Source organism: Acartia tonsa, chromosome 2 (genome assembly GCF_053477335.1).
Source record: "Acartia tonsa isolate MP-2025a chromosome 2, ASM5347733v1, whole genome shotgun sequence".
NCBI lineage: Eukaryota > Metazoa > Arthropoda > Copepoda > Calanoida > Acartiidae > Acartia > Acartia tonsa.
Window position 1 is genome coordinate 57163512 of NC_137261.1, and position 144179 is coordinate 57307690.

Here is a 144179-nt window from a genome sequence, read left to right on the forward strand (position 1 = left end):
AATGTTTCATCTGATTTTTGCAGATAACTTTAACTTTTGGTCAAATCGCTATTATCACAATCAAAGAAGATAAAGTATGAATTACTGCCACCTTAAAATTTTTCACTAGAAAAGAAAAGAAAAAGTTTTGTTTTGCTTATTTTTCTGTATCTCAAACTTGTTTGTTTACCAATTTTATGTTTATATTAATTTTCTGGTTTTGCAGCCAGGAACCACATTACACATTAGAAATGTAAAAATAGCTGCAGGAAATAATCTTAATTACACTTTACAAATTCAAATATTACTACAAACAATAGATTTATCATTACTTATGGATCTTACACCAGATTATCATGTACTATAATAAATTGAAACTTGTAGCTGGCTAAAATAATTTTAAATGAGAATCTTATATCTTTTTAATGCAGCATAATATCTTAGTTGAATGGCGAATACTTTGAAGTATAGATTGGTTAATGAATATGCTAATATAATATGCGTGCATAGGAAAGGGATCAAGTCTGTTATATGTCAACAAATCATATTAATAGTCGGATCCTTTTACTTTATTTGACAGTCCTAGAATCGAATTAGCAGGCAGACAGACTTCCTACCTGTTTCATGATAAAACGATAAAAAGTTTTGCACCTGTTGAAAATAAATAACTTTTCTATGTCATTTTTGACTAGCACATAAGTTACAAAATAGCTTTTATTGAGAATTCTAGGTCCTCCTTTACAAAAATGCACTGCTGTTTCAGAACTAATAGATATGTTCATAGACGTCCAAGCATTTTTTTTAATTTGAGGATGGTAAAATAAGGATTTTCAAAGACTGAGGGGAGTAAACATCCCTTTACCCCCAACTTTGGACGTATATAACTGCTGTTTCAGAACTGGCAGCTCTGGTATATTACTTACAAGATCCCTATATTTTATAGCAGAGACTAGGAGAGTTTAAACTTTGAAATGGCAACATTTCCTTCCCTTATGCATCGATCACTCAGAAAGGAACACTTTTTCTCGTATTCATTCGAATCCGGAGGATAGGAACCGGTTCTCATCCATACGAAAAAACTATGTCTATCATCGTATTATATCCAACTTTCTACGAATATAAAAATGTACAATCATAAAATTAAAACAAGTCTTTTTAGCCCGTGCCTTCGGCACCTCGGGGCTAAAAAAACTTGTTTTAATCTTATAATTGTACATTCTATATCCGCGGAAAGCCGTCTATAATACGATGAAAGAAAAATAACTATTCCAGTATGGCTTTCATACCGATTAATATCCACAGGATTTTAACTGGTTCTTAGTCATGCTGAAAAATCATGTATATCATAGTAATACAGACAATTTTTCACGAACATACAAATAAAAATCATAAGTTTAATACAAGTTTTGTTAGGCTAAGTCTTTATTTTAATATCCGCGGAGAGCTGTTTATAATACAATGTGGTAAATAATTTTTCTTTTGTTGAAAAATAACAGTTGCCATTAGATATTATATTATTTTCTTAATTGATAATAATTAAAACCTTATATACAAAAAATAAGAAGCAAAGATAAATATATTTTGTTTCATTTGATGATTTTAGTATAGAAAATTTAAAATAAAGATATATATTCTCTTTTATACTATACTAGCGGCTACGCCCATAGAGGCCTCTAGTGGCACTTTAAATGTTTTTGTTTGTTAAAGTCTCTACGATAATACTTTATTTTACGATACCTCTTTATGTTACATTGGCGTCTCTTTTGTCATTTCTATTGGGAGGGTGGTGGTAGCCTCCCCCAAAATTGTTATAAACCTTCCTGGGACCCATGAGAATCTACCCTGTTAAGGAGAACCCGATCGGTTCAGCGGTTAGAGAGATCCTTAGGTATAGACACACAGACATCCTGTTACTATAGTATAAGGATAAGCAACATATAAAATCAAAGTCAGAGCGATTGAAATATCTGAACATTTATCTCTGTTCTTTCATGATCAGGACTTTTTAGTAATTGCACTCTATACATACATTACATTTAATTTTCCAAGAAGTTAATGTATGTATAATAATTTTTTTTTAAATTATAAAGCCTACAGTATTAACAAAAAAAAATATTATTTAAAAATCAAGTCATCTTTATTGTTACTTCCTCTTTCAGACTTCCAAAAAGAGATTTTTGAATATAAAGTATTTGACATAAAATTAATTTTTGATTTCTCTCTTTATTGTAAGAGAATGTTATTCCTATTCTTAGTAGGTCCATGTTAGTTTGGTCATGATCATGGACAAATATTCATTTATTTTAACTAAAGAATAGATTCACTAGAGTGAAAAAAGTCTCAATTATCACTTTTATGATTTGAAACTATTGGTTTTATTATAACGTTTTCTTATTGGTTGGCTGACCAACTTTGTACGCTATTGGTGAATTTTCATTGGTTGGTTCATTAAGTTTAGAGTCTAAACTTTTCCAGAAGGTGTTATTTTGTGTATCATTATTTGGGAAGTACCTCAATTTATCGGCCATCGTCTTATCCCTTTAGATCCCTGTTCCATGTCCCAGGTTGTGCTTAGGTTGCAAATCTTGTTAAAACTTTTCTGAAGGGTCTTTTCACTGCGCAAACTTAGTCAGGGACAAGGGGATAGGCCAATGGAAGTTAAATATAATCTTTCACACATCTCGTAGTTGTTAAATTTGGTTTGATGGCTTTTAAATATCGGGGGAAGATTAAGATGCAGATAAATTTTAGGTAAGTTTTTCCTTACTCCCTGAAACTATGGACAAACTTTTGTAAAATTTTATGATTCAGAAAACAATGGTTATTTTTATAGTCCTCTTCATAAAATAATAGTTTTTCAATCTATTGAATTATAAATTTTTCCATTAAAAATATTAGTTAATAAGTTTCTTTCTGTAATCTTTATTTTTTGTTTCCTAAAATATCGAATTTAAAAAATGCTTAGAAAAAGTAAAAAATATTAATTTTTTTCAGTATGGCTGTCGATTAGAAATGGTTCTCAGCCAAACTGAAAAATCATGTGCAGCATGGTATTACAGACACTTTGACAAAACCAAAACAAAAAATCATAAAATCTATACCAGATTTGTTAGCTCGGGCTTTTAGCCTCTCGGGGTTAACAAAATTGGTTTTAATCTTATAATTTTTCATTTAATATTCACAGAAAGCCGTCTATAATACGATGCACTAACTAACTAATACTGCTCAAAAAATAACAAGACATTATAAATTGTTTAAAAAATGACTAAGCTTAAGCACTTAACATTACAAAATAGCGGATAAATAGCAGAGACATTAGGTTTTCTATTGTCCCATTGACGCAAAAATACCAACTATAGACGCAAAAATAACCACTATTGACGCAAAAATACCCATTATTGACGCAAAAATACCGACTATTGACGCAAAAATACCAACTATTGATGCAAAAAAAAACATATTATCAGACAGATTATATTTGTTAGACATAATTGGTTAACATATGTGTCACTTTTAAAAGCAGGAATAAAGGGATAAGTCAATTAAATTCAAATTAAGTAAATTAAAAAGATTTTTAAATACCTTTTTAAATTCATAAATCTAAGGGTTATGTATTCGAAGGCGTAAAGAAAGTAGGAAAATATCCTAAAACTAAACTGAAATATAAGAATTAAAAGGCCTAAAACCATCCGGAGACCTGTAAGGAGTTTTCATAAAATAAAGATCTCAATCGGTTCAGTAGTTAAAAATTGGTTACAGTTTATAAACGTATGTTCTAACAAATGCCTCCTTTATTGTTTATTCATTGTTAGACTTATAAGAGAAGCTTAGTGCAGGCCTTAGGAATAATTTGATTTTTGACTTTAAATTCTTTTTTTTTCATATTTAAATCAGAAAACAGAATGTGTACATAAATAAACAAGGATGACAACATCCATAAGTAGCGAAGCTCAAAATTTTAAAGCTGTATAATGTCTTTTGAAGCCTTAAGCTAAGAAGAAAAACGTAAAATCTAGGAATCGATTTAGCACCCCAACCAATAGGAAGTCTTTATTAAACTTAGTGAAAATATGTAGAATGTTGACTTAATTAATCCCTATAAATTCCAGCTGTTTATCTTGAACAGGAGTCGAAAAAATCATTAAAACTTGAAAAACTAGGAATCGATCTAGTACTTTACTTAATCCCTGAAAATATAGTCGCCTGTCTTGAAAAGTAGTCGAGAAAATTATGAAAAACAAAAAATATAGGAATCGATCTAGCACCCCAATTAACAGACAGATGGACAAAACAATATCTAGATTAGATGCGCATATGTCATAGGCATCTTCACTAAAAAATTTCAGCTGTCTATCTTTAATAGGAACCGAGAAAATAACGTTTCCCCCACTTTGTCTCTAACAGACAGACAGACGGACGGACAGACGGACATTTTGAATTATAGAGTAGCTTTGTTACTAATAAATCTATTATTATTAATATTATATTATGTTTGCATGTGCTTTACACTGTTTGTTTGTGTATTTGATTCATAGTGTGTGTGGTGTGTGTGTGTGTGTGTGTGTGTGTGTGTGTGCATGCTCCATATGTGTTTTTCTCTTCTTCTAAATACTTGGAGTAGTTTTCAATGTCGCCACTCTCTCATACAGTAAGGTTCACAAATAGATTACTATGTGATAGTTTTCAATGTCGCCACTCTCTCATACAGCAAGGTTCACAAATAGATTACTATAGTGTAGTTTTCAATGTCGCCACTCTCTCATACAGTAAGGTTTACAAATAGATTTTTATAGAGTAGTTTTAATGTCGCCACTCTCTCATACAGTAAGGTTCACAAATAGATTACTATGGTGTAGTTTTCAATGTCGCCACTCTCTCATACAGTAAGGTTCACAAATAGATTACTATGGAGTAGTTTTCAATGTCGCCACTCTCTCATACAGTAAGGTCCACAAATAGATTACTATGGAGTAGTTTTCAATGTCGCCACTCTCTCATACAGTAAGGTTCACAAATAGATTACTATGGAGTAGTTTTCAATGTTGCCACTCTCTCATACAGTAAGGTTCACAAATAGATTACTATGGAGTAGTTTTCAATGTCGCCACTCTCTCATACAGTAAGGTCCACAAATAGATTACTATGGAGTAGTTTTCAATGTCGCCACTCTCTCATACAGTAAGGTTCACAAATAGATTACTATAGAGTAGTTTTCAATGTCACCACTCTCTCATACAGTAAGGTTCACAAATAGATTACTATAGAGTAGTTTTCAATATCGCCACTCTCTCATACAGTAAGGTTCACAAATAGATTACTATGTGATAGAGTACTGTTTCGAAAAAAGTTTTTTTTTCATAATTACGTACACTAATAGATTATTGTGTAGAACATCTAACTTACTAACTAAGTTAGGTTCATGAAAATTTTACTGTGTATTACATAATAAGGATTTAGGATTGAAAAGTTTAAATGTTGAGAGCAAAACAAATTAAAAAGTATTCGCACATTAGCTACCCAATACATAGAAGCATGTAATTTACATAGATACTTTTTTTGTACATTAATAATCTCCATACTCAGCAATCCATTCTTATATCTAACTGTTTCACTCTCCCTTTCTTCTACTACATTGCCCTTCTTTGATAATGAAAATGGTTTTGATAGCAGCTGTGAAGAGTGTTCATACAATGTCACACATTCACTTGTAGATAACTATGCTAAAAACGCCCAACAAATTAATTGCAGCCTAAAAAGACATGGTTATGAGTTTCACCTGTTTACGGGCCAATACGGTCTAATTAACGTACGCGCCTGACATAGCAGAAATAGACTCAGGTGTTTTGCTGGAGTTAATCAACAAGTCAACGCCTTTATACTATAGACATGGATGTATTTAAAACCTTGCTTTTTAGAAAAATTAATATTTGTCTAGAATTGTGGGAGATTAGCATTGGTGCCCTATTATGTAGTTGAACAATGCACTCTGTATTTTAATAGAAACCATTACAGCGACGATTACACATGTGTATTGTGTTGGCGACAATTATAAAAATTTAGGGTTATCATTAGTTGTTTATTGCAACGTATTGTAGACAGTTTTCCAATTATATTAACATGACAAATTATGCGATTAAAATGATGCTGTAAGTATTGGTGCAAAAAATGGGGACGAATTTCAAATTGATTTGACGGGGCTCGTTTTTACGTCACAAGTGAAGGGAAAACCCCATCTCATTGCTAGGGGGTTTCTTTCCCCCTTCCCTTTTCTTTCCCTTCACTTGTGACGTAAACAAATCAGCCCCGTCAAATCAATTTGAAATTCGTCCCCATATTTTGCACTAATAATTACAGCATCGATTAAAATCAGTTTTATCAGACCCGAGGAGCTGAAGACCCGAGCTATTACGATGCGATAAACAACAAATACTTAACTCTTCAGATGAAATACTTGACATGAAGACATGAAGTTACAATCTTACCTACAAAATTAAATATCATTAGAAAAAGAATAATTAAAATTGTTCTGTCTATCCAGCGCAGAATTAAAGACCTAATTACGATCTTAATTGTTCATACGTTGTTTTTGTGTTTTATGACAAAAAGCTTCAAAATATAATATTTAATACACAATCGACCTCAAGCATAAAAATACACCCTTCTAAAAGTTATTACACTTTTAATTGGTTAAAAAAGTTACACTATACTAATTAAGCTAAATGTGTCAAATAAATTGATAAATTTTATCATAAATACCTTCTCTATGTTTATTATACATTTAAAATTATGAAAGGTTATTTCCACATATATAAAAAAAATAATAACAAGGATGACAGCGTCCATAACGGCGAAGCTCACAATCAGACAAACAAACAATAAATCTTTTAGAGTGTCAGAACTTATTAGGCAGAACATCAATATGTAAGTCTAAGAGAGCTAACCGTTGCGGACAGATGTACGGACCTACACTAATTATAAAAGAAAAGCTTCGTTTTATAAATTGGAAGTTAACTAATTTGTTTTATAAAATATTTTTCAGTTGCAATTGATTGTCACTGTAAAAAATTCAGAAATTCAGTATTTCCCCACAAAACAATTACTGTATAGGAGCTAGCTTTTTTTCATTTTGTGTTATTAGAATGGATGTAGAATATACTTAGATACTATAAAATGGAAAAAAAATGTCGTCAATTTGGCAACTCATTTATTGGTCACTTCGTTCATCCAGTAGGAGGGGAGGGGATTGGGTAAAAGGGTGGAGGGGGGGGGGATATCATTATATTAGCCAGTTGTTTTTTTCACTTTATGAGAAAACATGTAAGATCCAATTATTAATATATCCATTATATTGGCCTTATTGTGGGAATATTTTTGAAGACGAAGAAAATCCCTCAAAAAATTTGCATGTTACGTCTTAAAAACGATGGATTATCCATTTCTTGTTCAGGGTTTTCTTTCCCATTTCTCCTTTCCTCATCCCTTATTTTTATGACATCATTGAGGGACTTTCTTTGTATTCATATTTTTTACTTGTTTTTAATATGCCATATCAGACTTTATCATTATCAGTTAGTAACCAGTTCAGCAAAAATAACACAGTACAATATTATAACCTTATACAAATGATAATGGATATTAGAAATACGTGGATAAATTGACATGGAAAAATTTGCTAATATGGACATATTTTATTGGTCAGTTTGTTCATCCAGTATGAGAGGAGGGGATGGGGTACAGGAGTGGATCATTGTTTTAGCCAGCTGCGAGTTTCACTTTATCGGATTACTTGAAAATCTGGTGTAACATCCAAGTAATATTATATCGATTACAAAAAATATCTATAATACAAAGTAGAACGATCTCTGTCCGTCTGTCTGTCTGTCTGTCCGTCCGTCTGTCTGTCCGTCCATCCGTCCCTTAAGATCTCGGTAACCACTGAACTGATCGGATTCTACTCTTCAGGTAATATACCTACTGGTCCTGTGGTGGTTTTAGGCTATTTTTTTGGAGGTGGAACACCCCCACCCCCTCCCAAAAAAAACATTTTTTTTGTAGAAGATTTCCTTGGTCCTTTTATGTATTTCGCCCAAAAAATTTTTTGATCACCTCTTGGGGCAAAGCCCTTAGAGGCTAGGGGCGAAGCCGCTAGAGTAATACAAAGTTGATCGATGTCTATTTTTTTGTCTGTCTGGATAAAGCATAAGATCTCAATAAATTGAGGACTGATTAAGCTCTACTTTTCAAGGAGTATACCTACTGATCATAATAGGGTTTTAGAATGAATCTGTTATTACTTGGATCTTAAACTAGATTTTCGTAATGTTCTCTAATAAAGTATAACACGCAGCGGGATAAGATAACGATTCCCCTTGTCCCTTCCCCTTCTACTAGATGAATGAATTGAACAATAAATGAGATCCATGACAACAAGCTAAATTGACGCTAATTTTTTTCCCTGTTATAATATGATCATATATTCTACATCCATTGGTTTTAGTCAATCATAATGTTGACACCTAATTCACGCAAAAATGTATACCCCCTTCCAGCATTTTTGAAATTTAAAACTAAAATCAAAGGGAGTGGGGAAAACACCTAACACGCATCTTGAGACAATAATAGAAAGCAGAACTATGTCCGTCCATCCGTCCGTCCGTCTCCTGGATTCTTATTCAAAGATTATTAAAGCATTTTTTTCTAAGATTGAAATATCAATAAATCCCTACCCCAAATTAAAGGAGGTAGAGGTCATTATGATAAAAAACTGAGGCTTTTAAAAATATCTAGGCAACAACCCCTCCCCTACCCCCTTCATTAGAGTTTAGAGGCGGAGTCACTATTGCATTACATTCATCTCTATTATTTGAATATTTTATCCAGTTAATGTTTATTTAATAAATGCTAATTCGATTAATGTACACACATAATTTTAATAAAAAAAGAGTTATGCATTGACTTGTACGGTTTGTTTAACGTACTGTTGGACTATAGGTTTGAAAATTGTAATAAATGTAATAATAGTTATTTCTCGCATCGTATTATAAACTGCTTTCCGCGGATATAAAATGTACAATTATAAGATTAAAACCAGTTTTTTAGCCCCGAGGTGCCGAAGGCACGGATGAAAAAAACTGGTTTTAATCTTTTGATTGTACATTTTTATATTCGTAGAAAGCTGGATATAATACGATGCTAGACATAGTTTTTTCGTATGGATGAGAACCGGTTCCTATCCACCGGATTCGAATGAATACGAGCAAACGTTTTTCTTAGCTGGCTAATAAAGCGATACTATTTTCCTTTTGACTGTACCCCATCCCCTCCCCTGAGGAATGTATTGACCAATATCTGAGTACTATGTTAGCAACCTAAATTGTCAAAAATCCACGTATTCTGCCCCCGATTCTTATTATAATTCTTCCAAGACCATTTAGGTTCAGCGGTTACAGACAAATACAAAGAGATCCTGTTACTTTTATATTCCCGTATAAAGACACAAAAACAACTGTACAAGCCCTGAAAATGCAAGTATTGAACCATATCCTTGTGTGTGTGCGTAGCGCAGTAACTCTAATTATCCCCCGCGAGTGCCAAAATATTGGTAATAAAATTACTTTTGTCATCAATGAATAACAACCACGCATATAGTGACTTCAGAAAATCTGTCAAAATTTAAAGCTTACTTTTTAAAACCACTATTGAAATAGATATATCATTAATTGGATCTCCGATATAGTGGGTTAAAATAATGATAACACCCCCTTTACCACTTTCTCCTCCCACCCCCTGCTGGATGAACGAACTGACCTATACATGAGTTCCATATCAACAAGCTAATTTGACATCAAATTTTCTTCTGTTAATATATCTACATATGTTTTATATCCATTATTATATTTCACATTTTAAGTTAAGTTTCATACCAGAAGTTAACTACTTTTTTTTTCATGTTTTAAAGATTGGTTCAGTTACTTTAGAATAAATTTAAATATATTTTTACTCTTTCCTTTATCCCCGACATAAATATTTCCAATGATGTATATATAAAAAATAAAATAACCATGAACTTGAAATTGTGTATGTGTATGTAATTTTTGCTGGAAACTCTGATTGGAATTTTATTGTCAGTTTTTCCTATATTTTTTTGCATTCAAATTTTTTATATTTTTTATGATTTTTAATTTTTCGAATTTAAGCAGCTATCTAACAGTTTCATAGGCGCCTTCATTTAAAACTATTTCTTGACCACGAAAAATCCCTCTATTTAAAAAAAACCTAGCCCTAGATAGTGGGCTCTTAACCTATACATAATCTAACATACAATAAATATAAAAACTACGTTTTTCTAAGAAAGTTATAGCAATGAAAGCGATTATTGTTTTCTGAGTGTAAGAGTAAAGGAGCTCTCTTGTTAAAACTGTTATAAATGGGATTAATAGTTCCAGTATGGCTTTGAATCCGAATCAAATCCACTAGATTAGAACCGGTTCTCAGTCATACAAAAAAATATGTATAACATCGTATTACAGACAACTTTCTACGAATATTAAAATAAAAAAGTTAAAAATAGTATAAGTTTGGTTGGCCCAGACCATCAGCCCATAAGCCCGTGGCTCTTATGATTTTTCATTTTTATATCTATGATACGGTGCAATAAATAACTTTTTATAATAATCAGAATAATTCCTAAATGAAATGAGGAAGGAATGAATAATTACCAAAGATTACTTTTTATGTGGTTTCTGTTAAAACATAGTTTTTATATTTAATGAAGTAGATACACTAATTATACACAATTAAATATTTTTATTCCAAACCATATGATTATTAAAAGTGAATCTTTTCTATAATAAGGAGTTTGTAACGGAAAGCTCTTATCGTTATTTGGGCATGTTAAAGTTGTCCTCTCGATTTCAAAGCATGCTGTTTCCTATAACAACTTTGCAACAAAATGATGTACAATTTTGTCCAGACTTACTAATCAATGTTCTGCTTATTAAGTTTGGACACTATAAAAGCGTTATTGTTCTCGTATCTTTCGATCCTTCGATCCTTCTTATTGTACAGATTCACATTTAAGGATGTTGTCATCCTTGTTTAATTCAGATTTGATTGACTAGTTTATTTAAAATGTTAATGAGACATTGAAAAGATAATAATTATAAGTATTGCAGCTACTCTATAAATACTTTACAGGATTTACAGGCAGAAATCCCCCCCCCCCAAAAAAGTTAATTAAAAGGGGGGGAGTTGACTTTTCCCCTCCCACCTAAAATGCCCTTAGAAGCTTCTAGGGGGCGTAGCCGCAAGTATCAAAGAAAAGAGCAACCATTTGATTTGACAACCAATTCTTTATTTACACTGTCTTTGTCTGGAAGTTCTAATTTAAATTGGGTTATAAGTTATGCCTGCTTACAGAATCTTTCCTAAAAAAAGAGAAATCGATCGGTTCTGTAGTTATTGAGATCTTAAGCTTCAGACAAAAAAAAACCTTACTACTTTATATAATAGGATTCCTTACTCGCTTTTTACACTTCATAAGAAGCAAAAGTAAAGTAATATATTATTAGAGAAATCTAGGAAAATTATAATCAATCTTATCTTGTGTACTATAATTCTATGTAGTAACGTAGTTGCTATACAACTTGTGTTGTACATTCGTCTGTTATCATATTAATCCTTAACAGTCAGGCCCCTAGCCGCACCTTTATAAGTTCGTGTTATGTAGATATGTAAGAAAAGCTTAGGTTTAAAATTTGAAGTCTCTAAGTCAAAAATTGAGGTCACAGGAGGCTTTCAAAGATTTCTGGGGACCTGGAGGATCAGGATATGCAGGATCATACCTGGAACCTGAAATTGACTTGAACACCTATATCTTATATAAGTGTTTAATACTAGAGGATATTTTAGTGTTTTGGTAAGATGAAATGCTTTGTTTAAGTAAAAAAAATATTTTTGCCCTATAACTGGATGACCTTGCCAGGTTTGCTGGCATCCTGTGCCCGCCAGTATGGAGATGTTAAAAAAATTACAACTCTCAGTTATGTATCATACCCATACTTGAAAGTCACTTAGTTATAGCCCTCTAACTTTCACACAAAGAAAACGGAGAGGGGGGGGCTTTGAACGCCCCTCCCCCCTCCCCGACTGTTAAGGGTTAATTTATTTCAGTATACCAGTTCTAATCCAACGGATATAAATCAGTTTCAAAGCAATACTGGAAATCAAATTAAATATGGATATAAAACATACCTTCTTGATTCTTTTATTCATTCATTTAATGCTGAAGAATGAATGTAGTAAAAAATGACTAATTGATATAAAAACTGCAGTGGTTTATGACTTTAATCATGCTATTTTACAATTAAGAAACTTGAATAAATATTCCATTAATGCTTTGAAACCGATAATGTCCAGTGGATTACAACCGGTTCTCAGCCATACTGGAAATCATACATAGTTTCGTATTACAGACAATTTACCACAAATATTAAAATAAAAATCTTAAAACTAATACCAGTTTTGTTAGCCTATCAATTTAACTTACAATTTGGTTTTAATCTTTTAATTTCTAATTTTAATGTACAAGGAAAGCTGTCTATAATAAGGTGTGATAAATAACTATTTAGAAATTTTAATCGATTGCTGTTTTAACTTTATTTTTAAAGAAGGTGTATTAACTTTTTTGCTTTTTATTTAGAAAAGCTAGCCAGTGTTTTTAGTAATTAATAGATGTAAAATGGTCCATAGAATTTTAATATGCAATCTTTTTTTAGACCTCTTATTTTTGAAGTAATTTAAGTTTTTTAAAAAAATTAAGTCAGTTTTAAGGTACTAAAACGCAACAAAATAAAAGAAAATTGCCAGTATGAACAAAAATAGTAAGATCTTTAATTTGACACCTTACTTTTTTAATTATGTTGAGTAATTATTGAAAAAATTTATTTTTTTAACCTCGGTTTAATAAAAACTTTAAACTTAAATATATTCTCACAGAAAAATATTGCGAATCCATTGTAAGCCAAATTGAAAAAAAGTAAAAAAATAAAAAATTGCCTAACATATTATATTTTACAGGCAACACTTAATTTTATCTATAAAACTAGCCAATCAACAATCTCAAAAATTTACCAATTGGGAAGATTAACCTAAAAAATTAACCAATAGAATTGACAAAAAAAGGATAATGTTCACACAATATATACAATAGATACTGCAATAGTTTTATACAACTTTTTCAAAAACAATAAAATAACCCAACTTTCTATAAAGTATCTTTTGATATAGCTTGTGGCTAGGGACAAAGCCACTATAGTGGTTAAAAAGGTTTAGAAAATTTAGTTAATGAAATTAAGATTACACGGTTGTAAAATGCAAGTAATCTTCTTCACGTTAAAGTGAATCTGATTCGGATGGTACATGCTTAGAAAAAAGGACCGGGTTCTTTTCATGAAAAATATTGTAATAGTTATTTATCGTGAATTTGAAAATAAAAAATTACAAGATTAATACCAGTTTTGTTAGCCCCCAGGGGCCGAATGTTTGGACTAAGGGATTTAAATCTTTTAGACAATTGAACGATACAATGATATACAATATTACAATTCTGTATATTATATGTAATTGATGGTTCAAACGTTTGGACACTTAACTAAATAAACCAACCAATCAAAATTCAATAAAAGTTCCCAAGGTTGTCAAGCCAATGAATAAGAAAACGTTAGAAAGAAGACTTGGGGGACTAGTGTAATGAACACCCCAATATCCCCTCCCTTTATGCTAAATCAGTTAAGTCCAAGCATAAACAATTCTAGGAACTTATTTACCTTCTACCTAATGCCCGTACAATATCAAAATCGGATGATTTTTACATCTTTTTGTTCAGCCTATCAAAACTAGACAAATATTGTATTCTGATTATACTTTTGAATTGCTTAATGGTTAAAAAAGACTTTGATTAGAGGAAAAAGAAGAACATTTGTATGTATGTATTTATAAAGTAGGCAGGAAGAAAATTCTAACAATTTGATTTAATTAATTATTGTTGTTAAATCAACGCATTGAAGTTTGTTGTACAAATGGATATAAAATATAAGTGGATATATTGACAGGTGAGCGTTTGTCGTCAATTTACGTTGCTAACGTGGACCTCTTTTATTGGCCAGTTCGTTCATCCAGTAGAAGGTAGAGGATTGAGTATAATGGGTTGTTGGGAGGTATCGTTATTTTAGCTAACAGCGAATATCACTTTATTAGAGTTTATGAAAACCTGGTGCAACCTCCAAACAATAATACATCGATTGTTGTGCAGCTACACTTTAACTGCAGTTTGTTCATACGTCCATCAAGTATAAATTACTGAGACCTTACCTGAAAAAAAATCAAACCTAAATTAGACTTTATTTAGTAAAACAGCATTTTTTCTTAAATTTTGATAAATCTTACAAGATTAGAAAACCATTAGAGTATTTTTCCAAAATGTTTTAAAAGATCTTTTTTCAAAATATTATTTAATTTTTAAAGATCCTAATTTTGAAGTTTTACAATCAGACCTTATAGATTTATTTATATATATATATATATTTTCTTTATATGGCCCCAATAAAGCACCACTTTCATTATTGATTTTAAAACTTTCGGTAGTAAATATCCAATCCGTACAAAAAATTTAAAAAAACCTATTTTATGACAATAGTTTTACTGTTATACAGATTTAAAATGCATTTTAGTGACTTTTTTATATAATATTTTTAAGTTATTACCAATACAGTTATGATTTATGTAAAAAATCATGTCATACATACTTAACTATAACAAAACAATAAAATTTGCCATTAAAATCAATATTGTCATTTTATTATTACTGTTAAAAATTATAATGATGTAATATTAATGCATGTACTTAAATCATGAACAATTTCATTGGCTTTTATTTCAAACTAGCGCCTGCGAACCTAGCATCTAGGAGCTCTTTTTTTAAAACTTCAATTCAGTTTGTTGTGGAAATTATTATTTAGCTTCAGACAAAATAAATTTACTTCTTTATAAAATAGGACGATCGGGTACACCACTCTAGGGGAGATTTCTCTTGGGAGGGTTGAAGAAGCCTTATCTGGACCTATATTAAGCTTTACTGTAAAGAAGAACCATATCGGTTCAGTGATTAGCGAGGTCTTTCGCTACAGAAAAAAAACTTACAATTTTATACAATAGGATGTCATTTTTTGTGTTTTATTTAAAGAAATAAAATATAAGGTTAACTAAGTTTAGATTAAAAATTTGAAAATTAGATTCAGCCTAATTTGACACTGGTCAGCTGTCTAACATAGACAAATAGATGATTTAAAATAGTCCAGACAAATTGCAATACTAATTATTAATTGTGCCCTGTAACAATTTTAATTGTCCTAGAAATAATGTAACATTGTGTATCATTTAAGTTTCATTTATCATTTTAGATTTAAACGAAATGGGGTAAAAGGGGTGGATGGTTTGTATCGTTGTATTAGCCAGCTATAACGAGCATTTTATTATAGTAGGCGAAATATGGTGCAACATCCATCTAATTGTAAATCCATTTACAGTACTGACCTCTACACACAAAATTAATTTTCCATTCTTCCTCAAAATGTACTTTTTACTGTTTTAGATTTGTTCCCTATGTATTTCTAACAAAATGATTTAATTTGTATGATGATTCCCATAACCACGAGGTACGATTTAGAAATTTTAGTAACTAAATAATAGTTATCAGCAATAAAGTTATGTATGATATAATTATCCTATTCAACTGATTTTTATAAAAATGATTCCTAAGGCAACAAGGTACATTATCATAACAAATAGTTTTAACTTTAGTGAGCATTTTTAACATTATTTTGGCATCTACATATGAACAAGTTGTAGATAGTAGACACATTATGACCTTAGAAAACTACAACTCATCAGATAAACTGTTTTTTTTTTCTTCATAAATTATGCAATTTTAATCATTTAAAAGTATGACTTTACAAACACAGCATCACGATAATAATGTTTTCCATGTCCCCAGGCTAAACCACAGATTATTAATAGATTCTTTAAAATATTAAAGAAAAATCTATCATTTATTCTTTAGTTGATTAATGTGATTGTAAAGTTTAACTTCAAGATTCTCTTTTTCCTAGGAATTAATTTAAAACAAAACCAGGGACGTCCAAGCTTTTTATTTTGAGCTTGGGGGCAATATGAGAGATGTCAAAGTTTGGGGAATTAACCGGAGGGAGGAGTTGACGCCCACCTAAAATTTGATAACGAGGAAGCTTTAAAAGATGTAATAGGACTGGCAGAAAAAAATGGAATAATGTGTTTTATCAGAAGTCCAAATATACTTGAAATTATTGTCTAAGCTCATATTTACATATTTTTTTAAAATTTCTTATCTAATTTAATTTTTTTTTCTTCATATTAATGGTAAAAAAACATATGTAGGGTATTTGGCACTGAATATGTTCAATATGGAATGATAGACTACTGCCTTACAGTGTTGGACTTAAGCGGATTGTAGTTTACTTTAGTTTATAGTCTCCAAAAATGAGAATAATGTCTTGAATTGTGAAGTTTAATTCGATTACTATTAAATTTGAAGTTTTTTATTCAGTAGCTAAAATATATTAAAAGTAGTTGAAGCTTTAAATGTACTTTATATTCTGAAATTTAGATTTGTTATAAAAGTAAAATAGCTCTAACATTAGTAAAAAAAAGACACCCAAGTACACAACGATTGATTTAAATGCCCAACTGGTATAGTATTAATATATAACTTTTCAACAACCTTCACATACATATGCTACAAATTATTTTCCAAGCATCGCACAAACTAAGATTATTGTTAGAAAATTGTTAGAAAATGCAATAATTACATTTAAAATTCATTAACAAGGGTCATGTCTTATGTCTGCTATCATTTCCGCCATTATAAGTAACATTAGCAAATTATCGCAATTAAATGATTTAATATAATTAAATAATAATAATAATTATTTTAAAAAACCCTCTTTTTTTGTTTTATTCTGATTTTTTTAATCAGCTTATACTTTTGCCATTTTTTGACACTACAAGCTGATTCACTTTTTTTTGTTTCGTATTGTTGTATTTTTTGTTACTGTGAGTTTCATGCAATTAAGAAATTTGTCCGCCTTTAAAATATACAGAAGTGAAAACACACACCTTTATTGTAAGGTCTTAAATCTCTTTTGTCTCTGTTGAAATCAGAGATACATGGATGGGTAAATGGAAATAAATTAATCATAATGGACAATATTTTATTAGTCTTATATAGTATTTTGGATCAACTGCAGTTTACGGTAAAATATTCCTGGTAACGAATATTTCCAAAAATCTATGAATTTTAAAGGCTACTAGCTGCCAAACGGCTGATCGTACAGATCATGCCCGCACACTTAAGCGGCATAAGAAGGCCTACAAATAATCTGGAATATAGCCATAAATCAATAATGCATAATTATCTCGCAGTGCAGAGAAATTCGCATAAGATACCTATTTTATGCGCTTTTTCTTCAGTGAAGCTTTCCCTGTGCATCATTGGATCTTGGTTATTTCAGATTATTTGTAGGCCTTCTTATGCCGCTAAAAATGGTGTGTTCGGGTATAATCTGTACTAAAGTTAGCAGCCTTTAACATTCATAGATTTTTGGAAGTATTCGTTACCAGAGCTGAATCTTTAAATCATTTCAATGGTGCGCCAAATCGGGGTGCGCCGAATTTCAGCAAATAACAGCGCGGCATTTCGTAAAATGCTGTGCTCTCATTGGTGGAAGTTGGCTTACCCCGATTCGGCGCACCATTGAAATGATTTTAAGATCCAGCTAAGGAATATTTTACCGTGAACTACAGTTGATCCAGTATTTTTGTTAAACGTTGATTTAACTAAATGATTTATTTGAAGAGAAGTAAGCTGATCTGTAACTATGTACTAGGGGTTTCCTAAGGAGTGGGGAAAACCAAACAATCAATATATTAAAGATTATATTATTAGGTTATAAAGCGTCTTACCAAAAAAGCAACTTCGCGGCCACGCAATAATTGTAGATTATCGTTTATTTGACTGTTTTGTTTAGTTCAATGAGCTGTACTTTAATAGATTTTCCAACATTGTTTTCATTAGAAATTAGTATTGAAACATGCATACTGTTGTTTTGTTTTGTTCATAGGCTGGCAATTTGTGACCTTAGAAACAATATTTTTTTTGACAACATATGTAAAAAAAAACATTCACAAGAACAGACAAATCATTTAACAGACATACATTCACAAACTGGAAAATCATAAATTATCTCAGAATTTTGCCAATGTTGAATTAAAAATCATATTTTCCTCAAAACCACATATAATTTGATGGAAAAATTGATTTATTATTATGTACTCTTGTAAATTGAAACTGGTAGCGGGCTAAAATTACGACCCCCCCCCCACATTTAACCCCTTTACCCCATCCCCTCTCCCTTCTACTGGATAAGCGAACTGACTAATTAGTGATGCCCATGTTAGCAATCTAAATTGACGACAATTTTCCCTCTTTCATAAGATCCATTTATATTCTATATCCAAAGATGGGAGAAATTATTAATTGAAGTTAAAAACTTTAAAAAATATAAAATCAAGAATAAGCTATTGGCGGAGAAAGAAAATATCTTTTACCAATAAGAATAAAAAATCATTACAACATAATAATTTACCACTAGAGTAGGTTTGTTAGGTGAACTGAAATTAGTTTCGGAATGTGAACACATTTTCCTAGGTGTTTCCCAATCCTATCTCAATATTTGTTACTAGCTAAAAAAAACCTTCAAACTTCCAAAAAATTAAAACTTTGAATGTATAATGTATAAATCGTTAATACATTCAAATTTTGATTTTTTTTTTGAAGTTTGAAGGTTTTTTAGCTAGTAGCAAATATTGAGATAGGATTGGGATACACCTAGGAAAATGTGTTCACATTCGGAAACTAATTTCAGTTCATCGTTTGTTACTTAAAATAATGGATATAGTATACGTGGATATATTGATTGGAGAAAAAAATATCGTCACTTTAAGTTGCTAATATGTGCTCATTTAATGGTCAGTTCGTACATCCAGTAAGAGAGGAGGGGATAGGGAGAATCGTTGTTTTATTCAGCTGCAAGCACCTCTTTATAAAATTATCAGAGTACATGAAAATCTGGTGCAACATCCAAGTAATAATAAATCGATTCTTAGAATACCTCAAACCTTTCTTTAAAAAAATGACCAAACATGCACATTAAAAAATGAAACATATGTAGATTAATAAAACTAAAAAGAACATCAGTTGTACAAGGTCAGAGTCAGAGGTAATTAGAAAACGTGTTGCTTCCGACATAAAATACCCTGTTAAGCTTCGAGACATTGTGTTGACAAACTTATGTCAATCCTTGTCGTTCCAATTTATATTTACTTTAAGCCATAAGATAAAAAATGATCATGTTAGCATATTTTCGACATATATATAATTACTGTTATTTAAATTTTCATGTACTCTGATAAAGTGATGGCTGAAATAAAGATCCATCCCCTTTACCTCATCTTCTCCCCTCATAATGGATAAATGAACTGACCAATAAATGAGGTCCATATTAGCAAGCTAAATTGATGATTATATATACGTCAATCCACGTATATTCTATATCCATTGTAATATGATGAAATATAATAGCAGCAATTGAGTTCAACAGGGTAGTCTTAAATAAAAATAGCTCAACACGGAATGTAAATTGATTTAAATCAAGTTAACCTTATGACAGGAATAGCCAGGAAAATAGAGAAAATTAAATCAATAAGAAATATGAAACTAATTTCAAAGAACAAACTGTCATACTGTTATCATATCATTATCAACATAATATGAACACACGATGATGTTAAAATAACGTCATTAGCCACTTTTTCACTTTTTAGTCGACGGAAATAATGTCAATGGTTTCATTTAAACCATGGCATGTCGATGCAAATGGATATACGTTAATATTATGACAGGGAAAACATTAATTTAATTAAACTCAATTTAAGTTGCTAGCATTAAACTCATTCATTGGTCGGTTCATCCATTATGAGGGAAGGGATGGAGTAAAGGGTTTGGATAAACTTGATCGTTATTTTGAACAGCTACGAGTTTCACTAAATCTGAAATTCATGAAAATCTGGTGGAAGATCCAAGTATTATCAAATCCATTTTATAAGCAAAAATATTTATCCATACTGTTTGCCTAAAAATAATTACTTTATATGTGTCCTAAACATGCAAACTTGAAAATAAATTTCACATAAAGAATAAAAAGGGGAAAATTATCTTAAATTTGACCTTTAAGATAGTTTCAATATAGACCTTTAATTACTTTTTTAATTACTAGCGGTTGAGTCCCTAACATTCTGTAGGGGCTCTGTTTTCGATAGAAGGATGGAAAATAGCTTTAAATCATTTATATCAAATTAAAATAGAAAAGAACAAAACGCATTATTATTAATATGGAAAAATCTATTTTACCAACAAAAAACTTTAGCAACAGATTCAATTTTACATGGATCTTACACCAGATTATTATGTACTCTAATAAAGTGAAACTTGTAACTGGCTACAATAACGATCACCCCTCTAGCACCCCCTTTACCCCATCCCCTCTTCTCCTACTGGATAAATGAACTGACCAATAAATAATATCCTTATTAGCAAGCAAAATTTTTCCCATGTCATAATATCCACGTTTATTTTCTATCCATTATTATAACATAAATTTCTTATAACCAGATGACATCTTATTTTGTTCATGAAAAAAGAGTTTATTGTTTACCGCTTTATTATTATTAGGAGCGCAGCTGCTCTAAATTAGGTTCAGACCCTACTTCATTTACTCAGAAAGTTAAAATAAGTTGTGTACAAGAAACTGTAACTATTCTGTGTTTTTAATTACAAATTTTTTTTAAATTATTCTACCAAATCAGAAATTTGTTGATAATACCTTCCAAATAATAAAGATTAAGTAAATTTATAAAATTAGTCAAAGAATATTAACAATTTAATGACTTAAAATTATAAAAGATGTTGTCAACGCCCCTTGCATCAATAGGCTCTAAATCCAAAGGAGAAGTTATGTATCTGTAATATAGCCTGAATCCTTACCTATGATTATAAAGCTTAGACCTACCCAGGGACCTATTGAAAGCTTCCCCTAAAAGAGGAAATCGTGAGCTTCTGACAAAAAAAAACTTTACAAATGTAATTTTTGTTGCTGTGCTAATTATGAATATAATCATCCTTGTTATTATTAGATATATGTGTTGGTTGGTTTCTACTACCATTTCCATTTTCAAGGTGAAATCTGTTGTTTAAAAATTGTTTCTTGGATAGATTAATTATTATTGTTATCTCCAGGAATTTGGAAAATTTAATTTTCTTGCCAAAAAATGGTTAATGAATTGCCAAAAAGCCTACCTGATGATTCTATTGAATTAGATTTGAAAAATAATAATTTTGTCTTTAAAAATTTTAATTTGAGCATTACATCTATAATACAAAGTAGAACGATATGTCTGTCCATCTGAAGCTTAATATATAGGTAACCACTGAACCTATTTGGCTCTACTCTTCAGGGAATATAAATAGTGGCCCTGTGGTGGTTTTTGGCTTTTTTCTTGAGGGGTGGGACAACTGAAATGATTGAGTTCTCCATTTAATGATAGTTACCAGTGGATGGTTTTATGCTATTTTTCTGCCACCTCACTTAAATTTCAATAAAATTCTCTATATGCTAGGGGCGCAGTTGCTATTGTTGTTATTAAGAAGGTTTATTTTGTCGCTAAATTGGCAATTAAAAATAATTGAGAAAGGTTACATAAATTATTTTGCTTATTTTATATCATTAAAGCAATGAAGAATCTTATTAAAACTAATTATTTACTATTTTTAGCGAGGAAAAAATATTTTAAAAATATTGAAATCATATTTCTATCACAAAAAAAATAAATTTTTTCTCGGTAGCTTTATGGTTTTATGCTATTTCTGTTAAACCCCTCCTTCAATACAAATTACAAACCCAAGTTCAAGACCATTAAAATGGAAAATCGAATGGCAGGAAAAATAAGATCTAACAGTGAATGGACACGCAAGCAGGGATCTTAATGGATAAGACAATGGTCGATTAATTGATGTACGTCCCAATGATAATACAAACAATTACTGCATCTGTCTACTATAATTAGTGGTTGAAAAGTTTGCACTATTTAATTAAGAACCAACCAATCAAAACTCAATAAAAATCCTTAAAGTTGCCAAGCCAACGTTATTATAAGACTTTGGGGATTAGTGTAATAAACAGTTCAATGTCCCCTCCCTCCCAGAACACGTAATAATGTATCTTTTCCAGTATGGATGCAGCTAATTAAAGAGTGGCTGTGTTACTTTCACCTTGGCGCATGAAGGTGGTAATTTTCAAGTGCAAGGGTAGCTAAATATTTTGGCCGGACACAAACGACGTGAGATGAATGAAAACAGGGACAACTTTGTTAACAATTAGCGAAGACATATATCAGACTAAAGTTAATCTTTAACGAGATATGTGTTCTCATATTCCAGTATGGCTTGAAAACCGACTGACATCCACTGAATTAGAATCGGTTCTCATTCATACTGAAAAATTAGACAACTGTACAGCCAATTTTCAACTAATATCAAAATAAAAATCATAAAATTAAAAGTTTTTAGCCCGGGCCATCGGCAACTGGTTTCAATCTTATAATTTTTCATTTTCAAATCTGCAGAAATCTGTATAATGTGATAAATAACTATCCTTTAACTATTCTGCTAAAAAATGAAAAAAGGCGAAGATTCGCTTTTTTTATTTAGACATACTCACTTAAAAATGAATTTAAAAATAAAACTTAAAATTATTATTTGTCTACTATAAAAAGAAAAACGGTCAAACTGCTCGAAATACACATTTATTAAGCTAGAGAGTCTTGATGGACATAAGGACAAACCCTATCTTAAAGTATAAATGCACTTTTAAAAAATTTAGAATTAAAAATTGAAGGGTCAATGTAAAAAAGTATTGAGATATTTGGCTGATGCATAATTTCTTATAATTACAGTTACAATGCATTGCATAGGAGCATAGCTACTCTATATATATATATTTAGTAAAATGCATTGAATAGGAGCGTAGCTGCTCTCTCTATATATAATATATTTTCAGTTACAATGCATTGCATCTGATTATCAAGTGCTTTATTTAAAGCTTTCCTTGAAATAGTTTTATAAATAAATTTCTAGTATAGCTTCTGAACAGATTAAAATCCGGTGGATTAGAACCAGTTCTTAGCCATACTGAAAAAAACATGTATAGCATCATAATACGGACATTTTCCACAAATACCAATATAAAATTATTAAATACTATTAGTTTTGTTAGCCCGGGCCTTTGGCATCTCAGAGTTAACAAAACTTGTTTTCATCTTTTGATTTTTTTATTGTAATATCCAAGGAAATCTGTCGATAATACGATGCAATAAATAACTATTATGTAAATAATAAAACAAGCAAGCTTGATCCTTTTTAAAAAGCTGCCTAATGGTTTATGATCGAAATGAGACCAAGAGAAAGTAAAAGTTGATGTCACTCAGGGGCAAAATCAGTTTATCGTATTTTAAGTCCTAGGGGCCCACTTTTAGAAATCAAACTCAATTTTTCAGTTGGTTATATGCATGGATTGCTATGTATTAGGAGAGAAAATTTTGTATTAAATAGGGACACTTGAAGTGGGGGAAGGTGGTTCAATTTCAATTTTATTTTAAGGAAAGATTTTTTTAGGGGTAGGGTTATTTTTATCTAGGGGTGATGTCACTTAGGAGGGTTGTGGTACCCTTCCCAAAATAGTTACCTACAAAACTCACCAAAATTATGAGAAGCTACAAGTTAGAGAGAAACATATCGGTTCAGCTGTTAACGAGAACCTTGTTCACTGTTATGTAAAAGTAAACTATATTATTCCTACTAGATTGGAATATGGTAACAATAAGGCGAATAGCCATACTGAAACATCATGTATAGCATCGTGGTACAGAAATTTTAGATGAATATTGAAATAGAAATAAAAAAAATAAGGCCAAGGCTTTTCTTATAAATTTTCATTGTAAGCTGTATATAATGCGATGCAATAATTATCTATTACCAAACTAAGATATCTAATAAGATAATAGTGTATAAATTACCTTCCCCAATACATTGAAATCCATTCACAAACCTAACTTATTCCACTACTGCACTGATAATTCAAAATCTCGGCATTAATATCAAAGATAACATAATTAAGTAAAATGGATGGATATTCTGATAGGAGAAAACTTAACTAAGTTTGTTAACAGGAAACTCATTTATTAGTCAGTTCGTTCCTCCAGCAGGAGTACAGGGGATGTGGTAAAGGGGGAATCGTTTTTTAGCCCGCAGTAAGTTTCACTTTATTAGAGAGCATTAAAATCTTTAGTATGACAAAGTGCAGTTTTAATATGTACAGTTTAATAATATATCACTTTCAGGAAAAACAAGGATGACATATTTACAAAAACAGTGTCACAACAAAATTGTATCGGTGCTTTTTATTAAACAATCTAGCGAATGTAAACCCTAACCTAATTATCCTACATTCTGCTTACAAAATAAGTGAAAAGGTAAAATATGTAAATTTGACTGATTTTCTGTGTTAACAAACATCGCTTTCAATAACGCTGTCTTCCTTGTTTCGACTAAATTATATGTGTTTACAATTGTTAAATGCCTAACCATGACACATACGCCTCTATTATTATAGCTACCTTTATAAAAACAAGAAAAATCTCTGAATTTCTTATTAATCTATCCATCATTCTAAAGATTCATCTATATATCTGTCTATCAAGGCTATTAATGGATATATTATTACATGGATGTTGAACCAGATTTGCATGCACTCTGATAATGTGATGCTCGCAGCTGGCTAATGTACTATATCTTTTTCCTTCCCTCCTACTGGATGAACGAACTAACCAATAAATAAGGTCCATATTAGCAAGCTAAACTGAAGACAAATTTTCCCCTGTCAATATATCCACGTATATCCTATATCCATTAAAGGATATGATAATAATCTCTTAACATTTATTATATTCATAATTGATATTAAAGTCAAGGCTTATTGGTTGGTTAGAGATGCTAACATTTGAGAAATTTTCAGAAGCGAAACCACTTCATAATTTGGTCATGTATGTATGTCCAATGGCAATGAGGCACTAAAATTTTCTTAAGTTATAAAAAAAATTCGACACACAGAAAACTGTTCCGAATTTGTATTAATTTTGAGGAACAAGACTCCAGTGACGTCATATTTTTCTTTCCCGAAAAAGGGAAGGGGGGAAGAAAATCTCTTCAAAAGAGATGGGGAAAACCCCTTTTTCTCCCCCCTTCCCTTTTTTTTCTTTCCCCCTTCCCTTTTTCGGGAAAGAAAAATATGACGTAACTGGAGTCTTGTTCCTCAAAATTAATACAAATTCGGGACAGTTTTCTGTGTGTCAAAAAATTCAATATAAAGAAAAAATGAATTTAAATAATTTTCTATTATAACCAGTAAAAAAATGTCAGGGATATAAAAGGGATAAGACAATGGCCGATAAATTTAAGTACATCCCCAATGATGAGACAAAATTAACCATTTATGTAAATTACCATTAGTGGTTGAAAATTTGGACATTTAATGAATTCAATAAAAGTCCCCAAAGTTGTTTAGCAAACGAATATTAAAACTTTGAGGACTTGGTAATAAAAAGTTCCTTCCTCCCCAGAAGAATTGTACTTTCTTATTAATGCTATTTAATTTAATCATCCTTGTTATAAATGATAATATCAATATTTAAAATTATTGCATAATGAAATCTTATATGACAGACAATATTAATATAGTAATTAATAATTGGTTTCAATCATAGATTTCAGAACTGTTTAAATTCTCATCGGTTTCCCTTTTATAGCGTATGGACCACAAACTATATAGAAATCATGTAATTTTGATACTTAATCTAGGTTGGGTTAAGAAAGAGATCAGGCCCTAATAGTTATTTATCGCATCGTATCATAGAGAGCTTCTCACAGATATTAAAATGAGAAAAAAATAAGATTTAAACCAGTTTTGTTAGCTAGTGCTAACTGGTATTATTTTTTATGATTTCCATTTTAATATTCATAGAAAATTGTCTGTAATACGTTGATATACATGATTTTTCAATATGGCTGATGTTTTTCAATACGTAACATAATGTACAGTCTAACACAATTGGTCAATTTTTAAGGACAAAAGCCAAAAAAACAACGCAATGTTGTTTGGTACATGAGCCAATAAACTTTTTTAGCATAAATTTCATAAAAAATCTCGTGCTTATATTCAGTCGGGCGTGATGGTTATATTTTTATATATTTAAATTAGCAATTATGTTGGTTCAACAACAAATTTAGAATTTTTAAAAGTGTTATCTAATGTTTATGTGATAGTGTTTGGGATCATGGATCAAAGGTATAAGACAATGGCCAATAGATTTACTTATATCCCTAATGATGATGCATAAATTTACCCCTTTGTAAATTATAATTAGTAGGTGAAATATTTAGACACTCAACTTAATGAACCAAACTATCAAAGTTCAATATTTTCCCCACCAACGTTGTTAAGCCAACTATTAAGAAAAGATATTATAAAACTTTGGGGACTAGTGTTATAAACAGCCCAATGTCCCATCCCTCATGGATAAAAGCCATTAAGCAATTTGTTTGCTTTCAATAACATTATTTCTAAAAATAAAAAAAATTTTATTTCTAATAATCATTTTTTGTATAAAATATAAAATTAATGGAAATTTTTTTACCTAATGAGTGTCAAGTAGAGTAAATCCGGACACTTGAATATTTAATTTAATATTAAAGGAGTTAAAAGAAAATAATGGTATTAATATTTTTAGTTTTTTTTTACTTTTTAATAAAGAGTTTTCTGTATTCCAATAAGTTTTGATATTTAATCAAGGGAAAATAACGTAAAAAATACATTGTTAAGTGAAAAGGTTATTTTTATAGATGATTTGCTGAGATAGATAAGACAATGGCAAATAAATATATTCAAAATTAAATCTTACTTCTGACATTTTAGAATACTGATTTATATTAATACTAGCTGTTCGCCCCTAGCATCTAGAGGCTCTGATTCAAAGGGTTGAAAAAGGGAGCAATGAAATAGCATAATACCATCCTAAAAGTGAAATACAATAGCCTAAAACCATCCCGGGATCTAATTGAAGCTTCCATAAAAAGAAGAACTCCATTTTTAGTTCTGTAGTTATTGAAATCGTAAGATTCATATAAAAAAACTGACTACTTTATATATTAGGATTGGGGTGGTGGTTAAATATTAGATTAATCATCCTATCCTTATACCCCTGCAGGTCATTTCTTTTTTTGGTTTCAAAATTGTATTGATTTCACTAACCTTAAATTGGGTTGACGATCCACAGCAGATGGGGGTTCAATAGTAATTACACCCCCTCTCACACACACACAGAGAAAAGGTCCCCGGCTGAGTGTGTGTGTGTGTTGTAAACAGAGATATTATAGCATCACCCACAGAAAAGTATATAACATATGGTATAATTTCTCAACAACACACACATACACACACACGTACACTGTCTAAGAAATGTGTATTAATAATAATACCACTAGATTGCACTGGTTGAACTAGAGGTCATTTTGTTTGTCTCGCGTTTGTTTGATTATCTACTACCAATGTCGACGCATAACTGAGAAAACTGACGCTCCGCGTCATATACATCACACGCCAAATGGTACGCACTCACACACACATACACACACACACACACAAGTGCATATCTTACGCTTACTCTCGGAGTATTACGCATAGATATAATATATAGATGAAAAATGTACTAAGATATTTGTGGATTTTTAGTTATTAAAAATATTAATCAATGTTTAAATTTTCTTTATAATTTTTTAAGACTAAAACATTAACTGCACAGACAGTTATTCTAATATCTATAATACAAAGTAGAACGATGTCTATCTGTTTGTTTGTCTGTCTGACTGTCCGTCTGTCCCTTAAGATCTTGGTAACCACTGAACCGATCGGATTATACTCTTCAGGGAATATACCTACTGGTCCTGTGGTGGTTTTAGGCTATTTTCTTGGGGGGTGGGACACCCCCAACTCCCCAAAAAACAAAAATCCCCCCCCCCCATTTTTTTTTGCTGAAGATTTTCTTAGTTTTTTATTTTGTTGCTGATTTTTCCTTGGTCCTTTTACGAATTTCGCCTAAATTTTATTTGATCACATCTTGGGGTACAGCCCCTCGAGGCCAGGGGCGAGGCCGCGAGTAATTAATAAAATATTAATTTCTTAAAAATTATAAAGACCAAAACATTTAACAAGAAAATTTTCCTTAACCTTAAATAAAGTAACAGGATCTGTTTCTGTCTGTACCGAAGAATCTCGCTAATAAATGAACCGATTTGGTTCTCATAGGTCTTTGAAATGTTTAAAACTATTTTGGCGAAGAGTATCACCACCCTCCCAAGAGAAATCGCTCCTAGAAAAAAATTAACCCCCCCCCAAAAAAAATTGTCGAATTCACGAACCTCCACAAGTGCAATCCTAAAATCTAACAATGAAATCCTAAAATCTAACAATGAGTACAAGTACGCCTTCTTGGCCCTAGGGCAAAACAACCAACTTCTGCAAAAAAAAAACACTGGGTGGGTGTTCAGCGGGTTAAAGTCCCCCCCCCCCCCCCACCACCATACTCTATGTTCGACCAAGCGGTGAAAAAATATTATTATGAGGTTTAGTGAAAATATTTATAAAAAATACATCGGCTTAAATAATAAAAAGTTTTATTAAAATTAAGATTTCGAAAGACCTGACAACAAATTTATTCTTTTTTTATGTAAAAATATCATTTTTATACTTATATGTTTTCAATATAAATATAAAAATAAATTCAAATATTCTTTTAAAATTTGATTTATTTAAAAACAAAATTCAATGTTTAATATTAAATCTTGAGTATATATTATTACTTGGATATCACACAGGATTTTTATGTTCTCTGGTGTAACTTGAAGAGGGCTAAATTAGAAATACCCTGGCATGCATCCACCCCTCCACCCCAACTGGATGAACAAAATGACTAATAAAATTGACGACAAATTTCCCCCTGTCATAATATCCAATGTATATTCTGTATCCATTATCCTGAGAGTTGCAAGACTACTCTGTAAATGATCGAGTCTGTCCTATCTTATTTCATTATCCCTACCGAAGACCAAACAAAACACTACACAAATGTCAAAAATACTTTTCACAATTTTAAAATATCTGTAATTGAAACTTAAACATCCCTGAGACCCGACGGTAGAATAGTTTTGTAACATCGTCTATTGCATCGTATTATTAACAGCTTACCATTGATGCTAAAATGAAAATTTCTAAGGCTAAAACCAGTTTTGTTATTCCCGAGGGGCTGATTTTTTACTCGATATTACTCAGTTTCGAAGCCATACAGGTAATTTTGAAATATAACTTATCATATGCTCTTCTCAACAATGTTAAACTTTCTATTTAACCTATTTTGAACGTAATCGCCCTTGCTTGCAATCAAAAACAATTTTAAAGAATGTTTGTTCATATTAAACTTAAACCAATATTTAATTCAAAAATAAACATCAAAGGAATTTTTTTTCTAAATGTTGCTTTGAATTCATGGAAAAACATTTTGAATAAATATTTATTGTTGATATGTTTTTTTCAGAATTAAATACAGGGATAAGACAACTAAAAACAAAAAGACAGACATTAAAGATATCCAGTTGCTTGTAGATTTATTAAATTAGGCCAAGAAGGAAAATGTGTGAATTATATTAAAACGCTGAAAAGGCTTTAATCAATACCATGTCTAGCTATATATTTAGAAAAGAGACAATTAATATTAAACTATTCTATTTTTTAAATCATGTTTCATTTGTGTGGAATAATACTTCAAAAAGGACAAGAATAAGAAAAGGGTATCATTCAACAAGGACGTTCCAAGCTTTTTTTTGGAGTGAAAGGGAGGGGGAGGGTTGTATCAAAACAGGGCTTAAATTTATTGCCTTTCTTTGACTTCCTTCACAGTTATGTATTAATATATATAATTTTAATAAATTACTACAATAAACACATTTTTCCTGAAATAGAATGTATTTTATTTTATAATTTAAAATACTAAATATGTGTCTCTGTATTTAATCTGGCTAAAAATAGCTCACCACGCAGAGTTTTCCTCCAGAGTGCCTTGTTGAACACTGATCCCCATCAACAGTTTTTATTCAAAAACTAAAAAAATGGGAGGATAGTTTTTCGTTTGTCTGTTTTATTACCTTAGTTCAGGTCAGGTTATACTTTGTACAGTCCTGCGGGGTTACGGCATTGCAGGTATAGGCCCTGCAGTTGTATAAAAGCATTAAGAAGAGAAAAAATATCTCCACCCATTTTTTTAAAATTCTTTTTAAAAATAATGGGGGTTTGAATGTTCGATAGGTACTTTGTTGGAAAGCGCCCAACTCGCCGTATTTCAAGTAAATTCAGGAAATTAGTTTTAGCAAGGGATGAAAGAAAATAAATTGGATTTTCCCGGATTTTCTATACACTATCTTATTTCCTTTTAAATCAGACAGAAATTATTCTTAACTGTTGGCTAGTCTTTTTTTATTACTGAAAGAGAGCTTCACCATTTATTGTTTTTTTCCATTTGTTTTACGTTCTATACAAAGTCTACTCTTACATAAAAAAAAGTACATTAGGTCATTGTCGTTTATACAATCTATTTACTGCATATGTTACTAAGCGCTTAGAGGTCTCTAATGTACTTGAGGTGGTGGGAAATTGAATTCGGCCTCCCTATGTTTAAAATTTTGTTTAGTTTAAATTTTAGGGGGTTATTTTTTTTGGTGGTGATTCCCTCCCCCAAAATAGCTATTAACCTTTCCAGGATCTGTGAGAGGCAACACTGTAAAGGAAAACCTTTTTCTCCAGAAATGGTTTTAAATCTTCTGAAGTTTCACATAGGCAATTAATCTTCATTGGCATATTGGGTTGAAAGACATATTGATATTTTGTAATCATGCGAACCCACTTTATAAAGTAGAAAAGTTTTGTCCGTTAAGATATCGTTAACGATAAAACAGATTAAATTCTTCATTTTAGTAAAGCTTCAAGTTTTAAGCTATTATTTTTAAAAAATAAGTCTTTTGATATTGCTCTAGGATATTTTCTGCTTCTTTCACCTCTCCTTTGAATACAGAACCTCTAGATGCATGCAAAAGTCCCTGTCACTATATAAAAGTAGACAGTACTTTTTCTACATAAAGCCAGCTGACCCTATAAGAGCCAGCTTTTAGGAAAATATAAAATGGATTTAAGCTATTTTCTTTGGAATGGAGAGACCTCAACCCTGTTAAAAATGCCTAACCTTAAAAAAAGAACTCCTTAGAGCCTAGGATAGAAGTAAAAAAAATATTGTAGAAACACCGTTCAAATTTTTAATATTTTTTCAATGAACACAATTTTTAAACTCGTACTACTACAGTGTACTAATATATTATTTTAATATTTAAAGATCTACAAATAATAAAACAATGGATTTATTAATACTTGGATAATACACCAGATTATCGTGTATTCTTATAAAGTGAAATATGTAGCTGGCTAAAATAACGATCATGCCCCCCCCCCCCTCCACAATCTTTACCACAACTGGAAGAACTAACTGACCAATAAATGAGGTCCATATTAGCAAGCTACATTAATGACAATTTTCCCCCTGTCATAATATCCACGTATATTCTATATCTATTATCGCAGTGTAATACTTATATTATCTTAATATATAAGGAACTACAAATAATACATCCAACAAATAGATTTATCATTACTTGAATCTTACACCAGATTATATACTATAATAAAGTGAAACTTGTAGCTGGCTAAAAGAACGATCCGCCTTTCAACCCACTTTCATCCCATCACCTCCTACTGGATGAATAAATTGAACAATAAATAAGGTCCATATTAGGAACCTAAATTGACGACAAATTTCCACATATCATAATATCCACGTACATACATTCTATATCCATTAGAATATCCCACAAACTGTACAAAACGCTAGGGAAACATAAATCATCTTTATAACTGAGATGTTACATGCTCTTATTTCCTATTTTCCATGATGACGTCATAATATTTAGTCTTTCAGCCTCCAGAATATGAAAGAAAGAGAAACACTTATAAAACATAATTTCAGCAAGTCTAAGATTTTAATACTTATTCATCACGTTTGTTATAGACAGCTTTCCCCAGGACATATATAGGAAAAAAATATAAAATCAAAGTCAGTTTTGTTAGCCTGAGCCTCTATCCCGGTTTTAATTTAATAATTTAATTAACTAATAGTGAAAAATTGTCTGTAATACGATGCTTTAATTGATTTTTCAGTATATCTGAGAACCGGTTCTAATCCAGTGGATATTAATAGGTTTCGATGGCTTACTGGAAAACAGATTTAAATCTTTCCAATTTGGAGTATGGCGGTTGTTAAGCCGCTGCTACTATAACAGGAATTGTTACAGGTATGACAACATCTATAAAAGCGAAGCTCTGAAACGGTAAAACAGACGAACATTAACTCTTATAGAGTGTGAGAACTGAATTTACAAAATAAAAATGTAAAAATTTGTTGCAAAACTTCTTAAATACAGAATTCTCTTTAAGGACATACTAACATTTTTAGGACTTGATAAAAGAGATGCTTTGCTTGTAATATTGCACATTATTGCAAAATGAATCGGTACTCCAAAAATCAGATCAATCGGATGATTATATACCATAAAAAATTGTTCTTAAAAAGCTAAAAATCAACTTATTTAAAAGGAAACAATTAAAGAGTTGCTACACTTTCTAAATCGTACCTAACTACTGCAGGAATTCGCATGCAAAGTTTGAAATCAATAGGACAATTCTATTTTGCCTAAATTAACGAAAAAAGATATCCGTTACATACAGACGGAAGTACGGAACAACCCCAATTATAGAAAAGCTTCGCTTTTTATAAAGAATCAATTGTGGGCCGTCATCAGATTGGTTCCTATCTCTTCATAATTTCTGATAAAATGAATTTATTATTACTTGGATGTTACACCAGATTATCATGTAACTACTAAAGCGAAACTTGAAGCTGGCTAAATAAGGATCCCCAATCCACTTTCTTGGTTCAATCCCCTCCCCTCCAACTATATGAACGTACCAACCAATAAGCGATTGATGAAATTTTTCCCGTCATAATATCCACGTATATTCTACGTACAATTATCGATCCACTTCTTATACAGCACAGAAAAAAAATATTTCCGAAGCATGTTTTTGAACTATAGCCATATTTTATTTGAATTTGATATGGATTAGAAAATCATGTATTTTATTAGTTTTTTTCTTTTCAGTATGACTTCGAAACCGTTGAATATCCACAGGATTAGAACTGATTCAAGTGGTGGGGACCTTTTTTGTCTGCTAGCTAATTGCTTTCTGCTCTTTTGTATCGCCTTTTCTGTGTTAATGTTTGCATAGCTATTTGCTAACTCAATTGCAAGTCGCACAGGGTCACCATCACCTGGCTAGTTACATTTAGCTTGTGCCCCCTCTATTATTTACTTTAATAATTTAACAACCAGAGCTATGACATGAGGGACAGAAACAAGTTGAAAAGAACCTTCGCTTTTATGAATCATTTTACCTCAATGATAGAAAGACAAACGGAGGGACGAACATTTTCATTATGGAGTAGCTCCTGTATTAAAAAGAAACAACAATTATATCTAAAATTTATTTAATTTTGAATATATTAAAATGAGATCACTGCAGAGTATACACAACAAAACAATGCCATTGCTTTTACCAAAATTTTGCCGTGCCAAATATTAGTTTTTTGCAATTGCAAAGAAGTTTATTTATTTATATGTTATTGTAAACGTTTCTATCAAAAGCAAAGATACTGTTTTGTTTTTCAGGGTCATATAATAAATTATAATAAATAAAATTATTTAAAAAATTGTAACAAAATATGGAGTGCCAAATTTTACCAAAATTTGCAGGGCTTGTTAGCCGCAAGACAGCCGCAAATTTAACAATTTTAACTTAATCTCAAGCACTATTTGACAAATGATATCCCAATCTCTTAGTAATACTTTTTAAAGCAGCTAAGCGGTAATAAAATGGCGGCTGGCTAGCGCGGCTGCAGAACTCTGAGAAAAATTAGTGAAAACTTTGATAAAATTATTCAAATATGCCTCGCTCAATTTTACTCTAATTTGTGCAAATTTAAATTTGGATTTATAAAATCACTTTGCATTCAAAATTTGAATCAAGTCGGGAATAGGAATCATGTTTTTTTTATGTTTACCTATGACTGCAGAGCCTAAGATTTAACAGTTTTAGAAATAAGGAAGCACACAGCTAGAGAAAAAACGCGCAAAATTTGACTGTTTTGCTCGTTTATTATGTGCGTACCCCCGTAGATTTTGAAGACTTGATTAATTCAGATTTTCTTTTTGTGCTGTGTGGACAAAATAGTTTCTTCTTATTTCCGATATGATTCTTTTAAGATTCTTTACATTTTATCATTAATTTGGCTTTTTTTCTCTTTTTTTTGGCATTTACAGGAAATAATAAAACTATGTATTTTTATGATAATTTTTCTTAATGATATGCAGATTTACAATAATTGACCAAATAGTTTTTTTTATTCCATAGGTTTTTCTTCAGTCATACAACATAACATCAAATTCGAGCCAATTTTTCAAAAAACAGGAATTAATTTTTCGGTATGCCTTCGAAACCGATTCATATCCGCTGGATTAGAACTGGTTCCTAGTTATACTGAAAAAATCATGTTTAGCAGCGAATTACAGACAAATTTCCACGAAAAAAAAAATATAAAAAAATAAAATTAAAACAAGTTTTGTTGGCCTGTGCCTTCGGCATCTCGGGTCTAACAAAACTGGTTATAATCTTATAATCTATCATTTTAATATCCGCGGAAAGCTGTCTATAATACGATGCAATAAATAACTAAAACAGATCAGGGTTATAATGTAGATTTTTGTGACTCCGACATTTAATTTACTTTGTGCAACTGCACGTCTGTATCAGTTGTAGTTGTGCCTCGCGTCTCATATCTCATACCTGAAATAAAGTTTAAAATTAGAAACAAAAATAAACAAGGATGACAACATTCACATGTAGCGAAGCACACAAAATAAGAATTAGAATACCTAGTTACAAGGAGATTTGAAGATCACTTAAAATCAAGGCTCACGAAACTTTTCTTATATCTAATAATATTTATATTTTGTAGCATGGCTTATATAAGACCAACGGACAAAGAAAATTAAATATAGAATCTTCATTGGTAAAGGGAATCTATAAAAAAAAATCAGCCGTGCATCTTTAAAAGAAGCCGAGAAAATCGCATTTTCCACATACATTACGCACAGGTTGATGACGAAAATAACAGTAATTCTAAGACAGTAAAATAAGATTTTTTAAATTTTCAAACAGGCTTTGAATGATTATCCAGTTGAAATCTTAAAGATTTTATACCAACTTTGTTTTGGTTTTAAAAATATTATCTAATTTTAAGTAAAGTCTAAATTTGTTGTTTCCTAATTAAATCATTAGATTGGTAGATTGCTTTATTTTACTACATTTGACAGGGTTCTAAAGGGTTAAGACAACGGCCGGATAAATTGACGTACATTGCTCCCTCCCTTCCTGTTTATTTGAACTTTTTCCTTCGAGTTTCCCTCAATTGAAACAAACTACAAATATTTTGAAATAAACTCAGTAATAGAATTGAAACCTAAATATAAAAGTGTTATTCTATTATCGAGGCTAAAACTTTTGATAAAACCCAAAATTTTGAAAGTACGTCGACAGACATCCCCATCCCCCATCTTTTTTCCTGTCCCACATTACCCCAGGAATCTTAGTGGATCAGATACAAATTGATGTATACCCTCAATTATAATAGAAAAAATAACTCTTTCTGCAGATTAAAAATAGTTGAAACCACCCCAATCAAGATTTGATAAAAGTCCCTAAAGTTTTAAAGCCAGCAAATGAACTAATCAAAATCATGTCCTCAAAGTTGTCAAGCCAACGAATAAGAACATAATATTAAAAACTTTGGGGACTAGTGTAATAAAAAGCCCAGTGTCCCTTCTCTCTCTCTTTCTAAAAACAATGTGTGTCGAACATCTCCACTTGCAGAAAAAAAGAATTTCTGTGAACTTTAAATATTTGTAAAATTGGTTGGTAAAAAGTTTTTATTCCCATTGGTACAGAGTCAATCAATATTTTAAAAAGTTGACACTTTCTTTACTGTGTTTTTTAATTAACTTTTTTGTGTTACTTCATTCAAATATGTAGAAGAACAAAAAGAAACTAAATAGAGAAAATTGATATATTATTACTTGGATGTTGCACCAGATTTTCATGTATTCTAATAAAGTGATAGTTCCAGCTAGCTAAAATGACAATAACCCATATCAACCCACTTTATCCCATCCCATCCCCTCTTACTGGATGAACGAACTTACTAATAACTGAGGCCAATATTAGCAACCTAAATTGACTCAAAAAATTTCTCTGTCAAAATATCCATATATTCAATATCCATTAATGCACTGCACTGGTCCAAATAAATACATACTGTACACTAAGATATATAAGTTTTCCGGAATGTTAGGGGGAGATTTGAAATCTGCATTAAATTTTAAGGATTTTTTTTATAAAATTCGTTTTTTGTATAATTCTATATCTAAAAGCGGAAATGCATTTTAAGTTAATTAATTTTGACCAATAGGATAGGTGGATTTTAAACTACCTGCGCTCTAATTGGTTGAATGATGTACGCCATCAAATCAGAGCGCAGATTTTTAAATCCACCAATCACAGATGCCAAAATTAATAAACTTAAATTGCATTTCCGCTTTTAGATAAAGAATTATAGAAAAAATCCTCAAAATTTGATGCAGATTTCAAATCTCCCCCTAACTTTAAAATTCCGGAAAACTTATATATCTTACTGTACACTAATGGATAATGGATAAAGGATGTACATGGATATATTGACAAGGGAAAATTTGTAGTCAAGTTTGGTTACTAATCATTTATGGTACATATCGTTCATCAAGTAAGAGAGAAGGGGTAAAGGTTGTATGGGTGGTATCGTTATTTTAGCCAGCTGTATGCATCACTTTAACAGAGTACATGGAAATCTGGTGCAACATCCAAGTAATGATATATCGTTTTACATACACTATTAATTATTCATGTAAAGAACATTTGTATAAAGTAATCTTACAGTAATTTTATTAAAGCAAAGCATTTATATACCTGGTCTTGTCTGTCGTTCTTTTGGCTTAATGCGAATATCACATTATGAGAATACATGCAAATCTGATGCAACATCCAAGTAATAATATATCGATTTATAGTTTATTTCTTTAATTATGACATTTATTCTATTAAATCGTAGAAACTCATTTTGCATGTTGTCATTCTTGTAAGTGTGTAATTCATGTAATTTAATTATTTATGTAGAATACCGAATAGTAGCAAATATTTGGATCTACTGTAGTTCACGGTAAAATATTGCTGGTAAAGAATATTGCCAAAAATCTATTAATTTTAAAGGCTGCTAGCTGCCAAATGGCTGAACGTACAAATTAAACCCGCACATCGTTTTAAGCGGCATAAGAAGCCCTACAAATAATCTGGAATAGCCAAGATCCAATGATGCACAGGGAAAGCTTCACTGAAGAAAAAACGCGTAAAAAGACTTTTTTCGCGCATTTCTCTGCACTGCGAGATAATTATGCATTATTGATTTATGGCTATTGCAGATTATTTGTAGGCCTTCTTATGCTGCTTAAAACAGTGTGCGGGGATGATCTGTACGTTTTGCCGTTTGGCAGCTAGCAGCCTTTAAAATTCATAGATTTTTGGCTATATTCGTTACCAGCAATTTTTTTACCGTGAACTGCAGTAGATCCAAATATTTTGCTATTCAAAACTAAATATATCTATAAATCTTTACTCAGTATACTTACTGAAAACGTTGTAGGTAAATTAAGTATTTAGAAATAACATTCATTATACTAAAATGCGTTCTTTTGAAAAATGCGCAACATTGAATTTGCTCATATTTAAGTAAATTTATTTCGGTGAAGTAAATATATCTTATAGAATTTAAAATTAAAAACTGTTGTGTAAGCTATTAAAATTGACTTTGAACCTGAAAGCAATGTATTAATATATCTTATAATAGTTTATGTCAGATATAAGGTCAATAGTTTTTTGCTCATAGGTATTAAGGCGGGTTGATTTCAAACTTTTTTGGAATTTCACATTTTTTCACATTGGCAAGGGTTACTGGGCCAGTATAAAACCCTTTGAAATTTGAAAGAGGTTCTTTATTCCAAAAACAACGGGCGCGTGGGGGTTATAAAATGTGCCCGCCCCCTTATAAAACCAAAAATTGAAATTCCTTCAAACACAGGCATGTTGCATATCAAAATGACCGCATTGAAATGCTGATTACAGATCTGAAAACCGTTTTGAAATATATTGATTCAGTTTGAAATGATTTTTAAATAACCTACCAAAATGAACAATTTTGACTAAATCAGCCTTTTTAGGTACTTAATGAGCTCTTATTCGAACTAGGAGCAATATTTTTCAAAACGGTTTTCAGATTCATAATCAGCATTTCAATGTGGTCATTTTGATATGCAACATGCCTGTGTTTAAAGGAATTTCAATTTTTGGTTTTAAAAGTGGGTGGGCACTTTTTATTCCTTCCCGCGCGCCCGTTGTTTTTGGATTTAAAAACCTGTTTCAAGTTTCACAGGGTTTTATATAGGCCCAGTAACCCTTGCCAATGTGAAAAAATGTGGAATTCCAAAAAATTTGGAAATCAACCCGCCTTAATAGGTATCATATTTTGAAATTGTGGTATTTAATAATTCTTTTAAGAATATTTTATAAAAAAAATGCCTTTGAATCAATAAAAGTGAATAAATAACACGACAATATATTTTTTCAACATATCAATTACTTTATAATTATCTCTCAGTCACTAACGCTGTTGGAAAAAATATGATTTTCTCAGCTGATATTGAAAATAGACAGCTACAATTTAAAGTTAAGGTTCTTATGATAAAATAATTACATGGTCTGCATGGTTTGTTGATCTGCCAGTCGGTCATGGTTTCGTGATTTTCTTTGAGTTTTTGTATATTCTATCTCATTTTTTCTTTGTTGTCAAAACCGAATATATGATCTATTACTCTCTATTATTCCATGATTTTTTGTGCTTCACTACTTATGGATGTTGTCATCCTTGTTATATATCTAATAAAAGAATTGCATCATTCTTATCTTTTGCGATTTTTCTTCTGATAAATACAATTTTCCATGAACTTATCAAAAATATTATCTGGAATTTTCCAGATAACATATGAGGAAAAAGCTTTATTTTTATTTCTTTTGTTTCAAAATTTCAGATCTTTTTTTGGAATCATTATTCAAAAAATCAGACCAATCGGATAACTTTATCACATAAAATTTGATGCTAAAAAAGTTAAAAAGCAACATGTTTAAAATGGACGGACTTTCTGGTAACAATTATAGAGTTGCTTCGCTTTCTAACTCGTACCTAACTATTATTGGAATCATCATGCAAAGTTTAAAAACAATAGTACAATTCTAACATGCATAAATTAAAGAAAAGAGCTATCCGTTACGTACGGACAGACGGACGTACAGAACGACCCTAATTATAGAAAAGCTTCGCTTTTAACAATTATTCCTTCTTTCAAATTATTTCTTAATTAGTCTAAACATCAATAGTATTGGAACCACCAAATTAAATACAATAAAAGTACCCAAAGGTTTTGCTCCAATCAAAATATAATGTTACTAGCGGCTACGCCCCAAGAGGCCTCTAGGGGCACTTGAGGAAGAGAGAGTCGAATTTAATAATCCAATTTCTCATTTTTAATTTTAGTTAAAAAAAATTAATTTTTTTTTGGGGGGGGGGATTTTTCATTTTTGGGGGGGTTGGGGGGTGTCCCACCCCCCAAGAAATTAGTTATAAACCTTTCCGGGACCTATGAGAAGCTACCCTGTTAAGAAGAACCCGATCGGTTCAGCGGTTAGCGAGATCATTCGGTACAGACACACAGACAAACAAACAGACAAACATCCTGTTACTTTAGTATAAGGATTATAAAACTTTGGGTACTATTATAAATAATATACATACCTTAGTTTTCTGGTTTAAGTTTGTGCCACTGTGCAATCTGTCTGCGTGGACAAGTTTGTATTTCATCCCAGTGGTGAGCTGCGCTACCCTCGCATCCATCTCCTCCCAGGTCGAGACGACCAATAACCTGGACAAAATTAAAATAAAACAATAATCATTTTATTTATAGCTATTTATTGCATCGTATTATAGACAGCTTTCTGGTGATTTTTATTTCAATATTCGTGGAGAATTATCTGCAAAATGGTTCTATAATCTATACATGATTTTTCAGTATGGCTGAGAATCGGTTCTAATCCAAAGGACAATAATCGGTTTCGAACTGGAAAATAAAAATCACAAGGAATAAGCTTAAGAATGATGTACAGTGTCCACGCCAACGAACCACCTCAGAATCTCTCAGATACAATTAAACTTTAATAACTTTTATTTTCATTTGATCTTAAAATATAAATTTTATACTCACAAAACCTTTCATATAAAACAATTCAAAGTCATTAAAAAGTATACAAATGTCAAATACATTTTTTGAAGCATAAAAATTTCAATTGAATCAATTATCAAAATTGTTTAGGGATTAAAAATAGCCACTGATAAAAAACCTTTATGTAACATCTTTTTCTTATAATCAATTTAGTTTTTAATTATATGTTTCTCAAGTATTGACGCACATATATTCTGCAAGGAGGGAAGAGAGACATTGGCTGTTTACTACAATTGTCCCCAAAGTTCTATAAAAAAAAGTTTATTTTATTTGTGGACTCAACTACTTTGGTGACTTATATTGAATTTTGATTGGTTTGGTTTATTAAATTGAGTGGTCAAACTTTTCAACCAATAATTGTAATCTATAGAAGTGGTAATTATGTGTATAATTATTAGGGATGTACTGTACATCAATTTATCGGCCATTGTGTTATTCCCTTAGATCCCTGGTATATTCTGCCAGGGTTTTGGGAAGGATACATTAAGTGTTTCGGTTATTGTAATTCCTGGACAGGTAGGAAGGGAATGGTGCGGCTTTGATTCTTTAACTAAATTTTTGATTTATATGATAAGGGTTATAATGTCTACTTATAACCTCTGAGACTATTATAAATAACACATAGATGGACCTTTAAAGCATGTCTCAAGGCAAAAACATATTAACTTTTGCAGACAACCTTTGTAGGGGGACAAAGTGTCTAAAAAAATCACAAATGTTACGTCAAAAAATGAGGGATTATCCATCTCTTCTCCTTTCATCTCCCTCATTTTTATGACGTCACATGGCTGATTTTGAAACACTTTGTCCTCCTACCTACCTTTATCTGGTAGTGCGTTGCGCCTGTTTTAAATTAAGGCAATCCCCATACTATTACTACCAATTTTGCGCATCTGACAAAGCAGCATTTGGTGGAGCGTTTTGGGGAAGCTGATTAAAGTCCCTTCATAGATTATTACGTCATACGATAAAATAACCAATGAGAGGCCAGCATAAATTTTTCCATTGGTCAGTTACAGTGTATACTGGCCTCTCATTGGCAATTCTATCGTATGACGTCATAATCTATGAAGGGACTTTAATCATCTTCCGTTTTGGGGTGAAAACTAATGGACATGCTGGATATACGGACAAGTCCTAATTTAGATTTTAATGAAGGAAAACTGGGGCGAATGTTAAAAGTGACAAAGTGCTCTTTCTCAACAGATCAACAGAAATAAATCCTCTTAAAAAGTAAGGCTGCAACAAAAGACCCAATCACAAAATTTTAAAACAAAAATAATTATTTATCGCATCTTATTATAGACAGATCTCAACGGATATCAAAATAAAAAATTAGGATTAAAACCAAGTATATTTTAACTGGGTTTGATTAATGATTTTTATTTTAATATCTGTGGATTAATACCTGTTAATTTTTTTTAAGTTCTCGTCAAATTACTGTTTATGGAGTAAATTGACAAAGTAGTTGTTACTTCTTTGTAATATTTTGTACGCTTAAAAATCATATTTTTTCATAAACATTTTGTCACTTAAACATTTGTATCATCACCAGTCTCTCGTGTGGAAAATTCCAAATTTAAATTCAACAGATGAAATATATTTCATCTTCTTAACATAAGCTAGAAGGATAATATCTTAAATACTTTTTAAAAACGAAGCTTTTCTATAATTAGGGTCGGTCCGTCCGTACGTCCGTCCGTCCGAGATAGTTAGCTTTTATTCGTTAATTTAGGCATACTAGAATTGTCCTATCGATTTCAAACTTTGCATGGTGATTCCTGTAGTAGTTAGGTACGATTTAGAAAGCGTAGCAACTCTATAATCGTTACCAGAATGTCCGTACGTCCATTTTAAATATGTTGATTTTTTTACTTTTTTAATAACAATTTTTTATGTGATAAAATCATCCGATTGGTCTGATTTATTGATTACTGATTCCTATTACTATAAGGTACAATATTATGAGCGAAGCATCTCTATAATCAAGTATTAAAATGTCAGTATGTCCTTAAACAGAATTCTGTATTTAAGAAGTTTTGCAACAAATTTACGTATAATTTTGTCAAACCTTATATTTTCATATTTTGTATATTCAGTTCTGACACTCAACAAAAGTTAATGTTCGTCTGTCATATCGTTTCAGAGCTTCGCTTTTACGGATGTTGTCATCCTTGTTAGTTTAGAAGTAGAGGAACCAGAAAATACTTTTTGTATAAAAATAGAATTATCAATAGCGTTGACTTTATTATAGCATTTGAAAGTAGATAGTTTAAAGCAACATTTAATCCTATTGAATTAGTCCTATATTGAATAACTAGCGGCTATGCCCCTAGAGGCCTCTAGGGGGCACTTGAGGATTGGAGAGTGGAATTTGATAACCCAATTTCTTATTTTAGATTTTAAAATAATGTTTCAAAAAAAATTTTTTTTTGGTGGGGGGCGAATTTTTTTTTTTTTTTTTTGGGGGGGGGGGTGTGCCGTGCCCCCCTAATTTTTAATTTTAGTTAAAAAAAAAATTTTTGGGTGGGGGGATTTTTCATTTTTTTTTTTTGGGGGGGGGGGGGGTTAGGGGTGTCCCACCCCCCAAGAAAAAAGTTATAACCCTTCCAGGGACCTATGAGAATCTACCCTGTTAAAGAAAACCCGATCGGTTCAGCGGTTAGCGAGATCCTTTGGTACAGACACACAGACACGCAGACAAACATCCTGTTACTTTAGTATAAGGATAAAACTTACTAGAAATTGGTTAAATGAGAATCTTTGGTTGTTTGTCTCCTAATATACAGTTTTAAAGAATAATACGTCCTTACTTTTTTACCAATAATAATTCCCTTTTTATATAATTACTAGCGGCTACGCCCCTAGAAGCCTCTAGGGGAACTTAAGATTGGAGGGGGAAAAGTCAACATCATCCCATTTTAAATTTAAGTTTTAAAAAAGTAAAAAAATAATTTTTAGGGGGGAGGGGGGTGAAAACACTAAAATAGTTAAAAACCTTCCCAGGACATATAAGAAGCTTCATTGTAAAGGAGAACAATATCGGTTCAGTGGTTAGCGAGATCCTTCGGGACAGACAAAAAACGCTTACTACTTTATATAATAGGATTGTTTTGGGTAGTCTGTAGCGTTATGTTGTAAAGTAATAAAGGTACTAAGAAAGAGAGCTAATGTCTGATTGAGCCAATAAATGAATCGCATCGGAGCATACATGAAATCTCATTGGTTGAATTAAACTGAAGTTTTCTAGTTTTTTCATTAGAGTTAACTAGAACTGTTCTTTCAACTTTTTCTCGAATCAAGTCCATCACATGAAGTACTACCTTCATATTGTTGTTTCACATCTATGTTTTATCTGTGCATTAATAATAAATATGCTTCATCTATTGCAATTGTTGTAAAATAATAAAAATCCCTTTATGAATTTAAGTTAATAAAATTATATTTTTTTCTTGAGTTTCTATTAAAACAAAAAAATAATATCTCGGACTTCAAATGTACATGATTTATAATCTTTAATTCGTAATTCGTATCTATTATAAACATTTGAAATACATAAATTCATAATTTGTTTGATGTTTTCCTCGAAATGAATTCTATAAAAATAAAATAACAAGTTTTTTGTCAGCTGGAGGAGTTCCTTTGTCAGATTTACGAAAAAGGGGTTCACACTATAGTTCTTCTCTCCTATTTCTATTTGTAAAGTGAATGATAACAGTTTATCCTCAGAGAAAATAAAAACTTCCAGGGCTCGGCAGCCACGCTCCAGTCGCCTGTAAGCCTCAGGGAATTCAATATTTACAATTTGAAACAGCAGCTGGAAGTCTGAACCTGACCAAAATATGGCGATCCCTCTTTTAATTAACAAAATTTATCAAAGCATCTAATTTGAGGCTTCGTCGTCGCCCGAATTACTGAAAACTTTCATCCTATTTTCTAAGAGATATAATATTTTTGCCAAAAGTACCTTACCGTGTAAAAAGAATGAATAAATGTAACCGAATTTTCAGGGATTTAAAGGGATAAGACAAAGGCCGATTAATTGATGTAGATCCCAAATAATGATAAACAAATATACCCCTTCTGTAGATTAAAATTAGTGGTTGAAACGTTTGGACACTCAACTTAATGAACAAACCAATAAAAAAAATGAAGTCCCAAAAGTTGTTGTGCAACCAATAAGAAATCGTTATTAAAAAACTTTGGTAACTAGTGTAATAAACTGCCCAATGTTCCCTGCATTCCTGGATATTATGTCTGTGACGGGAAGAGAGCATGTCAACTTAAATTAGTATCTCATCAATAAAATTAAGCTAAAGATAAAATCATAAAATAAGTCTTTTTCTGTATAAAAAAAAAGATTTGTATTATCTCAATGGTCTAAATGTGATTTTCTATGATCCTTTATGCAGTAAAATATCCCTAAATCTAAAATTATTTTCATATTAGTAAGTAATATGATTAAGGAGAATGACTTGACCCTTAAACTGGCGCAACTCAATGAAAAATTAGGGCAACCAGATAAAGGTCTTGCAATTTATTGGTTGCCTACTAGGTGTTACTTTATATAATACTCACACAATGGCAGACTCGAAATAAAGTATTACCAAACTTTACCAATAAACTGTAAACAAATATGATAAATATACAAGCAAAATTACAAGTTAATGTTGAATTTCAATTCCTTCTCGTCCCTTCTTAAGCATAAAATGAATTTGAAAATTTTGAAAATGGATTTTAATTTCCTTATAAGGATGTTGTTTTTATATGTCGTCTTTATGACAGGTAAATATTTTATAAATATATTTCTTAAATTATATATAAAAGAAAATATTATACAATAATATCAAATTAAATCAAAAGTATTTCAACTTGTTTTATTTCTTTTGGTACTAAACTCATCCCTGACTTGAATGAGAGAAAATTTTTGTTTTGAATCAGATTGCAGAAAGAACATATCATTAAAATACACAAAAGTCTCTTTGTGAGTTTAAATTTATAACATTATTTTTTGTTAATGAATTAATAAAAATTATTTTGTTTAAAATTTGACTAAATGACATCTCGTATAATATACTTTACATTCCATCTTAAAAATAAATCTGTAAGGTGTATATATATGTTTAGATATCTGTAAACCACCAATTATGACTATTGATTTTTGATCAGCTGTAGGTTTCAATACTAGATGTTTTTTTAAGTAGCGCAGCTACTCTAAATCTAGAGAATAAATCTAATTTTGCTTAGAATTTACTTTTAGGTGTTTTAAACATTGTAAATTAAAGATTTTATTTTAATAATTAATATTTTACAAAAATATCTTCTAAAAACTGTGAGGAAGTTTGATAAAATTACGTTTATTTTGCAAGCTTGTTTGAAAATATTTCATTATTTTTATAATTCTGACAAAATAGATTTTCTGTTTAAATAAATAACATAGCCACAAAAAGGTTTAAGTAGTTATTGAAATATTTTATTACTATTCTTGCTAATTAAATATTTGTTAACTATGTTTAATTTGCATTTTTAAAATAGACAAGAAAAATATCCTACTTAAATGCTAATTTTATGAAGTTATCTTAAACCTTTTCCAAAAGTTTGTTTTATAAAACTTTTTTATTTTTCATTGATTTTATTTATTATATAGGTTAAAAATATCAAAAGTATTTTTCAAAGGCTATAGATAAATTTTGATTAATTTCGATTTTTGATTTTTAAAATTTTTTTTAAAATCTGCAAGAATATGCATGTCTTTTCAAAGAATAGATTATATAAAAAACAAAATTAAACATATTCAGGCTATCACAAAGCAAAAAATATTCTTTTTTACCATTAAATCGCAAATATTTAAAATCATTAGATTTTAAGCTTATTTTGCATGGAAACACATTTTTTCAGTTATTTTCTCTCAACAATGGATCTTAAATCTTAAATATCCCGTTAGAAGGGACTTAATGGATTTGAATTCTTACTGCTTACGAGTTAGTGGACTATAAACTATTATAAAAGTATCACTTTAAGGTGAAATTTTGAGGGTCAACTTTTTTTCTTTTAAAATTCGCAGTGTACTCTGGATGTTTCTATAAAAATTCGCTTAACCCTTACAGATCGGGGGGGGGGGGGGCTCCAAGAGCCCCCCCTTCTAGTTTTTTCAATCTCATTTTTTTTGTAGGTAAGATGGAGAGCTGTAACTTCATGACTTTTTAAGTTTAGTAATTATACGTCGGCAAGAGTTGATTTTACTAGGATATCTGGTCTGTGTCGGTCGTGGTGTCCGGTCAAAGTCGGTTGGGTAGCAAAAAAAATTAGAAAAAATTCTAAATAAATCTTAATTTCTACATTATGACTTTTGTGTATAAGGTAGAAACCTAATTTTTTTTTGGTGAATACTAAGTTATCAATGACCGTCTGAGAAAAGTGATGTTATGACCGTTTGACCGCTCCCGGACCGACTTTATGACCGATTTTTGTCCAGCTTTTACTACAGACATATATCATGAATATCGTGGCTTCTATTACAGCTAGAGACCTATAATTTTTTTTGGTAAATCCTTGAGCAATAATAAACAGATAAAAATATTAATTTTTGCCGCCAACCGCCGTTTTACCGCCGTAACCGCTGAAAATGGCGGTTTCCGTTATTTGCCGTTTTTCGGCGATGATCAGAAAAAGTAATTTTTTTGTTATGAAAAAAAAAGTTCGTCCTAAAATTTGGTCATCCTAGCTGCAAAATTAGCCGCTCTACAGCTGTTTTAAAATTAAGCGGCTGGCCGCTAAAAAGCGGCTAAGGAGCGGTCTGGCCGCTATGAAAGAAAAAATTTTCTCTAAAAATACACATGAACCACCAGAAAAAAATTTTACGTCTTTATCTGTACCAGGAGCCGAGATAGTGGGGGGGGCTCTTAAAGCCCCCCCCCCCCCCCCCCGATCTATTAAGGTGGGAATTGGGGCCCGATCTGTAAGGGTTAAGTTATCATTGGCTATCGGATATTAAAAATAAATCATATGATTATTACCAGTTTTGTTGGCCAGGCCTTCGGCCCCTCGGGGTAACAAAACTGTTTTTTATCTTATAATTTTCTATTTCAATAACCGCGGAAAGCTGTCTATAATACGATGAGATAAATAACTATTTCAATTACCTCATTCTTGGTGACTTATCCCAGTCTAGAATCATAACTCTAATGTGGTATATAATTACCTTATTCTTGGTGACTCTATCTCAGTCTAGAAGTATAACTCTAATATAATATATAATTACCTCATTCTTGGTGACTCTATCCCAGTCTAATAGCATAGCTCTAATATAGTATACAATTACCTTATTTTTGGTGACTCTATCCCAGTCTAGAAGCATAACTCTAATATAGTGTATAATTACCTCATTCTTGGTGACTCTATCCCAGTCTAGAAGCATAGCTCTAATATAGTATATAATTACCTCATTCTTGGTGACTCTATCCCAATCTAGAAGCATAGCTCTAAAATAGTATATAATTACCTCATTCTTGGTGACTCTATCTCAGTCTAGAAGCATAACTCTAATATAGTATTTAATTACCTCATTCTTGGTGACTCTATCCCAGTCTAGAAGCATAACTCTAATATAGTATATAATTATCTCATTCTTGGTGACTCTATCCCAGTCTAGAAGCATAACTCTAATATAGTATATAATTACCTCATTCTTGGTGACTCTATCCCAGTCTAGAAGCATAACTCTAATATAGTATATAATTACCTCATTCTTGGTGACTCTATCCCAGTCTAGAAGCATAACTCTAATATAGTATATAATTACCTCATTCTTGGTGACTCTATCCCAGTATAGAAGCATAACTCTAATATAGTATATAATTACCTCATTCTTGGTGACTCTATCCCAGTCTAAAAGCATAACTCTAATATAGTATATAATTACCTCATTCTTGGTGACTCTATCCCAGTCTAAAAGCATAACTCTAATATAGTATATAATTACCTCATTCTTGGTGACTCTATCCCAGTATAGAAGCATAACTCTAATATAGTATATAATTACCTCATTCTTGGTGACTCTATCCCAGTCTAAAAGCATAACTCTAATATAGTATATAATTACCTCATTCTTGGTGACTCTATCCCAGTCTAAAAGCATAAACTCAAGCTGAACATTCTCTAGTCCACTCTCACTCTGCCGTAAAAAACATTACATTTAGCAATGGATAAATTATTACTTGAATGTTACACTAGCTTATCGTGTACTCTAATAAAGTGAAACTTGTAGATGGCTAAATTAACATTTCTCCCCTTCCACCTTCTTTATCCCATCCCCTCCTCACAACTGTATGAACGTACGTACTGACCAATAAACGATGTCCATATTAGCAAGTTAAATTTACGACAAATTTCCAATTGTCTTTTTTTGCTTGCTCATTTACCAAAGGATTTATTTTGAATTTAAATCATTTTTTTGATTTTTATTCTAATGAAAAATTAATGTGATATATATTCTTTTGTTCTATTTTAGTATAATATTCTTATTTATTATTCAAAATCATGAATATGAATAAAATATTAAATATAGCACTGTATATTCTTAATGTGTTTTTAGTTTTGGTGGGTAAATAAATGTTTTTATCAAATATTCCTTTTAGTGCAGGTAGTTAGATACATGTACAAAGTATTGTTTTTTTTGTCTTGAAAGACTATTATTACACTAGTCCCCAAAGTTTTATAATAACGTTTTCTTATTCGTTGGGATCTTTTATTGGATGGTTCATTAAGTTTAGTGTCTAAACGTTTCAACCACTAATTGTAATCTACGGAAGGGGTTAACTTGTGTATCATAATTGGGGGATGTTGTAGATCAATTGATCGACTATTGTCTTATCCCTTTAGATCCTTGAGTATTAACCCTCCTAATACATAGTTATCCATATGTATATAGAACTGTAATATACAAATATTTTGTTAAACTAACAAGGTTTATCCAAAAATATAATGTTTAGAAAAACAAAAACAATTCTCTTGATTTCTTGGTTATTTAACTGTAATCCTAAATAATTAGAAAAATCCACGAAAATTCAACTAGGGTATATCTTTTTATAAATCTAACGAGGGAGGTACCAGCCTTGATTATGATATTGGAAATTTGATCAGTAAAAAATATTGAATTCATTTGACGAAAAATTGATTCCTACATTCCTCAAACACATAATTAACCTTTAACCATAACCATAATTAACCCTTCTGTAGGATAAAAGTAGTGGTTGAAACTTTTGGACGTTTTACTTAGTTAACCAACCAATCAAAATTAAGCAAAAGTACCAAAAGTTTTTAAGCCAACAAATAAGAAAACGTTATAATTTATGAAGGTACAAAAAACCTAATTTTGAGTAGCTGCGCTGCAGGTAATAGCAAATGTGAATGTTCCTTTGGTAGATCAAAAACAAAAGATTCATTGAAGACTGGGTTCAGGGTTCTTTTCTTGACATGGGTCTTCTTCTTGCCAATCCTCTGCCCGTTGTACAGCAGATAGATCTTTACATACGGATCTAAAATAAAAAGAAAAAAAAAGTTAATTAATCTTATTATAAGGTCAAATGCCTTTTAGACAACCAACTCTGATTGAACGACCATTGTCTGGAAAACTTAAATGTTCATGGCAAAAAATTGCGCCTATTTTGGACCAATAATGGATTCTCCCATACTCTGTCTATTTTTATCACGCACCTGACATAGCATCAGTATGGAACACTTTTGACATATTTGGTTATAACGCGGTGTTGAGTCGAGATTCGAACTTATCACCTTCCCGATAATGAGTGGATGCGCTGCGGGTTGAGCTACAGTCGCGTCGCGGGTTATACCTGATAGTCCAGTAATGTCCATCTTGGGAAGGTTCCTTGCCTTGAGGACCACGACAGTGATCCTGGCGGCTGCCGGCTGGAAACACAGGGACACCAGGATCTCACCACGGCCTTGGTTCTTCAACTAAAATTATAATTGCAATCATAAGCAAGCTATTAAAGTAAAAGAATAGAGGGGTTTCGAGCAATATGTAATTATTCCTACTGTGCCAGTAAAGTTGGAAAAAAAACACAGCCAAGTCTTTACAACTGAGCAGAAAGCAATTTGTGTGTAGACGAAAAAGGTCCCCGCCACTTAGGCCATGTAGATGTCTGGCCAATACATCTAATTTTTAATTTATTGAAAATCATGTGAAAATTATGTATATCAAGGGAGGGAGGGGACTTTACTACTTAAATCAATTCACAACCCAAACATCTATAAGCAACCAAAGCAGAATCAAACCGAAAACTTTAAGAGAAAGAAAATTCATTATCCCAATTATTTGTGTATATGTTAATTGTTTTATAACTTCATGCATGCATCTTTATTTTACATAAACAAATTATAAAACTTTTTGGGTCATGTAAAGGAAACAAAGTTGCGGGTTTCTTCATATTTTCACAGTAGCTTTTCTCCTATTTCTAGCGGAGGCTCTAATCCTGCGGGACAATCACCTAACTTAAAATTACCATTCAAAAGCTACTGTGAATATATGACTTCGTTTCCTTCACATGAGCCAACTTTTTTGTTGTTTCCATTATGATATTGCTACTAACTTTTTATCAAATTGCTTTCTTTTAACAAAGTAAATACTAGCTTTTACCTTAAAGATATATTTTTAAATTCTATTTTATACTTTTTGTGTAGTCTTTGACAATAAAAGTAATATAAAAATGTGTTAAAATAAGCTTTGAAGTAAAAAATTTCTCTCTAAATTATCTTGAAAAATCGATTAGGCGAGTATAAACAAGGAACAATTATTACACCCCCCCCCCAAAAAAAAGCAATGGATTTAGTATTACTTGTATCTTACACCAGATTATCATGTTCTCTAATGAAGTGAAATTTGTAGTGGGCTGAAATAATGCGTTTTTCAGTCCTTGGATACTTGTATTATACTGTGTTAAACCTATAGTAATCATTGTGTACAATAAATAGTTTATTAATAAATTCTTAATGAAATGTAATTATCATTTATAAATGTTGATATTAAATGTATATGTTGTTTTTTCCCAATAAATATTTGAATTTTAATTTGATTCCCCCATTTCATCCTTCTTAACATATTCCCTCCCCTCCTACTGAATGAACGAACTGACCAATAAATTATGTCCACGTTAGCAACCTAAATTGACGACAATTTCTCTCCTGTCATAATATTTATGCATATTCTTAATCCATTAATATAAAATATTGTCTACACAGATATGGTAATTCTAGGAATTAATATTCTCTTTCTGTCAGAGCAAATATTTTCATATTATTTTTTCAATCCTATGTATGTCTTAATTAACTTAATCGATCTATTATTACTTGGATATTGCCCCAGATTTTCATATACTCTAATAAAAAGACTTTCACAGAAAAATATTTACATTTACTCTTGCTACTTTTACTTCATATTATCCCCTCTAATATATGAAATGACCAATGAGATGCAGTTTAACTCAAATTGACGGCAAATTTTCCAATGACAATATATCCACGTATACTCTATCCATTTGTCATGGATATAAAAACATTGAACGTTACTCAGACGTTTTTTTTCATACAGTTGTGAAGCTTGTAAATTATTTGTGACTGCTTGTTGGTATGTCGTCTAATAAATAATTGGATAAACTTCAATTTAGGTTGCTACTTTAGTCCTTATTTATTGGTAAGTTAGTTCGTCCAGTAGGAGGGGAGGGCATGGACATGGTTGCTGGCTAATATAAAGATACCTTCATCCACCCCTTTTTCCCCTTGCCATCCTACTGGAGTAAAGCAAAGACCAATAAATGAGAACAAAAGAAGCATCCTAAATTGACGACAAAAAATCCACGTATATTATATCCAGGAATTACATGCCTCAAATCGATGAAAGAAAAGTTACCAAACAAGATATCATTTTTGTTGCAAAAATCATGACTTTCATTTTTTCGTGTTTTCATATTAAAAATTGCCAATATTTTTGCCAATATAATAATCTTCTCTAACATAAATATCAATATCTTTTGAGTAGAATTTAAAAATCTAAAAAAAATAGGTCATAAAAGTTATAAATTGTAATTAAAGAGTCGGTTTAGCAGTGTTAATAAATAGATAGCTAAAGACAAAAGACACACACACACATCCAGTTACTTTTATATAAGGATAATGCTTGAATTCACAGAATCGATCCTTTATACTCAAATTACACAAAGAGCAAAGTTTTTTTTCATACAGCAAATTAGTTTTGAAACTCTTTTTAAGTAGTATTTCTTTACTTTTTTGTCATCTACGTACTTTTTTGCATTATATAAGTGGTCTTGTGGAACATTTTTTGTGCACATATAGTGAATGGAATATTATTACTTAAATCTTACACTAGATTATCATGTACTCTAATATAGAGAATCTTGAAGCAGGTTAAATAAAAAATCCAGCCACCCCCTCCCTTTACCCCATCCTCTCCCCTCCTACTAGATAAACGAACTAGGCAATAAATGACAGGGGAAATTACAATCTATTTGTTTATACCGAAGGTTCTCGCTAACCGCCGAACCGATTCGGTTCTCCTTTACAGGGTAGCATTTCATAGGTCCTGGGAAGGCTTATAACTTCTTTTAGAACTAAAATGAAAAATAGGGGAGTGGGGGTAGCTCCGCCCCCCTCCCTCCCATTTTTTTTACTTTTTCTTTAAAATCTTAAATAAAAAATTGGGTGATCGAATTCAACTCTACACTACTCAAGTGCCCCTAGAGGCCTCTAGGGGCGTAGCCGCTATAGTGGTGTAATAAACAAGGATGACATCAGTATAATTAGGTGGATAACTAAATAAATAGGTTACAAGCTCTCTACTTATAAAACTCTATTGTTGTTTCATGATTTTTTTTACTTAATCAAGGAGTTATTTATTAGAGAGAAGATACTTTTACGCAAGCACGGCCCGATTCTCAAATTATTTCTAAAAAGTGTAAAAATTATTATCTTAAAAAGTGAACAAGGTTTGTAAAAATGGATATATTATGACTTGGATCTTACACCAGATTTTCATGTACTCTAATAAAGTGAAATTTGTAGCTGGCTTAAATAACGATCCCCCCCCCTCCCATACTCTTTACCTCATCCCTTACCCTCCTACTGAACAAACTAACAAATAAACGAGTTTCATGTTATAATTTTAAATTAAAGACAAGTTTTCCCTGTCATAATATCCACGTATATTTGCATCCATTGAAGTAAACAAAATGCTTTTTCTAGTATAAAAGAATAAGATATTTTTTAAAATAAAGTACATTTGTTAAAATATACAAATTGACTTTTGCACAAAAATTGCACTTTTTAAATATCAGACTATCGGTATATAAATCTATTTTTAGATACATCGAATGAATGGATAAAAAATATACGTGGATTTATTGAGAGTGGAAAATAGTCATCAATTTAGGATGCTATTTTCTCTGTCATTTATTGATCGGTACGCCTAGGGAAGGGATAAGTTGAGGGGGGGGGGGGGAGAACAAAATTTGGAGGGACCTCTACAAGTTTCACTTTATTATAGAACATGAAAATCTGGTGTTAGCTCCAGGTAATGATAAATCCATTACTAATTATCGTTAATATCTTATCTTATTTTTTACATAAATTTACACTTTACTTAATGTTTTTCTTTGGAAAAAAAATGTAAGTAGTAAACAGGGTCTGATTTTTTTTATGTATTATTGTATCATTTTGAACTTTAGGTAAAAATGCTAATAAAAATCACGAAACCTTGTGGCCAAGGACGTCCTAGCTTTTTTTCGGAGGAAGGGATACAAAACCTCTATAGTGACTTAAACGCAGTGTTGCAGAGCCGGAGCCGGGAGCCGTAGAGCCGTAATTTTCGTTTAAAAACGGCTCCGGCTCCGTACTAGATAAATAAAGAGATTTTTTATAAATTATAATTTGGTAACTCTGTTTTGTCATTTGCAAATGCCCCTTTAAGTTTTTCAAGTCCATTTTTATCAAAAATTTAACTTTTAAAACCTTCAAAAGTCAAAAATAGACGTGGGAAAAAAATATGTCGAGTTTTTCTTGATTTTAGGTCGGAGCCGGAGCCAAATCCGGAGCCGCCATCATCACAGACGGCTCCGCTGAGCCGGAGCCGGAACCGGAGCTTTGACAGAGTGCTATTTGGAAAAACAGACAGACAGACATACCTTTGTTATAAAGTAGCTGAACTAGAAAATGTTGAAAAGTTATTTATCACATTATAGACAGCCCCTTTTTTTATGAAAATTATTTGTTAGCCGTGGGAAATTGTCTATAATTCGTTATTATACAGAATTTTTTACAGGATTTTTCGGTTATTGTCGGTTACAAAGCCATACTGGAAATAATTTTCGTTTTTAAAAGCGAAACTTTTCTATAATTATTAAAAGCGAAGCTTTTCTATAATTAGGGTCGGTCCGTCCGTCACGGATAGCTTTTTTCGTTAATTTAGACATGTTAGAATTGTCCTATCGATTTCAAATTTTGCATGGTGATTCCTTTAGTAGGTAGGTACGATTTAGAAAGCGTAGCAACTCTATAATCATTACCAAAATGTTCGTACGTCCATTTTAAACATGTTGATTTTTTTACTTTTTTAAATAGCTTTTTTCGTTAATTTAGACATGTTAGAATTGTCCTTTTGATTTCAAATTTTGAATGGTGATTCCTGTAATAGTTAGGTACGAGTTAGAAAGCGTAGCAACTCTATAATCATTACCAGAATGTTCGTACGTCCATTTTAAACATGTTGATTTTTTTTACATTTTTAACAACAAATTTGTATGTGACCTAATTATCCGATTGGTCTGATTTTTGGTATACTGATTCCTGGGACAACAAAGTACAATATTATAAGCGAAGCAACTCTATAATCAAGTCCTAAAAATGTAAGTATGTCCATAAATATTATCCTGTATCAAGCAGTTTTTCAACAAATTTACTTACAATTTTGCTTTGACTCTTATACATTCGCATTCTGATTATTCAGTTCTGACAGTATACAAGTGTTAATGTCCGTTTGTCCTACCGTTTCAGAGCTTCGCTTTTATGGATGTTGTCATCCTTGTTTAAGGATTGCTTTGCCGTAAAAATTAAAAATTTCTCAAAATAAAATCCTAACAATGAAATCCTCACTTTTTCACCAATGATTTTGAATTATCTGAATATTTATGTTTTTTCTTTATGTTATCGTTGATGTAATAGTAATTTATCGCATTGCATTATATTTTAAAAATGAAAATTATAAGAATAAAAGTTAAAAATTTCTGTATTACCATGCTATACATGATTTTTATTATTGCTGAGAACTTGTTCTAATCCAGCGGATATTAATCGGCTTCGAGGCCTTACTGGAATAAATTACAATGATGTTGCTGCGCTAATTTTGAAAATGTTTTTCCCAAGTTTTTATTATATTATGATTTGTATTTCATGTGACAAATTATATTTATGCAGGAAATCAATAATAGTCGCATCGTATCGTAAACAGCTTTCCGCGTATAAAAATGTACAATTATAAGATTAAAGCCAGTTTTGTTAGCCCCGAAATGTCGAAGACACGGGTTTTAATATTATGATTGTACATTTATATATTTGTAGAAAACTGGATATAATACGATATGATACATAATTTTTCAGTATGACTGAGAACCGGTTCTAATACATCGGATATTAATCGGTTTCTAAGCCATACTAGAAATAAACTAGGTATACCAAAATATTAATATGACTCAAGCCTGCAAAAATATTCCCTTTTTAGTATATTTTTTTTATTTAATAGAAGCTCAATGCTTAACCTCCCTCATGCTGTCTGTCTGAATGTGCTATGGATGATAATTTTATGAAATTTACGTTTTATACTCTGAAGAATGTTCTTTGTAACGGGGGGTAGGGTCATTAGAGTAAAACACTAGAGGGGGGAGGGGTTAAGTAACTGTATTTCCCCCAAATCAACCATTGGTGTAAGTTATATTAACACAGCCAAGTAGAAGAAAACAAGATCATTGAAAAAGGGAGGGAGGTAGTTATGTGTATATAAATCTATACTATAGATCTGTTGTAGGGGCGACTTCTCTATGTTTTTGATGTCAGTATGTCTCTCTGTATGTATTTTGAAAGAAATTTACCTTCATACTCCGCGGAGTGATCTCTCTAACCAGGGGAAGGGACGCAGTATCCGTGTGTGTGAGGTCGGCATGTCTGTATGTATGTATGTATATTTGAAACTCTAGTATTAATAAACTTACCTTCATACTCCTAGGAGTGATCTCTCTAACCAGGGATAGGGGCGCAGTACCCATGTGTGTGTGATGTCGGCATGTCTGTCTGTATTTATGTATATTTGAAACTCTAGTATTAAGAAATTTACCTTCATACTCCGCGGTGTGATCTCTCTAACCAGGGGTAGGGGCGCAGTATCCGTGTGTGTGTGAGGTCGGCATGTATGTCTGTATGTATGTATATTTGAAACTCTAGTATTAATAAACTTACCTTCATACTCCGCGGAGTGATCTCTCTAACCAGGGGTAGGGGCGCGGTATCCGTGTGTGTGTGAGGTCGGCATGTCTGTCTGTATGTATGTATGTTTGAAACTCTAGTATTAAGAAAGTTACCTTCATACTCCTCGGAGTTATCTCTCTAACAAGGGGTAGGGGCGCAGTATCCGTGTGTGTGTGAGGTCGGCATGTCTGTCTGTATGTATGTATGTTTGAAACTCTAGTATTAAGAAAGTTACCTTCATACTCCTTGGAGTTATCTCTCTAACAAGGGGTAGGGGCGCAGTATCCATGGGTGTGAGGTTTGTTTGTCTGTCTGTATGTATGTATGTTTGAAACTCTAGTATTAATAAACTTACCTTCATACTCCTCGGAGTGATCTCTCTAACGAGGGGTAGGGGCGCAGTATCCGTGTGTGTGAGGTCGGCATGTCTGTTTGTATGTATGTATGTTTGAAACTCTAGTATCAAAATTATCCATTTATTTTAAATAATTAGAGTAAAACAATAGATTGGGAAGGGGTTAAATAACTAGAAGTCTCCTTCCCGAGGAGATTTGGGTCCAATAGCGTCGGGAATTTAACACAGGTAAGCCTCCACAAAAGAAGATAAAGCAAATTTCTAGCAGATGAAAAAGGTCCCCAACAGGGGGATCCAGTTATTTATTATTGAATAGAAGCTCAATGCTTAACCTCTCTCAATCTGTTTGTAACTATAATTTTAAAAAAATTACCTTTATACATCTTGAAGTGATCTCTTCAACTAGAAGTAGGGCGATGACTATGTGTGTGTGATGTCAGTATATATGACCGTCTGTGTGTATGTTTGAAACTCTAGCTTTAAAAATTTACCTTCATGGACCATGGAGTGATCTCTCTAACGAGGGGTAGGGGCGCAGTATCTGTGTGTGTGAGGTATGTCTGTCTGTATGTATGTATATTTGAAACTCTAGTATTTATAAACTTACCTTCATACTCCGTGGAGTGATCTCTCTAACCAGGGGTAGGGGCGCAGTATCCGTGTGTGTGAGGTCGGCATGTCTGTTTGTATGTATGTATGTTTGAAACTCTAGTATTAATAAACTTACCTTCATACTCCTCGGAGTGATCTCTCTAACGAGGGGTAGGGGCGCAGTATCCGTGTGTGTGAGGTCGATATTCTCAAGCTCCACCATCACCTCTCCCACCACGTCGTCTCGGCTGTACCGGTCGAAGCTGAGCACCACAAAGTGCAGAGTCAGAATCTGAAAAATAAATGTATAAGTATAAATTAGGGTTGGGCCGGATATCCGGCCATTTTCAATATCCGGCCGGATACCGGATATTGAAACTATCCGGCCGGATATCCGGCAATATAATCTTTTATATTTTACAACAAAAATCTCTGTTTTTTTTAATCTTCAATGGCTTTAATTTTCTTATTATTGAAGCTAGAAGAACAATTTTTTCTGAATATGTTTAAGTTTATGTAAATTTTATATTAGAAATCTCAAAACATAAATTTTGGCGGTGGCAGGTAAACGGCAACATATTTTATGAAATTTTAATATGTCATGAAGATATATAAAAAAAGCCTAAGTTTAAAATTTGAAATCTTCAAGTAAAAATTTGCGGTCACAGGAACCGTTTAAAGATATCTGGAGACCTGGAGGTTCAGGACTTGCAGGATTATACCTGGAACCTGAAATCGACTTGAACACCTATATTACATATGATGATGTACGACTATAGGATATTTTAGTATTAGATAACATGAAATGCTTTGTTTAAGTAAAAAAATATTTTTACATTTTACCTAAATGACCTTAACAGATTTGCTGGTATCCTGTGCCCGCCAGGAAGGAGGTATTAAAAAATTTCAACTCTGAGTTATGTGTCATACCCATATTTCGAAAGTCACTCAGTTATAGCCCACTACCTTTTATACACAGAAAATGGGATAGAAAAAAATCAGAGGGGGGGGGGGGAGGCATTCAACGCCACCTCCCCGCCAATCCTCCAACCGTTAGAGATTGATATCACACATTGAGAGTAGTAATAGTTAATTAGATTTATTTACTAAGCTTTTTTTGTCTGTAGCAAAGGATCTTGCTAACTGCTGAACTGATATGGTTCTTCTTTAGAGTGAAGCTTCTTATAAGTCTCAGGGTGGTTTTAGGCTGTTTAATTTTTATAAAAAAAGTCGTTGTAAGGTTTTAAGTTATTTTTCTGGACTTTCATGTCCCTTCTAATATATATCCCTAGATACTTGGGACGAAGACGCTAGTATAATATAAAACACCAGTTTATGAAGAAATTTTTTTTAGAAATAGTCCCTCTCGTGGCAACGCCCCTTAAGGAGCAATTATTCGTAATTTCACAGTAGCGTATCTCCTATTTCTAGCCCCTCGCGGGGGACTCTAACCTTGCGGGGCCAATTGCCTTACCCTGCGGGGAAATCACCTTACCAAATATAACCTAACCTAACCTAAAATAACCTATTAAAAGCAATTTAAAAAATAAAACGAATCGCCCCTTAAGGTGCGTTGCCACGAAAGGGACTATATTCTTTTTTGATACTTTAATATGTAGTAATTTGGCCGGTTATCCGGCCGGATACCGGATATCCGGCATTTGAAATTAGCCGGATATCCGGTATCCGGTATCCGGCCAAAAAAATATCCGGCCCAACCCTAGTATAAATGTATAATTCAGACAACTAACTGGTTGTGGAGACCTTTTTCGTCTACTAGTAAATTGTTTTTTTTTTGTAGGGACTTGGCAGTGTATACATTTTTGATGCTTTTAGCTGATATTCAAAGGAAAACCTTGGGTAGAGTTATATATAGCTCGTACCCCCTCTATTGGTCAAATTTAATGTTGGAATAATAATAAAATATGAAATGAATAATTGATTGGTGCTTGTCATTCAAATTTTGAGAAAAAATCTTCAAATAAATATTAGTGCATTTGATTATGACGTAATCAACGTTGTCTTATTTAATACTAGCTTATTTAATGGATTGTGAACTAATTTATTTGTTTCGAATTTAAAATTTGATCCTTAAAAATCAAATATAAAATAAAAAGAATAAAAAGTTTACTTATGCAATTGTCAATTTTTCAATTTTCAATTTTGAAACAGTTTAGAACTTGGAAATATTTATCCTTTAAAATTAACTTTATTTTCATATTGATTGTGTATTTAAATATATCTAAATATATAAGACACTGGCTAATGAATGATGTACATCCCCAAAGATGACACACTGAATTACCCCTTCTGTAGGTTTAAATTAATGGTTTGGACACTCAACTTAATGAACCAAACCAATCAAAATTCAATAAAAGTCCAAAAAGTTGTCTGTTAGATGCATCTACCTTTTTTTCTATTTTTTATGACAAAAATAGAAGGTAACCCCTCCATAAGAAGATACGAAACCCCTAGATGCTCTATTTTATTTTTAAACTTAAACTATAATAAATTTATTTACGAAAGCAAATGTCAGGTAAAATACAAATACAATCTACAAAGTTACATAACTTTCATCTTTTTTTAGGTGAAATAAAATTTAAATTCTAACAAAGTTGGTGAAACATCAAAGGCTTTTTATTTAAATTTGTAACCATGTTATATATATTCTTATATATACCAGATATGAGTAGATTCCTTTTATTTGCCATAAGACAAATCTTATCACTGTTTTTATTTGTTATGATATCAACCTAAGTATGTAGTTGTTGTTGTAGCCATGATTCTCTGAAGTTAGGACTCAGATGCACACGGAGACTGGAAGTGAGAATCCTTTGGCCAATCTTAGATTGGTAAGCTTCGCGCACAGCTGATTGTATTCTATGTTACATTACAAGCTGACCCGCAATTCTCGTGGAAGCTACTCAATTATTACATCACCCTGGCCTAGAGTTTTGGCAGGTGTTCCATATTAAGCCACCCTAATTAATGGCACTCTCATACGAGGAGCATGGATGAGGGAAAGCTTAGTTAGAGCTGCTTGATTTGTAGAATCCTAACTTCCTACAAATCTCCCCCCTTACAACCCTAGGGCATCTTAGGGAAGGTTGCGTGATCATAATCTGACAAATTGCGACAGCATTTGTCAATCAAGTGCAAAGTCTATGTGGGGACTTGAACTCGGTTTTTCCCAACCACAGCGTAGTGCGCTAACCACTACACTATGGGACACCCTAGGTATGTAGTCAATGGATTTATTATTACTTGGGTGGGTCTTACACCCGATTATCGTTTATTCTACTAAAAGTGAATCTTGTAGCTAGCTAAAATAACAATCCATCCCCTTTTACCCCATCCCCTCCTATTGGATGCACAAACTGATTAATAAATGAGTTCCATGTTAGCAAGCTTAATTGACGACAAGTTTTCCTTCTGTCATTATATCCACATATATTCTATATCCATTCAAATTTCATAACTCTATCCCTGGATATATTTGTAACCATATTGGAAAATAATATGAATGATGTTTCTCAATTAAAGGCGTTCACATGGGTGGGAGTAGGGTGGTTGATGCACCCTTTGAAAAACCCATAAACCCAAAATACTGAATTTTAGCAAGGTGTGAGAGTTACCAGCTCTTTAATATTCAGGCTTCTTTAAGGGGGGAGCATTAAATTACAATCAAAAATGCAAAATGCAATTTCATGAATTAACCACCCTAACAAAGGATGAGAGAGGATATTGGACTGTAAAATGTAACGTTTCATAAACAACTCTTCTCATGCATTGGCATTAAAACTTAAGGAACCTTTATTCAATCTGATTTTTTGGACAAATCTATAGCATCCAAGTTTTTGGGAAACACCTTAGAACATTCTTGTGGAATGAATTTTCAAGGGAAACTTTTTCCATGGAGGGGATGGGGGAATTTATTTTTTTTGTGCTAATTTTACTAGAGCTGGATCTTTAAATCGTTTAGTGGTGCGCTGAATCGGGGCGATCCAGTTCAACTCGGTTTGGCGCGGCAATGTCACTCGTTGAGTGCCATTAACGCGCCAGTACCGCGCCACTGGGCGCGCTGATTCGCCCATTCAATTTTTATTTAAAGATTGAAATCTAAAAATATCTAGGTGCGCCCAACTGAATCGCCCCGATTCAGCGCACCACTAAACGATTTAAAGATCCAGCTCAGCTTACACCCAGTCTTAATGATGTGCACGCCTCTGGTCTCAATACATCAATATGACTCAAGTTATTGGATAGTGCACGCCCTTGTTCTCAATACATCTATATGACTCAAGTTATTGGATAGAGCACGCTCTTGTTCTCAATACATCAATATGACTCAAGTTATTGGATAGTGCACGCTCTTGTTCTCAATACATCAATATGACTCAAGTTATTGGATAGAGCACGCTCTTGTTCTCAATACATCTATATGACTCAAGTTATTGGATAGAGCACGCCCTTGTTCTCAATACATCTATATGACTCAAGTTATTGGATAGAGCACGCTCTTGTTCTCAATACATCAATATGACTCAAGTTATTGGATAGTGCACGCTCTTGTTCTCAATACATCAATATGACTCAAGTTATTGGATAGTGCACGCCCTTGTTCTCAATATATCTATATGACTCAAGTTATTGGATAGAGCACGCTCTTGTTCTCAATACATCAATATGACTCAAGTTATTGGATAGTGCACGCTCTTGTTCTCAATACATCAATATGACTCAAGTTATTGGATAGTGCACGCTCTTGTTCTCAATACATCAATATGACTCAAGTTATTGGATAGAGCACGCCCTTGTTCTCAATACATCTATATGACTCAAGTTATTGGATAGAGCACGCCCTTGTTCTCAATACATCTATATGACTCAAGTTATTGGATAGTGCACGCTCTTGTTCTCAATACATCAATATGACTCAAGTTATTGGATAGAGCACGCCCTTGTTCTCAATACATCAATATGACTCAAGTTATTGGATAGAGCACGCCCTTGTTCTCAATACATCTATATGACTCAAGTTATTGGATAGTGCACGCTCTTGTTCTCAATACATCAATATGACTCAAGTTATTGGATAGAGCACGCCCTTGTTCTCAATACATCTATATGACTCAAGTTATTGGATAGAGCACGCCCTTGTTCTCAATACATCAATATGACTCAAGTTATTGGATAGAGCACGCCCTTGTTCTCAATACATCTATATGACTCAAGTTATTGGATAGTGCACGCTCTTGTTCTCAATACATCAATATGACTCAAGTTATTGGATAGAGCACGCCCTTGTTCTCAATACATCTATATGACTCAAGTTATTGGATAGAGCACGCCCTTGTTCTCAATACATCAATATGACTCAAGTTATTGGGTAGAGCACGCCCTTGTTCTCAATACATCTAAATGACTCAAGTTATTGGATAGAGCACGCCCTTGTTTTCAATACATCAATATGACTCAAGTTATTGGATAGTGCACATCCATGGTCTCAATACATCAATATGACTCAAGTTATTGGATAGAGCACGCCCTTGTTCTCAATACATCAATATGATTCAAGTTATTGGATAAAAGATAAGATTCTACAGAATAATATTACATCAAATATTAACTACATTTATCAACTAAAAAGAGTTACATATTACCTCTTAGATAATGTGTTTTGTGTGCATAGTTTTTATTTCTTTTTGCGACCTATTCCACAAAAAGGCTAAATCTGTTCAGGATCAATTTAAAGCTTCTTTGTAAAATTTTTCAAATTGCTTTTTAAGATTTTAATAGATATACATATTGTAGTTGTATTTCAATCAATTACATTCTTAAAATTTTAGAGCTTTTCTCAATATACATGGGATACATTCGGGCTACATTCTTAGATTGAAATACGTATTTACCTTTTAGAAATGATTTTTAGCGTATTGATAATACGTCGGATTGCTTCATGCTAGAGATGGTAATAATGATGCCTACTACTGCTATGTTGGTCGCCTGACATAAATAGTAAGAGTATGGGGAATTCATTCATAAACATGCGCAACTCATTATTAGGACTTCCAGACAAAGATCGTTCAATTAAAGGGTTGGTTGTCTGTTGGCTTACCCAATTTCTATTGGGCGAAAAGACGACTTACATCGCAATAGTTATGTTTTAGGTGCGTGGAGAGGGCTAGAACCTGAAGCGACATCCAGAGGTAATTGTAAGTTTATTTACCGGTAGTTGATTGAAGTGAATTCCATAGAAGGTGAAGTCTTCATCATAAACTGGATTCAAAGTACGCCTCAGTACACGGGTCTTAACCTGGAATAATTATAATTGATACATAATATACGTGGATATTATAACAAGGGAAAAACTTTCGTCAACTCCTGTATTGGTCAGTTCGTGCATCCAGTAGGAGTGAAGGGGATGTGGTAAATTAGGTGGATTCGAGGAGGGGAATAGTTATTTTAACCTGCTGGTGTAAGGTCCATTTATAATACATCAATTAAAATCCTAAAGAAACCTCTTCTAAGATTGTCCTTTATAAGAGGGTCATAACCTTGGACAGATAATCATGAAATATTTACAGATGCTTATTTCTCTGCACTGCGAGATAATTATGCATTATTGATTTATGGCTATTCCAGATTATTTGTAGGCATTCTTATAACTCTCTTAAAACTCTTAAAACAGTTTACGGGCATGATCTGTACGTTCAGCCGTTTGGCAGATAGCAGCCTTTAAAATTCATATATTTTTGGAAATATTTGTTACCAAGAATATTTTACCATGAACTGCAGTTGATCCGATAGTTTCTTTTGCAAACAAGAAAATGTTGAATTTTTCTCAATGGTAAAAAAATTAAACATGTTTCAACCTAAAAACAAATAATTACCTTGTGTTGTTTCTCAGGCAAAAGTTGAAGCTTCACATAAGGATCACTAAAATTAATATAAATATAAGTTAGAAGATTTTAACTCATTAACTCGCAAATTGCATTATTCAAACATCCTAACATTTTTCAAAGTAGCTATTTAAGTACAAACAGCACATGGGTGGTACTTATATTTCTAAAAACTAGAGCTCAACGCAGTTTAACGATATGCGTGGTATTCTCTACAATTAACACAAGCTGCGCAATTTGTATTTATAAAAAGTATACATATTTTTGCACGAACTTTAAGTTAATCACATGAAAAACAATTGCATAAAATATATTAAATAACAATTATCTTTTTTAAATAGTTGCAAATTTAAGTCTCTTGAAGTTAACTTTTAACTGAAATAAGTTATTGTACTTTTATTGTTATCTTTTTATTCAAATATCAAATATTTTTTTAAGCAGCCAATCATTTATTAAAACTTTTTTAATACGATTTAAAAAATTACATAAAATCTTAACATAATTGAAAATTAACCCATAAGGAAATTTGATCAAAAATCAGAGATTAAAATTGAGAGGCGGAAATTAAGTTTTAGATTTAGAAACCTGACAAAATCTGAGAAAATTCAGATTTATCAAGGTTTTGTCACTAACTGTCAGATTTTTAGCTGTGTTTGTAGTTCCCTAGGAAAATGGGGATATATGTCACAGCATTTGGCCTACCTATTATATTGACGAAGTAGAGGGAAAGAGAAAGGGAGGGGACAAGAAACCCCCTAGAAAAGAGATGAGGTATATGGTATTTCCTGACGTCAATAGAATAGGTGGCCTATAAGCATTGACATCTATTCCCATTCTGCTACGGCACTATAGACAGAAGCTTTACAAAATGACTCAAAATATCAGCCATGTGACGTCATAAAATGAGGGATTATCAATCTCTTTTTTATGGTTTTTTTCCCCTTTTATGCCGTCACATGGCTGATATTTTGAGTAATTTTGTAAAGCTTCTATAGACAGGTGCATCACTAGGTATTAAAAAACTAACCTGCTCTTATTTTGACAATCCTTAGCTGGTAGGTTCGTACACTTGTTTACAGTAACAACTAAAAATGATTATGATTAATTTTCATATTTTTAAAATTGTATTGTTGAATGTGTAAGAGTGAAGTAGTAAGCAGAGAAGGAGGGAACAATGGGCTGTTCATTACACTAGTCCCCAAAGTTTTATAATAACGTTTTCTTCTTCGCTGGCTTAACAACTGTGAGTACATATATTATATTTAAATAGTAGGTTTATTAACTTGAGTATCCAAACTATGTACCAAGGGTCTATAGAGATTTGGGGATTCCCCCCTCCCCACCTTTTAAATTGTAGTTTTAAAAAGTTTTGACACACTACACGCTGCCTATCGGGTACTTATATCGGTATTTCATTTCTAGAGGCGATTTCTCTTGGGATGGTAGTAGTACCCTCCCTTAAAATAGCTTTAAACCTTTTCAAGACCTATGAGAAGCTACACTGTAAAGGATAACCATATAGGATCAGCGGTTAACGAGATCCTTTGGTACAGACAGATAAACACACAAAGAACCTGCTACTTTTATTTAAGGATTAGGGTAAAGATTTGTAAATGGAAGTAAGTACAAAAATCTTTTGCTTAATTCTATCTACTTAATCTTTATCTATTATAACTGGGAGGGTATTCATTTAGCATTCAGTGTCCTATCCCTGAAATCCGGCTTAAATATAATCAAATCATTGTAAATTTTGAGTTGAAAGCTTCGCTGAATATTTTATGAGTGTGGTAAAAATTGTGTAAAAATAACATGTAAACACATTTACAAAATTTTTGAAAATTGAATATTTTCCGACTCAAGCTCCTCTACAGGTTGGCTTTGCAGGTTTCCTTTTGCTGAGTTTAGAATTATTATTGTGTAGAATAATTTAACCTTTAAGCATTAATACTCATACGTTATAACATCTTTATTAAAAAACTCAATATTCATATAAAAATAGAGGTCTCAGAAAACGTATTTTTGAGTATAGCCGAAAATAGGTGCATTTTTGTCATGAAAACTGTGAATTTGACAGTCTCATTGAATTTCATGGGTGTGAAAATGAGAGTAAAACTGTGTTTATGACAGTAGTAAAGGTGTAATTTTGACAGTGGAAAAAATTATTGCCAAAAACGAAATTGACAAAAACACTCCCACTTTTTGTAAAAACACAGTGGCTATATTTTGCTAGTGGTTAAAGTGGCAGCACCTCTTCCTATATGTTCTTCAACGATCTTGCAAATTTCGTATCGTATTATAGACAATATTCTACAAATTACAAAATAAAAATCGTAATACACTAGTAAAATATAGGTTTTTTAGCCAAAAAGATGAATACTCTAGAAATTCGACCAGATATCATTTATTTATACCTATATATAGAGCCCCACGTTTTTATTCAAATCATAAGTGCATGGCCTAAAGAATAAATTGCATTTGAACTTGAGTGTATTTTTTCTTGAAAAAAAGCTGTAAAATTATGTTTTTTAAACTATAAAATTCATTTTAAAAAATCCGCAAGTTAAAAAATAAAAAATCCGTGAAGCTTTTTAGTACTAAAATTCTTTGTTAGTGTGATTGTTTCTTAAATAACAAACATGCCATAGTTTGCAATAGATCATTAAAAAGATCCAAAATAATTTGTGTTGCTTGTGAAAGAAAAGGCAAGAATTGCCAAAATATGGAGAAAAATGAAACGTTGTTCGTTTTTGTAAATCTGGTGCAAATGAAGGAACCAACAGGTCTTTGTAATACTTGTAAAACATATTTATAAACATATTTTTAATTATGAATTACAAATTCAAAGTGATGTGTCTATTAAAAGCAAAACTTTTCTAAAAATAGTGTCGGTCCGTTTGTCCGTCCGGATAGTTTTTTCGTTAACTTGGGCATGTTAGAATTGTCTTATTCATTTTAAACTTTGCATGGTGATTCTTATAGTAGTTAAGTATTTATGATTTAGAAAACGTAGCAACTTTATAATCGTTACAAGAATGTCCGTTTTCAGTTTTTCAACAAATTTACTTTACTCCAATTTTGTTTTGACATTTAGAACATTAGCATATATTATGATTATTCTATAAGTGTTAATGTTTGTTCGTCCTAGTGACCTATTCCAGTATGAGATTCTGAATTGCTATAATATTTTTTTTGAAATCTTTATATACTTTGAAATTTATTTTAAATTTTGAATCTTAATTAATTAATGTATTTCTATATGTACAAATAGCAAATATTATTGTGGATTTAAAAGAACTTCATATAAAATATGAAAAAAAAATTAGGCCATGCACTTATGATTTAAATAATAACGTGGGGCTCTCTATATAGGCATAAACAAATGATATCTGGTCGAATTTCCAGAGTATTCATATTTTTGGCTAAAAAAACCTATATTTTACTAGTTAATATTGATACCAGTTTTATAAGCCAGGGCCATTAGCCCCTCGAGACTAAAAAATATGCGAGAAATAATAATCATTGAAATAGCGTATTAAATGTTATTCTAAAGTCAAACTAACATTAATAGTTAAAAAATAAAAAAAAACCAACTAAAATAAAAAATACAAATATTTGTTAATCTGACATTTGTAAAAATTAAATGCCATTCGTGATTATTAGAAAGATCATTTATCAGAAAATAATAAGATAAATCAATTAAAACATATATAAATTTATATTCTAGGTAGTCTTCAAATAGGTCCCGTGATGGTTAATATTTTCAGATTTAAGTCTTATGATGGTTGTAAGCTAGTTATCTAGTCCATTTCTACCCATTTGAATTCAGAGCCTCTAGATGTAAAGACGCAGCAACTTTTGTCAGAAGCTCATGAATTCAATAACTACTGAACCGATTGAGTTCCAGTCTATTTTTTTTTCTCCCTTCTAGAGTAAAGAGGCCCTAGATGATTCATCCCCCCATGAAAATTTAGTCCTTTTTTCTACCTATATTGTATAACTCTGCATCGATTTCTTTTTATATCAAAACTGATTCAGGTTGCTAACTTTTGCTTAACTATTTATTGGTTTAATTATCCATGTATAGTTTGCCGAGCTTGGTCTCCGCAGTGTTGCTAATTTTGTTTATAATCAATGGGTATTACATCAATTTATCGTTCATTGTCTTATCCCTCAACATTTCTGATATTACCTAACAATTCTGTATTTATTGTACATATTTAACTTACCCAGCGCATTCTTCTCAAAGCTGTACTTAACCGTAAAGAATAGTTTGCCCAGCTTGGTCTCCGCAGTGTTGCTAATTTTGTTTATAATCAATGGGTATTACATCAATTTATCGGTCAATGTCTTATCCCTCAACATCCCTGATATTTTTCTATCAATTCTGTTATCTAGTGATCAACTTACCCAGCGCATTCTTCTCAAAGCTGTACTTGACAGTGAAGAATAGTTTGCCCAGCTTGGTCTCCACAGTTGCTAATTTTGTTTATAATCAATGGGTATTACATCAATTTATCGTTCATTGTCTTATCCCTCAAAACCATGTTTCTTCCTATCAATTCTGTAATTCTTGTGATTAACTTACCCAGCGCATTCTTCATAAAGCTGTACTTGACAGTGAAGAAGAAGCCGAGCTTGGTCTCCGCATTGTTGCTAATTTTGTTTATAATCAATGGGCATTACATCAATTTATCGTTCATTGTCTTATCCCTCAACATTTCTGATATTACCTATCAATTCTGTATTTCTTGTACATATTTAACTTACCCAGCGCATTCTTCTCAAAGCTGTATTTGACAGGGAAGAATGGTCTCCGCAGTGTTGCTAATTTTGTTTATAATCAATGGGTATTGCATCAATTTATCGTTCATTGTCTTATCCCTTAACATCCCTGATATTTTTCTATCAATTCTGTATATCTAGTGATCAACTTACCCAGCGCATTCTTCTCAAAGCTGTACTTGACAGTGAAGAATAGTTTGCCAAGCTTGGTCTCTGCAGTATTGTTGTTCCCCTTGTCCACGGTGGTGCTGCTTTTCTCCCCGCAGGACACATCATCCTCCTCGTGATTGTTGTTCGTCTGTAAATAATAATTATTTAGAGTAAATGATTTGTAAATCGGTGTACAGTATGTCTTCCAAACCGATTAATATCCACTGGATCAGAACAGGTTCTCAGCTTTTAAAAAATCATGTATAGCATCGTACTACAGACATTTTTTACATATATTAAACAAATGTATATCCGTTATATAGCTCCAAGGAGCATTACATAAATATAAATCAACTGTCACGACACAACTCTTGCACACAATAATCTTTAAAAAAAACTGTGAACATTATGTAAAGTTATTCATTATTAGCTTCTAATTCATACAAGACTCATTTAAGATGAACTTTAATAATTGTATTATACAATTTGAAAATTTTCACCTTTAAATGTGTTATTAAAATTTGACTTTTTCCCTACATTATAAAGTAGTAATATTTTTGTCTACAGCTTAATATCTTATGACTGCTGAACCGTTCTTTATTTTAAGCAAACTTGACATATGATTGTTTTATGCTATTTTATTTTTCCATTTAAGTTTTTGAACGTTTTTTTTCAGCTCATCTATATTTTTTAGAATGCAGAGCCCCTGGATGCTAAGGGCGTAGCCGCTAGTTCTAATTATAAAGTTACATAAGAAGAAGATAAAAATCAAAATTTAATTTTGTGATAATTTTCAATCATAATATGTTAATTCCATCCAGTTAATAAATTTAAGCTGCATTGGATATTATGATAAAGGGAAATTGTAGTTAATTTAACCTGCTAAAGTTGAACCCATGTATTGGACAGTTCGTTCCTCCAGTAGGAGGGGAGTGGAAGTTGTAAAAAGCGGGGGAAGGATGGTATCGATTTTTTTTATCCCGATGTGAGTTTTACTTTATTAGGAACTCTGATGTAAAATCCAAGTAATATTATATCCATTCTGCAACATGCATTCAAAAATCATAACATGGCAACTGCAGTAACCTAATTAAAATTTATTAAAGCCGCGAATCAAAGAATCAATATCTAGAGTACAAAATCCGCAAACAAACGAAAACATTTTAATTCAATTTTGCACAAAACAGTTTTGCAATTTTCCTCTTGAAACAACTCAATCGACCATTGCAAAAAAATTTTGGACAAAGAAATAAATCTGAAATTTGCAGGGAGGGAGATGACACTTGCCTACAATATTTACCAATAACAACGAAACAGAAAAGGCTATAATTAATTTTAAAGTAATTCTAAATAAAAAAATGATGTTACTGTAATTTCTATTATATAAAGTAGTAATCTTTTTGACGGAAGCGAAGGATCTTGCGAAACACTGAACCGATATGGTTCTCCTTAAAAGTGAAACTTCTCATATATCAAGGGAAGTTTTTACTTTTAGGCTATTTTAATTTTAGATTTAACCCGTCGGATAGTTTTTGTCTATTTTTCTGCCCAATGTACACCCCTTTATATAAAGATTCCCCTAGGTGCACAGCAACTAGTTTGTCTTAAATTTATAAAAATACAAGTTAAATACTTTTTATGACACATATATATACTGATTATATTTGCTTCACAATTACATTGAACCTAATTGTACTTAGAATCGCCAGTTATATTTTTCATTGACTCATTGGATAAAACTATGAAATGAGGATAAAGTAAAGTTAGTTCTACTTTATATTAGAACACGAACACGTTCTAATGCATAAAAAAAGTTATTCATAAATTGCAAATTAATTTTACTTCGTGCATTTTTTGTTTTAATATCATAGCGCTATTTCGATGCCCTTTATTTTATTAACCAAGTTTTTTTTATTTGGTAAAACCTAAAAACTTGAATTGCATATAAACTAGGGGCAGTTCAGTGTTTAGCAAGATCTTAACATACAAGCATAAATTCTTACTTATCTTTATACTAGGATTAAACAAACTAAATTAGATTAAATTAAATTAAATCTTAATTGGAAGTTAATGCTCAAAATGCTTTTTCTATCCTATTAAATCCATGGAAAAAGGTATAGGTCAACAGAATATATAGATTATTTTTTTACTTGATTTACAAAAATTTGTATAGTGCGTATAAAAAAGTGGATGAATTTAAAAACTATTGAAATAGAAATTCCAAATGAGGTAATATTAGAAAGAATAATAGACTTTCTATATGACGTAACTCAGGATACTTCGGCCAAAAGTTTTAAAATTTATCCCCTTTTATTAAAGGCACTAAAAAGAGTTTGATGGTTTACACACACACACAAAATTATCTGCAAAAGACATTTGTGACTGGATTAATTTCCATCTAATCATTCCTTTCTCCAAATTTCTGTCTATCTAAAATCTCACGTAGAAAGAAATTGATTTGTATGAATAAAGAATTCTTAATTTAAAGCAGCCCAGCATTAACCCCCAAAAAGCACAAATTATAGCCACGCGGGGAGACTTAATCCAAATGTTTTAAGCTGGGAGGAAGGAGATATTGAGCTGTTTATTACACTAAGCTCCAAAGTCTTATAATAACGTTTTCTAATTCGGTAGCTTAACAACCTTGGGGACTTTTATTGATTATTGATATGTTGGTTCATTCAGTTGGGAGTTCAAATGTTTCAACCATCCTATCTATAATACAAAGTAGAACGATGTCTGTCTGTCGCTTAAGATCTCGGTAACCACTGAACCGATCGGATTCTACTCTTCAGAGTATATACCTATTGGTCCTGTGGTGGTTTTAAGCTATTTTCTTGGGGGGTAGGACACCCCAAACCCCCTAAAAACAAAAAAAATCCCCCCCTGGGTTTTAAGACTTCAGGGGCTATAGAACCATTACTTAACCTAACCCAAAATTGGCAAAATTAAAAAAAATGGGGAGGACTATTATTAGAGCTCCGAGGGATTAAAAAAGGATTTTGTTGGCTAATCTAAAGTTATGAATCTAATATTGGAGAAAGTTTAACTTTTAGCCTCCGTTTTAATTGATAATTACAACTTCAAAGAAAAGCATCAAAAAACTTTTTCCGTAGAAAAACTAGAAAACATTAATTGCTTTTTAATCCGAAGGCCAATTATACAATTTTATTCCAATTAGCTACAATCACAAAAATATAAAAAACCCGAAATTACATTAAAACTTCAATATTTAACACAAGGACAATTATGTACGTTTATGATAGTTATTTATCGCATTACATTATAGTATATCATTTAAAACACACATTATAGACAGCTTTCTGCGAATATTAAAATGAAAAATTATAAGATTTAAACTAGTTGTTCCAGGTCTAACAAAACTGGTATTAATTTGTATGTTTTTTTAATGTTTGTGGAAAATTGTATATAAGATTATTTTCTTTATGGTGGAGAACCGGTTTTAATCCAGTGGATATCAATCGGTTTCGAAGCCATACTGGAAATTTTAAATTAATTTTCTAAAAATCTCCAAAAATATTTCTTCACTACTCATCTATAAAAAGGAAAAATAGTTTGGTGGTTGGCTTCTGTGCAAACTAGATTATATACACATTATATTGCTTATATAGCTTTGTAGCAGGGAGTATGGGGGCATTTATCTGTTTATTACAGAAGTCCCCAAAGTTTTATAATAACGTTTTCTTTTCGTTGGCTTAACAACTGTGGGATTTTTAAAAATCTTTATTGGTTCATTAAGTTGAGTGTTTAAACGATTTGACCACTAACTGTAATCAACAGTAGGGTTAATTTTGATTATCATCATGGAGGATGTTTATCAATTTATCGCCCATTGTCTTATCCATTTAGATACCTGGCTTTGAAGACCATCCAGGTAAATCCAATATTAGGAATGGAATGGGGTTGTATCAAACCACAGGGATCTAAAGGGATAAGACAATGGACAATAAATTAGTGTACATACCCAATGATTATGCACAAAATTATTCCTTTATTAGATTATACGATTACAGTGGTTGAAACGTTTGAATGCTTAATGAACCAACCAATCAAAATTTAGCACGAGTCTTTAAAGCTGTAAAGCCAACGAATCGGAAAACTTGGTTTTAAAACTTTAGGAACTAGTGTGAAAAACAGCCCAATGTCTCCTCCCTTCATGGAAGGAATGGATGTATCAAACAAAGTGATAATTTACCCTTTATATGTAGCCTGATCAATATTTTGTAAAATATCATATTTAAATTTATTATTATATAATTTTTCAGCAAATAAAAAACACTGTGAAACCATTACTACTAGGTTGATATCATATCAGCTATAGTCATTCAATAATATCTAAAGAAAAATTGTAGGATAAACATTAGGAACCCAAAATATACCTTATCAACTTAAATCTAAATATTAAATGAATATAGTATAATCATATTTTTAAGTTTAGAGTTCAATTTCAGGTTTGTATCTTTAAAGATCCAAGAGAAGAAAAATATGAAATTTTATTATTTAAAGAGTAAAAATTTTGTCTGGAGCTTAAGATCTCAATAGCTGCTGAATTAATTGGGTTCTCTATTTAAGGTAATCTTCAAATAGGTCCTGCCATGGTTTTAGTCTCTTTCTAGATTTAATTCATGGGAAAGGTTAAAGCTATTTTTTTGAATCTTTCTTATAATTTTGAGTCACTATCTGCTATGGGCTAAGTACTAAAACTTGTAAAACTTTAGTAAAGCCTTTCATATTTGTAAAAATATTGACCATTCAAGTCTACACCCATATATTTTGTAGGTAGAGAGATGGAAGGACGGATGGAAGCTACAGCAACCCTTGGTGGTCATAAATACTAAGCTTGGCATGCCAGTCAAATTCTAGAAACATCTTAATATTTTCCAGTATGGCTTTAAAACCGATTACTAATCCTATAATTATTCATTTTATTTAATTTCTTTAATTCTTAATAATCCTTATACTATTTAATTAATAGACAAAAATAAATAATCCAATCTTTGTTGTGCAATTTTATACTTATTTTCAAGCGATGACAATCTTGTATGAAGAATATAAACCCCACTTCTCGCTATCAATAAGCAAAACTACATTTCAAAGATGTTTCATGAATACGGCCTTTGCCATATTCTATAGTTAAACCATAGACCTTAACTATTCTACATTTGGTTATCAATAAGCTAAATTACAAAGATGTTACATGAATACGGCCTCTGCCATATTGTATATAGTTAAACCATAACCTTAACTATTCTACATTTGGTTATAAATAAGCTAAATTACAAAGATGTTTCATGAATACGGCCTTGCCATATTGTACATAGTTAAACCATAGACCTTAACTATTCTACATTTGGTTATCAATAAGCTAAATTACAAAGATGTTTCATGAATAAGGCCTCTGCCATATTGTATATAGTTAAACCATAGACCTTAACTACTTCTATACTGGTTAACCATTGGCAAAATTACAAAGATAGTTCATTAATACGGCATTGCCATATTGTATATAGTTAAACCATAGACCTTAACTACTTCTCTACTTGGTTATCAATAAGCTAAATTACAAAGATGTCTCATGAATACGGCCTTGCCATATTGTATATAGTTAAACCATAGACCTTAACTATTCTACATTTGGTTATCAATAAGCTAAATTACAAAGATGTTTCATGAATACGGCCTTACCATACTGTATATAGTTAAACTATAGACCCTAACTATTTTACATTTGGTTATCAATAAGCTAAATTACAAAGATGTTTCATGAATACGGGCTTACCATATTGTATATAGTTAAACTATAGACCTTAACTATTCTACATTTGGTTATCAATAAGCTAAATTACAAAAAAGTTTCATGAATACGGCCTTGCCATATTGTATATAGTTAAACTATAGACCTTAACTATTCTACATTTGGTTATCAATAAGCTAAATTACAAAGATATTTCATGAATACGGTCTTACCATATTGTATATAGTTAAACCATAGACCTTAACTACTTCTCTACTGGTTAACCATTGGCAAAATTGTTATCCAATACAAACTCGGCAGTTATCGATATTATTACTCTCCTACAGTTCTACCATCTTTATATACTTCACATGTGTTTTAGTATGTTTTAATATTTTAATTTTTTGTAGCTTGACTTACAGTAAATTGTAAGAGGAATATTCACATAAAAAAATCACCTGTCCATCCTAAATACCAGTAGAGATAATTTCCCCCATAGATTTGCAGACTGACGGCTGTACAGACAGAGAAAGTAAGTAATAGAGTAGCTTTGCTACTAAAAAATAATGCGTATGTTTTTTTTTACATAATAAGAATAGACATGAATATTTATTATTACATCTTTAATAATTTAGATGAGCAGCTACTCAATATATATGGTATGTATGTTCGCTTATCTTTCATAATAAAATGTGCTTTCGTTTTGTTTATTGACATATTTTTAACTTATTTAAAACCAGAGATCTAAAGGTATAAGACAATGACTAATAAATTACATTTCATCCCCAATAACGATAGACAATATTAACCCTTTGGTAAATTACAATAAGTGGTTAAAATGTTTGTACACTCAACGTAATGAACCAAACAATCAAATTTAATAACCAAATGTTCTTAGGCTAACGTTATTACTAAATTATGGGGACTATTATAATAAACAGCCCAATGTTCTCTCCTTCCCATCTTAAAGTTAAATGTATTTTTTTTTCAATTTCTGACCAATCAAGAAAAATGATAAAAAAAATATTTACTTCTTTGTGATAATTATAATTGCCCTTCAAAAACAAACATAATATTTGTATAGGTCTGGTTCATATAATTAATTAATAATATTAGTTATAACTTTACATTAATTAAACATTTTAAAACTTATCTATTTTTCTATATGAAACTAGCGGTTACGCCCCTAGAGGCCTCTAACCCCCCTCCTCCTTTGTTATTTAGTCTAGGGGGGTGGGTATACCTCATAAAAAAAGTTATTATTCTTCCAAGGATCTATGAGAAGTTACATTGTAAGGGAGAACTATATCGGTTCAATGGCTAGCGGTACAGACAGACGGAGATCCTGGTATATTATTATAAGGATGGTTATTTTGTTATTGCCGCTATCTTTATTATGTATATAATTGTCCTTGTTTTTAAAACGTCCGTACGTCCGTCCGTCCGTCCGTCAGTCCGTAACGGATAGCTTTTTTCGTTAATTTAGGCATGTTAGAATTGTCCTATCGATTTCAAATTTTGTATGGTGATTCCTTTAGCAGTTAGGTATGATTTAGAAAGCGTAGCAACTCTATAATCATTACCAAAATGTCCGTACGTCCATTTTAAACATGATGATTTTTTTACTTTTTTAACATCAAATTTTTATGTGATTTAATTATCCGATTGATCTGATTTTTGGTATATTGATTCCTGGGACAACAAAGTATAATGTAATAAACGAAGCAACTCTATAATTAAGTCCTAAAAATGTAAGTATGTCTATAAATATTATCCTGTATCAAGCAGTTTTTTAACAAATTTACTCACAATTTTGCTTTGACTCTTATACATTTATATTAGGATTATTCAGTTTTGAAACTATACAAGTGTTAACGTCCGTTTGTCCTACCGTTTCAGTGCTTCGCTTTTATGGATGTTGTCATCCTTGTTATTTGTGTAAATTACGTTAATCCAGCCGCATGACAAATATTTGTGTATAATTCTACATATTTTCATAAAAACACACTGTATACACAGGGAGGGAGGGGACATAGGGTTGTTTATTACACTAGTCTTCAAAGTCTTATTTGTTGGCTTAACAACCTTGCGGACTTTTAATGAAGTTTAATTGGTTGGTTCACAAAGTTGAGTGTCAATCCAAACGTTTCAACCACTTATTGTAATCTACATAAGGGTAATTTGCGTATCATTATTGGGGATGTACATCAATTTATCGACAATTGTCTCATCCTTTTAGATCCCTATGGTTTACATATATTGTGTATGTTCTATATGATGGTTGCTGGTTTTTTGTTATATGTTATTTCGTACATATGTCAAGCTTTCTGCAGTAAGGAGGTATAAAAAAATTTATTTTCTTAAAAAAATATTAGCTGTATATAATCGTTTCCAAAAAGTCCTTACGTCCATACATGCTCTTTTAAAGCTTTTTTGACAACATTTTTTGTATGATATAATTATCCTATTCATTTATTTTTTAGAAAAATGGTTCGTAAAAAAACATAGTAAAATATTATAAGCAAGGCATCTCTATATTAAAATTCTAAATATAAAAGTATGTCATTCTACTGTATCCTGTATTTAACTAATTTTACAACAAATTTATGTACAATTTTGTTTAGAAATTTATGTTCTGCTTATTAGGTCTCTCTGTTACTCTCTAAGAATTATTGTTCGTTTGTTCCTCCTTCTGATGTTAAGGCTTTAATTTTATAGAAGTTGTCATTCTTGTTAGTTGGTGTTTAATTGTCAAAATACATATTTAAGAAAGTTTAAACTTTCATCTGTCCTACTGTTTTTTTGCTTACTTGTATATGAACAAAATAGTCATATTTCCATTGCACCATTGCATTGCATTGCTGGGAAAAGGGATACGAATTTGCAATTTAAACAAAGTTGATGTTTTAACCTAAAGTGGCACTTTGTGATTATTTAGAACAGCAGTACAACTCTGCATGCGCCTGTTTATAAGTCAAGCATTTCCAATACTCTGGATAGTAATTACGAGATCTTTTAGGAATAAATTTTAATGTCTAACGTTTGAGACCTTTTTACAGATTCCTTGGATCTTACAACTGATTTTCAGGTTCTCTAATAAAGTGAATCACGGAGCGGGCTAAAATAACACTATGTCAAAGCATTTCTTGTTTACAAATCCAACTGAAAGATCAAAACATATGATGACAAGGCGGACGACATCCATGAAAGCAAAGCTAGGAACAAGTAGTTCAAACGAACATTAATACTTGTAGAATAATAATGCAAAAGTCTAAACAAAATTGTAAGTAAATTTGTTGCAATACTTCTTAAACACAGGATACTGTTTAAGGACACACTTATATTTTAGGACTTGATTAATTATCATATAACATTGTACCTTACAAAAATATCATATACTAGCGACTTCGCCCCTAGCCTCTAGGGGCTTTGCCCCAAGAGGCGGTCAAAAAAAATAATCAGGCAAAATTTTTAAAAGGACCAAGGAAATCTTCAGCAAAATAAGGACCTAGAAAATATTCAGCAAAAAAAAATGGGGGGGGGGGAGATTTTTTTGTTTTTAAGGGGGGGTTGGGGGTGTCCCACCCCCCAAGAAAATAGCCTAAAACCACCACAGGGCCACTAGGTATATTCCCTGAAGAGTAGAATCCGATCAGTTCAGTGGTTACCGAGATCTTAAGCTTCAGACGGACAGACAGACAGACATCATTCTACTTTGTATTATAGATATATTATAGAAAATTTTCTAAGAATAATAAAATAAGAATAATAATATTGATACCAGTTTTATAAGATTTGTATACGTATATGCTGTGTATATATTCAAACTTTTGAAAATGTATGAATGGGTTTTGTTAAAAGTGTATCTATTGTTTACCTCTAAAGCTTTATATAGTAAAAAGTTTACTAAAAATAGATTCATGTATGTATTTGTTAGTAGCGATGCTACTATATAACTAGAAAGCTTTCCAGGAACTATGGGAAGCTAAATTGTAAAGGAGAACCATATAGAAGCTACATAGACTGACACATATCTTGTTACTTTTATATGAGAATGAAGTTTAGCTAAATTAACCTGTTGTGGTGTTATAATCATGTCCTTCTGGCTGCACTCATTCAGCGGCGAGACGGCGGTGTCGCTGCTCTGTCCGCCACCGCCATTGTCTGTAGCCTCTCCCGGAGGTGACCGGTGTTCCGTCGGGGACGGGCTCTTCTTCAGGTAGTGGCCGCTCTTCTCGGGTATGGTGACCGGGGTTGGCTTCCGCAAACTCAGGAATGCCCGTTCCTACAATAATTGTATAATTATAGAGATAAAACCCAGACAACTACCTGGTTCCAGTGTTGGGGACTTTTTCGTCTACAAGTCGGCACAGAGTCGTGAAAACACAGATTGTTAACCCCCATCCCCTTTATTCTTTTACTTTAATGTTCTTACAATAATTCTCATTGAATATGGTTGTTTGTTTTTTTGTAATATTTAGGTTATGATTATTCCAATTTCCAACGCGGGCCATTATTAAACATCTTGCCTAAGAAAGCAGGGCTTTGCAGCCGCGTGTAAGCCTCAGTCAAACCGTCATATTAAAAAAATAAAATAGATGGCGAAATCTGCTTTTAATAGACAATCTATTTTGCACACAAATGGGTTTAAATTACAGGCTTGTGCGCGGCTGAGGCGCGGCTGCCGAGCCCTGCCCCGAGTAAGTCTTTGTAATTTCCATAACAATAGAACACTCTCTGAAAATTCATGAATAATATTTTTAACAAAATTCCACAAAATCCTTCGTAACGCATTTGGACAAACAATTCCCCCCCCCCCCCTCCCTATATACGTAATTTTTTTTTTGACTGTTATTACACTGATACCCAAAATTTTATAATTAATTTATCTTATTCGTTAGCTCAAACATATTGGATAATATTCATTGAATTTTGATTGGCTGGTTCCAAAATAGTAGTATCCAAACTTTTCAACCAATAATTGTAATCTACAGAAGGGTTAATTATGTATACTATCGTCAATTGACTTATCCCTTAAGATCCCATTGTTTGTTAAGAAAAAGAATTTTTTTTACAAAAAGTACTTACAAACGTAAAATCGACCAAATGATGAATATATCAACATGCACTTTGCGAAAACAGAGAGAGAGAGAGATAGAGAGAGAGAGAGAGAGAGAGAGAGAGAAAGATGATATCAAATGTTTGAAATATAATATACCAACAGACTTAGGTTTCAAAATATTTGCCAAATAACAAATGGAAATTGCTAAAATTAGTGTATCATATTATGAAATCATTGTCATGACGTGCAATTATTTCATTTTATGTCAACTAAATGATATTCATTCAAATTATGGGTTTATTATTACTTGTATAATGCACAAGATTATCTTGAACTCTAATAAAAAATAACTTGTAGCTGGCTCATCAACATCCACACCCCTGACCCCAACCTCTCCCCTACCAAAGATGAACGAACTGACCAAGAAGTGATACCCATGTGAGTAACCTAAATTGTCTTTAATTTTTTCCCCTATCATAATATCCACATATGTTCTTAATTCTTAATTATGATTTCTGAATATTTCTGATCTAAGTCGTCTTTATATCCATCACAAAACTTTTATTAGTTATAGATTTTAGTTTTGGACATTCATTTAACCCTTAACGGTCGGGGGGGGGGGGGGCGTTGAACGCCCCCCCATCCGGTTTTTTCTATCTCATTTTCTGTGTGTGAAAGATAAAGAGCCCAAACTGCTTGACTTTTTAAGTATGGGTATGACACATAACTGAGAGTTGGAATTTTTTGAATATCTCCATCCTGGCGGGCACAGGATGCCAGCAAACCTGGCAGGGTCATCCAGGTAAAGAGCAAAAATATTTTTTTGACTAAAACAAAGCATTTTATCATACCAAAATACTAAAAAATCCTCTAGTAGTACATCCTTATATAAAATACAGGTGTTCAAGTCACTTTCAGGTTCCAGGTATGATCCTGCAGGTCCTGATCCTCCAGGTTTCCAGAAATCTTTAAAAGGCTCCTGTGGCCGTAATTTTTGACTTAGAGACGTCAAATTTTAAACTTAAGCTTTTCTTACATGTCTACATAACGTATTAAAATTTTAAAAGATCCGCCGCCGTTTTTTCGCCGACCGCCGACTGCGGCGGCTGGCAGCTGCCAAGTACAGCTGCGGCCGCTGAAACTTATATTTGATATTTCTAATGTAAAATTTACATAAAAATAAACATTTTCTGGAAAAAATTTTCTTCTAGCTTAAAAAATAAGAAAGTTACAGCCGTTTGAAATTTTTAAGTAAAAAAAGACCTAAAAACAAAGGTTGTTAAATAAAAAGGTGAAGGAAGCGAAAATTGACTTAGACTTATAAAAGGTTGGAAATTCATTATCAAACCATGGACTTGCACAAAAAAATTTAGCCCTCTAGCTCTAATAGGAACTGAGATAATAAGGGGGGGCGAACGCCCCCCCCCCCGGGGGCAAGGGGCCCGATTGTAAGGGGTTAATCCTTTGGTACCTTGGAATTAAAGGTTCGAGTCCTCTCAAAATATAAAGAACTTTTTTATGGCATGATTTTTTATTTTTATCTGTTTATTATGAATTTCGTAAGTATTTAATTGAAAGAAGCTACTAGAGGCACTTGAGGTAGGGGGAATTTTAATAATAAAAAGAAAAGTAAACAGAAAATGTTGGAGGTTCACTTTTTTGTTAGGAGCGATTTCTCTTGGAAGGGTAGTAGTACCATCCACAAAGAAGTTTTAAATCTTTCAAGGACCGGTATGAATCGGTATTGTAAAGGAGGACCATATCGGTTCAGCAGTGTGCGAGATCCTTGGGAACAGAGAGAAACACACACACACACATAGATCATGTTACATTTATGTAAGGAAACCAATTTTGTATGTTAGAGCTGTATAAATTCTTGTTCAATTTAGAAAGTGGAAATATAATATACAAGAATTAAAGTACACCCAACACATAATAAAGAAACAAAAGATAATACATCTTCTTCAGGGATAGAAAGGGATAAGACAATGGACGATAAATTGATGTATTACCCCTTCTGTAGCTTACAATTAGTGGTTAAACTAATTGGACACTCAACTCAATTAACGAACCAATCAAAATTCAATAAAAGTCCCATAAGTAAACTAATAATAAAACGTGATGATAAACTTTGGGGACCATTGTAATAAACAGAGGTGGATTCGTAAAAAAAATTTGCCCCACTATTCGCTTATTGGGGCAAAATTGTTTTCGTGAAAAATCCACCAAAATCACATTAAAAATCTACAAAAATTAAACAAAATCATATATTAATAACCATTGTATGATTTTGTTTAATTTTTGTAGATTTTTAATGTGATTTTGGTGGATTTTTCACGAAAACAATTTTGTCCCACTAAGCGAATAGTGGGGCAATTTTTTTTTAAGAATCCACCTTAGCTCAATGTCCACTCCCTCCCTCCCTGCATCTTCTAAGATATTAATCCAAAATTGCTCAACACTAAAATTGTGTGATATAGGGATATGCCGCTAGATAATTAATAAAGGATATAGAATACATGTGGATATTATGGCAGGGGAAAATTTAGGTTGCTTAAATGGAAGTCACTTATTGGTCAGTTCTTTCATCCAGTAGGAGGGCAGGTAATGGGGTAAAAGGGGTGGATGGGAGTGATCGTTATTCTAGCCAGCTAAAACTTTCACTTTATCAGAGTCCATTATAATCTGGTGTAAGATCCATAAGTAATAATAAATCCATTAGATTAATTAATATTCTTTCTCGTATTCATTCGAATCCGGTGGATAGGAACCAGTACTCATCTATACGAAAAAACTATGTCTAGCATCGTATTATATCCAGCTTTCTACGAATATAAAAATGTACAATCATAAGATTAAAAATACTTTTTTTAGCCCCGCGGAAAGCCGTTTATAATACACCATGGTCATTGTGTTTATGTAAGCCCAAATAATTTACTTATAAACCAAGAAAAAAATAAAGAGATTATTTAATCAATCTTCTATTAACCTTTCCTTCCAATCCCTGATAAAAATATAATAATTCTTTCTCTCTTTCTACTGAATTTGTGCAAAAGAATGAAAAAAAGATAATTTAGTTTTTTATCGGACCACAGAGCCTCATTCACATGGCGTTTTCTCCAGGACTTGGCAGCCGCTGAAAAACCATTAAAAAGCCGCAAAAAAATCGACAGCTAGATAAACCTTTCATTTTATGTTGCGATTTATTCCTCCAAGTAATTATAAGAAAATCAAAATCTCAGTATAACTAGAAATAAGGTTTTTAAGCTACTGTGATGGTTTAAGGCCATTTTATTTTCAGATTTAAGTTTTTAGCTGGTTTTAAGCTATTTGAAGACTTGAGGCTAGGGGCATAGCCGCTAGTTTTGTTTACATTGCAACATCACCATTTTTTCAAATGCATTATCCCTCATACTAAATGTTCATGGAAAATTTTATTTAATCTATAATTTCTCTTCTTTTTTTTCTTTTTTATATAAATCATTAGCACTAATTACAACTTCTTTATTTTAGATTAATTATATATTAAATAGAAATAAAATGTTAAGCCTTATTTTAATGTTAATTAGACATGTAAAAACAAACACGAATAAATGGTCCAGTAGTATTAGTTTTTTTTTAGATTTAACTAGTTCCTTCGAACCATCTTAAGATATTTATAAGCTTCCCTGAAAACTACAAATCGTTCGGAGTAGCAATTCCCGAGATTTTAGGTTCAGACAAAACAAAACCTTACTAATTTACACTATGGGATAGGACATAATTTTTGTGATTTTTCTTGGAAATCAGCAACTATTGCTATGCCTAAACATAAAAAATTCCAAATATGCTTATGAAATAAAAATAAAAAGTTATTTTGTTAAATGGTTTGTGAATGTCAAAAAGACACAAAATTAAGATATCAACAATTCAATTTCTATCATTCATTGAACGCCAAAAAAAATTTTTCTAACATTAAAAATAACTTATTTGTCACGTGGTACATATATTAAATCCCCCCCCCCCCCAGTAAATGGATTTAAGATATACATACATGGATGTCATGACAGGGGACAATTATCGTCAATTCAGATTTCTAAACTTTAATTTGGACAATTTGTTTATCCAGTAGGATGGGAGGGTATGTATTTAATGGGGTCGAAGGGGGATATCGTTATTTTAGCCCGCTGAGAGTTTCACTTTATTAGAGAACATAAAAAATCTGGTGTAATATCTATGAAATATTATTTCCATTCCCCAGCAAACCTGTTTTGCATTTGTTTGTTTTACCAGGGTTTCTTAATTGAACAACAAACATATAATGTAAACATAATCACAGAAAAATTGTGGTTTCATTATTTTTATAGGTAAAATGAAAAAAAAATCCTCTTTTTTATTTTGGTATTTAATATGTTGAAATTTTGTCCTTACAACGCAAATTAATTCAAAGCTGTAATTTTTTATTCATCTCATAAGACCTGCATTATATGCTTTTACAGTGGGTTGCTTTCAAGTTGAACATTTTTTTAGTATCGAGGTAAATTTCGCCCTTCTGGTTGGAACTGTGATAGACCCCTAGTTCTTTAGTGTTTTCTCTTTGTTATACCGAATGCTTTCTACAGAAATCTTAACATCTAATGTTTACTGTAGCGTCATGGTGACTTCAAAACTTGGATTTAGCGTGCACAGCACAGTTAGGACTTCGAGTCAAAGATCGTGCATTTAAAGGGTTGGTGTCTGAAGGGTGTTTGACTATATAACCATGCACATCGTTAAGCATGGTTTGGTTCAGAGATACACTAAAATATGATCTCATGTATACCCCGTCCTTAAAGGCTATCCGTGTCTATCCCTGGTATGACAGTTAATCCTACCTGATTCCATGATTTCTTGATGCCAAAGTTATACTTCTTCTTGTTCTTCTTTCTGGCCAGATAACAGATGAGAGCAGTACCGACCAGCACCAGACCAGCCCCACCTACACATACCAGCACAAACAGGAGCCAGGATACTAAACATAAATAATAGATGACAGATGAGAGCGGTACTGACCAGAACCAGACCAGCCCCACTTACACATACCAGCACAAACAGGAGCCAGGATACTAAATATAAATAATAGATGACAGATGAGAGCAGTACTGACCAGCACCAGACCAGCCCCACCCACACATATCAGCACAAACAGGAGCCAGGATACTAAATATAAATAATAGATGACAGATCAGAGCAATACTGACCAGGACCAGACCAGCCCCACCCACACATACCAGCACTAACAGGAGCCAGGATACTAAATATAAATAATAGATGACAGATGAGAGCGATACTGACCAGGACCAGACCAGCCCCACCTACACATACCAACACAAACAGGAGCCAGGATACTAAATATAAATAACAGATGACAGATGAGAGCGGTACCGACCAGTACCAGACCAGCCCCACCCACACATACCAGTACAAACAGGAGCCAGGATACTAAATATAAATAATAGATGACAGATGAGAGCAGTACTGACCAGGACCAGACCAGCCCCACCAACACATACCAGCACTAACAGGAGCCAGGATACTAAGAAAAAAATAATTAATAATTGTTGCATCAATCATATACATCTAAGGGTGGGGGTAAAGGGGTGTTTACCCCCCTCGCACATTAAAGCCCCTTCATTTAACCGTCCTCAAAATTTTTAGAAATACAATAATAGAAAATAGAAAAATATTCATACTCACTATTTGATTTTATTATTTTCAGAATTTGATTTATTTAGTGTAAAAAAAATTATTTTACACTAAAAAAATTACATATTCAATTTTTCTGTTCCTATACATATATGTTTTGTTGTTTAAACATTCCATGTCAATAAAAAAAAAATGTAAAAAAAAATTTATATTCCTTTTTATAAAACTAGTACAAAAATAGATATAATCAAACCTACAATAATTCTTTGAATAATATCAGGAATATATATATGGAACCGGGAAAAAATCTTATAACTTTTCAATAAGCCAAAATAAATTTTTCCCGGACTTAAAATTTAACTTTGATAGTTAAAATATTGTATTAAATTCTACAATGCAAAAAGCAATATTTAAGAAGAACTACTTTCATGATTTTGAAAAAAGAAAGTAACAAAATTTCAACATGTGTCATATCCCTGTCCTAGAATAAATTACATGGCTTGGTTTAGTTTTTACCTGCATAAATATAAATAATGATATATTATGCGTGGTAACTCTCTAATACATAAGTGTTTTTCTATATGATTATAAACGTTCAAAGGTCAATTTATTACTGTTCAGAAAATTTACGTCGCCTTCTTTAAATATTGATTGATTAAAATGCAAAAAGTTTTTTTTTTTTATTACTGTATGATACTTTATTGTTATGACTGCTTAAATTATTTTGTAGCTTGTGGATAGAAATATCTTTGTTTAACTATTCATAAACCCCGACAAAAGTCAACGTATAAACATTGAAGTCAAACGGATTACTTAGAGTCACTTTGACTTCATAATAGCGCTTGATAGCTAGAGTACTCGTATTGGTACCTCGACTTTGACGGCCTACACTACATTAGAATTTGCTGACTTTCAATTGGGTCTATTATAAAAAACACGGCCAAGTTGCAAAAAAAGCAGAAAGCACAAAGATCCGGGTTGTTATTAGTAGCGAAGCTACTCTATAATTCGAAATGTCCGTCCGTATGTCCGTCCGTCTGAGACACAGTGGGGAAAACGTGAATTTTTCGGCTCATATAAAAGATAGACAGCTGAAATTTTTAGTGAAGATTCTTATAACATATGCCCATCTAATCTATACATTGTTTTGTCCAACCGTCTGTCATTTGGGGTGCTAGATCGATTCCTACATTTTCATGTTTTTCTGATTTTCTCAACTCCTTCTTTTTTAAGATAATGGGCTGAAATTTTCAGGGATTGCTTAAATTTACATTTTACATATTTTCCTTAAGTTTTATTACGATTTTTTTATTAATAGGGGTGCTAGATCGATTCCTAGATTTTTAGGTTTTTTATTGTTTTCTCAATTCCTATTCAAAATTTACGGCTGAAATTATCAGGGATTGAATATGCTAATGGTCTACATATTTCCATCAAGTTTCATTAAGATTTGTTTATATATTGTGGTGCTATATCGATTCCTAGATTTTTAATTTTCCATGATTTAAAGGTTGCGTGATTTTGAAGTTTTCATCATTTCCCTATTTCACAAAATATATAGGATGACACTGGTATATGGTAAATATATTCATAATATACATTCATAATTTCTGAGCTTCGCTACTTATGGATGCTGTCATCCTTGTATGGATGATATATCTATATTTATTTAATACATTTATTATTCATTACACCTCCCCCCCCCCCCTCCCCTCCGACTAAAGTCAACATATAAACAACAAAAGTAACAAACATTGAAACAAATAGGTAAACAGATAGCAATAACATTTATATTGATAACCAAAATAGTAATAACGCAGATTCTCTATATTAGTGACTGTCTTTTGGTCTGTTCTTAATTTTAATCTTACCTCTTTTCCGTTTTTTATGTAAACTTTTATGTATGTAATGGATGTAGTGATACTTTAATAGATGATTTTTAAAAGCGAAGCTTTTCTATAATTAGGGTCGGTCCGTCCGTACGTCCGTAACGGATAGCTTTTTTCGTTAATTTAGGCATGTTAGAGTTGTCCTATCGATTTCAAATTTTGCATGGTGATTCCTTTAATAGTTAGGTACGATTTTGAAAGCGTAGCAACTCTATAATCATTAACAAAATGTCCGTACGTCCGTTTTAAACATGTTGATTTTTGTAACTTTTTTAACAACAAATTCTTATGTGATCAAATCATCCGATTGATCTGATTTTTGGTATATTGATTCCTGGGAGAACAAAGTATAATGTTATAAGCGAAGCAACTCTATAATCAAGTCCTAAAAATGTAGGTATGTCCATAAACATTATTATGTATAAAGCAGTTTTTCAACAAATTTACTTAGAATTTTGCTTCGAGTCTTATATATTTATATTCTGATTATTTAGTTCTGACAATATATAAGTGTTAATGTCCGTTTGTCCTACCGTTTCAGTGCTTCGCTTTTATGGATGTTGTCATCCTTGTTTTTTTAAAGTATAGGTGTATATGACAGTGCAAACACTGAAGTTTTGTCATACCCCTTAACAATGTAGGTGGGAATTTAAAAAAAAAAACTGTGTTTATGACACTTATTTTACTATGTTTATGACCTTAATTTGACTGCATTTTTGCTAGTCGTAAAGGTGCTATGCCCTAATTTTTAACAAACAACCCACACCGTCCATATAAAAAGATTATCCCTAAAAAATTACCCCCAATAACTAAAATTTAAAGATGATGATCGACTTTACTCCCCTCTCTTTTCTTTGGTACCTCTAGGGGCAAAGCTGCTACTAATAAATATAATAAAACAATAATTAAATTAAATTAAATAATATACTGGTAATACATAGAATATACAATTCAAATGTTCTATATTGTTTAAATGATTAGAGTAGCTTATTATGAATTAAACTCCAAGTAGCTATTATTACACATAGTAGTTCCATTAGTTATTAGCCTCACTTACAATATCATATAATTTCTATTATAAATTATATCCAGCTGAGATTAATTATATGACTCTATATTGACTTCCTGGTTAGTTGGAACAAGGGAAATGATTCATACATTTGGATTCATTTCAATAAATGTATAAGTATAGATGTATATTGTATAATCCGAACACAGTAATAGTGTCTGACTGATTATGACGTAACAAAAAAAAATTAGCCAATGAAAGGCCGTTATTGACCAATGGTAAAATTTATAGTGGCCTCTCATTGGCTAATTTTTTTGTTACGTCATAATCAGTTAGACACTATTACTGTGTTCTATAATCCTGACAAATACTTGGCCCTAGTTAGTAGTGGTGGAAGCCCCTTTTTTCCTAGCAAATTGTTTTAAGTTCTTTTGTATGGACTATACTGTGTTTATATTTTCGACGTTATTAGCTGATTTCAAAGACCCAGTACAAAATCCCGATAGAGTCCACGACCGGTGGAGAATGTTACATATAGCTCATGCTCCCTCTATTATTTTACTTTAATTTCACTTAAATCGAATTTTCTGTGTAAAATAAAAAGAAATTTACAATCGCATCTACAGCCAAATCAGTGAACCCCTTAATGGCCATTCCTGATATAAAAATTCTTACTTTCAAGCACCTCTTGATGACACACTTAAAAACTTAAATCCTAATGAAAATCCTTGGCATCCTTATCTTAAAAACCAAACCTTTTTTTTTGTTTTTTTTTTTTGGTTGAATCAGCTGGATTATTAGATATTTTTATATGTAAAAAGGGCGTAATTATTATTTAGTATACAAAGAAAAAAGTTAAAGCAATTAAAGCACTTTTATCCTATATAAGTCAAATCTTATTAATTTTAACATAAATTTTGAAGTGTTTTATGATTGCTTTCATCCGACAATGAAATGTAATATTTATAATGTTCTTTAGATATGACGTAATAGTTTCAAATCCATAGTTTATCAATCTTATTTTTATTCATTAAATTATGTACTATTTTAAAATCACATGATGAATTTCCCCCAAAAAGTTTTAAAAATGAGTAAATTTCAGTATATAATGAGGTACAAGGCCATGCATAAATTTCCACAAACATTGGCATATGCCATCAAACCTACACACAAATGCACAAATAATTGTTATACCTGGGTCTACAGGCTGGACCGAGGGACCAGGCTGACCCAACCCTTCCTCCATGCGAGCTCCTGTACGTTGCAGGCTGTTTACTTTTTATATATCTATCAAGTTTCACTAGATTTTTTATATTATAACAATAACAGCTGTTTTGGATCAGCTCTAATAGGATTCCATGATGATTTGGAGTCCACCTACTGACTGATAACTTTCCAATGGAAAGGAGGCGGGGGCTCTGGGGTGGGCCTACCATGCAGGGTATAAGAGAGGCTCTCTTGGGAGGGATAGAGTTATGGAGGAGGGGGGAAATATGAATGCAGGGAGGTATAAATTATAGAGAGGAGTTATATATATATATATACATCACAACACACACACACACACACACACTTATCCTCTGATAACAGAGAAAGAGTTAGATTCTCTGAGAGGCTGGGTAGAAGAGAGAGAGAAAGAAAGAAAGAGGAAAGAAAGAGGAAAGAAAGAGAAAGGGAGAGAACCAATATGAGGAGGACAGTGGAAAAATACTAGATTTTTTAGGGTAGATTTGATAGTTAATTTAGGCATGTAAGAATTGTCCTTTTCAATCATTACTTTTTGTAAGGTATTAAAATTTTAAATCATTAAAAATAAATATTTATTACTAAAATGTACCTACGTTTATCTTATTCTTTTTATCTATCATAAAACAAAACATCTATTTCATTATAATATATGCATACTAGCGGCTACGCCCCTAGAGGCCTCTAAGGGCACTTGAGGAGGGGGGAGTCGAATTTGATAACCCAATTTCTTATTTTAGATTTTTTTGGGGGGTATTTTTCATTTTTTGAAGGGTTGGGGGTGTCCCACCCCCAAGAAAATAGTTATAAATCTTCCCGGGACTTATGAGAAGCTACCCTGTTAAGGAGAACCCGATTGGTTCAGCGGTTAAGCGAGATCCTTTGAGACACACAGACAAACAAACAGACAAACATCCTGTTACTTTAGTATAGGGATTATTCAAGGATCGTTGTTGTACTGATGTTATGATTTTTTTTTTATCTTCGCTTTCATGGTTATTTTTATCTTATTTTAATTATAGATTATGTTAATTCTAACATAAGTTAATCATTAAATATGCCTTTTGTACTTGGGATTTCAAATTTCTGTTTCTTTATACATTAATTTTCTATTGTAAAAATAAGTTTGGGAGAAAGAAAATACAAAACGAAACATGAAAAAGAAAAGGGGGAGGTTTAGAAGAAGTTTCTCCAGTATGGCTTCGAAACCGATTTATATCCGCTGGTTTAGAACCAGTTCTTTACCATAATGAAATAACATTTATAGCATCGTGTTACAAACAATTTTCCATTCATATTGAAATAAAAAAAAACATAACATTTATACAAATTTTTTTCGGCCATGTCTTCGGCCTCTCGGGGCTAACAAAACTGGTTTCAATCTTTTAATTTTTATTTTAGTATCAGCGGTAAGCTGTCTATAATACTAACGATAAATAACTATTATCAGTAAAAAAGATAGAGAGGAAAAAGGGTTAATAAGGAAAGTATATAAAATAGATAGACGGATATTAAAAAAAGATAAAAATTGATTAAGAGTTACGTAGTTGCCAATAGTTAGTAATATACGTGGTTATTATGACAGGGGAAAGTTTGTCGTCAATTTAGGTTACTACTTTCGTAATTTATTGGACAGTTCGTTCATCAAGTAGAAGGTTAGTGGATGGGGTGAAGGGGTGGATGGGGGCATTGTTTCACTTTAGATATGAAAATCTGGTGTAACATCCAAGTAATAATAAATTCATTTATATAAAAGAGAGAAATGAGAAATTGATAAAGAGTTACGTAGCTCCTTATAGTTATCAGGAATGGATATAGAATATACGTAGATTTTATTAGGTTGCTACTTTAGTGATTTATGGGACAGTTCGTTCATCTAGTAGAAGGTTAGTGGATGGGGTGAAGGGGTGGATGGGGGGCATTGTTTCACTTTATTAGAGAAAATGAAAATCTGGTGTAACATCCAAGTCATAATAAATCTATTTATTATATGGATAGAAAGATATAAAAATCTTATCGTTAAATTAGCCAGCTGGAATGAACATTGTTAAAGTCGGCGAAAATATGGTGCAACGGCCAAATAATTCTAAATGAATTGGGAGGGAACTATTGATAATCTTAGTTGCAGCTCTTTTTGAACGACACTAAATTTTATTATTTGAGTTTAAATTTATTATTCCTAAAGCGATTGATCACAATGATAAGCCTAAATATTTTTTACTTAATATAAATAGATGCGACTCTATTAACGAAAACATATATGTAAATTTTTATTTATTGCTTGCAAAATGATTGATTTATAATTTAATTGAATTTTGTTTACTATACATTGTATGGTAAGTACACCGATACAGGAATAGGTATAACCAACAAGCAAAATAAATCTAAAATGATATTTGGGGGGCAAATGGAGATGTCGTCAATTATACGATGTGTTGCCCCCCAACGACAGCTGAAAAACACATATAGGTTTCGTGATTTTTCCCAGAATTAATTTCGTTATTGGTAGAAGCTGACACCGATAGGTTTGATATTAAAGTAATATAATAGATAGGGCACGAGCTATATATAACTTTACCAACGGGTCGGGGACACTGTGCAGAATCTATATTGGGTCTTTGATATCAACTAATAGCGTTGGAAATATAAACACAGCCGAGTCCCTACAGTTGAAGAGAAATCAATATGCTTTCAGACGAAAAGGGTCTCCACCACTTGGCAAGGTATTTACCTTGTCTAATACATTTATTGGTAGGACATGTTTAGTAGCTTTGCTTTAAGATCACAATTATTAGGATTTAGCAATGGATATTGGATATATTGGCAAGGTAAAATTTGGCGTGATAAAATGTACCTCATTTATTGGTCAGGAAGGGAGGGGAAGGAGATGGATGTGTGGGATTGTTATTTTAGCCCGCTGTATTACTTTATCAGAGTACTAGAAAATCTGGTGCAACATCCAAGTAATAATATACCGAATGTCATATTCAACTATTAGGAGAGAACCTCTGAGGTAGATAGAGATATATCTCATATTATCTAGATAAGTACACCTATGTTGAGTTATAATAACTAAAATACAATGTTTATAATGTAAAATTATATTTATTGATTGACAATATATTTGATTAATTATGCTAATAATAATTTCTTCTTGCTCCGCTGGTGTAAGATCCAGATTCAGGACACCTGCAAATAATTTGAGTAGTTAATTATCGCATCGTATTGTTTTTCGCGGATATCAAAATGTACAATTATAAGACTTAACCCAGTTTTTTTTATTTTCTTGTCCATTAGAGTAAAACACTAGAGGGAGAAAGGGTTAAATAACGGTATCTCCCCATCGCAATCGACTTGTGCAACATTCCTATTGGGTCATTAAAAATCAACCAAAGGTATCACTTATATTAAACACAGTTAAGTAGCAAAAAATTATTTAGAAGCAGACGAAAGAGGTCTTTGAAAAATGAAGGGAATTAGTTGTCTGTATTTACATCTATACTATAGATCTGTTTCTTGTCTTATCTCCTAAGAAAAAAGTTTGAAACCACGAAAGGACAAGTAGATATATCCCCCGAGCCACATCGGTTCAGCGGTTACAGATATCATAAGATTCAGACAGACAGATAGATAAATGGACAGACAGACTTACGGACAGATAGACTAAAGAATATTATTATGTATAGACAATAAAAGTTATTTTTCGCATCGTATTATAAACCGCTTTCCGCGGATATAAAAATGTACAATTGTAAGATGACAACCAGTTCTTATATTTGTATAAAACTGGATATAATATGATGTTATACATAAATTTTCAGTATTTTAATCTATCGGATATTAATCGGTTTCGAAGCAATTCTTAAATAGTTATTTCTCGCGTCGTATTATAAACAGCTTTCCGCGAATATAGAAGGTACAATTATAAGATTAATCTTAAGATTGTTCATTTTTATATTCGTAGAAAGCTGGACATAGTTTTTTCGTATGGATAAGAAGCGGTTCTTATCCATTGGATTCGAATGAATACGAGAATAGTTATTTCTCGTATCGTATTATAAACGGCTTTCCGCGGATATAGAATGTACAATTATAAGATTAAAACTAGTTTTTTTTAGCCCCGTGGTGCCGAAATTATATATATTATAAAATTATTTTATAACTCATTTTTTAGTTCACAAGGTTTATATTGCATTTCCAGTATAGGTTAAAACCGGTTCTCAGATATACCGAAAAATCATGTTTACAGACAATTTTCCACGAATATTAAATTGAACATACTATGATAATTTTTTATTTTAATATCCTCGGAAAGCTGTCTATAACACGATGCGAGAAATAACTATTATACCCCACGATTTGTCCCAGAAGTCTAACTACATATTCACATCATTAAGATATGAACATGCTAATTATTATAATAGAAAACCTACCGACAGACAGACAAAGCCTCCTACAAACATTGAATATCCTACCTGACACACTGCATACCTCTGCATCGTACAGTCATGGGCCGGCCGTAGGTTTACATTGAAATCAAGGAGACTTACCGAAAGACAGACAGACAAATCCTACTGAAGAGTAGCTACGCTTTCATCAATGAAAGTCCTACCTGGCCCACTGTTCTGGACACTTCTGCATCATACAGTCATGAGCTGGTCGCAGGTTCACGTTGAAATCTGTATAGGAGGCTTTCAGGTTACAAACGTCTGTAGCTTCACAATCAAATTGTACACTCTCCTACAAATATATAATTACTAGCGGCTAGGGCTCTTTAATTAATGGCAGAGACAGTCCAGAAAAATATCTTTAAAACATCACATGACTTAAATTCAAAAAAGAAATAGCCTTAAACCATCTCGGTTGTATGTGAAGCATGCCTTGAAATAGAGAAACCAATCATTTCATTACATATTGAGCTTCTGACAAAAAACCTACTACTTGATATAACAGAACCTGTGTAAAGAATATTAGGATCTACTGCAGTTCACGGTAAAATATTGCTGGTAAGCAATGTTTCCAAAAATCTATAAATTTCGTACGTTCAGCCGTTTGGCAGCTTGCAGTCTTTAAAATTCATAGATTTTTGGAAATATTGCCAAACTGCAATATTTTACCGTGAACTGCAGTAGATCCGAATATTATTATTTATGCGATTGTATAATGTGAAACAAATAAAGCCATTTTAACTCTTTTGGTCAAAATTGTGGCTATACACACATTATTTGATCCATCAAACAGGTGTATTACCATGTACACAATGTCAAACACAACAATGTCACAGTCGTTCAAAACATAAGAGTAGGGGGGGGGGGGGGTGCCTTGACCCTAAACTGGTACAACTCATTTCAGTGCACACTTTTAAACAATTTCAGAAGGTTAATTTAAAATGAAACTTACATTGCATCCTTCTCCAGCAATCCATCTGGCAGTGGCCCACTTACAGATACACCAGGTTGGCTTCTCTGCAGGACAGCGGGGCATACGTCCATATCTCCCCCAGTAGTATCCTACAAATCAATATATCATTACTTGGCTGTTGCACCAGATTTTCATGTGCTCTTATATTGTGGTGCTCGCAGCTTGCAAAACTAACGATATCCCTATTCATCCTCTTTACATCTCTCATCCCCTCTTACTGGATAAACGAACTGATCAATAAATAAGATCTATGTTAGCAACCTAGATTAACAACAATTTTCCCCATGTAATAATGACCACTTATATTCTTTAAACATCCATGAAAGCGAAGCTCTAAAATACAATGGGAGATCAAATGAACAATAACTCTTGTAAAGCAGAAACATTAATTTGTGAGTCTAAACAAAACTATACATAAATTTGATGCAAAATTGCTTAAAAGGACAAACTTTCATTTTAAGAACTTGATTATAGAGATACCTCGCTTATAATATTGTATTTTGTTTCCTTGAAAACATATTTAAAGAATTAGAGTTGTTAGGCTATTAAGCCAATTTCTTATTAATAACATACGGCAAGGTTTGAAAACGATGGAACGATTCCCTTATGAATAAATTCAAGTATAAAAGTAAAAGAATAGAGGGGGTAGGCATTAAATAACTGTATGGCTACTGGTGGGGACACTGTGATTGGATCTTTAAATATCAACCAACAGCGTCTGAAATATTAACACAGCCAATTCTCTACAAAAGAGCAGATTGCAATTTGCTAACAGATGAAAAAGTTTCCCGCCACACTGGAACTAAGTAGTTGTCTGGGTTATACATCTATACTTACCTATAGAATTGCACCAGTTTCTTTGGCCAGTGAAATGCCAGAATGATGTTCCTGGAACTCCAATCTTTGCACACACACGATGTGTTGAGTCAAAATTACATCTCCTACACATTTAAAAGTAAAAGAATAGAGGGGACACAAGATATTTGTAACTCTACTCACAGTGTGGAGACCCTGTGACGTCTTTCAATTTGGTCTTTGAATATCAGCCAATATCATCAGTACAAAAATACAGCCAAGTCGCTACAAAAGAGCAGAAAGTACTTTGCTAGCAGACGAATAGGTCGCCACCTCTAAGGCCAAGTAGTTGGCTGGGTCATACATCTTTACTTATACATTTATTTCCTGAAGAATAATGGAAATGTGAGGATATGTGTTGTGTCAAATTTATGTCCTAAAAAAATTGTGTAATCTTAGGCATGGGATGTTTAGAACTGGTTCTAATCCACAAGAAATTAATCAGTTTCTAAGCTGTACTGGAAATATATTAATATATTACCTGTCTCCTCTTGTATCACCAGGGCAGGGTTGCAGGTTTTGAGCCCCAACATAAATAGCTGATAAAGCCACTAACACCAACGATAATAATGATGTGTTCAAATGCATTTTCTGAGATATTCAGCTGAGATTACTTCTATTATTTATTTGTAACTAGATGAATAACAAATATGTCTGATATTTAAATGATAATTTGTTTTATAACAATTGTTTTTTAATTACTATTTGTTATAAAAGATCACAATCAGCTTTAACAACACATGTTTCCTTGTCACTTGCAGATCAAATAAATGCGGCTACTGAACAAATGTTTATTGGAAGCATAAAAACATAATATACAATTGTTTGAATTATGTACATTTTAGAATTATGTAATTATATCATGTTACATGTATTCATTGGAGACAAAGGTCGTTATCAAGTAAGACGACTTTTAAATTTGCTTTTAATGGTTTTAAATACAGAACCTTCATTTACTTATTTCAAAAATAAATTCAAAATTATGGAGAGTAGTTTCTGTTTGTTTGTTCATTACTTTATGCCAGATTAGGTTGGGTTAATTTGGTTACTGGCTAGTACCGCAATTTTAGGACTTAACAGGGGTAAAGCATAGGGAAAAAACTCCCTTCCCTCCCTTCATTTTCTATTTATTAAAAAATCTGAAGACAATGTTTTAAATGTTTTTAAGTAAATAATCTCATTTTTGGTGTATTTTTGACTTCAACAAAGTATTTAAAATAACCTTTTATGCATAATTATATAACAAAAAGTTATGAAAAAGGTCGTTTTTACTACAAAGCCTCCTAATATCACGAAAAATTACTGAAATTATAAAATATTTTTGAGAATTAATTAAGTTGAATATTTTAATACTATAAGGCTAATCTTCTAAAAAATTTTAGAATATTATTCAAGATAACTTTAGTTGTTTTTAGTCGAAATTGTATTTCCTACTCAAAGTCTACAGAAAAAGTTTGAACAATATTAGATCGTAGGAAAGTGTTAATGTATGATTACAACGGATAATGTGTTACCGGACAGGACAATGGACGATAAATTGATGTTCATCCCCAATAATAATACAAAATACTCCATGATTCTGTAGACTAAAATAATTGGATGAAAAGTTTGTCCAAAACAAACAATCATGCTTTGATAAAAGTACCTAAAATTTGTATTCAGAATACCTGTTTATAAAACATTGGATGCAAATATAATGTACACTAGTCCATATTCTCCTCCCTCCATTATAACTACACAAAATTTAAGACTTGTAAGGGTAATGTAATCTAAACTTTTTTAGTTGTGACAATTACCAGGGATCTAAAGGGATAAGACAATGGCCGATAAATTGATGAACATCCTAAATGATGATACACAAAATTACTGCTTCTGTTACCTATAGATTACAATAATTGGTTGAAACTTTTGTACACTCAACCAACCAATCCAAATTAAGTTGTTGCGCCAACAAATAAGAAAACATTATTATTAAACTCTGGGGACTAGTGTAATGAACAGCCAAATGTCCCCTCCCTTTCTAGGCAATTACAATCCTCAGGTAAAAAGGAATGGTCAAACTTTGAAATTTTAAAATATTTATCCCAAGGCTCGGCAGCCGCGAGCCAGCCACGTGAAAGCCTCATATTAAAACTTTAAAATTTAGCTTGATGTCTAAACCTGTTCCTTAAAAGACAGTCCATCTTTACAAAACATTTTATTGTCATACTAGCAGGTTTAATTTTAAGGCATATGCGCGGATGAGGCGCGACTGCCAAGCACTGCTTTATTCTAATGGGGTTTCGCCCTAACTGGAACCCCCAAAACATACCTGAACACAATACTGTGCTTATTCATAACTGCAAATAATTTGGTCAAAAATTAAGTTTGAAGTATTAGTAAAAACTTTTAGAACAAAAAAGCTAGGTAAACCCCAAAAAGATCAAAAAGATTCGACCATAAAAAGGTAGGTTTTAAACATATCTCCAAAAAAACTTTTTTTGTTTCTAAACAAAACAAGTGAATGATAAAAGCACCCCTCACCTTTAGAGTAAAAAACCTAGTATCAAAATAATATGTAGCAAACAATGGCGTGCGCAGGGTCTTGACAATGTGTTATTTCTTAAGGGGGTCGGAGTAAGGGATGGCTGTCTTCCCATATTCAATTTTAAGCAGGGTGTTGACACCTCTCCCTTTCCCCTTCCCCATACTTATGGATGAAAATTTTAGAGTTTGGAAAAATGTGCGAAAATGTTTGGACACTCATTCAACCAAGTTTGTAAGTTCTCTTAGTACATGGAAAGAATTTTGTCTAGTTTCTCCAAATTCTTTGGAATTTTTCAGGGATCTTAAGGGACAAGAAAATTGACAGTAAATTTATTTTCATCCCCTAAGATAATTATCGCCTCTGCAAATTTGTTGAAAAGTTTTGGTACTGCTAGTCTGATCCAATATATAATACTAGCGGCTTCGCCCCTAGCCTCTAGGGGCTTTGCCCCAAGATGTCTAATCAAACCAATTTTTCGTATTTTAGATTTAAAAAAAAAATTTTTTTTTTAAATTTTTTTTGGGGGGGGGAGTAGAAATTTTTTTTTTTTTTTTTTGGGGGGGGGCTAGTCGACCCTACTATTTTAATTTTAGTTTTAAAAAGAATTTTTTTTTGGGGGGGGTTATTTCTCATTTTTTGGGGGGGTTGGGGGTGTCCCACCCCCCAAGAAAATAGTTATAAACCTTCCCGGGACCTATGAATAGCTAACCTGTAAAGGAGAACCCGATCGGTTCAGCGGTTAGCGAGATCCTTCACTACAAACAAACAGACAGACAGACAAACAGACAGACATCGTTCTACTTTGTATCATAGATAAAACCAAATGTTTCAAGCCATCAAATGGAAGAACTACTTATTGGGAACCATAATTATTTACAGTACAATGTCCCCTCCCTCTCTGGATTTAATACAAAGTTAGAACAGCCAACACTAAATAATTGTATATTTGTCTCAACTCAAAGGTTGAAAAAAGTAAAATAGCTTTGGATTTCAATTTGGCATTACTAATAAAAAAAATAGTAAAACTAGCGCCTACGCCCCTAAAAGCCCTTATAAAGGAGAAAAAGGGGAAGTACCAGTACCCTAAATTTGAAGCATCCAGCTAAAATAGCAAAAAAGTATAGGTATTCTAAAATGACTTTTGAAGGAGTTGAAAATCTTTAAAAATATTCTAACTTTCATATACAAACAAATATCAATCAATATTAAATTCCACCAGCTAAAAGTAAAATCTTGAGCTTATTTAAGGCACAAAGTTATAATGCCAGTAATTATTTACATTTTACAATAAAACAATTTATTCAACGCTCAATTTATAAAACGATGTTCCTTTCCCTTGGTTTATCCAGGGGTATAAATCGATAAGACTATGGACAATTAATTGATGTAATATAAACTCCCAATTTAAATAGACAAAATAGTCCCCAAAGTTTTTAGGCCACCCAATGAGAGAGTGTGGTTTTAAAACTATCTGGTCTTGTAAAATCTACAGTGTCATGTCCCTTCCTTCCCTGGGTTTATCTAAAAACGTTTGGTATGAGGCCTTACAACTGCATTAAGTGTTAGGGGTGGTTATTACATTATATATTCAGATATACTCTAGGTAGACATATCTGTATCATATGAATACAAGGTTATCTATACAAGTAGAATAATTATATATTCAGATATATTCTTGGTAGACCTATATGTATCATATCAATACAAGGTTATCTATACAGGTAGAATAATTATATATTCAGATATATTCTTGGTAGACCTATATGTATCATATCAATACAAGGTTATCTATACAGGTAGAATAATTAAATATTCAGATATATTCTAGGTAGACCTATCTGTATCATATCAATACAAGGTTATCTATACAGGTAGAATAATTATATATTCAGATATATTCTAGGTAGACCTATCTGAATCATATCAATACAAGGTTATCTATACAGGTAGAATAATTATATATTCAGATATATTCTAGGTAGACCTATCTGAATCATATCAATACAAGGTTATCTATACAGGTAGAATAATTATATATTCAAGATATATTCTAGGTAGACCTATCTGTATCATATCAATACAAGGTTATATAATATATATACAGGTAGAATAATTATATATTCAGATATATTCTAGGTAGACCTATCTCAATTATATGAATACAAGGGTATCTATACAGGTAGAATAATTATATATTAGGATATATTCTAGGTAGACATATCTGTATCATATGAATACAAGGTTATCTATACAGGTAGAATAATTATATATTAAGATATATTCTAGGTAGACATATCTGTATCATATGAATACAAGGTTATCTATACAGGTAGAATAATTATATATTAGGATATATTCTAGGTAGACATATCTGTATCATATCAATACAAGGTTATCTATACGGGTAGAATAATTATGTATTAAAATATATTCTAGGTAGACATATCTGAATCATATGAATACAAGGTTATATATACAGGTAGAATAATTATATATTAAGATATATTCTAGGTAGACATATCTGTATCATATGAATACAAGGTTATCTATACAGGTAGAATTATCATATATACCTATCTGTATCATATGAATACAAGGTTATCTATACAGGTAGAATAATTATATATTAAGATATATTCTAGGTAGACATATCTGTATCATATGAATACAAGGTTATCTATACAGGTAGAATAATTATATATTACGATATATTCTAGGTAGACATATCTGTATCATATCAATACAAGGTTATCTATACGGGTAGAATAATTATGTATTAAAATATATTCTAGGTAGACATATCTGAATCATATGAATACAAGGTTATATATACAGGTAGAATAATTATATATTAGGATATATTCTAGGTAGACATATCTGTATCATATCAATACAAGGTTATCTATATGGGTAGAATAATTATGTATTAAAATATATTCTAGGTAGACATATCTGTATCATATGAATACAAGGTTATCTATACAGGTAGAATAATTATATATTAGGATATATTCTAGGTAGACATATCTGTATCATATCAATACAAGGTTATCTATACGGGTAGAATAATTATGTATTAAAATATATTCTAGGTAGACATATCTGAATAATTATATATTAGGATATATTCTAGGTAGACATATCTGTATCATATCAATACAAGGTTATCTATACGGGTAGAATAATTATATATTAAGATATATTCTAGGTAGACCTATCTGTATCATATCAATACAAGGTTATCTATATAGGTAGAATAATTATATATTCAGATATATTCTAGGTAGACATATCTGTATCATATTAATACAAGGTTACCTATACAGGTAGAATAATTATATATTCTAGGTAGACATATCTGTATCATATCAATACAAGGTTACCTATACAGGTAGAATAATTATATATTCAGATATATTCTAGGTAGACCTATCTCAATTATATGAATACAAGGTTATCTATATAGGTAGAATAATTATATATTAAGATATATTCTAGGTAGACCTATCTGTATCATATCAATACAAGGTTATCTATATAGGTAGAATAATTATATATTCAGATATATTCTAGGTAGACATATCTGTATCATATCAATACAAGGTTACCTATACAGGTAGAATAATTATATATTCAGATATATTCTAGGTAGACATATCTGTATCATATCAATACAAGGTTATCTATACAGGTAGAATAATTATATATTCAGATATATTCTAGGTAGACATATCTGAATCATATGAGTACAAGGGTATCTATATAGGTAGAATAATTATATATTCAGATATATTCTAGGTAGACCTATCTGTATCATATCAATACAAGGTTACCTATACAGGTAGAACAATTATATATTCAGATATATTCTAGGTAGACCTATCTGAATCATATGAATACAAGGTTATCTATACAGGTAGAATAATTATATATTCAGATATATTCTAGGTAGACCTATCTGTATCATATCAATACAAGGTTACCTATACAGGTAGAATAATGATATATTCAGATATATTCTAGGTAGACATATCTGTATCATATCAATACAAGGTTACCTATACAGGTAGAATAATTATATATTCAGATATATTCTAGGTAGACATATCTGTATCATATCAATACAAGGTTATCTATACAGGTAGAATAATTATATATTCAGATATATTCTAGGTAGACATATCTGAATCATATGAATACAAGGGTATCTACAGGGTGCGCCACATAAATCCGGACTTTTTTCAAACGGCCATAGCACCAAAACTACTTGACCAATCATGACATTTGACCACACTATAAAAAGCTTAGGTAATTATACTTTTGCCCATAAAAATTTTTGGACGATGGAGAACGTGTTCTACGAGCTGACAGCGCTTATGTTAAACATGGCAGAATCGAATTGCGCTGATAGTTTACCCTGAATTCTTGACTAGGGCCCACTAAATCTGACCTCAGTCCATCTGTAGGTGAGGTAGAGTTATGCAACTTGCTGGGGATACTGTTAGATACATAAGTAAGACAGTAGAAAAGACTAGAGCTCTCTATCTGAAAATGCTTGGCCGTAGTACTCCATCAAAGTGAAACGTGGTAGATTTTGAGATGTCAAAAACGTCAAAAATTGTGAAAATTTCTCAGTTCTCGACTACAAAGGCCCATTTGTAACCTTAAAACTCGTTTTAGACTATGTGTTGCGATAATAACCCTAGCTTAATCTTTATGCCATTTCCAAAAAGGTATTAAAAGTTGTTTTAGTTTAATTGTGGCCCAAATGAGAGCCGCCGTGTCGAAGGGTAGCTTGAAAGATGGGTGAGTTTGGATCCTGCAGTTACTCACGTCCCTAAGAAGATATGGCCTCCCAGCAGCCCCGATCTTCATCTAATTGACTTTTGGGCCTGGAGCGCTACTAAACCACTAACCAGTAGACGCGCCCATACCACAAAGACCTCCCTCATTGCCACTAACAAGGAGAACTTCGCCAGCTTGGACAGGGACAAGGTGACCAGGATCTGGGGGCGGTTCAGGGGGCGGGTAGAGGCGGTGATTGAGGCTAATGGCGATTTTGTTGAATAATCTAATCGTCATATACCTAGTTTGCTTCCCAGTTTTTAAAATTCAATAAAATCTTTATAATTGACGATTTTATGTTAATTTGTTTAAAAATAAGAAAAAGTCCGGATTTATGTGGCGCACCCTGTATATTGGTAGAATAATTATATATTCAGATATATTCTAGGTAGACCTATCTGTATCATATCAATACAAGGTTACCTATACAGGTAGAACAATTATATATTCAGATATATTCTAGGTAGACCTATCTGAATCATATCAATACAAGGTTATCTATACAGGTAGAATAATTATATATTCAGATATATTCTAGGTAGACCTATCTGAATCATATCAATACAAGGTTATCTATACAGGTAGAATAATTATATATTCAAGACATATTCTAGGTAGACCTATCTGTATCATATCAATACAAGGTTATATAATATATATACAGGTAGAATAATTATATATTCAGATATATTCTAGGTAGACCTATCTCAATTATATGAATACAAGGGTATCTATACAGGTAGAATAATTATATATTAGGATATATTCTAGGTAGACATATCTGTATCATATGAATACAAGGTTATCTATACAGGTAGAATAATTATATATTAAGATATATTCTAGGTAGACATATCTGTATCATATGAATACAAGGTTATCTATACAGGTAGAATAATTATATATTAGGATATATTCTAGGTAGACATATCTGTATCATATCAATACAAGGTTATCTATATGGGTAGAATAATTATGTATTAAAATATATTCTAGGTAGACATATCTGAATCATATGAATACAAGGTTATATATACAGGTAGAATAATTATATATTAAGATATATTCTAGGTAGACATATCTGTATCATATGAATACAAGGTTATCTATACAGGTAGAATTATCATATATACCTATCTGTATTATATGAATACAAGGTTATCTATACAGGTAGAATAATTATATATTAAGATATATTCTAGGTAGACATATCTTTATCATATGAATACAAGGTTATCTATACAGGTAGAATAATTATATATTAGGATATATTCTAGGTAGACATATCTGTATCATATCAATACAAGGTTATCTATACGGGTAGAATAATTATGTATTAAAATATATTCTAGGTAGACATATCTGAATCATATGAATACAAGGTTATATATACAGGTAGAATAATTATATATTAGGATATATTCTAGGTAGACATATCTGTATCATATCAATACAAGGTTATCTATATGGGTAGAATAATTATGTATTAAAATATATTCTAGGTAGACATATCTGTATCATATGAATACAAGGTTATCTATACAGGTAGAACAATTATATATTAGGATATATTCTAGGTAGACATATCTGTATCATATCAATACAAGGTTATCTATACAGGTAGAATAATTATGTATTAAAATATATTCTAGGTAGACATATCTGAATAATTATATATTAGGATATATTCTAGGTAGACATATCTGTATCATATCAATACAAGGTTATCTATACGGGTAGAATAATTATATATTAAGATATATTCTAGGTAGACCTATCTGTATCATATCAATACAAGGTTATCTATATAGGTAGAATAATTATATATTCAGATATATTCTAGGTAGACATATCTGTATCATATCAATACAAGGTTACCTATACAGGTAGAATAATTATATATTCAGATATATTCTAGGTAGACATATCTGTATCATATCAATACAAGGTTACCTATACAGGTAGAATAATCATATATTCAGATATATTCTAGGTAGACCTATCTCAATTATATGAATACGAGGTTATCTATATAGGTAGAATAATTATATATTAAGATATATTCTAGGTAGACCTATCTGTATCATATAAATACAAGGGCATCTATACAGGTAGAATAATTATATATTCAGATATATTCTAGGTAGACATATCTGAATCTTATTAATACAAGGTTACCTATACAGGAAGACTAATTATATATTCAGATATATTCTAGGTAGACATATCTGAATCATATGAATACAAGGTTATCTATACAGGTAGAATAATTATATATTAAGATATATTCTAGGTAGACCTATCTGTATCATATCAATACAAGGTTATCTATATAGGTAGAATAATTATATATTCAGATATATTCTAGGTAGACATATCTGTATCATATCAATACAAGGTTACCTATACAGGTAGAATAATTATATATTCAGATATATTCTAGGTAGACATATCTGTATCATATCAATACAAGGTTACCTATACAGGTAGAATAATTATATATTCAGATATATTCTAGGTAGACATATCTGTATCATATCAATACAAGGTTACCTATACAGGTAGAATAATTATATATTCAGATATATTCTAGGTAGACATATCTGAATCATATGAATACAAGGGTATCTATATAGGTAGAATAATTATATATTCAGATATATTCTAGGTAGACCTATCTGTATCATATCAATACAAGGTTACCTATACAGGTAGAACAATTATATATTCAGATATATTCTAGGTAGACCTATCTGAATCATATGAATACAAGGTTATCTATACAGGTAGAATAATTATATATTCAGATATATTCTAGGTAGACCTATCTGTATCATATCAATACAAGGTTACCTATACAGGTAGAATAATGATATATTCAGATATATTCTAGGTAGACATATCTGTATCATATCAATACAAGGTTACCTATACAGGTAGAATAATTATATATTCAGATATATTCTAGGTAGACATATCTGTATCATATCAATACAAGGTTATCTATACAGGTAGAATAATTATATATTCAGATATATTCTAGGTAGACATATCTGAATCATATGAATACAAGGTTCTCTATACAGGTAGAATAATTATATATTAAGATATATTCTAGGTAGACCTATCTGTATCATATCAATACAAGGTTATCTATATAGGTAGAATAATTATATATTCAGATATATTCTAGGTAGACCTATCTATATCATATCAATACAAGGTTATCTATACAGGTAGAATAATTATATATTCAGATATATTCTAGGTAGACATATCTGTATCATATCAATACAAGGTTACCTATACAGGTAGAATAATTATATATTCAGATATATTCTAGGTAGACATATCTGTATCATATCAATACAAGGTTACCTATACAGGTAGAATAATTATATATTCAGATATATTCTAGGTAGACATATCTGTATCATATCAATACAAGGTTATCTATACAGGTAGAATAATTATATATTCAGATATATTCTAGGTAGACATATCTGAATCATATGAATACAAGGGTATCTATATAGGTAGAATAATTATATATTCAGATATATTCTAGGTAGACCTATCTGTATCATATCAATACAAGGTTACCTATACAGGTAGAACAATTATATATTCAGATATATTCTAGGTAGACCTATCTGAATCATATGAATACAAGGTTATCTATACAGGTAGAATAATTATATATTCAGATATATTCTAGGTAGACCTATCTGAATCATATCAATACAAGGTTATCTATACAGGTAGAATAATTATATATTCAGATATATTCTAGGTAGACCTATCTGAATCATATCAATACAAGGTTATCTATACAGGTAGAATAATTATATATTCAAGATATATTCTAGGTAGACCTATCTGTATCATATCAATACAAGGTTATATAATATATATACAGGTAGAATAATTATATATTCAGATATATTCTAGGTAGACCTATCTCAATTATATGAATACAAGGGTATCTATACAGGTAGAATAATTATATATTAGGATATATTCTAGGTAGACATATCTGTATCATATGAATACAAGGTTATCTATACAGGTAGAATAATTATATATTAAGATATATTCTAGGTAGACATATCTGTATCATATGAATACAAGGTTATCTATACAGGTAGAATAATTATATATTAGGATATATTCTAGGTAGACATATCTGTATCATATCAATACAAGGTTATCTATACGGGTAGAATAATTATGTATTAAAATATATTCTAGGTAGACATATCTGAATCATATGAATACAAGGTTATATATACAGGTAGAATAATTATATATTAAGATATATTCTAGGTAGACATATCTGTATCATATGAATACAAGGTTATCTATACAGGTAGAATTATCATATATACCTATCTGTATCATATGAATACAAGGTTATCTATACAGGTAGAATAATTATATATTAAGATATATTCTAGGTAGACATATCTGTATCATATGAATACAAGGTTATCTATACAGGTAGAATAATTATATATTAGGATATATTCTAGGTAGACATATCTGTATCATATCAATACAAGGTTATCTATACGGGTAGAATAATTATGTATTAAAATATATTCTAGGTAGACATATCTGAATCATATGAATACAAGGTTATATATACAGGTAGAATAAATATATATTAGGATATATTCTAGGTAGACATATCTGTATCATATCAATACAAGGTTATCTATATGGGTAGAATAATTATGTATTAAAATATATTCTAGGTAGACATATCTGTATCATATGAATACAAGGTTATCGATACAGGTAGAATAATTATATATTAGGATATATTCTAGGTAGACATATCTGTATCATATCAATACAAGGTTATCTATACGGGTAGAATAATTATGTATTAAAATATATTCTAGGTAGACATATCTGAATAATTATATATTAGGATATATTCTAGGTAGACATATCTGTATCATATCAATACAAGGTTATCTATACGGGTAGAATAATTATATATTAAGATATATTCTAGGTAGACCTATCTGTATCATATCAATACAAGGTTATCTATATAGGTAGAATAATTATATATTCAGATATATTCTAGGTAGACATATCTGTATCATATCAATACAAGGTTATCTATACAGGTAGAATAATTATATATTCAGATATATTCTAGGTAGACATATCTGTATCATATCAATACAAGGTTATATAATATATATACAGGTAGAATAATTATATATTCAGATATATTCTAGGTAGACCTATCTCAATTATATGAATAAAAGGGTATCTATACAGGTAGAATAATTATATATTAGGATATATTCTAGGTAGACATATCTGTATCATATGAATACAAGGTTATCTATACAGGTAGAATAATTATATATTAAGATATATTCTAGGTAGACATATCTGTATCATATGAATACAAGGTTATCTATACAGGTAGAATAATTATATATTAGGATATATTCTAGGTAGACATATCTGTATCATATCAATACAAGGTTATCTATACGGGTAGAATAATTATGTATTAAAATATATTCTAGGTAGACATATCTGAATCATATGAATACAAGGTTATCTATACAGGTAGAATAATTATATATTCAGATATATTCTAGGTAGACATATCTGAATCATATGAGTACAAGGGTATCTATATAGGTAGAATAATTATATATTCAGATATATTATAGGTAGACCTATCTGTATCATATCAATACAAGGTTACCTATACAGGTAGAATAATTATATATTCAGATATATTCTAGGTAGACATATCTGTATCATATCAATACAAGGTTATCTATACAGGTAGAATAATTATATATTCAGATATATTCTAGGTAGACCTATCTGTATCATATCAATACAAGGTTACCTATACAGGTAGAACAATTATATATTCAGATATATTCTAGGTAGACCTATCTGAATCATATCAATACAAAGTTATCTATACTGGTAGAATAATTATATATTCAGATATATTCTAGGTAGACCTATCTGAATCATATCAATACAAGGTTATCTATACAGGTAGAATAATTATATATTCAAGATATATTCTAGGTAGACCTATCTGTATCATATCAATACAAGGTTATATAATATATATACAGGTAGAATAATTATATATTCAGATATATTCTAGGTAGACCTATCTCAATTATATGAATACAAGGTTATCTATACAGGTAGAATAATTATATATTAAGATATATTCTAGGTAGACATATCTGTATCATATGAATACAAGGTTATCTATACAGGTAGAATAATTATATATTAGGATATATTCTAGGTAGACATATCTGTATCATATCAATACAAGGTTATCTATACGGGTAGAATAATTATGTATTAAAATATATTCTAGGTAGACATATCTGAATCATATGAATACAAGGTTATATATACAGGTAGAATAATTATATATTAAGATATATTCTAGGTAGACATATCTGTATCATATGAATACAAGGTTATCTATACAGGTAGAATTATCATATATACCTATCTGTATCATATGAATACAAGGTTATCTATACAGGTAGAATAATTATATATTAAGATATATTCTAGGTAGACATATCTGTATCATATGAATACAAGGTTATCTATACAGGTAGAATAATTATATATTAGGATATATTCTAGGTAGACATATCTGTATCATATCAATACAAGGTTATCTATACGGGTAGAATAATTATGTATTAAAATATATTCTAGGTAGACATATCTGAATCATATGAATACAAGGTTATATATACAGGTAGAATAATTATATATTAGGATATATTCTAGGTAGACATATCTGTATCATATCAATACAAGGTTATCTATATGGGTAGAATAATTATGTATTAAAATATATTCTAGGTAGACATATCTGTATCATATGAATACAAGGTTATGTATACAGGTAGAATAATTATATATTAGGATATATTCTAGGTAGACATATCTGTATCATATCAATACAAGGTTATCTATACGGGTATAATAATTATGTATTAAAATATATTCTAGGTAGCCATATCTGAATAATTATATATTAGGATATATTCTAGGTAGACATATCTGTATCATATCAATACAAGGTTATCTATAAGGGTAGAATAATTATATATTAAGATATATTCTAGGTAGACATATCTGTATCATATGAATACAAGGTTACCTATACAGGTAGAATAATTATATATTCAGATATATTCTAGGTAGACATATCTGTATCATATCAATACAAGGTTATCTATACAGGTAGAATAATTATATATTCAGATATATTCTAGGTAGACATATCTGAATCATATGAATACAAGGGTATCTATATAGGTAGAATAATTATATATTCAGATATATTCTAGGTAGACCTATCTGTATCATATCAATACAAGGTTACCTATACAGGTAGAACAATTATATATTCAGATATATTCTAGGTAGACCTATCTGAATCATATGAATACAAGGTTATCTATACAGGTAGAATAATTATATATTCAGATATATTCTAGGTAGACCTATCTGTATCATATCAATACAAGGTTACCTATACAGGTAGAATAATTATATATTCAGATATATTCTAGGTAGACATATCTGTATCATATCAATACAAGGTTACCTATACAGGTAGAATAATTATATATTCAGATATATTCTAGGTAGACATATCTGTATCATATCAATACAAGGTTATCTATACAGGTTGAATAATTATATATTCAGATATATTCTAGGTAGACATATCTGAATCATATGAATACAAGGGTATCTATATAGGTAGAATAATTATATATTCAGATATATTCTAGGTAGACCTATCTAAATTATATAAATATAAGGGTATCTATACAGGTAGAATAATATACATGTATATTCAGATATATTCTAGGTAGACCTATCTAAATTATATAAATATAAGGGTATCTATACAGGTAGAATAATATATATGTATATTCAGATATATTCTAGGTAGACCTATCTTAATTATATAAATACAAGGGTATCTATACAGGTAGAATAATATATATGTATATTCAGATATATTCTAGGTAGACCTATCTAAATTATATAAATATAAGGGTATCTATACAGGTAGAATAATATATATGTATATTCAGATATATTCTAGGTAGACTTATCTAAATTATATAAATACAAGGGTATCTATACAGGTAGAATAATATATATGTATATTCAGATATATTCTAGGTAGACCTATCTGTATCATATCAATACAAGGTTATCTATACAGGTAGAATAATTATATATTCAGATATATATTCTAGATAGACCTATATGAATCATATGAATACAAGGTTATCTATACAGGTAGAAAAATTATATATTCAGATATATTCTAGGTAGACCTATCTGAATCATATCACTACAAGGTTATCTATACAGGTAGAATAATTATATATTCAGATATATTCTAGGTAGACCTATCTTAATTATATCACTACAAGGTTATCTATACAGGTAGAATAATTATATATTCAGATATATTCTAGGTAGACCTATCTGAATCATATCAATACAAGGTTATCTATAAAGGTGGAATAATTGAAAATGAGTAGTATATAAGGCGTTTTTATTAGGTTTCTTGAAGCTTTAGCCAGCTACACAAAGAACTTAATTATGATTTCAAATATCATGCTTCAATATGTGTGTGTTATGATACATTTTTATATGATTTATAAATCGAGTAATTTTCCTTAATGCAAAGCTCAAATATTTCTTCAATAATTCATCAAGATTTTAAAAAGTACCCAAAGTATATTTTTTTCGCTAGCAAATAAAATTTTGTGAATATACAAACTGTAAATTTGTTTATTAATTGATTTGAATTTTCATGAGTTATGAAATAGACCTTGTCAATAAATCTATGTTCTAACCTGCTCTTGATTGGTCCCGGCATTGGGTAGTTTTTGCCTCGAAGGCTTAAGATCTCTGGAACTTCCCGCAAAATTGGAAGTCATACTTAACCAAAGTGTTACATGGTTAAGACACGCTGTTTATAACACTAGTCCCCAAAGTTTCTTTTTTGTTTACTTAACAACATTGGGGACTTTGATTCTACATAAAACTATCTCTAAATCCTATTATTTCAACCTGTCTAAATATTTCTGACAGTTATGTATATATATATATATATACATATGATAGAATCCATATTACATAAATCATATCTGGCCACATACCCATACTCAAACCATTACCGCATATACAATTATAATTCAATACTATATGTATACCATATTATTAGAAGCGCAGCTACTCTATAACTTGGTAATGTGTCCGACCGCTCTATATTATTAGACTTGAATATAGATGTACATACTTTGCTCCTTTTTTATTGTTCCTAACCGTTAAAGGAGTTACTATTTTAATAGGCTAACTACAGCACGTAAGAATGGATCAAGCGAAGTTTTAAGACCAATAAGACCATTTTAACATACATAATTGAACGATCCGAGCTAGTCGTTATTGATAGACGAATGAAGAGACAGACCCTTACTGTAGAAGAATGTTTTAAATTGATTATTGAAAATATTTTTTTCTAAATACTCTGTTGTATATTTCTTAACTAATACTGTAATACAGTTAACTTCAAAGTACTTGATTTAATATGATAGGTTGTTGTTAGATTAGAGTAAAACAATAGAGAGGGAAAGGATTAAATAACTGTTCCCACTCCGTACACCCTGTACTGACTTTCAATTGTGTCCTTAAATATCAACCAATAGCGTAGGTAATATCAATATAGCCAAGTCGTTATAAAAGAGCAGAAAGCAATTTTCTAGCAGACGAAAAAGGTCCCCAACACTGGACCAAGGTAGTTGTCTTAGTTATACATTTATATTTATAGATTTATTTATTGTTGTTAGTGCGCTTCTCATGAACATACTTGTTCTTCTATTATCAATGCGAGGAAAAAAGGTTTTGAGTAAAGCCACACCAGGGAAGAAGGGGATATTGGACATGAAATTACATGGCCCCAAAGTATTTTTCTAACAAATAACACATAAATATTCAAAAAAGTCTGGTTGTTTTAAACAAGTGAAAAACCTTTCAATTTTAATCTACTTTAGATTTGTTAATCATTATTGTTTTGTACATTAATTTAATGTGCATTGTCTTATCCCATAAAATCCCTGGCCTTACGTATTCATCTCTGTATTATATTTTTAATGTAATATTTACTTACATTAAACAGGAAGAATACATGGATCTAGTGCAGTTCATGGTAAAATGTTTAAAGGAAGTTTAAAGGCTGCTAGCTGCCAAATTACTGAAATTATATCCCACGCCCGTACACCGTGTTAAGAGGCATAAGAAGGCCTATGGATAATCTGGAATAGCCAATATCAAATGATGCACTTCAGCTTCACTGAAAAAAAACATGAAATTTTCGCGCATTTATGTACACTATGAGATAACTGTCATAATTGAGAAATGACTATTCTGAACTATTTGTAGACCTTCTTTTTTAAGTTAAAATTTTGATTTAATTTGTGCGTTCCACCGTTTGGCCGTTAGCAGCCTTTAGAGTTCATAGATAGATTTATGGAGATACTCGTTACCAGAAAGATTTTACCGTGAACTGCACTAGATCCGAATACGGATTATAACAAGGATAATAATATCGTAAACAAATTAAATAGAAAAAAATTTAAAGTAGACAGATTCATAGAAATATGGACATGTAAAAAAACCTTCAGATATATATACCAAAATATATCAAAAAGTCCACTCCATGACAACATCGCATCGTATTATGGACAGCTTTCCGCGTATATTAAAATAAAAAAGTATAAAGCCAGTTTTGTTTTAACGGGTTTAAATTTTAATATTTTCATTTTATTATTCACGGAAGATTGTACGTAATACGATGCTATACATGATTATTCAGTATGGCTTTGAACCAGTTCTATTCCAGCGCATAGAACTAATAATTAGTTGTCTATGTGATTTACTCATAACAGGATTGAAGAGTTATTGAATAAAAGTTCTATTATATTAATCAGTTTCGAAGCCATTCTTATTTTCTTATTTCTAGATACAAATAAGTAAAACTAATGCCATTTAGAACTTGTTTTGCGTTTTAATAATATTCATATCTTATATTTATTGGATGTATTGGGTTGAAGGTATTTATATTTAGTTAATATATTGGTATTAAGATTGATTCTGTTAGCTTGCGCTCATGTTAATGCTTTACAATATGAATCTGTCTAGTAAAATGATGTATGATATATCTATTCATTATACATTTTTTGGCGCTTATTAATAAGGTAGATAAGACAAATCAATTTTGTTATTGAAAGGAAAAGTATAGAATTTGTATCTTTTTGCTTAATTAAGATATACAAATGTACTATTAATGGTGTATCCTTATAAGAAAGTGATAGCACAGAGAAGGATGTCCCGAAGAATGAAGATAACCGCTGAACCGATATGGTTCTACTTTACAGTGTAGCTACCTATAGGTCCTAGGAAGGTTTGTAGCTATTTTGGGAAGGGTACCATCACAATCCCAAGATAAATCTCCACAAATGAAAAAAAATATTGCTAAATCTTCACTGGGGGGTGGGGAGGGACCATTTTGACCACCTCAAGGGCCCCTGGTAGATTTTATAGTACTTTTTACCTGTAAAGGCTCTGCTTATAGGCACAGCATAAAAGGTCAAGTCATCCTAAAGATATTAAAGAATAGACAAAAAAAATAGTTTTAGATGGATAATCAGAAACAATAATCCATCCAACTTTTTAAAAAAATAATAGATCCCTTGGTGGTTTTGGGCTTTTTCATTTTTAGAATAAAGCCATGGAATGGTTTCAGGCTTTTTTTCTGACCCCTTCTAACTTAACCATTAAAAACAGAGCCATTAGATGCTAGGGGCGCATCCGCTAGTGTAAATTATGTAAGTGTTGAGCTAACTAATATTTTAAATATCTGTTGAAAAATTTAGAAAGATTGATTTAGAAAGTTGTAATGAATTCTTTCAAGTTTTGTTTTTTTTAATCCAGGCAGGAAGGGAACATTGGCCTGAAAATTATGCTGGTACCCAAAGTTTGATACATGTAATCTTATTTGTTTGCTCAAAGATTTTTTTATTCTTTTACAGAATTTTCATTAGTTGTTTTCAAACTAGTAGTATCAAAGTTTTTATCTAATGATTTCAATCTACAGAAAGTCTGATTATTTATGTCAGTTTTTGTGAATTGTCTTATCCTTTAAGATCCCTAAGTTTAAACATATTCTGTCAATATCTATCATCATATGAACAATTTCTGCATGAGAAGATAAAAACTATTGTTTGTGTACTTTTTATTTGCAGCTATAGCTTGATGACAATCACCCAGTAGACCCAGAATATAGTGTTAAAGTACAATTGCAAATAACTAGTAAAATACTGCTTTTAAATGCCTAGTAATTTGTTATGTACATTCTGATAAGTAAAATAATTTGTAAAACTCGATAACAATCCAACTGTACAAAATATGTACTGTACAAAAAAACTGGGTCTAAGTTAACCCCCTAAGAAGATATTACGTCTAGACAATCAATTTAATGCAAGTAAATTTTATTTTACATAACTTATAAATCTTGTATATTGCATTTAAATATAATAAATATAATTTTAGAAGACAATAATAAATAAATACCATTTTTTTCAAAGCAGCTGTAACTAATAACTGACTTAATTAAAAAAAAACTATTTGGTAATTTCAAATGATCTTTTAAAGATTTTGAGGAGCACTAGATCTGTGTAAAGACAACCTTTTTATCTACACCCAAATATGAATATGTATTTATTTCGCTTATTGGCTAATGCTATACTTCTTTTAAAAAATGAAAATAAAGAGGAAAGTGGTAATATTTTTTTTTATATCTAACCCTGTTGGGAGTCCTAACACTCGCCTAACCTGGATAAAGTTAAACAAAAATACACAAAAAAAAACTACCCCCCCCCCCTTATTTTAATTTCTTTCACAATAAGGGAGGAGTGCTCTTATGATCATTTTTAGGGAACCTGAATAACAAATTTTAACCTAAAAATAATAATATTAGCAGTCCACGAAATCTTAACAGACACAAGATTTTTTTCTAACAGAGCAAGGTGGTAGAGAAGTTGCTAGATGGCAGATTCTAAAAAGATGAAAATTTAGACCAACCAAACATTTAATAAAGTGACTGCGGCATAATTCTTAAGATTTCTCAAGGATCTTAGGGAATAAGACATTAGACAGTAAAATAATAGGAATAGTTTGTGCCACCTAATCAACAAAATGTGATATAATGTGTTTTAAAACTTTGGAGACCAAAATAAATTTATTAAAATAGATAGTGTATAATTATATCCTATAAAACTTCTTGATTCCAGTGGAGGGGACCTTTTTCGTCTTTTGTAGCGACTTGGCTGTTTTAATACTTCCGACTCTATTAGCTGATATTAAAAGACCCTATAGAAGGTCGGCACAGAGTCCCCACCCAATGGTCATACAGTTGTTTAACTCTTTAACTTTATAAAGGGTGTTTAAAAAAAACCAATCGCTTCACTCTTTTCAATATAAACCCTACAGTTTTGGTCAAAAACTAACAAAAACTGACCAAAATCATGTCTAAGCAATGACAATGAGATAACACTATTGAATTTTGATTTCTACTCACCTCTCCTGAGCACTACAGCTCGAGTCCTGGCCCTTGTGGAAAATTTTTCTCTACGTGGAGAGTGCATATTTCATTACAAATTAAGACAGTTTTGTCTTGTTTTAAAAAGAATAAACTGTACTTAGTACTTGAAATCTTGTAGATAGACCCCATAATGTTTAGAGTTTTTGATGGGGCTTATAAAGACCTTTCTCTAGACACCTTAATCAGATTTCTGACCCAATCCTAGCCAATTTGGCATCATACAGACAGACCCATGACTGCTCTGTCTTTAAAAAAAATAAAAAAAAACGTCCTAAGTACTTAAAATCTTGTAGATAGACCCCGTAATGTTTGACATTTTTGATGGGGCATGTCAATGTCTTTCTATAGACACCTTACTCAGGTTTCTAACACAATCTTAGCCATTTTGACATCAAAAAGATAGATTTGTCACACATCAAGAATTGGAGAGACCTGTCATGTCTAAATGTTTGATGGGTCTGTCACCAAATTGGCTAGGATTGAGTTAGAAACCTGGTTAAGATGTCTATAGAAAGGTCTTTACATGCTCTATCAAAAATTATAAACATAATGGGGTCTATCTACAAGATTTTAAGTACTTAAGACGATTTGTTGATTTTTTATCTCCATGTAAGGAAAAATTCTACACAAGGGCTAGGACTCGAGCTGTAGTGCTCAGGAGAGGTGAGTAGAAATCAAAATTCAATAGTGCTTTTTCATTGTCATTGCTTGTACATGATTTGTGTCATTTTTTGTTAGTTTTTGAATAAAACTGTAGGGTTTATGTTGAAAAGAGTGAAGCGATTGGTTTTTTTTAAACACCCTTTAGGTACCAGCATATTTTAGAGCACGATGTTCCCCTCCCTTCTTGACTATTCTAGGATTTGCCTGACAAAACATCAAACTTGAATGTGTACTTATTCCAAACAGGGATAAATAAGAATTTTTTTATATTGGTTTTACCCCCAGAGATGGGTAAATAACTTCATGTAAAAAATTTGGTTTATTGAGTTGAGTGTCCTAACGTTTCATTCACTTACTAATTGTAATCTACGGAAGGGTTATTTTTTGTATCATCTTTGGGGATTTACATCAAATCATTGGCCAATGACTTATCCCTGTAGACTCCTAGTTTTTTACCCCCCCCCCAAAAAAAAAACAAAAACATCCCTCTTCTCCAGGACTTTTCAAAGCTAAACTAGGGTTTACTTTTTTGTTTATTTCTTTATTCCTACTATTTGTATGTGTGTGTTTGTGGAAAAACCTAAATATTCTTTTCTTATTGAATTTTGAAATATAGAGAGTGGAATATGCAGGGATCTTAAGAGATAAGACAATGTATGATAAATTGATGCACCTCTAAAATTACGAAAAACAAAATTACATATTTTATTGATTAAAATCATTGGTGGAAAAGTTTGGACAAAAATCAAGTTTTAATAAGTATCCAAACCAATGAATAAAACTTCGAATACCAATGATATTTACAGTCTAATATCCCCTTCCTTCCTGGGAATATGTAAATGATATTAGACATATCCATTCCTCATAAGAACAAATTTAAGACAATCGCAAAATTAAAATCAGAAAAATTCTTCATAATTAATTTAAAATATTATAAAAATTGAATAAAAGTGCCAAAACATCTTACATTCGTTATCATCCAATGAACAGGGTTGGACCGGATATCCGGTCGAATGTCCGGCCATTTTTATTATCCGGCCAGATACCGGATATTAAAACTATACGGCCGGATATCCGCAAATATCATCTTTTATATTATATTACAAAAATCCCTACTTTTAAAAGTTTTAAATGGCTGTAATTTTCTTACTGTTGAAACAAAATTTTTATCAGAAAATGTTTTTTTTTTACAAATTTTATATTAAAAATCTCAAAATATAATTTTTGGCGGCGGCAGCTGTACTTGGCAGCTGCCAGCCGCCACAGCCGGAAGTCAATCTTAAAAATCATCAGGATATCTGGTATCCGGCCAAAAAAGTATCCGGCCCAACCCTAATAATAAAGTAAGGTTATTTTGTTTGTAGCTCAAGATTTGTTTAACTACTAAACCGGTTGAGTAATTCATTTTACGAGAAAGTCCCTGGATGGTTTTAGGCTATCTAATTTTTGTACGGGAGGGATAGCACACCGTATAAATATTTTTCACTTGTTTTGTTCTCTCAACCACAAATACAAACTTTTTATACACACAATAAAACTTTAAAGTATTCATATTTATACTTTTACTATATTGAATTATTTCTTGCTTTTAAAGTAAGATTAAATTTTTTTGATTATTTTATTTGAAAACAATGCTGTGAATGGAAGGACATTGAATTTTAAACTAGAAAGTACTAAAAAGTGCCCAAAGTTTTAATGAGTTCATTCGCTTAAAAACTGTGGGTACTTTAAATAAATCTTATTTGGTTGCTCAATCTTTTCACTATTTACTTTAACCCTTAACAGTCGGGCCCCTTGCCGCACCTTAATTGGTCGGGGGGGGGGGGGGGAGGGGGGCGTCGAACGCCCCCCCTCCTATTATCTCAGTTCGTATTTGCGCTAAAAATTGTATTATTCACACACAGAAAATGAGAAAGGAAAACCGTTAAGGGTTAATCTACAGTTACGCCTGTTCAAGTTCTTCGCCATTTTCGGTAGCTGAGAACAAAAACTTTTTTATCCAATTATATAAAGTAGTAATGTTTGTTTTATCTGAAGTTTAAGAATTCTATAATTACTGAATCAATCGAGCTCTTCTTAATTTAAGGGAAGCTTTACCTAGGACCTGGGATGATTTTGGGCTATTTTATCATTTAGATTTAAGTCTTGGGATGGTTATCTTTTTTCTTTCCATCGCTACCCCTTTGAAACAGAGACCATATATGACAGGGGCGCAGTCAATAGGTAAAGGGAAAAACCCACTTGTATCTTGTTCGAATTTAGATTAATCGGTATCGACACGTTCATTTTTACCAGAGATATGATTTATAAGAGTGCCAAGAAAAGAAATAAAATAAAAAGATGTGAAAATTGAATTTATGACACCATCAATGATATTTAAGAACGTAGGACAATATCCATAACAGCGAAGCTGTAGGAATCAAAGTTAATCGATTCTTCAATAATTTAGTTTTCTCTTTATTGAAATGGTAGTTGGTTAATATTATGGAACCTAGTAAAAGTGTCTGACTCTGATCATGACGTTAAAAAAATTAGCTAATGAGAGGCCACTATAAATTTTACCATTGGTCAATTACAGTGTATACTGGCCTTTCATTGGCTAATTTTTGTTTACGTCATAATCAGAGTCAGACACTTTTATGGTAATTGTAGCTTGTCTATAAGACGAAGCTGTACATGATTTTGTAGTCTAGCGGATATTAATCGGTTTCAAAGTCATACTGGAAAAATCTTTCCATGACCTTAATATAAGAAGCTGTTAGTAAGATCTTTCTGTACAAGCACACAGACAGACATCCTGTTACTTTTATAATAAAAGTAAGCATTTTAAACCATAGATATCTGTAATTAAAAAACTACTACGAAATATACAGCATACGAACGTTCAGTAGGGGGACAAAGTGACGTGATAAAAATGAGTGATTTTTCATCTCTTTTTTTTCTTTCCCACTTATCCTCTCATCTCCCTCATTTTTATTTTTCACATGGTTGATTTTTGAGACATTTTTTCACGCTACGAACGTTCATATCCTAAATGAAGAATTGCTTCGCTTTCCAAAAAAAACATTCACCATATTATAGAGAGCTGGTGTGCTGATACTTTCTTGTTGAAAAAGAACATAATTCTTAAAACTTGGCAGATAAATTGTCCCAACTATCTTGTGCAAATATCATATAGGGATAAAAGTATTTTCTGTTCAAAGCTGCCCCTATCTACTCTCCCCCCCCCACCCCTTTTTAACTCGAAGCTTTTCTATAATAAGGGTAGGTCCATCCGTCCGTAATACATATATCTTATCATTAATTAAGGCATGTTAGAATTGAACTATTAGACTTAGAGCGCTTAGCAACTTCATAATTGTTCGTTACCAAATAGTCCATTTAAAAGTGCTGAGTTTTTACTTTTTTACAATTTTTTTTTTTATAATTATCGTATTTACCTATTTTTTTAAAATACTGATTCCAGGTACAATAAAGTACAATTTTATAAGCGAAGCATCTCTATAATTAAGTTCTAAAATTGTAAGTATATTCTTAGATTAGTGTCTCAAAAATCAGCCATGTGACGTCATAAAAATGAGGGAGATAAAAGAAGAAGTGGGAAAGAAAACCTCTAAAAAAGAGATGGATAATCCCTCATTTTTATGACGTCACATGGCTGTTTTTGAGACACTTTGTCCCGCTACTCACTAAAAACCTGTTTTAAGACTCATATCAAAGATTTGTTATCGCTTTGCTTTTTTATGGATGTTGTCATCCTTGTTTTCTTCAAATACCTTTATCAATTATTAAATACAATTTTACGCATTTCTTTCTGCATGAATATATGTGACGTCATATCGTATATGGCAATGTTTTTTTACTTTAGGAATTAATAAGGATGATTTTAATATTAATTCAAATATGTCTTTTAACAGTTAAAATACAAGCTTAATCCCTTACAGTCGGGCACCTTGCCGCACCTTAATCAGTTCCTATTAGAGCTAGAGGGCTAAAATTATGTGTTATGATGAATTTCCGACCTTAAGTAAGTCAAAGTCAATTTTCGCTTCCTTAACCATTTTATTTAACAACCTTTGTTTTTAGGTCCTTTTTTACTTAAAAATTTCAAACGGCTGTAATTTTTTTATTTTTGAAGCTAGAATAAAATTTTATTTGCAGAAAATGTTAATCTTTATGTAAATTTTATATTTCAAATATCAAAATATAAATTTCAGCGGCCGCAGCTGTACTTGGCAGCTGCCAGCCGCCGCAGTCGGCAGGTAAACGGCGGCGGATCTTTATGAAATTTTAATACGTTATGTAGACATGTAAGAAAAGCTTAAGTTTAAAATTTGAAGTCTCTAAGTCAAAAATTGCGGCCACAGGAGCCATTTAAAGATTTCTGGAGACCTGGAGGATCAGGACCTGCAGGATCATACCTGGAACCTGAAATTGACTTGAACACCTGTATTTAATATGAGGATGTACTACTAGAGGATTTTTTAGTATTTTGGTAAGATAAAATGCTTTTTTTAAGTCAAAAAAATATTTTTGCTCTTTACCTGGATGACCCTGCCAGGTTTGCTGGCATCCTGTGCCCGCCAGGATAGAGATACTCAAAAAATTCCTATATATCAAAAAATTCCATGACTCTCATGTTATGTGTCATACCTAAACTTAAAAAGTCACGCAGTTTGGGCTCTTTATCTTTCACACACAGAAAATGAGAAAGAAAAAACCGGATGGAGGGGCGTTCAACGCCCCCGGGCCCCCCCCCCCCCCCCCCGACCGTTAAGGATTAATCAATCCCGGAAGCACAGTTCTAAAAAAACATGGATATAACATTACAGCATTGCTTAAAAATTTATGTCAAACATTTTATTATCAAAATTAAAACATGATGAAAATGTATGAATTAAAAACTTGCCCCTTTTCTAATTCTAAAATATCAGAGGTGGATTCGTAAAAAAAACTTTTGCCACACTAAAATCAGTTTGCCCTACCAAAATTTAGTGGGGCAAAATTATCCCCTCTATTTTTTTTTATTAACCCCATCTGATTTCAGTGAGGCAAACTGATTTTAGTGGGGCACAAGTTTTTTAAGAATTCACCTCAGCTCAGTTAACGATCGGAGTTATCCGTTACGGATACTGCGACTTTATATAAAATCTACACCTTTAAAAAAAATTTAATTAGAAAAATACAAAATTAAAGCTTTTTAAAGTCAAGTTTTGGTTAAAGAATATTGATTTCTTATTGCAATGATAAATTGATTTTAATTCTATCAAAAGCTTTGTTAAAGTAAAAACACCCAAAATTCACAAATTGTAATTTCGTCTATATGTCCAGAGGTGGATTCTTAAAAAGAAATTGTCCCACTAATCGCTTAGTGGGGCAAAATTGTTTTCGTGTAAAATCCTCCAAAATCACATAAAAAATCTACAAAAATTAAATAAAATCTTATGTTAATAACCCATCTATGATTTTGTTTAATTTTTGTAGATTTTTAATGTGATTTTGGTGGATTTTTCACGAAAACAACTAGTGGGGCAAACTTTTTTTTAAAATCCACCTCAGTAATATCTCGAGACCATTCTTTACAAAAATTTTAGTCCAGGGTTGGTTTTAAGCTGTTTAACCAACTCCTTCGGATATACACCGTGAAAAATTATTTTTTCTTTTAGTATCAATTGATATGCTGGGGTTGTATTAGACCTGGACCCGTAAGTGTGCTGTATTAACAAAATGAATATATAACACCATGTAGTACTATATACCGTAATAACTATTACTATACAGAAATATTACGTTTTTAGTATCAATTGTTACCCTACAGAGAGTAACAAAAATTACAAACCAGAGTATTAAAAACTTCCTTCTAGCGTATTGAATTTTATTTCATTGAGAGTATTAGATAAAACTATAAAATGCATATTCTTTATTTAGTAATACATATTACTCCATAGAACACTAAGTAATACTTAATACAGTATTGGAATCTTCCTTATATCGTAATGAGGTTTTTTGCTAGAACGTATGGGATGATGCTATACAGTAATGAAATGAATATATAGTATTATCTGATGCTAATTTTTATTTTATTTTTAACAGTGTATGGTCGAATAGTTTTTTTTAGAATATTGTAGAGTAGAGGAATCTCAAGGGATAAGAAAAGATCAGATAACCTGATATATGAAAATGAACAAAAGGGCCTTTTCTGTAGGTTAAAATTATTGGTCAAAAGTTTAGACACTACTATCCAATGCTCCCTCCCTTCTTACAAGTTTATCTTTATTTTAAAATACATTACATATGTATATATATATGTAGTTGTACACAGTGAACTGAACATCAATAAATTAGCAAGAAATGTACCTCTAATTCTTAATATTTAATGTACAGCTGAAAGGAAAATAATATTGGTTGATAGCCATGTGATGAGAAATGTTTCTCTTTTTTCTACCTTTGCAGGGTCATTGGGTGGGTAATAAAGCGTGATCTAGAATGCATAGTGGTGCAGGGATATAAAGGGATAAGACAATGGCCGGTAAATTGATGTACATTCCTTATGATGATACACAAAATTACACCTTATGTAGATTACAGTTAGTGGTTGAATTTGGATCGACACTCAACAAAATGTGACATCTATATAGTATTGGGTTATTCTTTTATAATATAAAGAAATTAACGCCTAGGAATAAAAGTTACCATCAATTATTTAAATTGTGTAACTTTTTTTGTATTATTTGTACATTTAAACCAAAATAAGCATTAAAATTAGTTAAGTTACAAAAAAAAAATTTGTTGAGACTAGTAGCTTGGAGGAGAACCCGAGGACCCGTAGGTACCGAGCTCTTAACTTTAGACAGACGGACTGGCGGACAGACATAATTCTACTTGAAAGAATAGGTCAAACTATTGTTTTACTTCGTGTAGCCATCATACTGCCTTAAATGACAAGTCCTTGGACAAATAAAGAGCATATGATAAGCGAAGCATCTTATTATAGAGTCTAATAATCGTAAGTATTTAAATTAAATACCCTGCTTTGAGCTATTTTGCTATGCAAATATTTTATTATTTACATCCAATTTTTTCTGATTTTGTAATGAAATATAAGGCTTTTTATTGTGCGTTCGATTTGCTGAGCTTCGCTTTTATGCATGTTTTCATTCTTGTTCTTTAATGAGCTGTTTTTACTAGTTCTTTATAAGAATAATTATTTATAATACAGTAATAAAAAGTTGAAATGGTAGGTCATGATTATTAATAAAATTTAGTACTAATTGCGGAAAATGGTGCTTTTTGTTGTTAAATAAATATAAAGAGTATAAAAGTTAATTCATTTTAACCACTTAGTTTAGTGCGAGTTTATAAATTACGATGGCCCCCAAAGTTTTTTTATAATTGTGTTAGCTTACACTTTGGTTACTGCCAATGACCAATATAAAGCCACTCAGAAAATATCTTTCCACTCGTCCAAGCCGTTTACGAGATATCATAGGACATATATTCTATTAATAATGATCAGAGAGATAGGGGACAATTTCACTAGTCCCCAAAATTTTATTATAACGCTTTCTTAATCGTTGGGTAAACAACTTTGCGATCTTTCATTGAATTTTGATTGGTTGGTGCATTAGGTTGCGTTTCCAAACGTTTTAACCACTAATTTTGATCTACGAAGGAGTAATTTTGAGTATCATCTTTGGTGATATGCGACAAATTATAGGATATTGTCTTATCCCTTTAGATTCTTGCATAAAGCACTTAATAAATAACATATTTTAACCAATGACTAATAGAAAGCCTCCCACAAAATATCGTACCAATCAGCCCAGCTGTTTACGACATATTATATGACATATATTATACTAATAATTAAAAAACTCTATAATGGAGAAAAAAATCTGAAAAATAAAGAATTGTAAAGGAAAAACTAAAGGATATTATAGAATGTGAAAGATATATTTTATAAATTATGGTTTCTTAAGATATTGAATGAAATACTATTTGTGAGGGTATAATGGAAGGTGCATCAGAGCAAAAGCTACTCTTTCAAAAGTTAACCTAAATAATAGATCTATTAATATAGATGTATAACCCAGACAACTACCTGGGTCTTTGGGGACCTTTTTTGTCTGCTAGTAAATTGCTTTCTGCTCTTTTGTAGCGACTTGTCTGTGTGGCTGTGTTAATATTTCTGACGCTATCGGTTGATATTCAAAGACCCAATTGGAAGTTGGCAATGGGTCCAGGGCATAGACGTCCAAGGGGGGGGGGGGTAATGGGGCGATTACCCCCCCAAAATTTTTTTCATTTTACCCCCCCCATTTAAAATTTACCCCTACCCTGGGGGTGCGTAGGCACCCCCAACCATTTAGGAGGGGGTATTTACCCCCCCCCAAACAATTTTGGGGGGGGGCCCCCAAAATAAAAAATCTCTAATAAAAAATTTTTTTGCGCGCTTCGCGCGCATTTTTAATACTATATATTTAATAAAATTTAAATTACCCCCCCAAAAAATTTTACCCCGGGGGTAAAGTTTGGGGGGGGTAAACTAAATTTACCCCTGCCAACAGATTTCAGGGGGGATAATTACCCCCCCCCAAGCAAATTTTAGCCCCGGGGTAAAAATTTTGGGGGGGGTAAAAAAAAATTTCGGCACGCTTCGCGCGCCATTTTACCCCCCCTAAAAAATTTTTACCCCCCCCAAAATAAAAAGCTTGGACGCCCCTGGTCCAGGGGATGGGGAAATATAGTTATTTAACAACTTCCCCCTCTATTGTTCTACTCTAATATTTGGAAAACCATTATAGGATGAAATACACTATGAGATCTTATTTTTTGGCGTTTCTCTAAACAAAATCCTGCTACTGTAAAATGATTACACGATCAAATGACTCTCAGACTATCAGCCCTTGGATTGTTATAGCTTTGTCTTGAAGTTTTAAATTGTGCATAATAATTTGTTGCGCCTGTTTTTGGCCTAAACTTTTATTAGTTATGTAGCACAGGTGACGTGTCGAGCCGACATTCAAACCTGACAAAATTTATTCAAAAAAAGCTGATTTTATTAATTTTGTGAAATTGACAGTACTGTTTTTAAAATACAAATATATACATTCTAAAACAATAAATTCAAATAATTATATTTACCCAAATTTATTGTAAATTAAGCAATTTGACAGAGAAACCAGGCCCCAACATTAAATATCCATGAATCTTACTGAAAACACTTTAGCACTGTAGTCAGAGATAGTAAGGGATAGGACTATGAAAGATAAATTGATGCATTTATATCCTCAAATTATCCCTATTACAATTAAATTCCTAGTCTGGAAAGATTTGAAACAAAGCTCTTTATATTGCCTATAAAAAAGGACGGCTTACAATACAAATAAACAATGATAAGCCAATACACAGACTAAATTACCAATGCCAGGCCAGTATATATTTTAATTAACCAATGGTAGGCCATTATGACGTCATTTTTATAGGCACTATCAATAATAAAAAGTAGAATGATGTCTGTCCGTCCGTCTGTCCGTCCGTCTGTCCGTCCGTCTGTCCGTCCGTCTGTCTGTCCGTCTGTCCATCCCTTAAGATCTCGGTAACCACTGAACCGATCGGATTCTACTCTTCAGGGAATATACCTACTGGTCCTGTTGTGGTTTTAGGCTATTTTCTTGGGGGGTGGGACACCCCCAACCCCCCAAAAAATTACAAATTCCCCCCCCCCCCCCATTTTTTATCACCTCTTGGGGCAAAGCCCCTAGAGGCTAGGGGCGAAGCCGCTAGTAAAAAAAACTTCATTAGACATTGATAGTTTGAACCAACCAATCAATATTAAAAAAATATACCGGACTTTTATCCTACGAATTGGAGAAAATGCTTATAAAAGTGAAAGTAAAAATAACCCATGAAGGAATGACATTAGTCCCCAAAGTTTTATAATAATGTTTACTAATTCGTTAGCTTAACAACTTTGGAGAATTTTATTGAATTTCGATTGAGTGTACAAACTTTTAAACCACTAATTGTAATCTACAGAATGGGTATTTGTGTATATCATCAATGAGGATTAAATTATAGGCCTTGTTTTTCCCTTTAAATACCCGTTAGGAACCAGTATAATTTACATTTCCATGCCCCCTCCCTGCCTCCCTGACTGCAAGAGTGATTAATCATAAAGAGGTTGTTTGTGGTTACAAATAAATATTTGGATGGTTAATCATCATCGTCCCGACCAACCAAACTTAGAGTTAAGGGACAATAATTGTTAAAATAAATTGGTTCCAATTATTTAGTTTTTGGTAACCTTTGACCTCACCTTTCAATTACATTATACGGCCAAGAATGCTGTCCATGACACTTTAACGTCAGGTCAAACAACCTAGTATAAAAGCAGTAGGAACCATTTTTAACGTCTTTAGATGTCGCGGTTAATATTTGACCCTAAGTGTTGTAAAGGATGATTCGAGTCTTGTCTGATTCTTACAAAGTCTAAACAAACAATAAATGTATAAAGTATAGATGTATAACCCAGACAACTACCTTGCTTTGGCTTAGGGACCTTTTCGTCTGCTAGAAAATTGCTTTCTGCTCTTTTAAGCGACTCGCCTTTGTTAATATTCCCTACGCTATTAGCTGATATTCAAAGACCCAATTAGAAGTCGGCAAAGTGTTCAAGGGTTTGGGATATACAATTATTTAAACAATTCCTCCTGTAATACCAGGACAATAGGCAGTAGGCGGGAAAAGGCGGAGGATTGTAACAAAAATTTTAAAGGATAGGGGAAATATTTGAAGTCACTTATTAAAAAGTTGGAGACCTATAGGATCATAATCTACAGGATCTAATCTATAATCTAAGGTTATTTTTAAAGTTTTTTTTATCATTTTGTTGATTACCTGGATGATTCAGATGATGCGTTTTGTGCCCGCCAGGACGTTGATATTAAAGAAAAATCCAAATTTCAAATGGTCATATGTTGTTTTAAAAGTCAATTAATTTCAGCCTATTATATTTATATACATAAAAGGGGCTTTGTTTTCGAAGGGGATGAAACAAAAATAGAATAAACCAATCCAAGACTTATGTTCGTTTAGTACTTTATCAATTCGAATCTAAATCTTCAAAAAAATCTTACTACTTTATTAATAGGAAAATCTATCCATTGAAACATTGCAATTAACATTTATTATCCACCTTAGTGTAAAATAAAAATGTTAATATACAATTTTGGTTTGGGCTCTTTATTTTCAATGTCATTAAACACTGTTTATTTAAATATTCTTAATTATAAAACATTAAATATGAATTAACTTCTTCAAAGGGAACTTTTTTCTCTAATTAGATTCGGACCCTACGTCCGTAACGGTTACCTCTTTTCGTTAATTCAGAAATGTTAGAATTGTCCGTTTGATTTCAAACTTTGTAAGATGATTCCTATAACATTTAGAAAGAATTTAAAAAGGTTAGCAACTCTATAATCGTGACTAGAAAAACATGCTGATATTTTACTTTTTTATGTCATACAATTATCCTATTATTGATATTTGGAATACTGATTCCTAGGTCAATATAGTACAAATTTATAAGCGAAGCTTCTCCATAGCATAGTCCTAAAAATGTAAGTATTAAGTGTTAATGTTCCTTTGTCCTACCATTGCAGTGCATTATGGATGTTGTTATAGGACAAACGGACATTAACACTTGTATAATGTTAGAACTGAATAATCAGAATGCGAATGTATAGAAGGCCTACAAATAATCTGGAATAGCCATAAATCAATAATGCATAATTATCTCGCAGTGCAGAGAAATGCGCGAAAAAGGCCTATTTTACGCGTTTTTTTTTCAGTGAATCTTTCCCTGTGCATCATTGGATCTTTGCTATTACAGATTATTTGTAGGCCTTCTTATACCACTTAAAATGGTGTGCGGGTATGATCTGTACGTTCAGCCGTTTGGCAGCTAGCAGCCTTTAAAATTCATAGATTTTTGGCAATATTCGTTACCAGCAATATTTTACCGTGAACTGCAGTAGATCCGAATTCTTTTTAATAACAACAAAATAATTTTATGAAATATTTTATGTTGGATGCAATCTTTTTTGCCTAAATTAAACAATGTTCATTAGTTTGAAATTTTTCTCATTTTTGGATTTTTAAAATTAGATTAACATTAACAATTCTACTATCTTCTTCTAATTTTCTGGATAAATCTGATTTTCATGGCCTTTCTGTGAAAACTCTTAAATTGAATTAATTGCCTAATATCCTATCCCATGTCCTCGCCTCGTGGATCCTGTTCCAAATTTCATTATCAGCCAATTGTGTCGGGAATATTAACAAAGTCAGAAAAAGGAGAAAGCAATTTGCTAGGAGACCAAAAAGGTCCCCAACACTGGATCCAGCTAATTGTCTGGGTTATGCATCTCTATTCACAGATTTATTTTTATGTTTTAAACACCAGAAGAACCATTTTAGATTTTGATAATAGTTATAAACGGCTTTCCGCGGGTATAAACTGTACAATTATAAGATTAATACCAGTTTTTTTAACCCCGAGGTGCCGAAGGCACGGACAAAAAAATGGTTTTAATCTTATGATTGTACATTTTTATATTCGTAGAAAGCTGGATATATACGATGCTAGACATAGTTTTTTTCGTGTGGATGAGAACCGGTTCCTATCCAACCACACTTATTAAATTTAACCAACCAAAGAATTTTTTATCCAATCTTAACCAGACAAATGCCATCTAGCTAAAAAAGATGCGTAGATTTCATTTCTGGCAACCAGAAAATCCGCAGAAATCGAATTAACGAGATCCAAAAAAGTTTCATTAAAAAAAACCTTACACCAAAAATAACAAACAATAATTATAACGACGACTTAGTTTCTTTTTCCTGTTTAATTCGAATATTGAAACTAATTTTCAGGCATGCATGTTTGTTGGTATAGTACTTTTTTAGAAACCAAAATACAGACATATTTAAAACTACGAAATTGTATATTAGTTACTAGAAAGATTATATTTTTTTCTTGCTTTACAACAACTTTTTGTACATAAAAACCCGTAATGTCTTCATTATTGACACAAACATGCATGCTGTATAGTTTTAAAAAATTTAGTCAAATAAAATACTTGATTAGAATACAAAGCAAGAAATAAAGGTTATCAACTCCCTATGAGCTTTTTGTGTTAAATAGAATTATTAATAAGAATAAAAGAGTTTCAAAAAATAGTAAAATAACAAAATGTTAGGTGAATTGTTAATATTAAATCAATCAAAAAATGTTTTACATTCTTATAATTAATTTCAATAAAACATATATATGCTCAAGAAAGGTTATTTATAATTATGAATTCTAACAGACTAAAGGATTTAATCTTTTTCTTTGTAATTTATATGTCTAAACAGTGTAAAAATGAAGTTCTTAATTACGAATTTTCAAATCATTAGATTTTAATACAGTTTATTATAGAAATAAAGAATAATTTCAACAAAAAAAAATTGCTACAAAAAGGCTTACTGTATTATTAAACTGACTTAATTGTATAATTGCATTCATTTTGTTTATTTACCTTGAAAAATGAGTGATTAAGTGCTGCATTGGTTAAAATCAAACCTAAAAGTGCTCTTTATTCAGTGACAGAGTGAAAAAAATATATACCTTGTTTTATAGTTTTTGATCTCTTTTTTTATATATTTTTATCTGATATGTATATCAAAATTTAAAAGTATCTATTTCATTAGATATTCATACTTTGCTAAAACGTCTTGGTTACTTTTTGCACTATATTTGCTCTAAAAAGGATTCTTTATCTGACTTCTACATTTAAAATGAAAGATTTAATCCCAATTATTATGTTGAATGTAGAAAAAAAAAATTATTTTGTTTATATGCAATTTTCTATAATAAAATGTGAGAAATGCCTTTTTTTACATGTAGGGCGAAAAAAGTAACACTGAAAATATTTTTTATGTCTTAAGCATGTCCTAAACTCATAGATAATAAACTTTCATAAAAGATTTATTTCAGAATATGTCATTTAGGGCATAAAATTAATTTTACAAATTAACATTGCAAATGTTTGCCAATAACTTTTAAAAATGATTTCTGCGGATTTTCTAATTTACATGGGTGTTTTCTACACATTTTCCCCTTTCTAAAAATACCTTCCTCATAAAGATTGGCTTCCGGAAAGTATATACTTTCCAAAAATGATATGTGCAACGGATTCGAATGAATACGAGAAAAAAATATCATCTAAACAAAGTTTATTAAAATACTTAAACTAAACTAATTTTTGTTCTTTTTAATGTAGAATATATATTTTTCTTTTATTTTATAGCGAGTTAGTACAATTAAAGCTGTGTAGTTTGTTTCTGTTTAGAAATTTATATAGAAAGTTTTCTAGACTACAGAGACAAATTTATAGTTAGTCATGACCTTTTTCAGGCATCTAAAGGGATTAGACAATGGCTGATAAATTGGTGTACATCACCAATGATGAATTACTAAATTACCCCTACTGTAGATTACAATTCGTGGTTGAAACGTTTGGACACTCTTCCAAATAAACAAATCAATAAAAGTCCCCAAGGTTTTTAACCCAACAAATAAGAAAACCTTATTATAATACTTTGGGGACTATTGCAATAAACAGCTGAATATCCCCTCCCTCCCTCCCTGCCTATTTTACTGTGCAACTATTTAGTCACGAAGCTACTCCATAATTTACTTTGTCTGCCCTGTGCAGGAATTGTAATATTCACGGCTGATATTTTAGATTGAATGTTTTTTTCTGTATGATTTTAGTATCTATTATACAACTTATTTCGGCCGTTGGTCTGTCGGTCAAGCTAAAAAAAGATAGTAATTTTCTAATATTTTTCATATCATTCATATTCTTTCTCTCTTTCTCTCTCTCTCTCTCTCTCTCTCTCTCTCTCTCTCTCTTTCTCTCTCTCTCTCTCTCTCTCTTTCTCTCTCTCTCTCTCTCTCTCTCTCTCTCTCTCTCTCTCTCTCTCTCTCTCTCTCTCTCTCTCTCTCTCTCTCTCTCTCCTCTCTCTCTCTCTCTCTCTCTTTCTCTTTTGATGGACCTATATCTTCACTATACTTTAGTCTTTCTACGTTTTATTGGGCTTCGCTACTTATGGATGTTGTTATTCTAGTTCAACTAATAATTTTTACATTTACAGTTTAGTTTGTAATGTCAAGTAATTACTAAAAACCCATGTCTATAATACAAAGTAGAATGATGTCCGTCTGTCTGAAATGACAATAGTGTTCTTCTCGGGGTAATACATGCTGGTTCTACGGTGGTTTTAAGCTATTTCCTTGAAAAGGAAAAAAATATCCCACCCACCCCCCCATTTTAATTGGTGAATTTATGATAATGATTTTCAAGTGTTTAATAGTCAGTTTCGGTTTCTCCTTTAAAATGTAGCTTCTCATAAGTCCTTGGAGGGTTTATAATTATTTATATCATACTTCCTTGAGAGATTTGCTCTATGAAAAAATCACCCTTCCCTCCCAAAATTTTAACAATTTTTTTAAAACTAAAATTCAAATGGGGAGGTTTTTTCTCCAACCCCCCCCCCCACCTCAAGTGAAGTTAGTATAACATAAAGAACCAAGTTTTCGTTCGTTTATAAAGATCCCCTCTTTATTCTAGAGGCGAATTTTCTGAACATTTAACCCTTACAGATCGGGCCCCTATTCCCACCTTAATAGATCGGGGGGGGGGTCATATTGACCCCCCCCTCTATCTCGGCTTCTGTTACAGATAAAGACGTAAAATTTTTTTCTGGTGGTTCATGTGTATTTTTAGAGAAAATTACTTTTTCTAGTCATAGCGGTCAGGCCGCTCCTTAGCCGCTTTTTAGCGGCCAGCCGCTAAATTTTAAAACAGCTGTAGAGCGGCCAATTTTGCAGCTAGGATGACCAAATTTTAGGACGAACTTTTATTTTTCATAACAAAAAAATTACTTTTTCTGATCATCGCCGAAAAACGGCAAATAACGGAAACCGCCATTTTCGGCGGTTACGGCGGTAAAACGGCGGTTGGCGGCGCCAATTAATATTTTTATCTGTTTATTGTTGCTCAAGGATTTACCAAAAAAAATTTTAGGTCTCTAGCTGTAATAGAAGCCACGATATTCATGATATATGTCTGTAGTAAAAGCCGGACAAAAATCGGTCATAAAGTCGGTCTGGGTGCGGTCAAACGGTCATAACACCACATTTCTCATAAGGTCATTGATATCTCAGTATTCACCGAAAAAAATTTAGGTTTCTACCTTATACACAAAAGTCATAACGTAGAAATTAAGATTTATTTAGAATATTTTTTAAATTTTGGTACTACCCAACCGACTTTGACCGGACACCACGACCGACACAGACCAGATATCCTAATAAAATCAACTCTTGCCGACGTATAATTACTAAACTTAAAAAGTCATGAAGTCACAGCTCTCCATCTTACCTACAAAAAAAATGACATTGAAAAAACTAGAGGGGGGGGTCAATATGACCCCCCCCCCGATCTGTAAGGGTTAAATAAAAACAATTGTTGGGTTGATTTAATCAGGGTTCGGAAGCCGCAGCCTCAGCCTCAGCCACCATCAGCCGCGCGGCTTACGAGAAGCCTCAAAATCAGCCGCGCGGCTTCCTCAGCCACCCAATAAGCCTCAGCCTTAGTCGCAGCCGCGCGGCTTAAAGAAAACATCAGCCACTGTAAGCCTCAGCCGCATTCAGCCACTGTAAGCCTCAGCCACTGTAAGCCTCAGCCACAAAACTCCAATTCAGCCACATTAAGCCTCAGCCGCACTAAGCCTCATTCAGCCAACGCCCCTCTAAGCCTCAGCCGCAATCAGCCGCGCGGCTTATAGTTGGGGAAGCCTCAGCCACACTCAGCCGCGCGGCTGTTAATAATTTGAAGCCGCAGCCGCACTCAGCCGCGCGGCTTCAAGAAAGCCTCAGCCGCAGCTGCAAAGTTATGATTATGCCGCAGCCGCAGCCGCGCGGCTTGATATTTGTAAGCCGCAGCCTCAGCCGCAGCTTAATTTTTTAAATTCAGCCGCAGCTTTGACACAGCCGCGCGGCTGAGATATTGTAAGCCCCAGCCGCAGCCGCAGGTGCTAAATTAGTACAAGCCTCAGCCGTCAATTCAGCCGCGGGGCTTAATTTTCATTTAATTTTGTCTGTCTGAAGCTTAAGATCTCAGCAACCACTGAACTGACAATGTTGTCCTTCTCAGGAATCCTTTTACTAAAGTAACAGGATGTCTGTGTGTCTGTGTATCTGTGTGTCTGTACCGAAGGATCTCTCTAACCGCTGAACCGATCGGGTTCTCCTTAACAGGGTAGCTTCTCATAGGTCCTGTGAAGGTTTATAACTATTTTTTTGGGGGTGGGACACCCCCAACCCCCCAAAAAAATTAAAAATCCCCCCCCTCAAAAAAAGAAAAAAATTTTTTAATTTTTTAAACTAAAATTAAAAATGAGGGGGGAGGCCCCCCCCCCCTAAAAAAAAAAAATTCCCCCCCCCCCAAAAAAAATTTTTTTTTACTTTTCTTTAAAAATTTAAAATAAGAAATTGGGTTATTAAATTTGACTCTCTCTCTTCCTCAAGTGCCCCCTAGAGGCCTCTAGGGGCGTAGCCGCTAGTTATATATATATTGACATTGGATGGTTTTGAGCTAATTTTGGGGTGGGGGTCAGACATTTCCATCACCCAAAAATATTTTTTTTAAATGTTATACTTTTAAATTTTTTTATATTCTTTTATAAAAATTTTATCTTAAGTTTTTTTTTAAATTACAACATAGAAACTACCATCTCGAACAACTACAAAAAATTTGAACCTGTAATGTAAGAGCTCCAGTGGCGTAATCAGTTAGCGCACGGTTCTTCTACACTGTTATGCCGGGGTTATAAGTTCGAATTTCACCAGGAGCAATACGTTTTTGAACGTTGATACTTATGAATATTATTGAATACTATTTATAGGGTAACTGCCCTACTGACGTTTGCCTAATTTTATTGTTTTTAAAAGATACAAATTTTTCAGAATTTACTTAATATTCACTATGAATTTGTATTATCTTAATTTTTTTTCTTGTACAATTGGCCTATTTAGCTCAATGGTAGAGCACTCGTCTTGTAAACTAGGGACCGTGAGTTCAAACCTCACAGGGGGCAATCAATTTTTGTGATACTCAAGTTATATAGTAGCTTCTCTATTATTTTTCCGTTTAGGTACGCACTACTTGTTCTATATAATTAAGCTTCTCCTACTTAGATATTTCTTCAATTTTAAATGTATTTAATACTTTGTGGTTGATGAGAGACACTGAAAAAGTTATGCAAAAAAAAAGATTTATACATATTTCATTTTTCATAGTATTTTTAAATTAATGAAAATAATTAAATTAAGATTTGGGGAGGGGGGAGGGTGTGTGTGTGTGTTTATTTTGAACACAAATTATCCTAATATGTTTTCTAACAAAAAAATTTAAACAGCGATGTATTTTACTTTTTAAAGTTGGTTAAAAAAAGGTCTTTAAAATGCAATAAATTGTCCTGTATAATATGCAAAAAAATCTACATAATCTTTATGTACTCGATAGATTGAAATAGTTAAATGATTATCATATATCATCCGATTTTGTTTATTTTACAAAGATGCCTACTAAAATTGATTTTATTTTCGAAACTGCAATTATTATAAAAAAATGTTTCTTTATCTTTATCATTATGTTATACAATTTCTGAATTTATAAGCAATACATGAATCAATATATTATTACTTTGATGTTGTCCATATTTTCATGTACTCTGGTAAAGAAATAATCTCAGCTGGCTAAAATAACAATAACCCCCATACACCTTCTTTAATCCATCTCTCCCCTCTTATGGGATATATAAATGAACTGGCCAATAAATGAGGTCCATAATTTTATTAACAAATTTTCTTTTTTTTAATATATCCACATATTCTATTATATAAAGTGGTAATGTGAAGCTTCTTATTGATCCAGGGAAAGTTTAAAATTTTTTTGGGGGAAATGTATCTTTTCCCTCCCAAAAAAAGATGACCCTCAAAATAAATTATTTTTGCTTCCCTTAAGTATTCCTAGAGGTTTTAGGGGCGCAGCCACTAGTATCCTTTAACCATTAACTCATTACATATTAAAACAGGTTTTAAAAGTATGTACATAAGAGTTATACCTATGAAATTTAGCACCCAATAATTTATTAAATTGTGATATTTAGACCTAAATTTTTCTTCAAAATTTCTGTCACCTTTGGACTAGGGGTTAGTGTGGCAGTCTTGTGTTGGAAAGGTTCTTGGTTCAATTCCACCAATTGAATGTGATTAAAGTTTTTATTCTGCTATGGACATTGGGACAATGGACAATAATTTTTGTTTCCTCTCATTTATATTTAGTTATTTTCCTCTCAAGTTGAAAAAAAATTTTAAAAGGAGGGTGGATATAATGTGTAAAAAAAGATTAGAGGAGATTTGTTCTAGGTAAACTTACTTTATTTGTAATATTATTAACTAAATTTTAATATAAAATTGCTTTACACCTATGTTCTAAGGGTTAGTGCACCATAATGTGTAAGAAAGGTTTTCTGTTCAATTCCACCAAGAATTACATATGATTATTTCTAAAACCTTGTATAAAGTATGGAGAGTTATTTTGTCTGTAGATTAAGAATTCGATAACTACTGAACTAATGAAAACTTTTTAAATTGCCTTTTCCAAGTTTTTGAATTTTTTAAAAAACTAAAATTAAAACTGGTGGGTGCTCAACCAAACTCCCCCCTATTTTCCCATAAAAAAATAATAAAAGTCACCCTTCATCCCCCCAAATTTTTTTTTCTTCTGGGATTCGAACCCGGATGATAGATGGTTCAAAGCTGTTACCGTACCAAAAAGCTATCAGAGCTCCAATATTTCAAAATGAAAATTTGTCTTATTTTTAGATCATTAAGTATTATGATGTCTGTTTGTTTGTCTGTCTATATGTTTGTACTAGAGGATCTCGCTAACTACTAAACCGATATGGTGCTCCTATTCAGGGTAGTTTCTTATAGGTACTGGGAAGGTTTACAACTATTTTGGGGGAGGGTACCATCACACTACCAGAAAAAAATTGCCTTAGAAAAAAAATTAAACATCACCCCAAAATTAAAAATGGGATTTACTCGCCCCGGCCTTCCCCACCCAATAAAAATCACCCTACCCCCCAAAAAATTATTTTAATTCAGTTCTTCTTTTTCCAGTACCTATTGTTTAGTATTTTTTGTAATAACTTCATAATTACATTGTCATTAAGATTATGTGACATAAAAAGTTAGTCATAAAAATTATACCCATGAATAATTGTAATAAAAAGCACTATTGTAAAAAAAACTTTTTTCATAAGAGGTAAGTTTTTATGACAAATACATTTATTGCAAGTGTACATATGATAAGCATTTTAAAGACGTTTATTTTTAAGACAAATTTAACCTGCGTACCATGGCTCAACATGTAGCGCATCTGCTTGTCATCATGGAGGTAATAGGTTCGAATCTTGGCCAGACACTGCATGAAATCTGAAGACGTTAAATGGTTCCTACTGCAGCTATGCCAGGTATGCAACATGTAAAGTTAGAGTATGAGGATTTCCTTGGCTCGTAAACAGGCGTAACTCATTACCATAGGACTTTCTGGCAGGTAGTTGGTTGCTGGATAGATGTCACTTAAATTGGAAAGAATTGGTTCCCCTTAATTATCCAAGGTTCAACAAGAAGCGCATCTGCTTGTCATCAGAGAGGTAATAGGTTCGAATCTCGGCCAGACACTGCGTTATAACTGAAGACATTAAATGGTTACTACTGCTGCTATGGCAGGTGTGCAACATGTAAAGTTGGAGAAGGAGGATTTCCTTGGCTCATAAACAGGCATAACTCATTACCATAAAACTTTCAGGCAGGTAGTTCAATAAAAAAAAAGTTGGTTGCTGGATAGATGTCACTTAAACTAATACAGAAAAGGAAAGAATTGGTTCCCCAAGGTTCAACAAGTAGCGCATCTGCCTGTCATCAGGGATGTAATAGGTTCGAATCTCGCGCAGACACTGCGTTATAACTGAAGACATTAAATGGTTCCTAGGTGCTAGGTGTGCAACATGAACAGGCGCAAAGGAAAGATATAATTCCCCTTGGACCTTGAGTTAATGTCATAGAAACCCTCGACCGTGGCTCAACATGTAGCGCATCGGCTCGTCGTCTGGGAGTTGATAGGCTTTGTACTGCATCATAACTAAAGATGTTGAAATAAATTCCTACTGATAAAAAACTTGTATAAAACTTTGGGTACCAGTATAAAACTTTGGGTATCAGAATAAATTTTTGTCTATTAGTATAAAACTTTGGGTACCAGTATGAAACTTTGGGTACCAGTATAAAACTTTGGGTACCAGAATAAATTTTTGGCTATTAGTATAAAATTTTGGGTACCAGTATAAAACTTTGGGTACCAGTATAAAACTTTGGGTACCAATATAAAATTTGTGTACCAGTATAAAACTTTGGGTACTCGTATAAAACTTAAGGTACCAGTATAAAACTTTGGGTACCAATATTAAAACAAAATTTTAGGTATTAGTATAAAATTTTGGGTACCAGTATAAAACTTTGGGTACCAGTATAAAACTTTGGGTACCAGTATAAAATTTGGGTACCAGTATAAAATTTGGGTAACTGTATAAAACTTTGGGTACCAGTATAAAACTTTGGGTACCAGTATAAAATTTGGGTACCTGTATAAAACTTTGGGTACCAGTAAAAAACTTTGGGTACCAGTATAAATTTTTAGTACCAGTATAAAACTTTTGGTACCAGTTTAAAACTTTGGGTACCAGTATAAAACTTTGGGTACCAGTATAAAACTTTGGGTTCTAGTATAAAACTTTGGGTACCAGTAAAAAACTTTGGGTACCAGTATAAATTTTTAGTACCAGTATAAAACTTTGGGTACCAGTTTAAAACTTTGGGTACCAGTATAAAAGTTTGGGTACCAGTATAAAACTTTGGGTTCTAGTATAAAACTTTTGGTACAAGTATAAAACTTTGGGTACCAGAATAAAATTTGAGTACTAGTCTAAAACTTTGGGTACCTGTATAAAAACTTTGGGTATCAGTATAAAACTTTGAGTACTAGTATAGAATTTTGGGTACTAGTATAAAACTTTGGGTACCAGTATAAAACTTTGGGTACCAGTATAAAATTTTGGGTACCAGTATAAAACTTTGGGTACCAGTATAAAACTTTGGGTACCAGAATAAAACTTTGGGTACCAGTATAAAATTTTGGGTACCAGTATAAAACTTTGGGTACCAGTATAAAACTTTGTGTACCAGTATAAAACTTTGGTTACCAGTAAAATTTGGGACCAGTATAAAACTTTGGGTTCTAGTCTAAAACTTTGGGTACCATTATAAAATTTTGGGTACCAGTATAAAACTTTGGGTACCAGTATAAAACTTTGGGTACCAGAATAAAACTTTGGGTACCAGTATAAAACTTTGGGTACCATTATAAAACTTTGGGTACCAGACTAAAACTTTGGGTACCAGTATAAAACTTTGAGTACCAGTATAAAACTTTGGGTACTAGAATAAAACTTTGGGTACCAGAATAAAATTTGAGTACTAGTATATAATTTTGGGTACCAGTATAAAACTTTGGGTACTAGAATAAAACTTTGGGTACCAGAATAAACTTTGGGTACCAGTATAAAACTTTGGGTACCAGTATAAAATTTGGGTACTAATTCTGAATCAAACATTTGAAAAAATCCTGCTGTCCTCCCCCCTCTTCCCTCCACTCTTATTCTCACAACCCCTAACCACCCTCAACTCTCCAAAAAATGTCCTAGAATGCATTTAAAAAATCCAATTTAGCCGAAGCCTCAGCTGCAAAGCTTATTTTATAATCAGCCATAAGATCAGCCGCGAGGCTTAATATTGTATTCAGCCGCAGCCACATTCAGCTGCGCGGCTGAATTTAATTCAGCCACAGCCTCAGCCGCACGGCTTTCAGTAAGCCGCAGCCTCAGAATCAGCCGCGAGGCTTAATTATGTTATCAGCCACTCTCAGCCTCAGCCTCACTCAGCCGCGCGGCTTAATTTTCCAATCAGCCACTGTAAGCCGCAGCCGCTATGAGCCGCGCGGCTTTCAGTAAGCCGCAGCCTCAGCCACAAATCCTTCAGCCACGGAAAGCCTCAGCCACCCTCAGCCACTGTAAGCCTCAGCCGCTCGAAGCCTCAGCCACAAAATTCCAATTCAGCCACTGTAAGCCTCAGCCACCCCAATTCTTATTAAGCCTCAGCCGCATTCAGCCGCAGCCACTCTCAGCCGCACTAAGCCTCAGCCACTCTCAGCCTCAGCCACTTCCATAACTTTAAGCAGCCGCAGCCGCAGCCTCAGCCGCAAATTAGGATTCAGCCGCAGCCGCAGCCGCGCGGCTGATAGCGCGGCTTCCGAACCATGGATTTAATCTTTGATTTAAAATCTAGGCTAACCCGAGATTTGTGGGGGATTTAAAACAGGGATAATGGGATGGGACAATGTATTATAAAATAATGTTAGTTCATAATTTATGGAGGAAGAAAGGGATGTAGATGAATTTTCATTCCTTACAGGATAGGACAGCAGACGATAAATTGATTTATATCTCCAATGATGATAAACAAAATTACCAATTCTAACGATTAAAATTATTCACTAAAAATCACATAATTAAATTAAAGTAACCAAAGTTTTTTTAGCCAACAAATAAGATAATATGGATGTAAAATTTCAGGTACCAGTGTAATTTACAATCCAATGTCCCCTCCCTCCCTGTGTAAAATAATTCAAATTGAGGAAAAGAAATTTTGGAGAGTGGAGATATGAAACTTAGATTAATGTTAAACATTTTCAGAAACAAGAGAAATTCAGGTCGTAAATCTTTGTTACCAGCAAAGCTACTCTATAATTCACTGTGTTTGTCTTTCCGTCAGTCTCTATACCAATAAAGAATTGAAATTTATTTGATATTAATTGAAATAAATCTATAAAAATAGATGTATAACCAGACAAATACCTTGATCACCCTGTTGGGGACCTTTTTCTTCTGCTAGCAAATTACTTTTTGCTCTTTTGTAGCGACTTAGCTGTGTTAATATTCCCGACGCTATGGGTTGATTGACCAAATTGAGAGGCGGCACAATTATCAAACTCATTGCTTTATTATTAAAGATTATCCTGGCCCTTGATAGTATAGTTCTTAAAATAAACATCTTTTAGCCTTTCTTCATATTTAAATACCTAATGAATTTCAATTTCTGTGGAATTTGTCATCCTTGTTATATTTTATAGGTTGTGATAATTCAAATTCTATGTGTGTTTATAGATATAATATAAATCTTCCTTTTTTGTCTAAACTTTAATTACAAAATATTATGCCGAAACAAAAAAATAGTTGTCTAATATGCAGTAATTGAAAGTAACAAAAAGTTTCAAAGAAATGGAGGTGTTGAATATTTTCAGGTAGGGATCGGCCGCCGCTCGACAGCCGCTTGCAAGCCTAACACAAAACCAACCTTTTACAATTTCAAAAATCAGCTGGAAGTCTAAACCTGACCCAAATATTGCAATCCCTGTTTTCAAACGGGTTTAATTTGAGGCTGAGTCGCAGCAGATGCGCGGCTGCCGAGCCCTGGTATCTGGTTTTCCTTAGAAAAACGGGGACATTAGACTGTAAATTATGCTGGTACCAAAAAGGATTTATTTTAATTCGTTGGCTTACTTTGGTTAGTTTTATTAAATTAATTGAATAAGTTACTTTTCGCCTAATAATTCAAATCCACAAAAGGGGAAATTTTGTTCATAGTAATTTCGGGTGAATATGTATTTATTGTCAATTTTCTTAACCCAACATAGTACAATATTTCATAAAGGTTTCATTTATATTTCTAAAAGTAATTTTCTTATGTAAAATTCAATAGTTTTTTTTATAAAAGAATGAATTATAATTTTGTATGAAAATATTTTGATTGTTAAAACTTCTTTACAATTGCTAAATATGTGTATTGTCATGTTACAAACGTTTTTGCTAAATTATTACATATTATGTTAAAATAACAAAGTTTAACCAAAATAA

The 144179-nt window shown here is 31.8% G+C and overlaps 2 protein-coding genes and 1 non-coding gene across 3 annotated transcripts; 1 reads left to right on the forward strand and 2 right to left on the reverse strand.

Annotated features, from left to right (window-relative positions):
- Positions 1 to 33979: 33979 nt before the first annotated feature.
- On the reverse strand, positions 33980 to 91078 carry Syt4 (Synaptotagmin 4). Its single transcript, XM_080151444.1, has 13 exons — positions 90880 to 91078; positions 85977 to 86113; positions 80137 to 80346; positions 70310 to 70454; positions 66402 to 66459; positions 65366 to 65411; positions 64702 to 64788; positions 58609 to 58764; positions 50833 to 50956; positions 50396 to 50517; positions 49083 to 49154; positions 40498 to 40624; positions 33980 to 35351 (listed from the first exon to the last, which is right to left on the reverse strand). The coding sequence occupies exons 1-12, from the start codon at positions 90929 to 90931 to the stop codon at positions 40499 to 40501; spliced, it is 1335 nt and encodes a 444-aa protein (XP_080007570.1). The 5' UTR covers positions 90932 to 91078; the 3' UTR covers positions 33980 to 35351; position 40498.
- A 2937-nt stretch (positions 91079 to 94015) lies between these two features.
- Positions 94016 to 98072, reverse strand: LOC145312223 (uncharacterized). The gene is made up of 5 exons (XM_080151445.1): positions 97688 to 98072; positions 97189 to 97292; positions 96331 to 96440; positions 95543 to 95670; positions 94016 to 94119 (listed from the first exon to the last, which is right to left on the reverse strand). The coding sequence occupies exons 1-5, from the start codon at positions 97792 to 97794 to the stop codon at positions 94068 to 94070; spliced, it is 501 nt and encodes a 166-aa protein (XP_080007571.1). The 5' UTR covers positions 97795 to 98072; the 3' UTR covers positions 94016 to 94067.
- A 39033-nt stretch (positions 98073 to 137105) lies between these two features.
- TRNAT-UGU (transfer RNA threonine (anticodon UGU)) lies at positions 137106 to 137177 on the forward strand. The gene has a single exon. It is a non-coding gene; the product is annotated as a tRNA-Thr (tRNA).
- The last annotated feature ends 7002 nt before the right edge of the window (positions 137178 to 144179 follow it).

What these genes read in the sequence shown, in the direction of transcription:
- Syt4 (XM_080151444.1), bottom strand. Translation starts at nt 90,931, where the DNA reads ATGGAGGAAGGGTTGGGTCAGCCTGGTCCCTCGGTCCAGCCTGTAGAC. An exon ending in TCAAGAAATCATGGAATCAG is followed by an intron (nt 80,347 to 85,976) that starts GTAGGATTAACT and finishes CAATTATTGTAG; the next exon opens with GAACGGGCATTCCTGAGTTT. An exon ending in TGATTATAACACCACAACAG is followed by an intron (nt 70,455 to 80,136) that starts GTTAATTTAGCT and finishes TATTATTTACAG; the next exon opens with ACGAACAACAATCACGAGGA.
- LOC145312223 (XM_080151445.1), bottom strand. Translation starts at nt 97,794, where the DNA reads ATGCATTTGAACACATCATTATTATCGTTGGTGTTAGTGGCTTTATCA. An exon ending in GGTGATACAAGAGGAGACAG is followed by an intron (nt 97,293 to 97,687) that starts GTAATATATTAA and finishes TTAAATGTGTAG; the next exon opens with GAGATGTAATTTTGACTCAA. An exon ending in TTGCTGGAGAAGGATGCAAT is followed by an intron (nt 95,671 to 96,330) that starts GTAAGTTTCATT and finishes ATATATTTGTAG; the next exon opens with GAGAGTGTACAATTTGATTG.